Source organism: Neolamprologus brichardi, chromosome 5 (genome assembly GCF_056152115.1).
Source record: "Neolamprologus brichardi isolate AB-2024 chromosome 5, ASM5615211v1, whole genome shotgun sequence".
In the NCBI taxonomy this organism is placed as follows: domain Eukaryota; kingdom Metazoa; phylum Chordata; class Actinopteri; order Cichliformes; family Cichlidae; genus Neolamprologus; species Neolamprologus brichardi.
In genome coordinates, this window is record NC_142108.1 from 6,573,228 (window position 1) to 6,716,436 (window position 143,209).

Below are 143,209 nucleotides of genomic sequence, written 5' to 3' on the forward strand. Positions count from 1 at the left end.
CAGCTGTGTGTCATTTACTGAGTGCTTATAAAAATGAGCCTGGCACCAGGGAGTGATGTTCCCAATGCAGTGGCGCCAGGCGCTCCGCTTCAAATGACATTGGGTGCCACCACCGACTTCCTCTCAACCTACACATGTATACACGCAGAGAAATGAAAGAGCCCAAAAAGCTCAATTCAGCACAAGTAAATACAGGCTGCAAGAGGCATGCTTTCAGCTGCTGCTTCTTCTGCAATCTTCTCCAGTCGACAATAGAAAACTGTTTCCACAAAGCGTCTAATTACACAATGCTGGGATCCAACAGTACCGGAGCAAACACAGAGTACATCAGGACAAACAGATTAGTGGCTCCAGTAACAACATCTCCATCGTAGCCCAGTCTCTCTCTCTGTCTCTGTCTTTCTGCCTTTCTCTCTCTCTCTCTCTCTCTCTCACACACACACACACACACACACACACACACACACACACCTGTGTTCACACGTTTTTTGACTAAGCCCAGTGTTTTGCATGTAAATAGAGTGTGTCTCTGTGCTGAGGAGGTGCTAACTTCCTCTGTGTTGCACCTGGACCAACTGCTTATCTGCATAAAGAGAGAGCGAGTAAAGTAGAGCTGTAGGGATGGAGAGAGAGATAGGAAAAGAGATGGAAAACACTGTAGGCGTTAAAAGGTTAAAAGGTGGTAACTGTTAAAGCAGCTATGTCTAAACTGTTCCTTTTGAAAAAGGGTGTTTGTTAGGACAGGAGTCTGGCCTATGAAGTAAAGAGGAATGTTTAAATGTAATCAGCTGATAATGGAATGATACTCTTAGACAGCTATTATCACTTTGAGACAAATAAAAGCCAATCTGGTTTTCTGAGAAATCACACGTCACTATGCTGATGCGTTTAAGGGCTTATCAGTGACGGCATCTCTATCTGGCCGCAAGTGGCAACTTCACTGCAGCTGGAAAATTAAGTCTCCAGACCAGAGAGAGTAAAAATGCTTTTATGCTCTCATTTTTGCTGGTTGTCCACCTATTGATTTTTGGAACCTGCTGCAGCAGCTAGGTTGAAGACAACCATCAAATTCTGCCACAGTTTTAATGATCTATCAGCGCAGTAGATCAGAGATTCACATATTATACAGATGGAAATGCTGCAACAGTTTTAAAAAAGAAAAATTATGCAATTTCTTTGGCTCGGGTTTTCACTTCTCCTACATCAGCACTGATGTGGCTGTATCATCTAAGTATCATTCAGGAAAATACTGTACCTGCTCCTTAATGGCAAGCATAAATATGACCTTACCAGTGGCAAGGCGCGACGAACACCTTGTATTAAAGGCCCCAGTATACCACATATATATATATATATATGGCAGAAAGAACAATTTGTTACAGTGGACATGATGTTAATCTGATATTAAATTTTTCTGACAGCTGGCAGAAGTAGCTGTAGGTGCTAGCAATCAAAAAGTCTGTGCTTCAGTTTTGGTGAAGTTTGTTTGTATGTTAGCAGAGGCAGGGGGTAGTGCAGTACACATGCCAATTTACAGTACTTAAATAGTATTTTCAGGGATCTTTGTTTTGAGTATTTCTTTTTCTGATTTTTTTTAAAAACCTGTACTCCTTATATTTTGAAAACAGCCTCTTTACTTTAGATTTAAGATATTTGAGGGGAGTTATTATTTCACACCTTGAAACATCACACCAATTTAAACGTAAATCGAAGGAACGGCGTAGACAAAGAGATAAAAGAGCCAAAAATGTGTGCTTGCTAGCTAACAGTAGAATTGTTATACCGCCGAGGAAAAGTGAGATAAGTTCCCTCTCACAGATGGAGGAAGATATAAGAAAGACAAAAGAAGAGAGGAAGAAGATGAGTTATTTTAAAAGGACTGGTCAGTGACATTTGAAAACTAGAAATCTACACTCAACAGATATTCGAGCTACACACAATACCTTGGTGAAGTTTAGTTTCATTTTAAAAATACACTTACTTGCTTACTTCGAGAGTAGCAGATGTCACATTCAATCTAAGGTGTTTATGCCGATTCGACTGACCCACTGAATTTTCCCTTTGTTCTATCGTTATACTGCCTAGTGTTGGAACTCAGCCATGATAGCTAGCATCTGCTCATAGAAGCTACGTTCCCTTGTAACAAGAAGTCGCCACAGCATGTAGCTCTGCAGGTTAGAGATTTTTATGCCAGATTCCCATCTTGATGTAACCCCAAAGGTATTTGTGCTTTCCGCTGGAAATGCACCAACAACCTTTCGCTTGTTAAGCAAATGTGTAAACCACTACATATAACACCTGCTTATATCGTGCTGAATAGCTTTGCTAAATCCACAAAGAGCTGTAGCACTGCTCAGCTGATCACAACCTATATACAAAATGTGCTTCTGCTCAAAATTATTGTGAGTTATTTATGTGATTGTTTTCCTCACGGTGCCAAATCCCATTTTAACCTATACTATTTTTTCTGCTTAGGTACGGAGGTAATATTAGGTTATAGGTTTTTTAAATGAATATTATGTTATTACTATATTAACATGACATTAGTTTCGGTCTGCTAGTTTGCAACTGTTAGCAATGTCCTCCAAAGAGCTGCTCTTTACTTTTACACCTTAAGTGCATTTCAGAGCCAGTACTTTTTCAGTTTTACTTAAGTAAAAGTAGACTATTTTTTTAAATACACGTACTGTGTACTTCCACTTAAGTGATACATGTGTGTTATTTGGGCACCTTCTTATATTACTTAGAGCTATTTGCCAGGTACCAGTTTGTGTAGCTAGGTTAGCTTGCTAGCGTTGAAAGCTAATGCTATTGTGCTACTCATGAAAGCTATCAGCTAATAGCTTAGCTGATAGCTTAGCACTCCAGCTTCATGTATGTCCATATATGGTTATAAGTCTTTAAAATTAGACTTCACAAAACATCACTATGGCCATCTTTTATATAAAGCATATCGCTGCTTTATCTGGACTTATTCTGTATCTGTAAAATGTACTGTTTCCCCTTGTCTTATCCACACTTTTCTACTTCCATTTGCTGAAAAGTAAATCTTAACTAACTTCCATTTAATGACTAGTGCAGCATTCATTTCTTTAAATTGCTGACTTCTTCCTTAAAACTTCGAATTCCCTTTGGCAACTGTCACCTATTTTGAGCACAGAATATTTTTTATCTGCTTCTGTGTCATAAACATGCGGTCAGTCTTGAAACCACATCTCAGTGTGTGTCCTCTGAAGTCTTTTCAAATGTCACTAAACCCTTATTCATAAAAAGCCAAAAACTAATGAAGTGCATATAACAAGAAGGAATAGTCCAACAATTCACAAAGTTGGATAAGTTGAAGTTGTGATGTTTTGAAGCAACCAGTCCGACCTACAGTATCTTTGTGTCCTCCTACATGTCCTTTACCTCTGATCTCATTTATTTTTCCTTGATAAATGATAAAGCAGAAAGCCATATGGTCTGGGTTTGTTATCGAGGGCTATCAGGACCTTACAAACAGTATCTAGAGCCTCATCAAGGTCAGACTTCAGTTCATCCAACAACTCTTCAGGCACACAACTGTATTTCAGATGGGACACTGTCATCTTAGAATCAGCATGGACACACAGTCATAACATTTGGGTTGGAGTCTTCCAACAGACATAATTCAGCACAGCTTTAAAAGCAAAAGCAGATAATATCCAAAATGGCTGTTGTCATCATACTTGAGAGAGTGAGTACCCTGGCTTGGGGCCATCCAGCTCACTGCTCTATATTTGGTCATTTCTCCTGAGTTTCAGTGACTTCACCAATGCAGTTTTAGTCCAGGCACATGTGTTGTTTCAGTCTCATTTTCAGTAAACTCTGTGATCACCTTGCCTTTGCGTTCCACAGGCCTTTCACTGGGAGCACAAAGAGAGAAAGGGGCATTAGTCTACGAGAAAAGCCCAGCTTTGGCTTCTTAAAGAAAGCAGAGGTTTAGCTCTTTCACTTCCACTGCATTGTTATGCTAAGGCCCAGCTTGGGAATAGTGGACTATTAGCATCTGAAGAAGAGCCAACATCTGAGGGAAACATGTCTTTAAGGCCCCAAAGAAAAGAATCCATGCTGTCTCTCCTTCTCATTTTCTCATTCTCCATCTCACTCACTTGCTCCTTGACTCAACTCTCTTTCCTCGCCTTTCGGAGGCCCATTCTCTTTTCTTTCACTTTCTCCTGCTGGCTCTTTTGGCGCGAAGAGGGATAAAAACATGTGTGTGTGGGTGGGTAGAGAGGGGGATTAAGAAGTAAAAACTTTCATGAAACAATACAAATGGCTTCTTAGAGATACCACATATCAAATGCTACCTGTCAGCGCTCAAGTTACAAGCAAACAAGCATTTAATTGATGATAGTCCGGAATCTATTTGCTAGATAAAAATAAGCTATCATCCTCCAAACTCATGTATCAATGACAAGCTGCTTTACGTAGAGATTATACCAGAAACCTTTATTTTCTTAGGTAAATAGAAAGGTTAAGTAAAATAGAAATGTTCAAATAAATGGGCAAAGTAAACAATAAAGAGATGACAAATGCTACACGTCAACACTCGTGTATTAAGCAAACAGATATTTGATACCCAGCGGTCATGCTTTCACAGGTTACTATCTGAGAACAAGAAGCATTTGATAAATTCTCTGTATTTGTACTTTCCATGATGTCACCTTATATTTCCCCTAAAACTATTACATTACAGCATTTCCAGTAAATCAGTTCAGTGTATGATCGAGGGCTGCACAAAAACAATGTTGTGGCATACTGGAGTTGTGGCGTTTTTTTGTACGTAATTGTTATTTTTGTGCTTTTAATCACTGGTGAGGCAGTATTCTTGACACTAGCTGCGTTTTGGTAATATTAGGTAATGTTAGGAAGGATTAGTCTCCTATGACGACTATTGTTATATAAGTTACAAAGAAATTCACCCTTCTGAACTGCAACGTCACAGTAATTCTGTCTCACACAAAATGCAACACAACAAGTCACCAAGGGCCACCACTGGCCTTAGGCTAACGTTCATGCATACTGGCATGCCACGAATACCTCAACCATGACCTTGGTTCATTTTTACATGACAGATAAAATGCCCCTGAAGTGGCCAGCAAGTCATGTGCAATCCCACAATATCTCATAGTGAACAGTCACTGAGGATAGTAAGGATAACAAGCTATCGTTAACAATAATAGCTCTATCATTAGCATTGTTTGCAATGAGCAAATAGCATTCCTTCTCCATCCCACAGCACCTTTCTTAGCTGTTTTTGTCTTTTCAAATGTGAAAATATTCGGTATCTGTAAGGCATTTTGGGGTTTGAGCCCGTCAAGAATTTTAATAGATGATGGTTTGGAGTGGATGCTGTTTGTGTTCCCACATGCACAGCTTATCCACACTTTTACAGTTTTCTGTATATCTGTCAGGTAGTTTGGCCAAACAGAGCAGATTCTCTAGATGCTCGTGCTTTTCTGAAACCACATGCGGGAGTGTTCCCTTTGCAAAGCACTCTAAGGGTCACCGTGTTCTTTGATATGATGCTTTTGATTAGGACGATACTGAGAGGAATTTGGAACTTTCCTGTGTTGGCAGGATGCTGATGTTCCTCAGTTATGTGCCCGCTAAAGAACAGCACTGGATGTGCAGTTTGTGACCGGCTGTGGTGAAATAAATGTAACTGAGAGCAAGAACAGGGCTCTATAATGACACTGACAAATGACTTCCAATTAATTTTTACTTATGTAATGCTAGATACCAGATGAGCTTCAGTGTCAGCACCATGGCCGATTTGGTGCACTCAATCACGGCATCCCTGCTGTGTTTGTACCGTGTAAACAAACTTATTAGCCTTTAGCGCTAAATCTGGCTTCTTAAAAGTTTTCTTTCTTTGTTAATATGCACTCAAATGTAAAGAAACAAGGATTTCATTTTTAAAATAATATAATTTAAAAAGAAAAACTTAATTAATGGCTAACCAGAGGGCTATTCATCAAATATATTTGAGGCCCTGGGCTCAAGCGCATTACCATGCAGCGACATCAAAGTTCTGACAAATTCAAGCCACGCAGAATCCAAGTCTCACGTGAGCGCAGCCTTAATCTGTGCGGAACAATCATGTTACCTGGATAACTGAACATGGTATTATCGCAAATTCCAAGTGTGAAAGCAGCTTTGCTTTCTCCACTGCTATGAACTCGAGTTTGTTGTAAACAGCAGTCTGAACATTGGCTGTTTTGCTCATGCAGAGCTGGAGCAGGTCAGGGGGGCAGCTGTGGGATGAATCACAGCCCCAGCACAGACGTCATCCTGGGTGGGAGTCCACAGACGTTTCCCTGGATCGCAACTGGACATGGATCGAATCCTAGTATAAGTGAGAGCGCCAGTGCAAAGATAAACATGTAACGCGAACAAAAAGCAGGAAGTGAAACCTAGAAACGCTGAGTAACTCTGGTGTCACAAGGTGAGAAATCGCTGCTAGCACCTGGCTGTTGACACCTCAAGGCAGCAGAGGCAAGCTGAGTGAATAACAGCAACAGCGTCACACCGTGAAGCTCACTGTAAGATAGCACATGACTCTGAAAGACGTTTTTATGTCGAACCGTTCTAGCTGACTCAAGCCTGAGTGAAATACGGAGCCATTCGGGGAAGAGAAGAGTGACTAAGACATGCACCTGCCTCTGTGTCAGGACAACACCGCCAGCAAACTGACAGGAGAGAAGGGGGCGAGAAGGCTCCGTGGAAAAAAAGAAGAAGAAGGAATTTCCAAGGACATGGAAGATGTTGTGAAATCATATTGAACATGTGGCCCGCACAGCTGCAGAGGGAGTGAATCGCTTCATGTGTAACAGCATGAATCACCAATAGAGTTCCTCAGAAGTCAGCTCACACTTTCAGCTCTCTCCCTCTGTTTTCCATACCTTGCCTTCTTCATCGCAGGTGCAAGGGGTGAAGTAAGCTGCCTAGATTGTCCACATGTGCTATATAAGATCATCTAAGCTCACACATGTGTACAAACACACACACAAAGAGATATATAAATACCCCCCCACACACACACACACATCAATGATCACAATGAACAATGCCAGAGCCATCCAGTCTCTTCATCAGCATGAGATCATGTGGCACGTATAACACATTGCTCACACACTTCCTCCTCCCAGCTCTCCTGCCCCCACTACACTATAACACAGGTGGCCATCTGCGGGAGCCGGATCAGCATTCCTGCTCTGTTGTTAAGTGACATCTCCTCTAAAGAAGAGTCCTCATCCTCATCCAGGAAAATCAGATGACTCACGAGGCTATTTAACTCGGATGGATCGCATTGGGGGTTTTCTCGCACTGCTAATTTAAATGGAATTCTTATGGGAGATTGTTTGGGACTCCCACTGCACATTAATGCAGCTCTATCGGTAGTAGTAATGCTCGGATACATGATTAGGAGCGTGTTGACCGCTACAGCTCGCTAAAGGCCTGGTTGCGGCAGAGTTTCAGACAAATTATTCATGCAAATGAACTTATCGGGCCATCTTGCCGTTGGAGAGCTGCGCCCGGCTTGCACCATAAACCTCTAATTTTAATCCACTGTTCAACAGAAATCATAGCTATGAGACAAAAGAAATAATATAAATATATATTTTTGGAAAAAATCAGTTTAAAATAACCCACCAGCCTTAAAGGGGGTTTTATGATTTTTACAAAACGTCAAATCTTTTGCCAATCATCAAATAATAAAACTTTCTGAAATGTTTTTGTCAGTGAGAAGAAAATGAGAAGAAGAGAGGGAAAAATTGTCAACCCAGATTGGCACGTTGTAGATGACAAACAGCCTTAATAGTGATCGCTCAGAGGCAAACTCCCCTCTAAGCTTGAATGATAAGCGGTGGGTGTCTGATTAGGAGCCCCCTCCAAAAAGTGAAGAGGCTGCCGACATCTCTATCAGTCAAAGCGCTGGCTTCTGATGCTAAACTGACAGCTTTAGAATGTGTCTTTAATGCTAATTCAGTGGCTAAATACACCCAGATCTGGGCTAGCTGTAATGCTCCGTGGGGCAGTAGTGTCATCCAGGGTCCCGGAGGACTGCCCAGTGCTGCTCTGTGTGGTCCTGCCCCCCCTCCCCAGAAGAAAGTAGAGGCTGAGGGCTCTGGGCCTCTCTCTTCTCCTTGTCCTCCCTTGATATCAGAAGTGCTGGAATGGAGGAGTCGTTTTGGGAGTGGAGGGATGTGTGTGTGTGTATGTGTGTGGGGGACTGGGTCTCCCTAGTTGCCAAGCGAACACCATATGGGCAGCTCACTGGTGTTACTGGGGGCCCGGGGCAGTTCCCAGAATTCACATGATAATGAAGCCCAGGGCCATTCAGAGTGCTGGCCTAAAGCTGGGGCTAAGAGCTTTTGATAGCCCCCAGCAGCCTGCAGGCCTGCCCACCCCGGGCCCAGCCAGCTTTCCTGCCAGGCACAAACCACCTGTTTGATTTTCCCAGGGCCCTGCCACAGCGGATGGAGAGAAGAGAAAGAGGGAGAGCAGGGAAGAGGAGGGGAGGGGCAGCAAAGGAATGTCTCCCTCTTATTTTGTCACTGAGTGTGTACTTCCCATTCACTTCCTCTTTATAATCCTCCGGCCCTCCCCTCTCACGTGCACACGCACACATACATACACGCCGCTGCATAAACACAGGCGTGCACGCGACTATAACCTAGATGCACATATGCACACACCCCTGCTGACCCCCGCACACAGACTCTTTCCTCTTTTGTTAAACTCTCTGAAACAATCCCAGGGAGAAGAATGAGGTTTAAAAGTAGGGCACCTTCTGCTGCATCAAAGATTCTCACAAGCAAATTCCTGGACCAGGGCCCCGGGTGAAAAGCAGGGCGCTTGTCTTAGCTGCGTGGTTTTCAGCGCTACGTGGGAACCAGAGGAGGATCTTCACCGGGCAGCCGGTGGGGACGGGATGACTGGCAGTGGAAGCACCCAACAGAGCCAGGGGTGGATGAGGGGGGGATAAGTGGGTGATGCACACACGGGTACATGAGGGGACACTCGATGAGAGGATGGGAACTGGGAAAGAGGAATGACGCTTATGTCACTTGGGGGTGGGGATTCGATGTATGTTTAAAGATGGCTGCATTCCTTTATCATGAGAATTGCTGGCCAGTGCGTGGCAATAACACCAGGACAGACATGGCAGATGGTGTTGGCCTCTGTTGCTGGAGCTACAGCACATGCAAAGAGTGACTCTAGCCTTATCAGCCTCAGTCAAAGAGGGTGATTTTTAGGTCAGTTTAATTTGGCTATGGGGCTAACAAATGACATTTGCATATAACATGCTGAATGCATGCTTTCTTCTCTGGCAAACTCCAAAGTCGGAACACTTCCTGTTGAGAAATCATGTGATGCAATCGCAGTAGCAAAACACAGGCATGTACTAGGAGCACAGGTGTGCAGGTGTGACGCTGTGTACTCTGCGGCCACTTCTTGTTCCCAGTGTGAAGGCGGGGCAGCGTTCCTACAGTTTAACCTGAAATGCTGGCTTGCTGGGGGCTAAACACCTGCGTTCACAGGGTGCCAGAGAAGGTGGGAGGTAGAGAAGGAGGTGGAGAAGGAAGAGGCACACCCGAGCAGCTTGCATTCACCCTTACCTAACAGGGTCTCTGGTTACTGTAGTCCCCTGGCTGAGCTTTTTCTTTTAACACATTATTCAGGTCATGTGCACAAGGGACATCTGCATAGAAAACATTACAATAACCCCACACTGTGGCTCCACTGTGACAAGAAAACACACACCTACACCTGTTGCACCTGCGCTGCCTTCTAGAGGTTGCATGAAAAGATTCCCACACCCAACGAAATTGACTTCCTCCCACTAGTGCTCCTTCTATACAGCTTTGATAAATAGAAACAACAAACAGGAGGGGAAACTCGAGCAGGCTCGAATCACATATGAGCCAGGGGAGACTGCTAAGGTGGGACTTTGGTGTCAAGAGCGTCAGGGAGCAAGAAACAAAAACTCCCCGAGGCCCAAATAACTTGATTATAACCGCTCCACAATCAAAACAAAAGTGGCAGGCCCAATCTGTTCACTGTCAATGGCGGCTCTCATTTGTCAAGCCCATCCAAGAGGTTGGTTCTCAGGCGACTCGCACAATGCTCAGTGACAAATAGGAGGGCTCTCCTTTTAGCCCTGCCTGCCACAGGGAAGCCCATCTGAAGTATTAATCTTTTGGTGGAAGAGTGGAGGAGAGAGCTCAGCCTGGCCCAGCCATTGTCCCCAGGTCTGGGCCCTCTGAATGGGGCTTTGTCAGCTCCCCAGCTGCCACTGTCCATGCTCCATCGTTGGGCTTTGGCTCCCATGTCCCCTGGCCGTGCTGACTGGACGCCTCTGTGCAGCTGTGGGGATGTGCAAGTTTGTGTGTGTGTGTGTGTGTGTGTGTGGGATGAAGAGAGAGGTCAGGTGACGAGCCATTTGTCTCACAACACACAGAGACACACACACAAATATGTGGCTTAACATAAGGCCTTGCTTGTCATTTCAAAGGGATGCATTCAGTTACCATGGAATCTTAAAAACAACAGAATGAGTTCCCATCTTCTCTTGAGTTCAGGAGCAGCTTGTGTTCTCACATGGCAAAAATACTTTGCAAACTACAACAAATGCATCACTTTTAAGTTCACTCTAAGGGTAAATTATGCATATGCAGACAATATGCATTTCAACAGGGATGTCCCAGGTAAAATTAGGTAACGCTGGACATGTGAGCGCAGGCAGAAGTTCTTATTATTGTTCTCCATCTCCCGCCTGCAGCAGGGGGCAGCTGGCCAGCAGCAATCAAGCCTGTCCCCCATAGGCATCCTGTGGCAACCAGCTGAGAACAGCTGGCCTCCCCTTCTGCTACTAGCGGACCTGGACTCTGCTGGAAGTCCTGGAAAGGAGAGGGGCTTGTAAGAGCTGACAAAAAGCCAGTATTCACACACAGACAGGTTGTGCTAATGAAGAGGCCTCATTAGGCTGCATTTACAGTGTCTATAGAGGTGCGTTTGCTGTTCAGTCCAAGAAGGCAGAATCTCTTCAGGCTGTGTTTAGAGTTTTACTGCAGCCTCAATATAAAGTTTGTGTTAAAACATCCAAAATGGCACCTGTGTGATGTCAAACCGAAAGAAGCGGGGGGAGGGCTGAGGGGAAATACTTGCTAGGCGGACGGAGGGTTGGTGGGTGATGGGGATGACCACTGAACGGAAAAGGGACTCTGGTGTTATTAGATTTGCAACAAGCTGTAACACTGTCTCTCATTGTGTATCCCTCCACCCCGGCCCTCCCCCGAACCCCTAACCGTAGAGAAGACTCCCAGTCCCCCCACCCCACCTCTGAACACCCACTCCTCCCCACAACACACGCACTCCCAGCTAAAGCTCGCTCTCCAGGCAATTGCCACTGGAGTGGAAAGTATTCCAGAGCACAATGCCTATGCTCTCAATGGGTGCTTTAGCATGCCACCAGTGCGCTGTCACCAGCAGATGGGGAGCTAATTAGAAACCATTAAAGGGCTTTGATAGTGTGTGTGGGAACCAGGCGGAGGGAGATGGCCACAGGGGTGTAAAGGAGGGGGTGAGCTTTGGGTCCGGTGAACGCACACATACACATGAACACAGAGAGAAACAGATATAGAGGGACCAAGCTGTCCTAATGACTCCTCTCAGGCCAAGGACGCTGAGCAGAGGACACCTGGGTGGGGGGAACTTCAAGGATGTCCACGAGGTTCAGCTGCGCACCAACTATCAGATGGAGATAGCGTTCCTGTAACCTGCCCCTGCCTCTCAGGGAAGGGCATCCATCCACCCACCCAGTCTGCTCCCTGCACACAGGAAAAACACCCAACAGGCGGTGAGGCTCCAGCCGGTCTGCACTTTCTGATGACACATCTGTGAACTGGGACTCCCACAGGAAGTGAGTCCTAACCACTGGTCCTCAGTCATTACACGGGCTGGGCTTGCCAGGGAGGTGCCAGGCCACGCCGGGGCACACGAGGATGTGAGGAAACACACCCACAGAAGGTGTGACGCACTATGTTTAAAAAAGACAACTAAAAATCTCACACGGATCAGCACAAACTTTCTTCATTCTTGTGTTGAATGTGAGGAGCTCGAGGTGCCACGGGTCATCGATCAATCATCCGAGGATAGACGTGACATTGTGGTGCGGTACCACAAGTTTTATACCTGACACCACACTTCCCCCCAACCCCGCTTCTCCCTGTCCCATATGAGCCTCTCCACACACCTGCACACAGGTGTGATCATTATCAAGCAAACAGGAAGAGCCTGACTGGGAACTGGAAACTAATCCCACAGCTGCGAGGAGTGGCATGTGCATTTGTGTGTGCATTTGTGTGTGTTTGTATACGTTAGTGAAAATTGTTGAAAACTTTAAAAGTGACACTCGCTTTTCATAATCAAATTCCTCCCTGTTTCTTTTCGACAGCGTATTTGGAGAATCATACCGAAGTTAAAATCCTCTGTCCAAGAAAGCATAATTGTGCTTTGGTCACTTTCATGTTTCAGGAAGTAGTACGAGGGCTACTTATTGTCCTTGCAGCAATAATAACAGCAGCAAAAGTGTCAAAGCATTACTGGAATGTCCTATTTCCTCCCAGTGAATTCCTGCACCAACTTTTGCCCCCCCCCCATGCGGCTTCCTGCAGTGTGCTTTTATAGATCTGTTTGCCGTAGCGATAAAGAGGGCGTATTAGCTAATATGTTTCCCCTCCACCGAATGGAACAACTTATCTAGGGAAAAAAAAGCTACCAGAAAAGTGTTTGTGTGCTGGCATAAATGCTGCAAAGATACACCGTGTCCTTGAAAGGAAAATACCAGCGCTTCTTTTTGCCGTTTGATGACGTGCGATGTTGCAAGAGCACTGACTCAAACAGTAGCCTGTCAAAAATAAAAAGTTAAAACACAGAGCCATAATCAGCTCACATATAAAGAGTCCACGGGGAAATGAATTCTGTGTCAGTGATGAAGGAGGGAAGGGGAGAGAAAGAGAGGGCACTGCCATTCTGTCAGTTAAAATCAGGAGCTAATATGTTTCACTTTTCTTTCCCCTCCTCTGCCTCTTCCCTCTGTCTTCTCTCTCTCGCTCGCTCCCCTCGCCTTGATGTGCTGTAAACAGGCTAAAAAGGGCCCAGCTGTGTGGAGTTATTGTTGGTGTCAGTAGGAAGTGCTGATAGCTTTTGCAGCTGAACAAAAGCTGGATGAGGGGAGTGGAGGGGCGCTCCAGACACTGTGGCTCCAGCCTAGATTCTCTCCCACAATCCCTGCACCGCACTCCCATTGTTCTGCCCACCCGGCCTTCCCTCCGCCCTGTCAGCTGCGACCTAGGACAGAGGGCAAGAAAAAAAAAAGGGAAAGAAAAGAAAAGACAAGAAAGTAAAGAAGAAAAAAGTTTTTACAGGCTACTGCAACAGCTAGAAGAAACAGCCGGTGGTAGTTAAGTTTGTTATACTGGCGTTATCTCTGGTATGGCACAACATCTGTGCACATATAAGCAGCGGCTATAAATGGCATTTATATTAAAATGTGAAGAGAGCAAGCTATTTATAATTTCTTCCTCCTGCAAAAGGAATGATGCAAAGCTAAGAGTTCAGTCAGTCAGCGCAAATATCAAAATATAAATTATTATTTTTTATGTATATGCATTAAAACAACAATTACTGCAATTGTAAACATGGGCAGTGAAAGTTGTTGTTAGGAATATATTGTGCAACTTTACTGCTTACTGTTCACTTTATTTGTGCACTACATTAATGCATTAGCTAGTTTTAATACCCATGCACAGCACTTTCTCTTAAGTTTTTCTTTTTTTTTTTACATATTCTACGCATTCCTGCACTGGACTGTAAAACTTTTCACAAAGGGAAACCATTTATATACTGTTTTCATTATGCATCTGTTTCTACTCCTACATATTTCTTGCAGTACTTGCTTTTACTTTCTGTTTCACGGGGATTGTTATGCAAATACCAAGGCAAATTATTTCCACTTTAAAACTTAGTTGAAAAAAAAAACTGGTTTGGATTGTTTCAGAACTTTACCTGGTGTGCTCAGTTTTCACACCAGCTACACTTAAAACTTTCTTTCTATTTCTATTTCTACTCATCTATTAAACACTGTATAAAACGTATTATTCCATTAATAAATCAACAGTAAAATATTATGTAACAATATGACGCTTAGAGCGGCCATTCTATTTGCTTAATGGCACAAATTTTCCTTTATCAGCTTTTTTTAATTTAAGATTTTCTGCATTATTTGCATGACAATAGCAGACAGGGAACAGAAATGCGTTAGATGCATGATGCATTCATACCGGTTCTCACTAACACGGTGGTCACCGGAATTCCTGCACATGTAATAAAATGCATGCATTTTTAAAAAAATAGTAACGTAGTGAATGTCGGTCGTTTGAAGGAATGCTACAGCTAGTTTGTGTCCTAACTCCTTTGTAGCTCCGGCTGACAGCAGCTGCTCTGCAGGTGCGCGGGGCGGTAATCTCATCCCGCTGCTTTAAGGTGATAAATGAACGACAAAAGCTCCGGAGCCGGTTTGTTCTCAGGGATCCGCGCGCCACGCAGGTGAATGGAGGAGTGCCGGAGTGCGCGCTCTCTTGTTTAACGTCTCCATGGAGACCGCCCGAGCGGCGCCAGGCTGACAGGCGTCAAGGCTCGGATGAATGGGTGACGTCACCGCAGTGGCGCCTGCCAGTCTGCTCGGGCTTGTTTGGACAATCTGGGGGGAAGATTCGGAACAGAGCGATGCGATCTGAGTGCGCGCGCGCACACACACCCAGATTCACACACACACACACACAAGGCTGAGCACACACTGCAGAAACATGTGAAGGAATCCGTGAAGCCGATGCTCACACTGGTCTTCCTTCAACGCTGAGAGCCAGGAAAAAGAGACTGTGCTCGTCCAAAGAAGTGCCGTTTGTGAGCATAAAGAAAGCTTTGAGTGAAGAGAGCGAGGATTTTAGGAGCGTGTTTTCCCCCAAATCGGTCAACACTGTGACATCGAATAGTAATAAGCAAATGATTGGGAAAACTGAATAAACCGCTTAACTGTTCCGACGCTGCATTCCACGCAAATCACGTAAATCTTAAAGAAAAAATGAAACCCTAATACACTTTTAGAAAAGGTTACTCCTTCCCAGAATTATTCGGCCAAATAAGTTCTTTAAACTTTTACAGTACTATTGTCATCCACATCTGCAGTGGCATCAACAATTGTGAAAAGGCACTGTGGTAGCCCAATTATCATTAGCCATTCATTCCATTCATCCCGTCCCGTCCCACACGCATTCTCACAGCGCATACCCAACCATTCACCACCCTTTGACTGTCCCCAGGCAATCTACACCTGCAGAGTCCCCAAGCCGTGGACAGCTGGATTCCCACATATTACCCATAAAAGACACACATTTGTTTCCATTTGTAACGCCATCCCTCAAACAGATTGTAAATCCCGATAACCAGCCGAGCCCTGTCACTGGCTGAGAGAGAAGTTTTGAACCGCCCCCATCAATACAAACGCAGCTGTCCCATTGGCCGTCCGCCTTCAAACTGGACGATTCGGCTCCGCCCCTGGCGTCTACTTTCTTATAAAGCCGGGGAGGTTTGCCCATGTGGATGTTGCGAACTGTCAACATTGCGTTGCTATCAGTCCTGAAAAAGGAGACCAAACCAACAACTCTTCTTTCTCTTACTCGTGATTTTTGGAAGCTACACTAATCAAGATGAAGGTTGTCGGATCTACCTGTGCCCTGAAGAGCAAAGGCGAGGACGTGGTGCGGTGCCTGTCCGATCAGAGCCTGGCCATCTCCAAGTGCAAGATCCCGCTGCTGGACGAGCAGATGAGCGTATTCCTCCAGGACATGAACAGCTGCTACAGCAAACTGAAGGAGCTCGTGCCCACTCTGCCCACAAACAAGAAGGCTAGCAAAGTGGAGATCTTGCAGCACGTCATTGACTACATCTGGGACCTGCAGGTCGAGCTGGACGAGCCGGAGAAGAGCCGCCAGCACACCGTCAGCAGCGTGCCCCGCACGCCGCTTACCACCCTGAACGCGGAGCTCGCCAGCATCTCAGTGGAGGTAAATATCTCGCCACTCATACTGAATGAATCAGGGAATGGGCAATAGTCCAAACAGACCTGCTTGCATTCAGATAAAAACATGTATATAAGTGTCGGTGCGCGTGCGTAAAGTTTGCAAGCCCGTGCGTAAAAGCTCAATTTGCGCATGGATAACAACTCGTGTGTTTTGCTAAAAATATATATTTATGTATATATACCTGCGTTGTACTAATCAACCTACTTTCTTCTTCCAGCAGAACGGATGCTCAGATGACAGGATCATGTGTCGTTAAGAGCTCTTGGAGCATCGCCCCATCACATCACATCAACCACAGCGAGGGGATGAACAAGGCTACTTGATGTGACTTCTCGAACCGCATCAAGAATTACAACCTTGAACTGTGTAGGGACGTTTCGTACTCCCAGTGTTAGATAACAAGTTGTGTGGACATTCTACGGCGACGAGCCTCTCTTTTGTCGCTTAACGGTTCTCGATTTATAAGAGGGTCACGGGACGAGAGGAAGATGAACAGAGAGTGTCCAGATATAGACTGGGTTAGCCAGGGGACCAAGAGAAGTTCAGCGCAACCGGTATCGCCCGTTGCTTGCAGAGTTTCTAAAGAAAGCTAACGTTTCTGTTACTGCTCTTTGTATTTTGTGTAAACCATGTAGAGGATTCAACATTTTTTTGTAAAAGATTTAAAAAGAAAAAAAAGTTAATTTCTCAGATTCCTGAGCGACAAACTGTATTGTATATTACAATGCCACAATATGTGAAGATATTGTTTTCTTACAATGTACATTATTTGGTGTTTTTATTAAAACAAGATCATTATTTTTGAACAAGATCCCTCTGTGTCACTGTGTCTGTGTGCGGGAGTGAGAAAGTATCTGACTCACGTGCTATACCTGGGATGTTTCGTTGCTGGGAGCTGTAACTGTGAAAAATAACACTGCATGGTGATTACGCTATGATGACCTTTAAAGCCTTATTAGCATTCCAATAAATCACACAAGTACACTAATATATTCTTATTTAGGAGAGCGTAAACTAGTTGTCACAGTCAAGTGCTACACCTACTTTCAAGTAACGTAAAAACCAAAGCTGGTGGTAAACCTATTGGTTCACAGCCAGTTTAATTGGTAATTTGACTCACTAAAAGCCATTAAAGTATCACATTACAAGAGGAAGTCACACTTTAAATCTACACATTTAAGTATCCTTACAGATACAGTCTTGACATAAACTTTAAATTAAAACCACGCATTAGTGACACACATGTTCTGTCGAAGGTTTTCATTTATTCCCCCCACATCTGTCGAATTCTGTGGCAAAGATAAGCCCATTGATCAGCAGATAAAATCAAATAAATAAAAACAAAAGGCTTTTCTTCACTACATAAAACATCCATTTAAATATGGTGTTTCAATATGTTATCGTGTAAATCAGCAGTCGAAAACATAAAAATCTGCCGGCACCGAAGGAGTTAAATGGCTTTGGCGAGGCGATTCGTTATAAGATTTATTCTGTCTCCCTGGTGCAATGTTTTTCCCATTTCCCTGCGGTGCGATGCGCACAGCTGCAGCCCCGGCGTGGCCAGTGTGTGATTGTGTTTGTGTGATAGCTTTGTGCCAAGGGCAGGGGAGGGCGGCGGGGCCCAGACTGAGCGGCGCCTCGGCACACCTGGGGAAGTTCAGGTTAAATAGCTCCACATTCCTCAACACACAGCTGATTGAAACATTAACAAACAGTAATCCACAGGCCAGGCCGCAGATGGGCCGGGAAACACGCCAACACCGAGAGAGAGAGAGAGGGAGAGACAGAGAGAGTTTGTCGGATAGAGATTCCCACAGTACAGTCGTATGCCATAAGTTTGCTATATATACTTAAAAGAGGAAAGAAAACAAGGGGAAAAAAACAACTACACTGTTTTAGTTCTAGGAGAAGCTTCCACGGGTGGACTTATTTAACACTTTTTCCATCATTTATGATATTACTTAGCAGTTAAACTGTTAAACACATGTAACATTATCTCTGGGCCGGGCAGCCTCAATAAGAAGTTTGTACTTTTTTTAAATTACCGTTAAATCCAGTCGGGACTGTGTCGAGGATTTTGGCCTCAGTCTTAATAACAGTTATCACTTTAATCCCAGAGTCAATAAACATAAATCATCATCAAACCCCTGCCTCCATCTCCCGCACTCTATTGTCCTCTGGCGAGCATGAGAAACATTGCAAGTCTTGATTATCCGCTGTGTACGTGTGTCAAGGATGATAGAGGAAGACAACAGCGCCATCGTGTGGCAAACATTACACATATCACATTTACACAGTATGGCGTGTTTTTAGAGACGAAGGAGCTTACTGTACTGCGATAAATGAACTTTACTCTATTGTTTCCGAGTACTTGCCCTTTTCCATTATACCTTTGCTTTTGACTTACTGCTAAACTGATTCCACACCTGTGATCTTTAATTTAAAACATGTAAACATGACTAATTATAGAATCAAAAACAAAGGATCACCAAGTCTTGCAAGAATCAGTAATAAAATATGAGGATGCAGATCAGAACCACTCACTCTCACTTTGTTTATGAACATATTACAGTGCATTAGCAGAAATGAAAAGTTTTGCTCAGTTACTGCAGATAAGGGGAACTTACAGGCCGTTTTCCACTTACACTCCAGTTACTGGTTTTCTTTTCAGTAATACTTTAAATATAGCAGTATTTTCCTGTGGCTTAAGTGTCTTAATGTTTCAGTTGTGGATAAGATGATAACAATTTAACCAAAGAGTCCTCTCTCATCTAAACCCCCCAGGTGTTTTGATTCAAACACAACTTTTAGACCCAAAGAAAAGCAGGCATTTAATTTCTATATATATATATAAAGGCATGTGCACACTTTACAAACTCTGTATGCACTTCTGCAGCAGAGCTTTGTTTCTTCTTGTCAGACTGATCAGTGTTGATCATTTGTGTACTTATTTTACTTTCTTTGTTTGGATTTTGATTTCAGATTAGTTTTGACCCCATTAGCTCCTTTCTTTGGTCACATTTTTCTTTGTTTTGTCGAGTTACACATGATTCTGCTTAGTTACACCCTTTGATACATAGTTTAATTGAACTTGCTGTAACAAAGGAACTTTGGGATGCATTATTATAAACAGTGGAATTCAGCGAGCAAAGCAGGGAATGTGATTTCATATGTAAATATCACTCTGTTTCCACACTTCCTGTCCGGTCAGAAGTACTTGAGAAAGTTGTGATGACGTGCTCGACCATCCAGAGATCGATCAGCTCCTTCAACCAAAACCATTCAACCATTCTCTTTTACACCAAAGCATTTCACAGAAACTACAAACTGATACTTTGTTATAAACATTAAGTATTTTTGCTTTACGCAGATTGCACATTAATAACTGAATGTTGATAAATTTGCAAAGAGTCAGTCTATACATCCAAAGTGGGGGAAGGAACCATGAAATCAAATTTATCAACTGAAAACTGTAAAACTTTGTTTATTGTGGATGTGAAAACTTAACTGGGGACAAGGATTGTAAATTTGAAATGGCTTTAAAGTCATGAGTTTAACATTTTGCGTTAGAACCATGTTGAACTGCATCGTTCTTTTAAAAAGAATGATCCCCCCCTTACAGAAGCCCTCTCAGTGTAAAATATTTTGCTGTACAATGCAATACTTATTCAGGAATCCATGAATCCATTTACTTTCATTGACTCATTTCTAAAATATGGTATTGTTTTGTAATTGGAAGTTTTCTTTTATCATTATTGTCCTTCTTTATGTCACATAGCTTAAGTATTTAAGAAAGAAAATAAGCCCACAAACTTTATTTCTTTATGCCCTGAAAATGGAAACCGTTTCCAAGTTTTCTACTTGACTAGAGTGTGATACTGAAAATACAAGAAAAGCCTAACAGAACACCAAATCCTTCATGTCTTAGTTTCAGTAACTTGACAGCAGAAGCGCCCCTCCTCCTCGCATTCGTTTTGTACGATTAAACTAATCATTCTGACAACGCAGCACACCCGCTGATATTTACTGACGTGTAGAGAACTGCACACAGGCATCACAGCTTATAAACAGTAAATAATTGGAGAGCCAGAGCCAGGAGTGTTTAAATAGAAATTTGTATTTTATATCAATATCAACATCAACAGAGAAAAAAAAAAAAAAAATCTGTAATATACATCCTGTAAAATAACAGCTTATCTTACCTCCAAAGAAAGAAAAACAAACCAAATGATCTCCTGCCTCTTTTTTGCACTTCATTCAAACTTCAAGATATTTCTCTTTTTTTTCATTTTTTTTTCTCCTGAAGTAACAAAGTCTGGACACAAGATGAAGTTGTTTCCTGAAAAATAGATGAGATATTGATATGTCTTAAAGTGGATGTTTTTTTTTTTGTTTTGTTTTTTTCTACATCACAACAAAACATGCGTGTTTTTTTTTTCCAGTCCTCTCCCCACTGCACCTCACTTTCCCACTGTGGAACAACCCATCTCATGTCCATAACCATCCAAACAGATCCAATGATATGTACCCATTTACCATCAGAATAATATAACACAATGTAAAAAATGTACACCAGAAACCTCAGAAACTATACATGTGGAAAAACATCTTTGGATTGCGCATGTTGAAAAGGTAGATTCAGTGAGCTGATAACAGTCGAAACAGAACATGGTGTGAATAATAAGAAGAAGAAGAAGAAGAAAAAAAAAAGCTGGACTGACAGAGCTGCTACTGCTCCTGGGAGGGGGGAACACTGCAAGAACCATGCTTGTTAGGTGAATTGAGGAATCCGTGTTCCTGCTTTAACCGTACTGCAGAGAAATCCCCACACAGCTCCCCGCAAAAACAAAAACCGGATGGTTTGGAGTCTTGATATCCCGACCCAGATGAATTTACTCTCACCGCCCTCCCTTAAAACATCTGATGACGTCAAAGCTCAAACCTTCAACGCATCAGATACTCGTCGCAAGTTAAAAAGTGCCTAAAAACGTAATACATAACCTTATTGTTTTGTTTTGAAAATTAAAAAGCATTCTGTAAATGAAAAAAAAAAAAAAAAGGAAATTAATCAGATCAGCATTGACCTATGGGACACAAAAATACAACCAGGTCTCATACTTTGTGCAAGAACGGGCCTTTAAAAAGCATGTTTGATAATATATTGTAGAATATTTACAATTCATATTCACAGAGAACATTTGAGACATCTAATACTGCAGTACCATTTGTTTGCTTTTAACAGGGATTATGATGCTCAGGTACAGTCTAAAGCGTAAAGGCAAGAGTTATTGCTCCAATCTGCATAACATAGTAAACTGTGTGCTTATAGCTTCCAATGACTTTAGAATGAGGCGCATCCAAAGGATAAGGAAGAAAAAAAACAAAACATTGTTGTGAAGGCATTGAATCTCTAGTAAGGCTGTAATGAAGAAATATTGCATCAATCTCTCACCCCCGAAACAGAAGCCTTGTGGTAAAGTGCAGCCACAGCCAGTTGTACCGTAGTCCTGTTCTGCAGTCTGGCTGTGACGCTGAATGCTGCCTGACAGCTTCAGGTCACACACAAACGCACGTGCAAACACACAGCCATATCGGATTTCTGTATACATGTGTGCGCATGAAACCTAGCACAAATCATTTGTCCTTGCAGCCCACACCCTCTAGGGCGAGCAGCATGTTGTGCTGAGTTCTTTGTGTCAAAATTTATGCTGGGGGAACTCTACTGTGTGTGTGTGTGTGTGTGGTGAATGTGTGTGTGCGTCTGCGTCCAGTTCCTCTCCTTGTTCGGCTAAATCTGCCACAGCTGAAAGGTCCAGACTCTGTCATGAGCCACAGGTCCTCAGCAATACTTCTGCATAAAACACACAAAGCAGACAGACGGTTACAAACGGAAATCCTCCGAGCAGCAGCTGAAACACATGTGAGACCCTAAAATTATCCACCTGGTCAGGTCCCATTGGCATCCGGCCCATCCCCATGGAGTTCATTCCCATTTGACCCTGCATCTGTCCTGGCATTTGAGCCATCTGTCCTGCACCAGCCCCGCTGACTGGCCCGGGTCCCCCCATAGAGTTGTTCATCATCATGGGTCCAAACTGGCCCTGATTGCCCTGCTGAGGGAACTGTTGAGGATAGGACCTAGACAAGGAGAAAAATGAAAAGTAAATTACTACTGTAACTTGATTTTGAGAAGTGCTCAGGAACGTTTCTGTTAAGTAACACTTAAACAACTGATGACTAAAGAAAGCCTGATGCAGCATACATGTTACGTGGCATTCCACCCTGCGGCCATCCTTTTAAGTCTCCAGATGGGTACGAGTGCCCTCCCTGTGGATTTCCCTGCATTCCTGGCATCATTGCATTCTGTGGTGGGCCTCCCATTCTTCCTGGCATTATATTTCCTGGTGGGCTGCAACCTGGAGTCATGAAGGCTGGGTCCCCCTGCTGGTTCATCCCTGCAAATAGTGCAACAGTTGTTGAGTGTGAAACTTCAGGAGGATATGACAAAGGATACAGACAGCTGGCTCTGTCTCAGTCAACTCACCGTAGTTGCCTCCATAGTTGAAAGCCTGCTGTCCAGGCTGGTTCATGGGCGGGGGCCCCATTGGATTATCCATGCCTGTTGGTGCTGTGACATTAGGAGGAGGGCTGAAGGTACCTGCTGCCCCCTGACCTTGCTGCTGCTGCTGCTGTTGCTGCATCATCATCATCATCCGCTGCCTTCTTAACTGCAACTCTCTGCGCTGAGCTAACACCTGGGCACTCAAGAAACCCGGCTGCAGAGAACAACAATGCTCAGTGTTAAATAAGTAAGTTGGAGCTTTGCTGCTGTGTCGAGTGAACGCACGCTACATTACAGATAAAGTACTGTCTACACACCTGACCACCCATGCCAGGTTGCATGCCTGTGCGTATGACAGGGTTTCCTCCAGGGGTACTTTCCATCTTTACAGCTTGTCGTGCCTGGTTCATAAACTGCCGGGTGAGATGAGATAAATACAGCTTGTTATTCCTTTATACTATTTTTTCACATCCATATTTAACAAACACACAAGAAGACAGAATTCAAAGAAACAAGTTGGAAGCCTGGAAGACTACCTTTAAAAAAGTGTGTCATAGAGAGATTACCTGTTGTCCTTGTAGTCTCTGCTGTAGTTGAAGTCTCAGAGGCTTGTTGGCAGTCATCATGCGAGGTCTTGGCATGTTTGCGCGGGGGTTGCCCATACCCCCCATGCCTGGCATGCCAGGAAAACCCCCTGGCTGCCCCATCTGATTCATCATGGGACTGAAGGTTCCAGGTGACTGGCCTTGCATTGCATTGCCACCATATCCAGGCTGCATGCCCATTGAGGGGGGGCCTGGGTAGCCTTGGCCATACATGGGTTTTTGATCCATGCCTAAGGAGGTATCAGGCCCTGGGAATGGCCCCGATGGTGGTGGGCAAGGACCCTGGCTTTGATCTTGGCTGTGCTGAAGGCCCTCAGGTCCCTGGGCCTGGCGTACAGAGATGTTGGTTTGTTAGTGGACTAAACTTTACTAGAACTACTGTGCATGTTAAGCCAAAAGTGGTTCTAACAATGGCACTGTGAAGTCATGACTTAAGTGTGTCTCCTACCTGGCCTACGATTTCAGGGATGCCTAGAGCTCGGTCTATCTCCTGAAGAGTACTGACATCAGCAGCCTTGAGCAGAGAGTCCAACTGGTCTACAAGTTCATCACTTGGCCCTTCACTATTGGGCAGAGGCCCCAACAGTTCTTCCAGGGGGTGTGCAAATGGGTCCCTAAACACCAAACCAAAAAACATAACAAGTTTTGAAAATGTCACCTTCAGAGTCTAACAATGTTAGCTGCTGAGCTCAGCTCGACATCTAATACAAGACAAGATAAATGTGGGATTGGTGCAGAAGGTTCACCTGTTTATGTTATTCTGTGGTCTCTCCATTCCCATGGCAGAGTCAGGCCAGGAGGGCGACTGAGGTGGGGGACCGTGCCCAGAAAAAGAGCTCATGCCTACATTAGCATCACTGTTACCTAGAGACATGATAGAAATGCATGTATGGTTCACAATGCACTTAACAGAAAGCTTTTAAATAGTCATGTTAGTATGTTGCACACAAATTAAGGGCATTTTTTTAGGTTCAGTCTACAACAGAGACATGTGACATACCCATATCCATGAGCTGCTGCTGCAGCATAGATCTGGTGTTTCCCGGTGCACTGATGGAGCGGTTTATTAAGGGTCCTCCCAGTGGACCAGAGCGACCCATGCCAGGGTGTCCTGGTCCAGCTACAGGGCTGCCGCTGGATCTCTGCATCCCCCATTCCCCTGGCCCTGCCATGGGAGGGCGCTGAGGAATACCCATGCCTCTGCCCATGCCTCCTGAATAACATAGGAAAATATACAGTGTTTCATTACTGGGTGTTGTTAGTCAAGGGAGTAGCTTCTGTGCGTTAAAGATGGTGGCTCTAACTAAAAATGTTAAAGTAACTAGAACTCAAAAAAAATTTCTCATGCAGTTTATTCTGTTGGACACAGGTATTCAGAGAAAACTTGGAGATATTAGATATTTTAGGAAGTAAGTGCTTAAGTTACTTGTAGGATTGCCTCTTGGTGGACACACACTCATGCCTGCAGGATAGCCATTAGGCACAGCTCCTCGGATTGGAACGTCCATGTTCTCTTGTTTGACCATTGTGGAAGAGGAAATATTTCTTCTTGTAGCCAGACCGCCTCCCATTCCTCCCTCTCCGCTCATGGGTTTGGAATCCAAGGACAAGGCTCTTTGATAGGCAACACGCGGACTTGGAAGAATGGGGGCTCTCTCTCCATCTGAAACAAATACAAAACCAGGTTTAAGGTCCCTTCACACTCTTCTGTGTATTACTGCTCAGCACTTGAGTCAAATCACATGATGCACTTGATTATACTGACTGACGTACCATGTAAACTGTCTGGAATATTTCCCTGTTTGTTTCCAGTTTCCTTCCCAGCTCTGGGATCTGAGTCAGGGAAGAAGCCGGGGTTGTTCCTGGGAACACCTAGAATGGTCTCCAGGGTCTAAAACATGGAAAATAAAAAAAACAAAAAAAACAAAACAAAACAGGAAGGATCAGAAACAATGTCTGAGAAGATGTATTTGAGAACATGCATGCAAGAGAGATTTTGAGCCAAAGCCCTACCTCATCAGCTGGCTCCAACTTGACCTTGCTTTCTATGTTATGGTGATCAGAGCTGGTGACCCCTGGCCCCTGAGCACCTTTCCCATCCAGATCCTTTGGTTTTATCTCCCCCACTTCTTTAGAGTCATCCTTATTCAGGAGGTAGTGAAGGAGGGCATTGGGCTTCTCCTTCTTAGGGCTGTGCTGCTCCTGCTTTGATTCTGACCCCCTAACCACTCCACTGGTGGCAGGCCCTGGCTCTGGTGCCCCAGAATCCAAGCTGCTTTTTCCTGTGGCCTCAGCTGTGATGCGAGCCACTTCATCAGGAGTATTCCCATTCTGCAGGAGCTTGTGGAGAATCTTGTGTTTTTCCTGCAGTGACTGGTTATTTACATTTCCTGTGCTACCAGAGGAGGAAACAGCAGCATGATTGCCGCTCGTAGAGGATGACACTCCTGTGGAGGAGGAGGGACTAGTGACACCAGCTGTTGCATCTTTACTCTCAGGTGTAGAGCTGGGCCCGGAGCTTGCTGTGTGGAGCTCATCTGTAGGAGATGTGAGGAGCTGCAAAAGCTTCTTGTGGCACTTTGTGTCGGGAACCCGTCTGTTGGTTTCTCCCACACCCAGACTTGCCTCTCTGCTGGCCTGACTGTCTGGCTTGTCAGGAGGGCCCTCACTGGTGGGGGTGTGTGGGTGCTGCTGCGATTGCTGCTCTCCACCAGTCCCCAGTGAGCTGCCTGGGCTCCTGGAGTCCGAGTAGGCTGGGAGGGAAGTTTTACAGGGTCCCCCTGCTGCTTGATTGGTAGAGTTGATGCTTGGGGAGCTGTCGGGCTTGTGAGGAGGAGGAGAAGTGAGTGGGGAAGGCATTGGATTGCCCACTCCCTCACTAATGGCTTGAAGGGCATTCAATGAGTTGCTGGAGAAGGTGGTAGCTCCTCCTCCACCTCCTGAGTTACCGGCATGAGTGGAGCTCATGGGAGAGTTCATACCTACAAAGGACACAACCAGAGTAAATCTACTGAACACACACCAAATAAAAAATAAAGTTTTAACTATTTATAACTAAAGTACAGTTAACAAGCTGATTTCTTCTTTCCTGGAAAAAAAACTGGAGCAAGTGAGGCCTACAGTTCATGGTGTGTTGCTTTTTGCAATCTTTTAGACTGTTTCACTTTGTTAGGCACATTCTATATAAGCAACTTCTTGACTCAACAGGTCTGGCAGTAATCAGGCCTGGGTGTGGCTGGTGAAACTGAACACAGCTTTCCAAAAAATGTGGTTTATCACCGTTAATTCATGATTTATGGAGAATATTACTTTTCACGTGGGGCTAGGTAGGGTTGGGTCAATTTTACTGAATTTTAATGAATGAAATCATTATTTAAAAACTGCATTTTGTATTTAGTGTCGTTATCTTTGTCTGATTTTTCAATTTTACTTTTAAATAATTAATTTAAAACACGCAAGTGTGAGAAATATACAAAAAACAACAACAACAAAAATCAGGAATTGGGGAAATATTTTTTCATACCACTATATTCAATTTTGTTTTAAATTCGGCCGTTTCAGAATAGTTGGCTCATACCTCCGGGAGAGAAGGGGCTAACTCGGACTCTTGGGGAACCCATGACGTTGTGTGGAGGACAATTTATCCCAGGACTGGCTTGGGGAGGGCTCGTCATTCCCATCCCATACCCTGCACCTGCAGGTCCACCTCCAGGTCCATGGAACGGGGCCATCTGCTGATGCTGGTGCTGCTGTTGCTGCTGCTGATGCATACCATGATGGCCCATCTGATTCATGGACCCCATTTGGTTCATTGAGTTCATGGGGGGATTTATTGGATGTATGGAATTCATCTGATTCATATGACCCATGTTGTTCATCTGATGCATGGAATTGATTTGATGCATAGAATGATGCATGGGACTCATTTGATTCATCCGGTTGCCCCCAGCGTACGGCGGCACTCCTCTTTGTGGCACGTTGCCCTGCTCAGTCATACCGTAGCCCCTGTTCATGGCCATCCCACCTCCTGGGCCCATGTTCATCTGTTGGTTGGGGTTGTTCATACCCATGGTCTGAGGCCTCATGCCACCACCACGGTTCCCCCGATAACCATTATGCTCCCTACAAAAATACAAATGAAAACAGAACAATGATTAAGCTGTAGAAAGGAATAAAACAGATGATGAAATCATATTGTTCATTAGACAATTTGCACCTTTGCAGCAGGTGTGTGGAGAGGAAAGAGTGTGGTTCATTTGTGCTGGGATTCCTGCAGAGGTCACTTCTTGTTTGAGCTGTGACAGGGGTTCCATCTGAGAGTGAGAACCGGTACAGCGGTGTCTCCGCATGGCCATTATGGAAAGCTGGAGCAAGAAAAAAGAAGAGAAAAAACAATGTCACTCTACCAAAATAGCTGACAAAAAAAAAAAACAAAAACAAAAACTAAACATACTACGAATATTAAAACATCCATAGGTAATAAACCAGCTGCCATACAGTCCCCTCTTCAGCAAGACCTTTAATATTATAAAGTCAGCATAGAGATCATTCACTGTTTACTATGGCCAAGGCACCCTGCATGGTCAATAGCTATACACCCCAGAAAGTTGAGCTACATAGCTCATGTCTTTTGCTAGAGTAAGATTGTTATTAGTGTTGTTACCCTCTTATCTATGTACAAGGAGCCTTAACCTACAAAACAAAGATTGTAATAAGATGACATGTCTAAGAGCAACCAAACAAAAGATGTTACAGCACACATATATAGTAATGGAGAATCAGAAATGCATACCATCTTGGTAGTGGCGTTTGAAGGACCACGGCTGTCCCTCACTTCGATGGATGAACATCTGCAAGCAGCGTCTAACCAGGTCTTCCCACCCTGGGCGCATGGTCGTGTGAAGAGAGTTCTGCTGTTCAATTTCAATCAGTTTACCTACAACAGAAAATCCCAAGTGAGCTAGTGGTGTTGAGGAGAAAGAAGCTTTCGGTTTAGTCCATGTTTATATAATACAGACATTTCTAAATAACATTGCTTAACTGTTCATATTTGTGACATGGGTGGATTTATTCTGTAGCACCACCTACATAATTTATAATATTCATTAAATTTAAAATAATTTTGTTATGCACAGCTGCTGTGCTTAACAAAACAAAACACGGACACTGTATTGTGTACCCCACGTACAGCTAAACAGCCAGTCACAATGAACTTATTGCATTGTCCATGTAAACTCGTTAGACATTTGGATATGGTCAAAACAACTTGCTGGAGTTCAAACCAAGCATCAGAATGGAGAAGAAAGGTCGATTGAGTGACTCTGAATGTAACATGGTTGTGGGTGCCAGATGGCCTGGTCTGAGTAATTTAGAAACTGATGTTTTACTGGGATTTTCCCACACAACTATCTCTAGGGTTTACAGAGAATGGCCTGAAATAGTCTATCCTTTTATGACCACAGCGTACCCGTATTCTGATGGCTGCTTCCAGCATGTGCCATGTCACAAAGTTCAAATCATCGCAAACTGGTTTCTTGAACATGACAAGAAGGTCACTGTACTCATATGACCTTCACAGTCCCCAGATCTCAGCCCAACGGAGCATCTTTGGGATGTGGTGAAACAGGAGAGTCACATCATGGATGTGCAGCTGACACATCTGCAGCAACTGTTTGTTGCTATCAAATCCAAATCCATGGATGTTTCTAGCACCGTAAAGCTTGAACTGACCAATTCTTCACGTTCCTTATATTGCCAGAAATCATGAAAGAATAGTGCATGACACACACACACACACAGAAAAAACTTTTGTAGGTCCTGTTTGCTGTAGAGCTTCAATATACTTCTATTTAAAAAAATGAAAAAAACAAAACCCAAACCAAAAAAACATTAAATAAGATCTCATCAGATCACAATCACTTTGATGTCAACTAACTGAAGCAGTAGAGTGTGTGTCTGTTTTACAGCTGTTACAGTCTCCTGTTGACTAAATCTGTCCACAGACAGACGTATTCAGAGATTGTGGTAATTCCTGCTGCAGTCTGGGTCTCCACAGCCAAATTTAGCCAAAATTACACTCGCACAGAGACAGACTCACTATGTGAAAAACAATAACAACTATGCTTTATTTTTAGCTACACACAAGCTTTGTGAGTATACTGTGCATGACTGCAATGCTATTGCACAAACAAGAGCTGGAAAAGTGTTCGAGTGGGCTTTGTGTTATGTCTTGCTCCAGTATGTGTTCCACGATGACACACAGAGAAACACAGAAACTCACAGTATGAAAAATAATATAAGCCTTGTCGCTGTAGCTGGTTAAAATGCATTTTTCCCCCAAATGTACTTAATTTTTATTATTATTATTATTTTTTTAATTCTCAGGTTTCTCCATTACACATGATACAGCAAACACTTACCAGACAGTTCATGACGAGTGCTAAACCTCTCTGTCCTCTCTACTGCAGTGATGCGTCGTGCCACACATATCATACATGACTGCAAATCTGAGGAAAGACACAGCGCCATGTTAAATCCTCATGTAACTACAGTGGAGGCAGAATGGGACAGTTACTATTTTGTTTATGGATACAGAACCATTTGGAATATTTAAGAGGAAGCCAAATAAGGCAAAAGGTAATGAGAGTACATCTGGTTTTAAACCACAAATTTTAAACAAAAGTATGGTACGAATGAGTATAAACATAAGGATGTTAAAGATGGTGCAGAAAGCTGCATGTGGTCAGAAGGGAAAAAGAATAACCCACACAAACTTGACATGTCTGGCAGTAAACAGATGGAAAGATACCGATAGTTACACCCTTGTGCAATAAAGAGGATGCATGTCACAAGACACAATAAGAGAGCTGATCAAATAGTTTCACTAACTCATCTACACAATGCAATTTGTAGAGAGTATAGGAGCTGTGGCAATTGTTTGGCTTGAAATAACAACTGTAATCTTCAAATTTTGACTTTTTACCAAAATGCTAATTCGAGTGTAAGCTCGAAATTTTGACTTTAGTCTAAAAATGGACACTAATTATTATTTATTTTCTTAATGTGGCTCTAATACTAAAAAAACAAAACAAGCTTATAAACAATGACTTGCCATCTCCCTCCTCCATCATGGCCCGGGGCTGAGTGAGAGCAAAACACTGCATAGTCTCATAGCGTTGGCCTCCCGCTCTTTCTTCTGGCAGTCCATGAGTCTGACCGTGAACATAGCTGACCAGCATGCGACAGTTGAACGTGTGGCTCTTCTGACGAGGTGCCTCTCCACCCCACGATGCTCCATTGGGTGCTGTGATGCAAAAAAAAAAGAAAAAAAAAAAAGATAACCACGTGTGCAAGTGATCCATCATTTATGTGTGTGTTATTTTGTTTTATGCATCTTAAATGTGCTTGCACAAAAATAATAAACACTCGTGTCTCACCATTAGACTTGGGCAGATTCTTGTGAAACTCCTCTCGGTCCTCGTCATGGATGATATTGTACACGCTGGTGTTGATCAGCTCCTCCTGCTTGTACTGCAGGTACTGGGTCACATTGTCCGATACAAATACAATGCTGCCCTCCCGGTTAACTACAAAGAGAAAGCCGTCCAAGGCCTAAAAGAGCAAGGGCAGAAGAAAGGAGAGCCAAATTGAGTGAAGGCCCATCAATGCAAATAACATTAGTTTTTTTTAATTATTACTGCTTTGTCTGTGTAAAAAGAAACCAGCTGAGACATTTTTATCAGCTACATGTCAGCAATGTCACCAAAGCACAGATCCAACATATGGAGGGGGAGCTAATTGGTGTTACTCTTTTGCCCCCGAGTGATCGTCCCCAAACTGACCTGTAGGAGCAGTGGCCCCAGATGGTCCTTGTCAATGACCCCTTGACCAGTGGAGGAAACATCCGCCTTCTGAACATCGTCATCACTGCAAGAACTCTTTCCTGAAAACAAATGAGGCACACTGCACTGTTGGTAACGATAATAATTTTACAGTTCTGTTGAAAATAACTTCCACTGTGTAAATCAACAAGATTAGTTTGAATTCTTGGGACAACTTGGTGCATGACCTGTATATTTTCCCCATGTAGTACAACAACTTTTACTTTGTTTTTGTACATCATACTGAGGCATAATCTAAAATTACAAAAACAAAACAACAACAACAAAAAAAAGAAAACCCAACTTAAAACATATCAGTCTGTATAATTACCCACAGTATAATAAATATGTTTTCTGGCCACCAGATGGCAGCACAAGTCATGACTGCATGGTTGGCATGCCTTTCTATTTTTAAAATCAGCATGTGTCTGAGGCTTTGTTAGATACCACTCTATATAGCTGGGTCACTTGGAACACAAGCAAGATGTGAAACTGTATGCCACTGGATTTAATGCTATTTCAAACTTTCAGTAGCTGAAAGTAGCAGTAGAAGAGATGAGACAGCAGTTGCTGACCTAAATGAAAAAGAAAAGATAACAAAACAAGGAAATTGACCCTAAAGACGAAGATGTGTAAACAAGGGTTGGGGTGGGGAAAGGTGTGTTAAATAGACAACAGTCAGAAAAGAGAAGAAAAACGGAGAGGCCCCTCCATCATTCTTATCCTGTATCTATGGTAACCTGGCTGCACAACGCCAGGACCCACAGTAACCAGCTGTGACCCTCTGGGTACATTCCAATATGATTGCTCGCTTTCTTCTTTACCCCCTTATCCTAACAGATGTAATCGCAACCAGGCTAAAAACATTTGGAGGAAGTTATTCACTTCTGTGTATTCAATTGTGTAAAATCTGCAAAAATGGTTAATAAAAAAAAAAAAAAAATAGCTTTGAGATAGGAGTGCCTCTCTATAAGGTCTGATTTCTGAGTCTCCAGTAGCATTAGTCTCCCAGAGAGAAACAGGGTTTGGCACTAACAGATACACACTGTCACTTACAGCCTTGAGCCATGACCACCAAGGATTGGTCTCAATTACTGGTGCTCATTTACCCCCAGCGATACAAACAGCCAAACTGGCTGTCAGTCTGAAGTGGCCTGGCCATGAACCAAACACACTACTTTATCACTGGCATCATCTGTCCTGCAGCAGCGTACTTGACAATCCTTACTTTCTCCACGGTTTACTTTCCATACACAAATTCAAAAACAAAAATGATCCTTTTTTGTTTAAATATGTGTACGCTCATGACTGAGGGGTGTACAGATGTAATCTGAAGGTGGTACCTTGCTCCTTGATTTGTCTGATCTGCCTCACTGTCTCCTTCAGGATGGCACATTTGTCAGGCTTGACGTTGAAGCTGTCAATGTTGGAGAGGTTGGCAGAGATGAGCTCAGCCAGCTCCTCGATGTACTTGCTCTCCTGTTCCCTCCGACGCTTGTCACACCTGCTGAGGCACCAAAGGGATTAGATATGTTGCCATGACAACCTCACCTCCCCATGCCCCATCCGTATGCAGGCCATACGGCCATACAGGGCTCAGATGCTTCAGATATTCAGTTAGCAGCAACATATGCTTGAACCAGGGATGTGGTCAGGAGGAAGACAGCGACATCACACACACTCATGCGTCATGCTGGCATTTAAATAAAAACAGCGACGGACAAAGTGGACTGATGCATTATATATACTTAGCACAAGTTAGAGCACTTACCCTAAGCCTGGAGTGTCACAGGTGGACAGTTTACGCTTACGGTCGGAGCACAGGGGATCCAACGAGTTGTCTCCGACGCCACTCATCTTCAGCACACATCAGCACCTGAAAGCGCAAATCAGTGCATTGGATATATACATAACGTGGTATGATCAGACTGAATGACCTGAAATGTTTTTTTGTGTTTTTTGCAAAGTCCACTCAGAAGTGAGTGCAGATGAAGAGACTTCTGGGGGAACAGAAGAATTTAGATTCCTATAGATTTATAAGGGCAGACTATCCAGTTATCTGAGCAGCCTTGGTTTCTGCACTGTGTTTGATGGGAGTGAAATCTCATCTGTTCCACTGCAAGGAGCAACTGATGATGATGTAGTGATTTGAAGCCTCAGGGGAGATGGGTCAACCCGCGTTCAGCCAGCCTGCCCGCTAGAATGATACCCTTCTGCTAGCAGCGGCAACACAAGTATACTATACAAACCATTTCCAGTGCACTTGCATGCTCAGGCATGTCGGGGCACAGTGTTTAAGAGTGCTAGAAGCTACTGTCCCAGAAAGGCGCTTATTCACCAGCTCGTCTATTTGTTTAACTGCCTGGGGCTGCACAAGCCAAAAAAAAGAAAAAAAGAAAAATATTGCATACTGTTCAGGCTTGTGGAGCCTTGAAACAATCCATGCGAGGCTCTACAGCGTATTCAAATGACTAAAAATTGCATTCTCTTTACTGTGCACAGTTAATGCTAAGCTATATCCGTTCTTTCTTCCAATAGATTTTAAGTTCAGTTCAGTCCCCCCTGTATCATCCTAAGACAACACCTCCCTTGTATTTTTCCCTTTCGGTAGCTGTGCTGAGCAAGGGATCGTGTCCTTGTTTTCTTGCTCTGGCACTAGCCTCTGTCTGACCTCTCAGAGTTCACGAGAGGAAACCCCTGTAGCCAACATCTAAGGTCACTGCTCCTTCCTATTCCCACCCAAAAACTTCTGAGCTGCACTACCAGACTGTTCGACTACAACCCTATCCTGGATAGGTGTGCGCACACACACACCAAAGAGGAAAACTGTAAAACGGATGGGAGTCATTATGCAACTCCTGCTCTGCAACTGCAGGCTAGGACATGCAGCCCAGTCACCCACCACCACTATTACTACTAGAAGAGCACCAGGTCTCAGACACACACTTTGTGCAGTAAATCTCCATCGCATGCTTCTTGTCTGTCTACCTTTCAGCACCCCTCTTTAAATCTGCCTGTCGTGCTCCGGCTGTGACTCTTGCTCCCCTCCCTCCTCTCTTTCTTCCTTCCTTTCTGATTTCTGTCCTAAGGCTCACCTCTGCAGCAGCACAGAAAGATGACATCAGCCCTCAGTCAGCCTCACATCCTGACCGGACAAACAGCAGAGCTGTAGGCTGCTGGAAGTCTTTTGGAGGACAGGGTATGAATACCAGGACTGTACTACAGGGAAACCTTACTGAAAACCAGAGTAAACGTAAACACGTTCCAACATGGTAATGCAAAAAAAAAGAAAAAGAAAAAGAAAAAGAAAAAAAAAAGGTAATATGATCTTACACAAAACAAGAATGCTCTCATTTGATTTTGACAACTGTAACTCAAATTTACTGTCGTTTTTAAGTTTGCGTGTTTTTGACATTTAAACCAGCTAAACGTTTAACATGACTGAAAACAGACACAAGTTGAGTAGATGGCAGCAGAGCAGTAAAAGAGAAACTTTTAGCAGCAGCCCACCAAAACCACAGATGTCTCTCAACAGGCCTGGCAGTGTGCCACTGACCTGAATCAGCTTCATCTAACAGTGTGAAAGTTGCTCAGGAACAAGATGAGATGTTGCACCTACCATCAGGTACATGGGCACAGTAAATAATAAAAACATTTTATATTTCAAAGTAAAATGGTCCTAATTGTTATTCGATGGCGTGAATGCATTTCTGTGTTTTGTTACTGCATGCTCACCTTAGCCAGTACAAGCCCCAGTCAAAATCCATTCAGGGTCTAGTGTCACTTTAATGTCTCAACATCTCCTGGAAACAGAAAGAGAAAGGTCATGAACTACAGCGCTCTATAAATGTCTGGAAGTCTCAACATGACTAGTACCTTTGTGGATGCTAAAACATGTGCTTTATACATGTTTTTCGTTCACAGAATTTCATGGGAAAGACTCAATTCTAAAAATGCACAGGAAGTCACAGCAGTTTGCATCCTGTTTGCCCCCTCCCCCTCAGCCTGTTCCACTGCGTCATCACTTCCCTTTCCAGGAAACGTGGCCACTTATCCACCATATTTACATATTCTGTTCGTCAGTTCCCTGTCGTCCTGGTTTTTACTCACATTTTGTCTGATTGTTGTCTGGCATCAGAGGGTTTCCAAAACTAATCTAATTGAGCATTAGGAGAAAACACAGCATGGAAATCCTTCTTCTATATCTGACAAAAGGTCAGAAAATTCCAGCAGCATTTACTAAAATGCTTAAAGACCTTTACCATCTATGGCAGCCAGTAAAGTTATCGCAGTCAGTGTGGTGTTTTTTTGGTTTTCTTATTAAGGAAACTCTATGCAGAAATGAATCTTGTGATCTTTCTAGTCACTAACTTAATAGTTTTTCCCATAGAGCAACTACAATATCAGATTCAGATATGTTAACTTTTTATTTTCTTTTTTTGCGACCCAAGTATCCTTCTGGTCACAAGGGATCTGTCAGATTCCCAATCCTAATGTTTAGAGTGCCTTGTGTTCAGCAAGTGTACAAGCTCCTGCCTAAATCACTGCATCATCCTCTGTCAAAGAAAAGCCTGTGAGATAGTGTTTTTCCCATGCTGAAATCTAAGAATAGCCACACAGAGTAAACACAAATTCTTCCTGTGATAAAGTTTGGTATAAAAAAACCCCCCTCTAAGGTCAAAATAAAAATAAATCCATTTTATTAGTTACCGTGTTCCACTGCTCATTTATACAAAGTTATACTGAGCCAATCACTTGTAGTAAGTGTGTGCATGTAGGCATGGGCAAGAAGACCTGCTGTAGTTCAAACTCAGCATGATGGCAAACAAAGGTTCAAAACAGATTTTGAACGTGGCGTTGTTGTTGCTGCCAGATGATTTGGTCTGAATATTTCAGAAACTCCTAATAAACTGCGATATTTTTTGTCCTTTCACAACCATTTCTAAAGCTTACAGAGAAAATCCGAAAACAAACACTATGAGTGAGTGGCAGAGAAAATGCCTTGTTGACACCAGAGGTAAGAGGGGAATAGTCAGACAGCTTCAAATGGACAAGAAGGCACGGTAACAAAGATAACCACTTCTTGTAATCAAGGTAATCAGAAGAGCATCTCTGAACAAACAAAACACTGAACCTGGAAGCAGATGGACTACAGCAGAAGAAGAGCACATCAGGTGACACTCTTAGCAGCTAAGGACAGGAAACTGGTTCAACAGCTCAGGTTGGTAGTGATGTAATGTAAATGTATTATTGTTTAAAAGCAACAGCCTAAATTAGTATTGTTCCCAACCATGAGGATTGGTCCATAAACACAGAGGAGCACCATGTTGAAAAGTGAAAAATTAATTCAGTTAAAAAGTCAAAAAGGTTCGTGTAATAGCAAGGTGCACCTAATGAAATGGCAGGTGAGAGTATATTAAAAACACACATAAAACATTAAACATGCTAATAAAAATATATCATTACACAGTTGTCCAACTCATAATCATCACTGCCACACACAGGAAGTGTGTGAACTGTGACTGAGTCCAGAGTGTGTGCCTATGAGATACTCCAACACAGGACACTGATTACATTAGTCCCAAAAACAGAGCTGCAACTCATCTAATGCTGCAGCTTAATAATTTAAACACAGACAAAGAGATAAAACCAGCCCTCTTTTCTCTGTCTGTCAACTGTCCAAATACAGGTTAATTATTATGAGGAACCTGTTTACACACACAACCAACAGAACAACAATGTAGAGACATAATGAACCCGTTTAGTTTTAACACTACACACTTCATCACACACAAGTCTTTGCTAAGCATTAATCCCTTTGTTTTTGCTCTGGTTCATTGACGGTACAATTGTGGACCTGATCCTTAGGGAGGACGAGTAACAAAGGTAACAGAAAAAAGTAAAAAGCACTGAGGATTCTTAAGTTAATGCCAAAATTACACCGAAGTGGTACAAAACAGCAAGTCACGCAAGTCTCATACTGGAACCAGTATGTAAGGAAGGTTGCAGATAGCCATTTTCTACCAGGGTGTTTTTGGAGAAGCAACCAGAGTGAGTTGCGAGATGACTGGTGCAAGACTGAATCAACAAGTGGGATGCAAGAGTTTGGGCCCAACAAATTCTACTTTCTAAACTAAAACTCGCAGAATGACTCAACTACTAAACCTATACCATAAGACTATACCATTTCTACTTGAGGAACATCCAACTTTTTCTGCTGATCTACATGCAAGTCTGGAGACTTGCATATAGATCAGCGCTCCCCAACCTTTTTTGCGCCATGGACCGGTTTATGCCCGACAATATTTTCACGGACCGGCCTTTAAGGTGTCACGGATAAATACAACAAAATAAAACTAGTACCGGTACCGAAAAAAAAAGAAGATTTATTCATAACACACGTGAAAAGACCCAGGAAAACCGAGTTAACGATAAAAACGATAACAAAGTAACGCTGAAAACCGATAAAAACCCTAAAAACTATATACTTCACACCTGAGCCTCAACTCTCGCGGCCCGGTACCAAACGACTCACGGACCGGTACCGGTCCGAGGCCCGGGGGTTGGGGACCGCTGATGTAGATGACTCCACCACAAATAGTAGGGGTGCAACGATACTCGTATCGATATCGAACCGTTCGATACAGTGCTTTCGGTTCGGTACGCATATGTATCGAACAATACAACATTTTTAATTTATTTTATCAACTTTCCTTCTGACGATGCTGTCTGTGTTGAGCGCTCAGTGGATCTGCGCTCGACAGTGCAGCCTAGGCGGAGTAGTCGAACACAGATTCACTGAGCGCAGGGCAAGCTAGCAAGACAGAAGTTAAGCTCGTTGCAACATGGCAAATTGAACCTCCCCCACCCTCATTCAGATCTGGCGTTTGGAACTATTTTGGTTTTCATGTGACGTATGACCCTGAAGGTAAGCGTGTCATGGACAAAAGTAAAACAGTATGTTGGATGTGCCAGCAATGCTCAATTGGTGGGAACTAGTGTGTTAGCGCAGTTAGCTCGTTAATGTGTTGACGTCTTCCAGCCCCACTCATGAGGCTATCCGCGGTAGCTCGTTAATGGAGATTTGCCGTGTTGTGACCTTAACGTCATTTCAGATTAACGCTGACAGCACTAGTGGGAACACAACGAATATGACTGCACATTTACTCCGACATCATCCTAGTGCAAAGACAAGTGGAAGCAGACAAAAACAAGCACGCATGCTACAAACTTTACCCGAGTCATTTAGACAGCCGTTAGCACATGATTCTCCTTATGGGGACCTGATATGTTTAATATGCTGCTGAGAATATAGCCCAGAAGAAGCGTATAGTATAGCTTTTATTTTGGAAAGAGACATTTCTCCATAATAAACTCTCTTTTCCAAAGATGAGTGATTCCTCAATCAGATGCAGGGCTCGCAAAATCGCTTGCCCGACGTCCTGGGGCTTTTTTCCAGTCGGGCTACCAAAATCTATCTCTGCCCTGCCCGTCGGCCTATCGTAGGAAGGAAAAATATATGTCAATGCTTTTGCATTCTTTCGGAAATGTAGCTGGGTAATTATGTCATTGGCATCGGCCACTGTCAATATGTGACATACTGAAATCGCGTTTGAATTTGCGCTTGTTTTTTGCTTTCACTTTGCAATCGCGTGAACTGTGTATAGAAAGCGACAGTACTGATTGGTGAGTGATGATAATTTGCGCACCAATTCCTCTGACATCGTCTTATCAATCGTTAGCTTACTATGCAAACATGACAAGTGAAATCTCCTGCAGCTTAAACATGTGAGAGGTTGATCGCGCAGAGAATCGCTGAGCGTTATGTTAGTGCGTGTGTAAAAGCAGCAGGATATATATTTTAGTTCTGCTGAGCCAAATAAGACAGGTCAGGGTGAAGAAGTGACAAAACGGAAAGGTTATGACAAATCAGACTATAAGGCAAAAAGAAAGTGCAGCTTTATGGTTTCATGGACAAAAGAATTTCTGTGGCTGCAATATGACGAGCTAAATAACCAGAGCTGCACATAAGTGGTCCGCAGGTGCGCATTCGCTGTCAAAATAAAAACCCGCACAAGATAAGAAGTTGCAACGGGTGTTTGCGTACATAAGATTTTCAGGAGGAGGACAGACATTTGTTTAGAACTCTTAAAGATGTCGAAGAAGCTCCTTTAAGCAATTACTGTGATGTTCCTCCACCTCCAAAGAAATGTCAGAAGGAGTCCGAACCACAAAAGAAGCGCGTATTCTCGGAAAAGTGGTTGCAGGAGGTGAGCTGGCTTCAAACAAATGATGAACGCACAGAGATGTGGTGCAGAATGTGCCGTGAAAATTTAATAAATGACAAATTAATAAAAAGGCATGAACATTTTTTTTGTATCGAAAAAATATCGAACCGTGACACCAAAGTATCGAACCGAACCGTGAATTTTGTTGTATCGTTGCACCCCTAACAAATAGATTAGGTAAACATGATACATATGACAGTTGAATGTCCAAATCAATGACAGGTACCAGCTCCATGAGCAGAATTTTGCATCCTCACGTCTTCTAAACTACACAGCACCATTGCAAACACTCCCTGTTATGTGCTATAAAACAATTATTCGAACATCCTCTGTGTCATATTTTACCTGGCTAAAACTCTGGTACTGAGGTAAATACACATGATGAGAAGTCAGAATTGCTCCTGACTTTTGTGTGCTGGTCTTACAAACAAGTCTCAGTTAAGTAACTTTAGCAACCTCAGTTACTAGAGTTATTGAAAAGTTACACAACTGTGCAGTCTAGCTAATGTTAAGAGGAGAGTCTATCAGGAACTTTAGTGTTTTGTTGAAAGTGAATGGATTTTCTCACTTAATGGTCTTTCATAAATCTGAAAGGGTATTGTGGTCCTAGAATGTTGATGTTTCTCTTCAGATTTAATGTTTAAATGAACTTTCTATGCAAATACAGACATACTGCTTCACTGGCTGGTGGGTATGTACAAGAGAGCCAAGAAAACTTCTATAAGAACATGCTTATCATTTTACAGGCTTAATGCCAATGACATTGTTTAGGTACACTTGGTGAATAACTTTACATTTTCAGGATTCTACACATCACTTCAGTTACATCCATGATTTTGATTTACTGACATTTGGCTCAAGGCCAGAGCTGCAGCAGCGTCAGTCAGTCAGGACCAGAATAGTGAGAAGGACATTCCTGCTCAGCCTAAAATAAAGCCTGAAATCTGAGCTCCCCTAGACAAAGAGCGGCAGGCCCAACAATAACCACAGACCCACCCTAAACAAAGATGACACATACTGGGGTACACATGCACAAAATTAAAGACCCCTGAAAAATGGATCTAAGTGTAGCAGGAAGTATTTGTCTTAAAAAAAAAAAAAGAAAAAAAAAAAATACTGTAGTCAGTACATTTTAAAGCATGATAGATCTGGGCTACAAGAACCATTTAGCCTCATTACTTCATTACACTCAAATATGCTCACACACACACACACACACACACACACACACACACACACACACACACACACACACACACACACACACACACACACACACACACACACACACACACACACACACACCAGTGATAAGGTAATAAAGTAACAAAAAGGTGTCCACTAGAGTCTGGGGAATCAAGTGCAAAAAGGAAACAAAAGGACACAATGACTTCCTGTTTTTCCTTCAAGGAATTTCTCCACCTCCTGCTGGCCATAAAAGCACCTATATACTGGGTTAAGTGCAACTGGACCTTGCACCAACACAAGCTCCCACACAGTTTCATTAATCCTGAAGCCTTATTATGTTGAATTTTAATATAAGCCAAAACAAATTATATAAATTATATTCCAACTCATAAAATTACACAGAAACAATCTTAGAAGTAGTCTGAATGTTTAAAGATATATTTTTATTCAATAGTCCTTGTGAGTTAGATTGTTGTAAGGAGTGCAGAAGGTAAGCTCACTGATGAAAATAAAAGTCATGGTTATGTTTCACATGTTTGTCCCCACCCACACGAAGTGCATTGTTGAAACAGCCCTGGGACTATTTATACTGATACTTGCAAGGTGCTCAGTTTCCTGTGGTGTACTCCTAAAAATAAATTAATGAATAAGAAAAATTTTATAAAAGGAAAAAAAAATAGAGTTAAGATGGAAAAAGAAGACATTAAAACAGCAAACTAAGAGCTACCTCATCAGGCCAGGACTCTGCAGTCTATTTACACCTACAGGCCAGTGGACACTCTTTCAATGATGAGGATGTACACATCCTGGACAGGGAGGAACGCTGGTTTGAGCGCGGAGTCAAGGAGGCCATTTACGTGAAAAGGGAAAGACCATCTCTGAATCGAGGAGGGGGCCTAAGGGTACATCTTTCGCCATCTTACAGTGCTGTGATTGCAGCCATTCCAACTCTCTGTGAATAGTACTCATGGCCATTGATCAGTGGGTTTTGGTCAGTGGTGGTTGATCAATGGTCATGAGAATTTGCATAATTACGATTAAGGAACTGACCTCCCAGCCCATTGTTCCTTAAGTGGGCTGGTTTCAGTCATTATGCAAATGTACTGTTTATAAGATTTGGGGAAACCTGTAGTCAGCTGAGACTGAAGAAGTCACTTGGATGAGTGAAAAAACGTTTTTCCCACAAAACGCTACGTCCAGATGAACAGAATCAACTTTTGGAGATTTACTTTCCTGGATGATTGAGAATGCATCAAGACGAAGCAAACTAAGTAATCTTTTTTTTCCCTTTTTGAACTGTTGCTGCAATCTCCCTCTGTACAGTCAGGAATGTCTATGCCCCTGAGTTGATATATCATAGCAAAGGATGCAGAAAGCAATCCAGTCACTCAGCGGTGTCTCCAGCAAGCACACTAGTCTGCAGGTGCAGGACACAAAAGGGATGATATCATTTCTTGATACTTCCTACCAGTTGTAAGGACAACAGAGTTTGTGCATATAAAATAAACTCTGGCATCCACCAAAGAGGTTTAGACTTTTCACCAAAGACAAATTACCATGACCTTTTTTTGTTCCGTTTTTGTTTAAAAAAAAAAAGAAAAAAAAAAAGAGGTCAATTAAATGAGGCCAATCATAAGATACATTTTGCCTAGAAAATGTTAGGCCACTTTTGTGTGCTGGTCTTGCAAATATGATCAGATATCAATAAGAGGAAAATGTACAGTCTTCTGTTAAGATCACTGCCTGCGTGAACTTTATGTAGACCAATCATGGTTACGTGTGTATTCATAACTAAAAGCCTTTTCTGAGTCAACAAAAACACTGCCAAGAGCAGGCACAAATTGCCTGTGAAGGGGGAGCTACCTTCAGTGTCGTTTGGTGTGTAAATTGATGAGGAATTACAGTGGGGCAAAAAAGTATTTAGTCAGCCACCGATTGTGCAAGTTCCCCCACTTAAAATGATGACAGAGGTCAGTAATTTGCACCAGAGGTACACTTCAACTGTGAGAGACAGAATGTGAAAAAAAAATCCATGAATTCACATGGTAGGATTTGTAAAGAATTTATTCGTAAATCAGGGTGGAAAATAAGTATTTGGTCACCTCAAACAAGGAAAATCCCTGGCTCTCACAGACCTGTAACGTCTTCTGTAAGAAGCTTTTCTGTCCCCCACTCGTTACCTGTATGAATGGCACCTGTTTGACCTCATCATCTGTATAAAAGACACCTGTCCACAGCCTCAACCAGTCAGACTCCAAACTCCGCCATGGCCAAGACCAAAGAGCTTTCGAAGGACACCAGGAAAAGAATTGTAGACCTGCACCAGACTGGGAAGAGTGAATCTACAATAGGCAAGCAGCTTGGTGTGAAAAAATCAACTGTGGGAGCAATCATCAGAAAATGGAAGACATACAAGACCACTGATAATCTCCCTCGATCTGGGGCTCCACGCAAGATCTCATCCCGTGGGGTCAAAATGATCATGAGAACGGTGAGCAAAGATCCCAGAACCACACGGGGGGACCTGGTGAATGACCTGCAGAGAGCTGGGACCAAAGTAACAAAGGTCACCATCAGTAACACACTACAACGGCAGGGAATCAAATCCCGCAGTGCCAGACGTGTTCCGCTGCTGAAGCCAGTGCATGTCCAGGCCCGTCTGAAGTTTGCCAGAGAGCACATGGATGATACAGCAGAGGATTGGGAGAATGTCATGTGGTCAGATGAAACCAAAGTAGAACTTTTTGGTATAAACTCAACTCGTCGTGTTTGGAGGAAGAAGAATACTGAGTTGCATCCCAAGAACACCATACCTACTGTGAAGCATGGGGGTGGAAACATCATGCTATGGGGCTGTTTTTCTGCCAAGGGGACAGGACGACTGATCCGTGTTAAGGACAGAATGAATGGGGCCAAGTATTGTGAGATTTTGAGCCAAAACCTCCTTCCATCAGTGAGAACTTTGAAGATGAAACGAGGCTGGGTCTTCCAACATGACAATGATCCAAAACACACCGCCCGGGCAACAAAGGAGTGGCTCCGTAAGAAGCATTTGAAAGTCCTGGAGTGGCCTAGCCAGTCTCCAGACCTCAACCCCATAGAAAATCTGTGGCGGGAGTTGAAAGTCCGTGTTGCTCGGCGACAGCCCCAAAACATCACTGCTCTTGAGAAGATCTGCATGGAGGAATGGGCCAAAATACCAGCTACTGTGTGTGCAAACCTGGTAAAGACCTATAGTAAACGTTTGACCTCTGTTATTGCCAACAAAGGTTATGTTACAAAGTATTGAGTTGTATTTTTGTTATTGACCAAATACTTATTTTCCACCCTGATTTACGAATAAATTCTTTACAAATCCTACCATGTGAATTCATGGATTTTTTTTTCACATTCTGTCTCTCACAGTTGAAGTGTACCTCTGGTGCAAATTACTGACCTCTGTCATCATTTTAAGTGGGGGAACTTGCACAATCGGTGGCTGACTAAATACTTTTTTGCCCCACTGTATCTTCTTAATCACCTCAAAGTACCATTTGTAACTGAATAAATCTAAATAATTCACCATCTTATTATGATGGATTAATTATTCCATATTATAATAAATTACAGTTAAGAGAAACATTATAAAGTAGTGCATTCTTTTGCTTTGAAAACAGAACTGAAGGCTATGAGGTGCCACAACCCAACTCTAATGAAATGACAACAGAATCAAATAATTCCTAGATATTCATTGTTACCTACAGTATTAGCAGCTTGGTGTACAGCTGACAAAAGTTGCTGTCAAACATATAATTTAACCCTAACTGTAACCCTATGTTGGTACATGTGGGAAGAAAAATGTCAAATGCAGTCAAAACAGACATCAAATGGATTTTAATCTGCCAACCACACAGTATAAAGTTCATGTGAAATCCAGTTCAATCAACATGAGAATAGTGCAGGCAACAGACTGATAAATTTGCAGCTGGCAAGTGGCCACCCTGTTTCCTTCTACCTGCACGAACTACCCAAGAGTATAATGGAATCAATGGAACCAGACAGCAAATGCCTTATGGGTTTAAAAGAAACAGAAAGGGGGGAAAAAACCCCAAACAACCAACTATTAACAGAGCAGTTTTACACTGCAATGGAAGACAAATAAGACAAGGACAACAGATTACATGTTTAGGCTACACATTCTGAAGTTTCAATGTTAGCATGTCACCGTCGCCATGTTGGTTTTTTGGATCACACGCTACCTTATAGGAATGAAAGGTTGACGTGCAGATTTATCAGCAAAGACTAACAAGCTTTGTTAACTTGTTGCTTTCATAAACTGTACGGGTTTAACACCTGTACAGGTGTTAAAAACTGACTGTTTGCTTCAGTTTTTAACACCTGTACAGGTGTTAAAAACTGCAAACATTTCGACAGTCTGCACCACACAGAAAGGCATAATATTAAACAGCTGGGGAAAAATAAAACAAATCACCTCAGGTCTAGCAGACCTCAATATGCTCCAGTTTCCATTATTGAGACACTTGCACTTGCTTAGCCTTCTTGACCCCTAGCTCAATTATACAGATTGATGAGTTGTTAAAAATAAAAATAAATAAAAATGAATCCCACACAGAATAGTTATAAAGGAGGGAAATGACCCCAGAATCAAAAGCCTTTTGTTGTATTAGGCTGTAAATATTCTTTTTAATGCTGCAAATTTAGGCATTTCAACATGGGAATCTAAATCCCTCTTGGATTCACAGACAGTATAATATATGCCCCTTGATCAGGAAAGAAAGTCAAACCTTTTATTTCTGTGTTGTCTATGATGCTTTTTACCCGACTAAGCGTCAAGAAGTATGAGTGAACCATAGTCGAGATTGTAATTAGATAAAGCAAGAGCTGCAAACTAAATTTCACTTTGTTTAGTAGCTATCTCTCATGTTGACATTTTAGGGATTTCCCTCTTAATTGTAACGGAAAATGACATCCAGAAATATTTGTCAGAATTGAATGCACTTGTGAATTTTCCTTATTAGCCATTTCCCTGCCAACATTTTCATTCCAGTATTACACATGATTTCAATGAAACCTGAGCTAATGGGGCTTAACTGGAGCCAAAGGTTTTGATGGCAAAGAGGAGAGTGTTGCCATGCAATGAGATTTGAGAAAGGGGATGAGAAAGACATATGTGAAGCATATGTGAAGTGAGGATTTATTAAAAAGCAAAGCTGTAAATTGCTAAGAGAAAAAGGGGAAAAAAAGAAAAAAAAGAAACGCAGATGAAAACAAAGCAGACTGAAAAGACAAAACTGGGTCCTTAATCTGTTGTGTGGTTGGCTGGGGAGTGTCTAGAGGTGTGATTCAACACTGCCAATAATTTAACAAAACACATTTCTGCTTTACTAAATTAAAAAAGAAAAGAAAAAGAAAGAAGCCTTTGTCTTTAAGTTAAAAATGTCACAAATGTCAAATTCGATTTTATTCACAAACTAAGAAATAAAATGTGTGAAAAAAGTCAAGTGTCAAACAGATTTTGCACATATGACGGATATTGTAAAACCCATTCTAACCATCTGCACTCTCTTTTCAATAAAGAAATACAAGATGTCCATAGATGAATGTGGTGAGTAAGACTGTGTAGCTCATAGCAGAGGGAAAACTGTGTTCATAGGATTGCTTATTTCTCTAGAAGAAAAAAAGAAAAGGAAAACATCCCCCACCCTTTTCCAATGCACACAACACACATGAGAGCTTGGACAAGCTGTGTGTGCATCTCCCCATTTTTTCCCACACAAACTGCAACGTGGAGAAAAACCAGGGAAAATAAATGAAGGTGAAAACAAAGACATGGCAGATTCCACTGTGTGTGTGCGTCACACTTGCATCTCCTGCAACTATCCATCATCAACAGGAACAAAGAATAGAAAGGAAGAGGACAGGACATGCGCCGGCATAGATTCAAGCAACTAACTTGTCACATTGCACAACTGTTAATTCTAAGTCCCCAATAACCCCTTCATTTTCAATAGGCTTCATGTGCTGGTGCAAAAACTGAGGTGATAAGCGCAGCATCGTCCAGAGGAGACCACAGACCAAACAGAATGCAGCCAGCTGTGATCACACAAGGCTAATATTATGGAAATTAGTTCATTAATCAATAGCTAAACAGCCTTTTATCTGGGGAGCCAGAACACCAGTACCTTCAACCTCGATGCTGCCCAGCCTGATAACACACATATCCACTTGCAACTGATGCAGTGAGCGGGCAAATCTCCTGTAGAAGTTAAATCAGTGTGACGATATCTTAACCACTGTAATTATTGTTTGTGATATTTGTAAATGAGGCGATGTCAACAGAAAACACTGAGTTTGATTTGGCAGTTTTGATTTTCGATTAGCTGTTGAGACAGAGGGTCTTTCTGTTTTTAACGTTTCAACTGTGTTTCTCTCTCAGCTTTCCCTTTTTCCTTTCTCCCTCGCGCTTGCTCTTGTGTCTTTCCCTCCTCCCTATCTGGTCCCTCCCTGCCCCCTCCGTCACTGTTGGATTGGTGGAGTAAACACAGGAAGAGAGCGGGCTCTGTTCCACCACGCCAGAGCTGAGCCTGGGCGTTCCTGCAGCGCTCCTGCGCCGGGGTCAAAAGTTTACTGTGGTTTTCATTTCACCTTTCCACAGCCAATCAGAGCACCACACTGCAGTCTCTGAACTCTGACCCCTGCAAAGAATTCCAGTCAAAAGACGGTCTGACGCCAGTTTCACAACTTTGAACCCTCCTCTATCCTAGTATTCCTCTTACTACTTCTTTCTTTTAAATGGTCAGCTTCATGTGGTGACGGAGCCTAGGTATAAAAAAAGGATTTTACTAACAGGAGTAACAGCAGAAGGAACTATCAATACATCCCTTGTTTGATCTCCCAGGGTGATGCTGACCTTGGTTAAGAATACATGAGGATTTTACAGCCCGTCAGTAAAGTTTCTTTTAGTTTGCTTTTCACCCAGTGCAAAAAAAAGAAAAAAAAATAAGAAAAAAAACAAAAAAAAAAAACAGAAGAGATAAAAGACTTTATCATCTCAAGCTATATAACATGCCCTGTTTTATAGTTTTTAATTCATTGTGTTATTTCATGCTTTAGACAAAAAAAACTGATAAGGACAGCAACGACCAATTGTTTAAAGGGAGAGACGAAAAGAAACATGGCTCTCTGCTGGGATTCAGCACAACACCTGGGAGTGTGTTTAGGAGTCAAGTCAAAGCTGCTCAGTCCAAGTGGACAGAGACACGCGTACACACACAGCCAGCCATAATCCAACTGTGGGTTTGTTTTTGTCTTGGTGACACTGCACTCTGTCCCATCTGCTGAGTGATTAAGCCTGCACTGCTAATCAAGTCCTTCGCTCTTCAAGGGGGCAAGCAAAGGACAACACAGGCTGACTGAGCGGACACACACACACACACACACACACACACACACACACACACACACACACACACACACACACACACACACCACTATGCATATTTACAGTCTGGTTTATGTTTATTTGAAGTATAAAGCAACAAAAGTTGCACTTGCTGTTTCTGCTGTTAGAAAAATGAAATATTGTTGATTTTTCCTCAAGGCAAAAAAATGCTTATGAAGTAGGAGTACAAAAATGTATGAGCTTCACATCATTTCGTTTTTTGTTGGTTTTACTTGAAGCGAAGTGTGAAAATAAAGCTGTATCTAAAAGAAATCTCATTTTCCCAATACAATTAAGACTGAAAAAGATTCAACTATTAGATTCTTTTGTTAGTAAGAAGTGACACAAATTACAATAGTCCTCATATAGCCCAAATAATTCATTCTGTGCCAATACTAGGACTGTACCTCAAAGTCAATAACTATAATGTTGGGTTTTTAAGACTATTGATATTTGTTTTATTTTTGTTTGTTTTTCTTAGAATATAGTAATGTACACCACCTCAGCTCATCCATCTCACTCACAGGTTTGATATCACCACCGTTCAGATCATTCAGATTAACACTTTGCATAGCCCTTTGGTAACTTTTAAAATAAAGAACACAGCAAAAATATCTACAGACAGCACTGCTTCACAAAAAAAGGTCTTTCTTCTCCTGCTGCAAGCACACCTCTCACTCTCTCCCCTCCTACTCAGTTACGGGAGTGAGACAGCAACGCAGCTTCACTGAATGACAAAGAACAGCAGTACAACAAGTGAAAGGAGGAAAAAAATAAGACATGATGCCGCTTCCAATTTCCTCCCTCAGTGTTTATTTTACTTGAACAGTGTGATTGTGTTAGGCCTGAAACACTGAAACAAACCTAGAGATCAGTCAGTGACCTCCTTGCAACCTTCGGCCACTTGGGAAAAACCTGCATTCCCCAAGTATTTGGAGACTGACTGCTGGTTGTTGGTAGGTGAAATCTATCACAAAGTGGGTGCTGCACCCAAAACCTCCTTGTGATTGCTTTGGTCACCAGCAGACTACTGCAGTTGCCTCTAGCCTGAAAAGAAAAGGTCGACATGTCTGCAAACTAGTCTTGCTAACTAACCACCAAGTGGCAGTGAAACTAGGTGTGACGCAAACCGGAATCAGAAACTTTTAAAACTCTTACTTCAAAGTGAAGGCCTGACTCATTTCTACTGCACATCCTACAGTTATCTGTTGATGTCTTTAGGCCTTGCCTTTAGGGCTGTGTAAATGGGGGCTCAGATGATGTCATTATTAAAATCTAATACCACTCCCATTTGGATATTAAAAATGAATTTCTTGATTGTAGATTAAGCTTGTGCCCTGCCACACTAAGTTTGATTTTGACCTTCACATTGCCTTGAAACCAAAGTCATTAACTGCTTTAAATAATATTGGAATTCTATTTCAAGAGTGGCCACCATGTCCAGAGGATTTGACTAGGACACATTGGTGTCTAATTGAACAGGGACCTTTACTTCCATTTTTAATCATACCATAGTCACACATAACCAATTCTCCCAATATGGCAAGAGCAATACAGATATGTATGTATGTATGTATGTATGTATAAAACCATAAACAGGGCAAATAGAAACATAGTAATTACTTGCAAAAGTAAAGCCACTTCTATATAAAATAAAGAATTTTAGCTCAACTTTTTCGAAGCGTTGCTTGATATTTAAACCAAGACTTCACTGCACAGCTTAATGTGATGTGGCAACATCAGGAGGCAAGTGTTAGCTCTGCTATTCTAGGGACAGCAGTAAGCTTCAGAGCAACCTTTTGATTAGAGTGTTGCCTTAACGACAAGCCACGTAAACAGGACTGACGTCAGTAGGCAGAAAAGGACAGTAATAGTGAAAAGAACACTTTTCTCTTCCCGTGAGGAGAAGAGAAAAAAAAAGAAGAAAGAGCACATATAAGAAACAAGTGTAGTAAATTATCTGACACATGCCTTGCCAGTGTTGACATGCTGTAGTAAGTCTGGAGCCTTTAACGATGGCGTGGAAGTAAGTCATTCATGACTTTTCTTTAAACTCAGGGCTATAATAAAATAACATTTATTACAGCCCAATGGAAAAATGGAAAAAAGTGTTAAGCTCAGTGCTGTGTGCAAAAATGTACACACTCATTGCAATCTGTGCTAATTTACTAAATGAAAGAAGATTTTGAATTTCAGATGAACTACAGAGACAGCACCCGTACAGTCCCTGCTTGCATGGTCAGATATCCTCTTACAACTTGGGACTGCAGTGCCATGCATGCCAACAGCTGCTTCCCAGTTCAGACAGACCTAGAAACTAGGGCTGGGCAATATGAACCAAAAACCATCTCTCAGTGTTTTTAGACTCGGTGGTAATAGAAAATCTCTCTCACACATTGTTTTTTATTAATATAATCAAAGCAAACTGAATGTTAAATTGGTGTAAGCTGAAGACACATTTTTATTAAAACACACTGAAAAAAGTAAAGTGCAAAAGGAGTGATTGTCAATTTACAGTAAATGTTTAATTTTGATGCTAAGTAAATGCCAGTTTCACTGGGTAAACCGATTTTACTCAGTTAGGGATCATTTGGCTTCTTTGAAGTGGGTTTGTCTGAGGTACTTATTCATTGCCAGTGTGTTTTAAGTCAGTGACCAATGGTATACCACCAAGTAGACAGGGGAATAAACACTGAAGGTGAGCACTGTACAAACAGAAACAAAATGTCTTTTAACCACCTAAAAAAATGCTAACCTTAAAATAAAACACATTAAAAAATAGCAAGGAAATCAATTTAATTAGTCAGGATATTATGGGGGCACCACACTCAGTTGTTTTACATTAAAGAACACACGAGTAGCTGTCTACTAGCACCTTAATTAACATGTTGCCGTATGCTTTAGAAGCAATTTCCATGTAAAATGACTGTTCTGTTCACTGATGCCAGAGGACAAATACTTTCTCAAGCTGTTTTCACACACAAACAGCTTATACTCACTGACTGTGGTGACTACAGACTTTTGCAACCAAGTGCAACACAGCTAGGCTGGTAGCACGAGTGTGTCTCTTCGGGCATTTCTATGATATTTCAATGAGTAGTACAGGGATGTGCAATTGGAGACTAGAAAAAATTTGAAACAATGTTTCGCATATAAATCTGGAAAAAAAATCTCAGCAGTCACTCTGTTTCCTGTCTGAACTCCCTGTATTCCCATTTCAGCAGTGATTTGGGACACATATCATTCAGGATATGACTATAGCGATTGAAGCATGCCTCAAGTGTGAGTATAAATTGTTATGGGGCTGTGTTGACACTACAGTTCAGGCGAGCGATGACTAATGTGACCTTATAACCAAGGCTATGAACTCCTGAAAATGTCAGGAGAATTAGGTGGAGACCTTCTCTAAAGCTGCCCTTTATCATATAGACTGCAGTTAAGGTGTGTGTGGAGAAAGCAGGACACCTGCTAGCTGCCACTGTAAGGTGAAAACACAAGAAGGAAGGAAGGGCCCGGTGCTAGGTGGTTAGCAGCAACTGAACTCTAAATAAGAATGAGAGGATTGTCCAATCAAAGATGCCATCCATTTCTCAGAGAAAGAAAATAAATTTAGTCACCTGTTTTCACCAAATACACCTGGGCAGCCCACCTGAGTAAAGTGTTTGTGTGGGGAAACGCTGACATAACTTGTAGACACTCCCCAGGCCTCCTAGAAACCACAACCCACTGCCACAGAAAGTCAACATAAAACTGTTTCGTTTTCGATGTGTACACACAACAATCTTTAAAAAACAAACAAACAAAACAACAACAACAACTATAAAACTAAACTACTAATATTAAGGCCAGTAAAGACAAGCTTTATGAAAAGTTAGGACAGAGAACCTTGAAAACTTGGCAGTGAACAAAGCCCTTTGTTGTTTCGATAGCAAACCAATTCCACAACACTCAAACATATGACCCAAAGTGGAGCTATTCCTGAGACTCTCACTAATGACATAAACATAACACATATTTACACAGAATAGATTTCTCAAAAAGGTTACATTAGAGCCTTTATGGGTCTAATGGTGACTATGTGTAGAAGTTGTACCACTTTTAAAAATGATTTTCTCTTTAATAAAAGGGGGGAGGAGTACTGATGGGAAAAGAAAAGTGAGGACTGAATTAAGATGGAGAGTATCCATGCAACAGTTGAAAAGTTCATTCAGAAATGACACTCTCCTATTCTCTTCTCTTCTGCAGCCTTTCTTTCCAATTCTTTTTATGCTGAATAAAAGACAGAGAGAGCATCTGGTAGCAGTTATCTCACAAACCAAACTTTTTTTCACCCGTGCTGCGTCTCCCCAGAGCAGTTTTATAAAAGGGGGCCCTAAACAAAACACAAACAACGTCTTGCTAACTTTTTACAATAGTAACAAAACTAGAGCAGGGTCCTACCCTCCCACTGGCTTGTTCAGGTGAACTCTTTTTACGAGCATTCTTGAGCTCGGGGAGCGAAAGTTAAAGGGGGAGTTGAAGTTAAAGAGGAAGGGCAAGGAGGGGAGGGGGACAAAGCTCTTGGCACACCCTTCCCTAATAAACTCTATCCTCCATCCAATCAATGAGGACTAGAGCGAGAGCTGTTCCAAATCCACGCTGGTTATAAACTAGAATTGGGTGCAATGATTGCTTCAGGCTGCCTGTTTGGCTTTTAGAAGTGTGCATGGCTCACATATGGCTCAGCTAATCTAACACTTGGGTCTTACCTCAGAGATGAAGAAGAGGACAACGAGGACATGAATGACATGTGACTTCAAACAAAACAAAAGTGCAAACTGCACCATTTGACTTGGGTCTCAGTGAGGTGGCGATCTGGCCTTCCCTGGTTGATCTGGTTTCGGCAGCTCTCATTTCATACTCTCGCTCTCACTTGTTTGAGCAAAGTAACTAAATATTTCAGCAGTGGAAACATGACTGTCTTGTTTAACAGATTTCTATATTTAGCTCTACAGAGGTAGGCAGAAAAAGCAAACCTACCTGTTGAGTTCTGCCAGTGTGTATGTGCCCTTTTAACAAACAAATCCAGATCACTGTCACTGCACGAGTGACCTTGAGATGTGGGAATTAAACAGGATGTTATGCACAGCTTGAGCTGACCGCAGGAAGCTTCTGAATTCTTAAACTTGGTTGTAAAACAGCCTTGAACGATCAGTCAAAGTGAGGGAAACAAATACTCAAACTTGACTTGGAAACAGACCTGGGTAAAGATAACGTCAAATACAAAAACAGTTGCTAAAAATATAAAGATCCTCCTTTTCTCAAAATGATAAGAACTGGTTACAAGTTACATAAGAAGGAACAACCGCTTTCCTTGACTAACCCTGCACTCCCCATACAGCTGTAAGAAGACCAAGGAGTCATATTTCAATTAGGGGAAACAATCAGGCTGTTCTTCCAGCTCTGTGTCATCAAGAGTACTCTCAAAGCTACTGCTCATCCACACAACTATTAATCATAAAATAAACACATACCACATGACCGATTGGCAGTTTCTCGAAACTAAGCTTATTATCTCCGTCTCTCTTAAGGCAGGGAGACTGACTAAACACTCAAAGAACGCCATCTATTCAGACATTAATGACACAAAAATGCCGCTCAACAAAGACAAATTAGGCAGTCATCAGAGAGTTGCAAGCTCACCACCACTGTATTTAGAAGTCTTACAAATCAAATATGGCAGTCCTACGCAAAATGCGGCATTGCATAACGAGGTGAAAGCAGTAAAAATATTTTTAAAATCATGCACTTTTTGATATTATTTAAAAATTAGGTTTTTAACCATTTCATTCATAAATACGTTTGTTTTGAATGCGCTGTGCTGACCCTGAGAATTGCAGTTTGAACTTGCTGTGGTCAATATATTTCAAGCTTCAAGCAGGAAGCAGGCACTCATGTGTACCCCAATTTACTCATATCACTAAATAAGTTTGTAGCCATAGCCACTCCTCAGAAATTCACATTTTTATTATTTTAGGGACAGGATACAATACTTTGTTTCACAAGTAACCTCTATAAGAATGACCCAAATATCAGCAATGCCTCCAAATGTTATGCTCATTTTAATAGGGTGAGCGTTAGGGTGCTGAATCCATGGGACATGTGACCGATTAGCCTTCTCCCATGCCCATGAGAAAAAGTGATAAGTTAATGAATTATTGAGAGCCCATGTGGGGGCCGACAGACAAAGAGCGAAAGCCATGCAATGCAGTCACTTCTGCACCCCATCTGCAGTCAAAGAATCCCCCCAAAGATTGATTCATTGTTAACACAGCCTGACACCCTGTGTGAGGGAGAAAAAGAGTGGTAGATAAAGGGACAGAGAATGGGGGGAACAGGGGGCTCCGTTTGCCAAGAATATGAGCAGAAGTAGCTCATTGGACAGGTTCCCACAGTGGTCATTCTGCCCACTTAGAAAAATACCACATACATGGACTTGAGTAATGGCATTCTATGAGACTCAAAATAAAAACAAGTTAGCCCACCTGATAGCTAAAGACTGCTAGTAGAACCATCCTTACTCATTCTTTCCCAGCTACCAACCATCTAATGTCCACATTACCGAGTCACAGTCTACTTAATCCCATGTGTGAAATCGCTGTAAGTGAGAAAACTCCACAGTAGGCAACAACAACAAAAAAGAAAGAAAGAAAAAAAATATACCCGAATGATCCCAGAAACTCTTGCATTGAGATGTAAATGCCTGCAAGTATCGGCAGGGATGGCCCCGGGCAAACAGAGCGACAGCACACCTAGTCCTCAAGCATTTCAGAGAAATGACTAACCTACCCCCTCACTGATGCCTACACTTGAGCACGCTCTCCAAGAATTTCCTCTTACAACCTTAAAAAACAAAACAAAAAAACCCTGAGTGCTCAGCATACACCTTGTCAAGCACAAGGAGGCGAACCCAAACCGGAACCCTGCGAGTGTTTATCATCCTCTGCACTGAAACACATCCATCTGCCTCCACAACCAGTCCGCCTGTCTCTCACGCTCACGTATGCACCTACATGTGATTTACCAGCAGTGAACGCCAACATTTAAATCACATAGAGAGATAGTCCCACTATAATCACGCGAGCGCTATTTCGCTACAGTCATGCAAATAAATACCACATGCTGGGGATTGTTCAGAGTAGCCACGCTGAGCCAGTCAGTTCAAGTTGGGTTGCAAGCAGCAAGCGAGCAGCATAGTGTAGGCTACTGGAAAATACTGCGTGGTTGCCCACGACCCTGCAGCTGGCAAACTTTACTAATGTAACAACCACTTAGAGAAAACCCGTCCCATTTTAAAATGAAAAAACATTTTGTCATTTTTCCTACATTGTTTTTTTATGGGTGTCACTTAGATGCTCTAAGTCTCTGTGTCAAAGTATAAGGAGGGAGCTCTGTTTAACAAAACCGAAGTAGATACACTTTAATTAAGAGTGCTAATCTCCACCACATTCACCGTGGAAGCTAGTCACTAGACCAGAAGGTCATTCAATATTGTTATTTAGATTTCCCCACTAATGAAAACTTCCGCGGTGTACCGTCACACATTAGCTGTGAACACAGACGACTCCAGCAGCATATGAACCGAAACTGTAAAGCAAGGCGGGCTGTCAGGTAGAAAATATAGTCCCCAAAGCTATTCAGCTGTGTGTGTTGACAATACACACACGCTAACGGCGGCACAAACTTCACGTAAACGTTTCCAAACACAAAAGAGTTCACTCGTGAGCAGAGCTGAGTATTAACAGCTAGGGTATTGCACCCCAGCGAATCAGAGCCTTGGTCTCGTAAACTTTGTAGCTAGTGGATAATGGAAACGCCAAAAAAGACAAAAACCAACAAGAATGGCTAGTTATCAAGCCAAGCTCGACGTTCATTGTGATGCCGCTTATAGGTTAGGAGCTAATAATATTACAGCAAATATCCCATAATAAACAGACACTGGTAAGGTGGTTCGTTTTATCACGGTAGCGTAAAAAAGCACAGCCTGCTCGGAAAGCGAAGCTACACCAACTGCCTCTGTAACGGCCGTGTGCTTTCAAACAAACACCAAAGCCAGTGTTCAAAACTTGCGTATAACTGAATCATAAACCAACTGCAGAAAACTCACCGGCTTCGACGCTTTCATTGAGTACACCAGTTTGTTTTACGCCTCTAGAAACTCTCCGCCATCTTCGGCAAGACCGTGTTTGTTTAAATGGGAAGCACTCCCAGATCGGAGGGAGCCAGCTTGTAGCAGGTCGACTGGACTTCTGGGTAATGTAGTTTTCCCCGTTTATAGGTCGCATCAAAGTGTTTGGCGCGTCCTGAAAACGAACTACACGTTCCTTTAATACCCTTAGGTAATATGAGCAGCAGACACAGATATTATTAGGGGATGTAAATTTTCAATTATACACTACATGTAGTGTTAATGGCATAAAGCAGCTTCATACAAACTACTTAGCCGTCCATATCTATAGAGTATCCGTTTTTAATGTTGCTCATTTCTTATTCCTATTAAAAAATCAACATAACACTGATAGCCATTTTGAATTTATTTAAGTTATGAATTATATATTACTAATAATACAATGTCAGTAAAATTCAGCATAATTGCATGCAATAGAAATAGCAATAGAAACATTAACTAACTAACTGTAAATATTAATCTGAGTTTTTATATACTATGTACAGTGAAATCTTATCTAACACCATTCATTGCAGCACACATCTAGTATCTTGTAGTTATATTAGTTGCAAAGTGACTGTCAGTCATATCAATAGCATGCCTGGTATCACACAGACTGATGGCATACTGTCATATTTCTTTTAATTAACAGTGGAATCTCTGTGGCCCTTGAGCTGTAACACAGATGATAAAAAATAAAATAAATAATCTCCTCAGTGTTCTCTCAGGCACACCAGTTCAGAATTTTTACAAGTTAAGAAGGGGGGTGGGTAAAAGATGGAGAGAAAACAGCAGGATGAGGGCGCGGGGAGCGAACAAGCAGAAGTATTAAATATGCAGTTAGATCCTTACTTGATCTTTCCTGTCGGAACACTGTACTTTTGGGTGTAACAAAACGGTGTGAAAAAAGTGAAAGGCTGGTCACATATTATCTTTACAGCTAATTGCTTAGATGACACATACAGCTGCAGCACTTGCAGCCACCCCTGCACTCTGATTTATCTATTTGCTGTGAAGACGGTAAGTATTGCCTGAGGGGTGTCATACGTGATCATGAGGCCATTTTGACCCATGATGCACCACAGAGTGCCACAGGAAGTCATTCCTGTCTGTCAGACTTTACAACTCCTGCTCATGTCTCCAGGACTTTTTTCACAAGTAATATCTTGTTTATCTTGTACACATGTACAGTATATTTTATATATACTATATACTATAATATAGAGAGTTTACATTTTATTTGTTACATATTTATATTTTAGTGTGTCTAGTGTCTGCAACATTTTAATGTCCCCCCTGGGATGAATAAAGTATCATTCTAACATGAGCATATAAGGACTTATGGATTGAACCACACCCATGAGTGCTTTTCATGGAGAGAAAAAAAAGTGCCTTTTTGTTGTTCATTTCTTTTGGTTTGTTTGTTGGTCTATAGAGAGCCTCAGTTGCATTCCATGAAGAGCCAAAGAGGGGCCCAGTGGCCCTCTGTCTGCACCCCTTCCCCCACTAAACATGGAAAACTGACCGCTGCCCCCAGTACAAGACACTTTATCCCCTCCCCCTCCCCTTACCACTTTGAAAGGACAGGAGATAGCAGTTTGAAAGGACAGGAGATAGCCCCACAATCATTAATGTATTCAGACCGGTTTACCTGCAAACAGCTAACCACATGCCTTTCTTTGCCCCGCACCCATTCCCATCCCCCCATTCTCAACACTGCGTATGACCACAAAGGACAAAAACACGATCACTGCACATTCCACGTTTCTGTGCGTGAAAGAACGATTTTAAGTTATACCGTTTATTAAAGCTGTAGTGTGATTTTTAGTGCAAAGATGCAGGGGGGAAAAGAGACTTTACTTTTGCTGCATTTCAGCAATTAGACAAATCAAATTATCAGTTAAACGTGAAAACATCTACATTTAGACACATAAATAAGATATTAATAAAATTAAATATATTTAAGTCACCCGGGCATTGTCAGGAATTTTTCTGAGGTAGGCTAATCACTTCTGTGGGTAAACAGAAACAAAATTATTAGAAGGGCAATTCACGTAAATGTCTTCCTGAAAAACAAGAAATTAACCTGGTAAAACAAAACAAAACATGCGCAGTGACAGGGAGATTTATTTTACCCGCAGAACTGATGTGCTTGGAGAGAGGAAAATAAATCTAAATCAGGAGCTGGGGAGCACCGGAAAAATCTAACTAGGGCGCCATCTTGGGGCCTGCCAGGCTAGTTACTAGCTCTCCAGCTCCACTCAGAAATACGAAGGTCACAGGGCAGAGTCTGCAGTGTGAACACCTAACCGTACGGCTTGAATAGACAAGTATGGCACAAGTATATTAAAGTTTATATGTCAGACTTTTACGACTTCTTTTCCGACCATATATTGGTTGGAAATGAGTTATGCGTTAACAACTATAGCTAACTATCAAGCTAATTATTGAGCTGTTTTTTTTTTTTGGCTAGAGAGGTGTCGTGGGAACAGTTCCCTTATCATTTGATATTAGGAAACATGATATTTATTTTGCTTCATATATCACACACAGTTTTTTATTAACATGAATTAGAAACTTTTGGTAGGTAGCAACCAACAGGCTACATACATGAAAGGAGTCTTAATTTTTAATTTTCTCATTATCATACCTAAAACCTTTATTAAATGTTGAGACAGTTTCGCAGAAGGACCTCTAAAGTCTGATTCTACACAGTTATATGTGTAGTCATAGTTTATTTTACAGGTTTCTATGTCAACTTCCTATTTAATCATGTATCATAGATTACATACACCTGGTACTTTTCTAGCTAGCAGTTTCTGGTTTAAGAGGTATTTAGTGATTTGAGATACAGACGAAGAGAAGAATTTGGGCAGTTTTTTCCCCTTGTTTTTCTTTTTTGACCCCCAGAGCCTTTAGCACGCTCTTCTGGCAATGTTTAACTTTTTTCAGTAATTTTACATCGTTATTTTCCGAGTTCATCTCGCGAAGGGAATAAATAACAACTACAATATCATTGCCATTATTATACACCGTGCACCATCTAACATTCATTTCCTTCATTTGGCAGCATATGTGTCTGAATCAACAGACAAAAGCTATCATTTGGACTAGAAGATTAATTCAGATGAATTTGTTAATTTTTGACGTCCAGTGAATTTATGGGCTACTGAGTGGCATGCTGTGATAGCGTTTTACCACTAGAGGTCAGTGTTGTCTTACTTCCTGTAGAAGAGAGGCCACAAACGTCTGAGGAAAGGAGCCAGGTGGTGCTCAGAAGACAAACCTTATACATTTTCAGAAATATAGAACAGTAATTGCACTCTGGCTTTTTTGAATAATCATTTCCTCACAGTGGAACAATAATCAGCTTTCCTTTCTTTAGCATATTACTCCATGCCAAGATGTATGCCTGGAATTTAGAATAGAAAACAGGAGCGGTGGGTAGTTTATTATCTGCAGTTTATTGTTCTGTAGATGGCTTTGCATCACCAATGCCAATTTTATTTGGCAGTGAGCACTGAGCTATGAGTCTATATATCTTTGCTAAACAAGCCAGATCCGTGGGCTCTTTGTTTGAAGAATATTAGCCACAAGTTTTTATTCACCACCACACAGAGGAATAAACTGACAGCACAATTTACTTTGTTACATTTATAATGACTCAGTTATAAAGAGTAAAGTGTTTTCATGAATGAGAAAGTTAAGGGTGTAAATTTCAGATAATACCTCTGTGGTCCTTTGCACTGCATTTTATTTATTTTCAAAGAGACAAACACGTAGTTTTCACAGGAAGAGGTACTCCCTTGCTCTTTCTATAGGAATTAAGAGGATAAGTAGCCGTCAGATACTGCTAATCAAATGGACTTGATTAACTGATGAAGTGTGACTATCTCTGTGAATGTAGATGTTCTGGCAGTTTGCTGGTCTGGGGCATTCAGCTGTGTGTTAACACAGTGTTAAGGAAGAAAGACATCAGCAGTGATCTTAGAGAAGTAATTGCTGCTCCTCATTTACATTTCCGAACAACATGAAGTCAGTCCTTCTACAGTGAGACAGATTATTCAACAGTGGAAAACATTCAAGACAGCTGCCAATCTTCCCAGCAAGCTCATCCCAAGGTCAGCCCATACAATGCTCAGAGAAACTGCAAAAAAAGCCAGGAGCTACAATATGGACTACAGACATGTAGAGTAGCTTTACAGTTAGCATGTTAAATGTTTATAACGTTAAATGTTCATAACACTACAATTAGAGAAAGAAAATAGAAAACGACAAGTATGGCTTATTTGGAAGAGTTGCCAGGAGAAAGCCTCTTCACTCAAAAAGAACATTTACAGGGCCTCTTAGCTCTGCAAAGTAGCATCAGAGTAAATTACAAGACCTCTGGAACAGTCAAAGGAGCTTGCAAAGAAAAGTGTCTGGACTTCTTTAAGTTACTTGAAGACGTTTCACCTCTCATCCGAGAAGCTTCTTCAGTTCTAAGGTCAAATGGTGGAACAATGTCCTTTGAACAGATGAGATCAAAGTGGAGATGTTTGACCAAAACCAAACACAGGATATCAGCACAAATACCAACTGTCAAGCATGGTCGTGGAGGGGTAATTATTTGAGCTTGCTTTGCCATCTGTCTGAGAGTGAAAGCTTTCATGAAACTGCATCATGCAGCTGAACAATGATCCTAAACACAAAAATCCACAACAGAATGCCTGAAAAAGAAAAGAATTGAGGTGTTCTTGTGGTTCAGCCAGACAGCAGCCTGACTGAAACACTGTGCCAGGGCCTAAGAGAGCTGTGCATAAAGAAATGCTCGCAAACCTCAATGAACTTATGCAGGATTACAAAAAAGAGTGGTTCAAAATCGCTCCTCAGTGACAGGAAAGACTGAAAAAAGGTTATACAGAAAACAAGTACTTAGGATTATTGCTTCTGTGTTATGGACTATACTTTTCACAGGATTGCAGAGTCCTGTGAAAACTTTGTTTTCCACATGACCGTGTGCACAGATGCACAGTGCTTATGCTTTAAACACCCTGAAATACTTATATCTTAGTTAAAGGTTGGTCAAAATTAGGCAACTTTAAATTTTTGCTTTATATGTTTCACTTAATGCTAGAAGTGAAAATAAAGCTTAATGTAAAAAAGAAACACACGTGAACCCTTTACAATGAAATATAAAGTAACATACAGATTCTTATACTCTTATTGAATTATCCTGCATGCTTGAAAGTGATAACAGAAACTGAACCACTGCAACCACATTGTTAACAACAAACAACACCAGTTCAAAGGCCCAGGTATGACTGAAACACATGACTGTAATTTGGTGTTCAGACTGAACCTTTACAGGTCAAACACACAGAGTGCATTTCATGTAGTGTCTGCCTACCCACTGCTTTTTATTTACATAGCAGTTTCCTTATCTTTCCTATGATGTCAGCTTACTTTGAGGGTGGGAACTTGTGAGACAAATTCCTTTCTAACACCACACGGGCCTGTTTATTATGCATGTGACTGCTGTTCGTAGCTGTACTGAAGAGCTCCTTTATAGCAAGTTGTCTGCAGGCTTCTTGTTATGTGTGGGTTGTCAGTGGCTGATATTTTGATCTGGGCCTAGAGATTCCTGCTAGCTCTGAGTACTGCGTTTCAGCTTGCCTGTGCTAAACAAAAGACAAGCAGCCAGGAAATACACCAGCCAATCAGCAGCTGCCTTATATGCTGACAGCACATGGAGCCAGTCCTAGCTTAGCTTTTATCTGAACAGTTGAGTCGGACAGCTTGGAGAGCCGTGGCTGTGCTCTGAGCAGGGTGAGGGCTGACAGGGCTGTCCTCCATGTTTTAATAAGCATTGACATATCACACAGAGTATTTAGCCATGCATCCACAGAGGTAAGCCTTATTTTCATCTTTTTCCACATATACTACTTTGTCTATGAGGCACCAGATCTGTGCCTGAGTAATAATATAGGTTTGTCTGACAGAATGGGGGAGGGGAAGCATATTTGTCACTCACAGCACAGGAGTGGAGCCTGGAAGGAGAGCAATGCATGGTATAGTATAACAGACAGCCTCTGCTAGCTGGTTGGCTCTGTGGATATGCATAGTAGAGGGCCATAGGTCACATCCAAGGTCATTGTATGGTCTGACTAAGAAAACCTGCTTCCTTTTGTAAAGTTCAAAAGAGAAGTGACGTTCTGTGACTGTCCCTGGCCTTTGACAGGCCCAGTGAGAGAAACCAGGCAGGATGGGAGAGCAGTTCAGAGAGGAGATCCCAGAGGAATTAACAGATGGTAAACTGACAGCACAGCAAGTTTAATTTAGACCTCGAACAAGACTGAGAGCAAGGCAGCAGGGTACTGTTGTTAATTGTTTGCCAGACTAACACGGCAGGGAAGAACAGACTGTAAATGATAAAACTGTATTTTCATCCGAAACCCAGTTCACCCCAGAATGGGGAATGCAACCCCCCCCCCAAAAACAAACAAACATGCTGTTAAAAAGCCTGTGAGCTGATCATCATTATTATAAAAATACAAATGATTTATTGAGTAAATATGCTGTAGCTGCTTATTTATCACGAGCTTGGAAAAACTGCCTGAGCTTAATGGTGTGCACTGCCTCCCAGTGTTGTTCTCTGCTGCTGAGTGTCAGCCATTTTAGAGAGCTTCCCCTTTCTGTCCCTCTGCTCCAAGCACACTGAGTATTTGTATGTAAGACAGAAGGAAAGAAGGGAAGGACTTCCTCTCAAAAGGCTCTGCACAGAAACCTCATCTCATCCAGAGAAGCTTTTGCAGCCTTTTTGAAGTCGACCAGGTTAGATTGAATTCTGTTTATGCATAATGGTGTTGGTGTTTTGTGTGCATGGAGCAGATAAAATTTTTTTTAAATTCAGTCAATGATTGTGTCATTTTTCTGTCGGTTTAGCAACATTATTTCTATACCATGTAATATTATTGATAATGATTATAATGGACAGAGCAAGTCAAATGTAACCAGTGGAGTTATGGCCTGGATATAATATGGTGTTTATAAATGTGCTAGACCAGGGTTCAGGAACGATTTGTAAGGACTGAAACAACAAAGTCAACACTCAGTTTGCTGTGAATGGTGTCTGGTAATGTGTTTAATCCCCCCCCACCACCCCCACCCCCAATTCCACTACGCCTTTTTTCAGGATCTGTACAGATACACTCACACCTTTTTAGTTTGGTTTGTGCCTTTACAGAGTCCTTCCTCGCATGTTTAAATAGATATAACATGTTTTAAGGTATGGTTTTCCCACAGAAAACTGGTCATTTGCTTAGTAATTCTTAGTGACTTCTGTGCCTCGCTCATCACGCTTTCCTTTTTTTACCAGGAGTATCCAAGAACAGTTTCCTAGTGTCAAACGCTTGAGCGTGTATCTGTTTTATCTTGTAGTTTGCATTTATGTTTTATGAGAACTGTGTTTGAATTGTGTATGCTATTTGTAGCCATGTCTTTGAGGTACCTGACGTAAGGAAATAAATATATTTGGCTTAAAAAAAAGGAATACCTCTGCTTTAACGGTCAGCTTACGTCACACTGTGTGCTCAGATTTTCAGGCAGACAGTAGATGGAGGAAGGAGGCTATGCAGTCCATAGTGTCTAAAAGGCCTGTGACATTTTTCAGCCTCATCTTTGTGTCCACCTTTAGGGCCCTAGCTATATATCAGCATGCCGGGGCACATCATAAGCTGCATGTGGTCCTGTGCAGCAGATCTGACTGGTGCCGTGTGTACGTGCTATGTGTGCAGTGTGCACATTGGCCAAAGAGAGAGAGAGAGCGTGAGGGAGAAAGAGAGAGAGAGAGAGAGTGTCTTCAAAATGGACGCCATACACATATACTGGCTGAGAGCACAGAGAGAAGGAATCTGATCCCCTCCTTGTCAAGCCCGTAGGGCTGCATCTTACATGTCTGATAAAAGGAACAGAGCCAGAGTATGACTGGATGGAGTTTTAAGGCAGTGAGGGACTTGGTTTTCACGAGTGTTTTTGTGACAGCGAGGATCAGTCCTCTCTGCATTGCAGCATTGTGGTTGAGGAGAGCGGGGAGAAGAGAGCCTGTGTGGCACACCGAGCTGAGCACCCAATCAGGCACCTCCGTGTGGTGCTTGAGCCAATCGGCAGCTCGCAGCCGAGGTTAAAGATTGTCAATTGCAGGAGAGAGCAGCAGGGAGAGAAGGCCTTCTGGGAAACCTGGACCCATCTTTTCCCTCATCCCCCAACGTCCTCAATTGATAAAGATAAAGATTAAAGAATAGGCTGAAGAATCTGTATGTGAGTAAGGAAAAAAGGTATGCCGTTCATTTCCTACATTGAGGCATGATTGTTATGGCAGTGGTGGGTGTGGAAGGGGATGTGTCAGAAGGTTACAGGGTTACAATGTGCTGAACTGAACGTGCTGTGGTCTCTGATTTATAAAGGGGTTTTGTCAGGATAGACAGCAGTGAGTTTCCTCCTGTCTCTCTTTCCCTTTGTGTGTTGTTGTATTTCCTGGCCTGGACAGGACATGGTGGTGCAGGGGTAAACTGTCTAAGGCTGTCCAGAAAGGCTGGATGAGGAGGCCAGTAAAGCAGTTTCACTGCACTCTTATTTTTGTCTATAGACGTGCTGTATTTCTGGATGTCATTTCATCTTACTGTAGGGATTGAGGAGGTTGAAGGGTGTGGGGGTTGGGGAACAAGATAACCGAAATGGAAGCAGTATTCTAGCTGGATGAAAACAATACATTTAAAAGGTGTTTTTCTCAAGTGTAAGGGAAATAAATATGGAAAGAACCTGGTTCATCTGAGCACAGAGGCCACTGCATCTGCTGTGGCGTCAGAGAAAACCGTAATAACAAAAGAAACGACAAACAGAGCACCTGTAAACCAAGGTGACTCAGATGAGAAAAAACCTGTTGGTTTGAGAGCACATTTTGGATTGCATTTGAATGTTCTTTTTCTCCAACAGAACTGTGGATGTGATTGTGCTTTCCACTACGATACGCTGGCTGGTATTGGCTCGATTAATGAATATTACTTTTTGTTTAGACTATTTACCTGCTGTTAACTAGTTGGATGTCAGGAAACGCAGACATTTCTTTCCTGTGTTTTCATATCTACTATTTATTAGGTCAGTAGAGAAAAGTGTCTAATACTAATAAATGGAGAATGGCAGCACACATTGTACTCATGTTGTCTCAGTATTGGTTAATTTTAACTTTCCTTGAGATCAAGATGTGGCCTTTGTTCTGAGCTGCTGGTATATTGGTTTGCTCTCTCATTTTGAGTCTTCTAGCTGCAAAACATTCACATAAATTGTTAGGACTATTACCAGTGGAGCATTTGTTTTCAGGTTTTGCAGTGTTGTGTTGTACTGTTGAGGTTTTGCTTACTCTATCTTCTAAAGTCAATCTTACCTTTTTTACCCTTTGAAAATCAAAGGAATTATTTCTTGACATGACATAGACTTACTGATGGATATCATTCACATCAAGTCTTTGAAACCTGCGGTACTTTAGCTCAGCTCTTTTCTTGAAATACTGAGACGCTTCTTCCCAACTATGTGACCCAACTCTCACCAGAAACCTGTTATCATTTTTTCTCTAAAAGAACTTTTCTTCACATGATAGGAGGTGATCCAGAAAGTTATATAATAAGGTTAAGAAAACCTGACCACTTGCATACCTACTAATGAACCTCACAACTGGAAGTCATTAATAAGAGAGGTTATTTTGTATTCAGCAGTGAGCTTTATTAATTCTGGCCCTTTTTCTTACTTGCAATTTGGTTCAATCATAATTACACTAAGAAAGTAACGCTCCTCATGCACCACGCGGTGTCTTTTCCCCCCCAAAACATTTAGAAAAATAACAATATGACACATTTTCAGCTATCGGTTACATTTGACTGCACTACACATTTGAATACCTGTGGCGATGCTCTTTTCAGTTTGGAAGAAGAAGAAGAGGGAAAAACAGAAGAACAGGCTGTAACAGAAGAAATGGAGATCTCAACACGGTCCAAAGGTAAAAATAAAGTATGCAAGTTATTCAGATGGTAAAGCTCTCTTTCTCCACCTGCAGCGTTTCTATACTTTTTATGTGTAAAGTGATTTTGGTTTGGTTTATTACTATGAATTAGATGCGCTAACTCACAGTTCACCCCTTGCAAATAAGATGAAAGAAGCTATTTTAGTAGTGCCACTCAGTTGTGTGAGTTCAAGAAAAGATGGTTGTCATTTCTGATACTTTTTCCTGCTTTTAGAATCAATATGTCTGTTTGCTCTGATTATTGTCTGCAGTTTCAGAAGCTGGTTCAACAGAAAGGGTGGCACCAAAAAGAAAGATGCCCAGTCCTTCTCAGTCATCCAACGGTCACTCCTCTGCTGAGACCTCACCGTGCCCAGTGAAAAAGAAGAAGAAACCAGGTGCTGTTAGCAGCAGCAAAGACCAGGTACCAGTCAGTTCACAGCTGAGGATTTTTTATAAATAAACTATATTTATAATAATAACACAGCAACAACTAGTTGATCATATTTTATAGTGATAGTAAAATTGATAAAAATATCAACAGTCCAAACTTTTTAAAGATACATTTATATAGTTAAAAGAAAATATATTTTGCTCTTATGTATTATCTTAGTGAATACTTTTAGCCTTTAATTAAGTTTACGTCAACTCAGACTAAGTTACACAATTTTAATAGCACAAGATAATTCTTTTGTGATGTATTGTATTGTTGGGAAGTTTCTGATAGGGCTTATATAAGAGTTAAAGGCCATGTCCAAATTTTTTGATGTCTGTGAAGGTTCTCAGTCATCCAGGTCATCGTAGTCAAAAGAGCTTGCAAAGAAAAGCGTCTGGACTTCTTTAAGTTACTTGAAGACGTTTCACCTCTCATCCGAGAAGCTTCTTCAGTTCTAAGGTCAAATGGTGGGGAGTCCCAGATTTAAACCTAGTGGGAGTTTCCCCCCACAGAGGGACAAAAGGACCCCCTGATGGTCCTCTAATCGCCTGAGCCAAGGTGTGAAACTGGGTGTGGGTCCCAATCAGCCAGGGTTTCGGGTGAGCTCATTGTGAAAACTGGCCCCACCTTATCATGCGAATTCCTGAGGTCAGATGGCCCAGGATGTGAGTGGGCGTTAAGGCGTCTAGGGAGGGAACTCAAAACTGGATTATAGATGGCAGAGAGTTGGTGTCGTAAACCACCGCCTCTGTTCAAAGATGGTCGCTCACAGTGGACATAGATGGCTTCTTTCACTCCTCTTTCAAAGAAGATCAGACACCAGCGAGGGAGGATAAGAAGGACAGACGCAACAACATTGTCATCCCCTATGTAGCCGGTGTATCAGAAAAACTCAAGAGAGTTTTCTCCAAGCATGACATCCCGGTGCATTTCAGACCCAGCAACACACTCAGACAAAAACTGGTTTACCCGAAAGACAAACGCCAAAACACAGACTTAACAATGTGGTGTATGCTGTACAGTGCAGCGAGGAATGCCCAGACCTCTACATTCGAGAGACCGAACAGCCACTTCACAAGCGCATGGCACAACATAGAAGAGCCACCTCCACAGGACAAGACTCAGCTGTCCATCCGCATCTTAAGGACAAAGGTCACTCTTTCGAGGATGCCAATGTTCACATTTTGGACAGAGAGGACAGATGGTTTGAAAGAGGAGTGAAAGAAGCCATCTATGTCCACTGTGAGCGACCATCTTTGAACAGAGGCGGTGGTTTACGACACCAACTCTCTGCCATCTATAATCCAGTTTTGAGTTCCCTCCCTAGACGCCTTAACGCCCACTCACATCCTGGGCCATCTGACCTCAGGAATTCGCATGATAAGGTGGGGCCAGGTTTCACAATGAGCTCACCTGAAATCCTGGCTGATTGGGACCCACACCCAGTTTCACACCTTGGCTCAGGCGATTAGAGGATCATCAGGGGGTCCTTTTGTCCCTCTGTGGGGGGATACTCCCACTAGGTTTAAATCTGGGACTCTCCACCATTTGACCTTAGAACTGAAGAAGCTTCTCGGATGAGAGGTGAAACGTCTTCAAGTAACTTAAAGAAGTCCAGACGCTTTTCTTTGCAAGCTCCTTTGAATATTTTTGATGTTTGTCTGTTAGTTTTGACCTGATTAATACTGTTAATGTATGAGTATTATGTGAAAGTGAAGTCTGTGCAGCTGTAATTTTAACAAATGCTTTTATAGTTGCCAGTATTTCAGTAAAATTCCCTACAATCTGTACTATAATAATTACATGATTACTTGTGGCTTATGATTTAGCTTGCATTGCCATGTGAACGCTTTGCTTGCTTTCTGCTCAAAGCAGATCACAAATTTACATTAAGATAAGATAAGACTTTATTGATCCCACAACGGGGAAATTTTTGCGTCACCTCAGCTCAGGTACAGATATCAGAAGGAAATACAAAAATACAAATAAGTACAATCAATGAAAAAAAGTAAGATAATACACTATATACAATGGTAGCATACACAGTATGTGATTATGGATATGGTTGGAAATATGGAAGACATAAACTTGACATAACTATTGTACCACTACTATTCCTATTTATAGACATGTACACACACACATGTACACACTAAATATACATATACAGACATATATACCTGCACATGTCCATACACATGGAAGGTCCATTATGCATCAAGTGGTGACCGTGGATGTTCACAGTGTCCAGTGACCTATGACATCATGATTGAGGAGTTATAGAGTCTAACTGCTGTTGGGATGAATGATCTGCGAAAGCGCTCCTTCCTGCAGCGAGGGTGTTTCAGTCTCTGACAAAAGGAGCTGCTCAGCCCACACACATACTCATGCAGTGGGTGATGTGGGTTGTTCATGATAGATGTCAGCTTTCCTAACATCCTCCTCTCGCCAACCACCTCCAGACTCCAGGGGACATCCCAGCACAGAGCTAGACCTCCGCACCAGTTTGTCAATCCTGCTCCTGTCCCTGTCCGTGCATCCACTCCCCCAGCAGGCCACTGCATAGGAAAGGGCAGATGCTACCACAGTGTCATAGAATGTCCTTAACAGAGTCCTGCAGACTCCGAAGGACCTCAGTTTCCTCAGCAGGTGGAGTCGACTCTGGCCCTTCTTATACAGGATGTCTGTATTTGTAGTCCAGTCCAGTTTATTGTTGAGGTGAACACCCAGGTACTTATAAGAGTCCACTATCTCAAGGTCTTTCCCTTGGATGTTCACCGGTGTTGTAGGGGGTGACTTCCTCCTGAAGTCTATGATCATCTCCTTTGTCTTGTTGGCGTTGATTTGGAGTACGTTGGTCTCACACAGACCAACAGCCAACAAAGTCACTGATGACCCCCCTGTATTCCTGATCATTCCCGTCTGATACGCATCCAATGATGGCTGTATCATCTGAGAACTTCTGTAGATGGCAATCGTCCGAATTATAACAGAAGTCTGAAGTGGAAAGGTGAGAGAACCGTGCCCTGTGGTGCCCCCGTGCTGCAGATTACCACCTCGGACACACAGTCATGGAGCCTCACATACTGTGGTCTGTTGATAGGTCCATGCAGTCAGCTGTTTGCCTACTCCGGCTCCCTCCAGCTTCCCTCTCAGTAGTGCAGGTTGGATGGTGTTAAAAGCACTGGAGAAGTCAAAAAACATGATCCTCACAGTGCTCCCCGCCTGCTCTAGGCGAGATAGGGATCAGTGTAACAGGTAGATGACAGCGTCATCCACCCCAATTCCAGAACAGTAGGCGAACTGCAGGGGGTCCATCACTGAGCCCACCAGTGGCCGAAGGTGGTGCAGGATGAGCCTTTCCATGGTCTTCATCAGATGAGAAGTCAAGGCAACAGGCCTGAAGTGGCTGGGCTCCCTGGGGTGTGCGATTTTTGGCACCGGAACCACATAGGAAGTCTTCCACAGTTCAGGAACCCTCTCCAGGCTCAGGCTCAGGTTGAAGATGTACAGGGCCATCTGACAGAACTGGTCTGCACAGTCCCTGAGCAGTCTGGAGCAGATTCCATCCAGACCTGCTGCCTTCCTTGCCTTCGTCCTCTTGAGCTGATTTCTCACCTGATCAGCTGTGAAGTAGATGTGAGGCTGGGGTGGAGTGGGGGGTGGGGTTGGCTCTGTTGTGGGTAGATGTGTGGATAGGGGTGAAGCAGGGTTGTGGTGAGAGGAGAGCTCTCATGGTGACAATGGCACTATTGACTCCATTGTCCTGGAAGTGTCCAGAGATTTTTTTCATGTTCCTCCAGACTTCTCTGATGTTTTTCTGTTGGAGTTGGTTTTCCGTCTTCCTCCTGAAGCACCCCTTGCCTTCTAGGATCTTGTATTTAAGATCCTTTTGGACTTTCTTAAGTTCCTCCTTGTCTCCTGACCAGAAAGCCCTCTTCTTCTTGTTCAGCAGGGCCTTCAGTTCTGGGGTGACCCACGGTTTATTGTTTGAGAAACACTGTATCTTCTGTAGGCACTGTGTTCTCAACACAGAAATTAATGTAGTCCGTGATGCAGTGGGTGAGGGCGTCAATGTCTTCACCGTGAGGCTTGCAGAGTTCCTGCCAGTCTGTGCATTCAAAACAGTCTCTTAGGGCCTCGGTGCATTCCTCAGACCACACCCTTATCACCTTCTTCGTGGGGGGGTTCCTCTTCACCAGGTTGTGGTCTGAGTGGCCAAGCGGGGTGAGGGGTGATGCACTGTAAGCCTGCTTTGTGTTGGCAAACAATAGATCCAGGGTTTTGCTGTCCCTTGTACGGCAGTCAACATACTGGGAGAAGTTAGGGAGAGTGACTGATAGAGAGGCATGATTGAAGTCCCCAGAGATAATATGATTGCATTAGATAAATGATTGGTGGTAAATCACTTTGCCCATTATGTTGTCCTTTGTAAATAATTAGTTATCCCCACAACCTTGATTCCCATTTAATCAAGATTGTCCACACTGTTTTCCCCTTTTATGTTATAAAACACAGACTGAAATCACAGAATGAAGCTACATTACCTGGAATAACTGGACTTGTAATTCTTTTATGGCAGCAGTCAGTGTGTAACAGAGTCAGTCTGTGTTTTGGATGGTAACTTCTGTGTGCTTTTTATCAATGCTTTGCATGTCTGCTTGGCTTCTCTAATCTCTGGCCTGATTTTGATCTCCCCCAACTTTGTGTTTCTTTTGCCTGCATTCCAGTCAGAACTAAGACATGGTCCCTTTTACTATGTGAAGCAGCCAGCACTCACCACAGACCCTGTTGATGTTGTACCGCAGGACGGCAGGAATGACTTCTACTGCTGGTTGTGCCACCGCGAGGGCCAGGTGCTCTGCTGTGAGCTCTGCCCCAGGGTGTACCACGCCAAGTGTCTCAAACTACCAGCCGAGCCCGAGGGCGACTGGTTCTGTCCGGAGTGTGAGGTACTCACTCAGGAATGTGAAAAATATACTAGTGTTGTAAAGCGTAGGGTAATCCTGTACTTATATTGGCTTAATAAAATAAGACCAACCAGTAAGTATGGATTGTAGATGACAAAGATAGGTTGTCAGGCTTTCGTATGCTCAGTGCAGATATAACAAAAGTGTTTGTTTTCTCCTGGTGTCTTTTAGAAAATAACAGTTGCCGAGTGTATAGAGACTCAGAGCAAAGCCATGATGATGCTTACTATAGATCAGCTCTCTTACCTGCTAAAGTTTGCCCTGCAGAAGATGAAACAACCAGGTGTAAGTATTCTGTTACCCCTGTGTTTCCAGAAATTCGTGCTGCTAAAAAGTTTGAAGGCACAAATTTCTTTTTCATGTGTATGTTCACATGCAGTATATCACTGGGATTTTGGCATCTCCTCTTTGCTGACCAGTGGTGATTTTTAGACACCTTTTGCAGCCAAACGATAACTGTACTACCATCTGTCATATCAGATAATCTGCACATCCTGAGGTGCAACCTCCTCACAAACAGTCCAGCATGGTATAATATTGATTTGCATGTGCTAATAATTTCTAATAACACAACTAACAATCATTTGATAATAATGGGCCTGACATGGCTGGAAACCATGAAAGTAAATATCCTAGCTGGTGGTGAGGATACAGCTGCCCCTCTCACTCTCTTTCAGGATCATCCCCGCTTGTCATCTCGCTCCCCCCATGCAGCTTCCACGCAGAGAAAGACTTATAATTGGGTAATCAATTACACCACTAACAAGACCCCGTCATGATTTCTTCCTCCACTAGTATTCCTCCTTCTGTTTGAAGCGGCTTTTAGAACTTTTAGTAGTAGCATGGTGGTAGCATGTTGGTTTGTGGCAGAGGGGACAGGTGTTGAAAAATAAGCTTTAGGCTAAGGTGTAATAAATATTGAAAAAAAGCTAAGGTTTAGTTTAGTTTATTTAGCTTCACTCTCTTCTCTGTTTACATAATCCTAGACTGAACCATTCCAGAAACCCGTGTCTCTTGAACAGCATCCTGATTATGCAGAGTATATTTTTCATCCTATGGATCTCTGCACACTTGAGAAGGTAATACGTTGAGCAGTCGCGACGATTGGATAGTGTAAATGTGGAAAAGTTGAATCATTTGACATTTGAACATCATTTCTTTTTGTCACAACAGAATGTCAAAAAGAAAATGTATGGCTGCACAGAGGCCTTTTTGGCGGATGCAAAATGGATCTTGCACAATTGTATTATATACAACGGAGGTATGCTCCTCGATGTGTGAGCTGTATTACACTTATCTACAGTTATGGTATAATGAGCATAGTAATGCACACAATGCATGACTGTGTTAATAGCAGATAATTACACTTTCCTCAGATTAGCTGATATTAATGTGTTATTAGAGTGCATTTCCAGATGAGGACAATTAACAGTAATTCTGACTTATATAAAATAACAGATTTAAAAGCTTTTACATAATTGCATGTTCTTATTTCAGGCAACCACAAACTTACAACTACAGCTAAGGTGATAGTAAAAATCTGTGAACATGAGGTAAATATTACTTTACTTTTCATTATGGGTAACACTATGACATCTGAAACTTAATTTAGCCATCTTTAAATGTGCATTTATTTGTTTCGTTTTGGTTTCAGATGAATGAGATTGAAGTTTGCCCTGAGTGTTATTTATCTGCGTGCCAAAAGAGAGACAACTGGTTCTGTGAGCCTTGTGTAAGCTGAGTTACCTGAAGTTTCTGCTGATCATGCTATCAGAACCTACTCAAATGTACAAATCTTTAGAGTACAACTCTGTAGTTCCAGTGTTTTACTGTATGTCTGCAGAGTAACCCGCACCCTCTAGTGTGGGCCAAACTGAAAGGGTTTCCATTCTGGCCTGCTAAAGCTCTGCGGGACAAAGATGGGCAGGTGGATGCTCGCTTCTTTGGGCAGCACGACAGGTATCAGTCCTTTGCTCTTCAGTTACTTGGGCTTGGTGGCATATTAGAGTCTTTGTGTTAAAACGAGAGACATATTATTGATCTTCTTCTTTCAGGGCCTGGGTTCCTTTAAACAATTGTTACCTCATGTCCAAGGAAATACCTTTTTCTGTAAAGAAGACCAAAAGCATTTTCAACAGTGCCATGCAAGAGATGGAGGTCTATGTGGAGAATATGAGAAAGAAGTTTGGAGTGTTTAATTACGCCCCCTTCAGGACGCCGTACACGCCGGACAATAATTTTCAGATGCTCCTGGATCCCTCTAACCCCTCGTCAGGTCCCATCAAACCTGAGAAGCAAGAGAAGATCAAGCTGAGTTTTGATATGACCGCATCGCCTAAAATCGCATTGACCAGGACCTTGTTACCTGGGGCTGGGGTGGGAGGAAGCGCAGCAGGACGCCGGCTCCCTCTCACTGACATGCCTCGCTCACCCATGAGCACCAACTCCTCTGCTCATACAGGTTCAGATGGGGAACAAGAAACAACCGACAAGTCCCAGACAAAAGCGTCAAATAGCCAGTTCAGTACAGGAGAGGAGTCCATGGACTGCACAGGTGTGTGAGTGCCACTCCAAGCCCTCCCCTGTATCAACTATGAGCAGTATGTTGCTAGCAGATGTGGTTATTCATATATTTATCAACTACTAAACCTGTAGTCACCTTTAAAATGAAATCAGTATATCTGCTGATATAAAGCAACTGTTATAACATAATTTAAAAACATATTTATATATATGTAATAAGCATTGCATATATCTGTCTGCTTATATCTGCATTGTGTAGACGGTAGACCTTGTTTCAAAACAAATATCTATCGACAGTCTCACCAGCTCATCCTCGACCTGGTGGTGCAGGTGGTTCCTTGGACAGCCCCAAATCATTACCCTCTCAAGCTCCTGGCATCCCCAAGCAGGAGAAGACACCACAGACAGGAAGTATTCTGAACCTTAATCTAGGTGAATCCTTTATGTCTTTGTAACACAAACTACAACACACAATAATGTGTTTAAAAATGTCTCCTTCTATTTTAAAAGCCACTTCTACTGCACGCACTATGACTGTCAAGTCATAAGATCTTTCCTTATTGCATTGTACATATGCACTTTCTCTAGATCGAAGTAAAGCAGATATGGACCTAAAGGAGCTGAGTGAAACAGTTCAGCAGAAACAAGGAGCCACACCTGTCCTCACATCTCCAAAAAGACAAATCAAGAGCCGTTTCCAGCTGAACTTAGACAAAACCATTGAGAGTTGCAAGGCCCAGTTGGGTTAGTAGAGATACTACTGAGGCCAGTTTTGTAATTCCTTTGTGTTGATAATTTGTTACCAGTGCCATAATTGAAATATTAATTGGGTTTTGTTTGTTTTTGTCATTTTGGGACCTTCTTCATAGATATGTCCCAGGACACAGTTTATTGTGGTGTGACAGCCTCTTTCATTGCTTTGTAGGTATTGGTGAGATCTCTGTGGATGTGTACAAAGGTGTTGAACACAGTGACTCAGAAGAGACCGATAAATCTGACTCCAGCGACAGTGAGTATGGCAGCGATGAGGAGCAGAAGACCAAGAATGAACAAGACACAGCACCCAGTGAGGAGCCCCAGAAGGAACCCACCAAAACTAATGTCAAAGACCAACCTTCCCCCAGCAATGAAGAAGAGGGTAGAGCTGATTTACTTGTAGCAACTGAATCAGCAGCTGGAGAAGCCAGTGTGACGGTGTCTGATGCTCAAACTAAAGAGAAAACGAGCAGTGAAGTAGAGAAAGAGAGCCCAGAGAAAAACAAAGCACCTCGGGAATCACCTGTTCCCAGAGAAAAGTCTCAGGTGAAACAAGAGACAAAGCAGACTGTGCCAGTGGAGGACTCTGACTCAGAGAGGGAACTGGTTATTGATCTTGGAGAGGAGCAAGGTGGCAAGGAAAGGAAAAGGAGAAGAAAAGACAGCGCTACTGTTAAAGATTCAACTACTGGTAAAGTTGAAGGTGACAGTTATACTTTCTCTGTGTGTCTGACTAGAAATCGTCTAACACTTCATGTTATAGTCCTTATTTTGTTTAAACCTTATCAACTTTGTATGGGCAAAATTGGCAAATAAGATGTGATTTTTTTCCTGTAGGTAAAGCTTCTATAACGTCAACGCCCCCATCTCAAAACAGCACGGCACCTTCCACACCCTCTAGTGTTTCCATGCAGTCCCCTGTGGCCATTCCTGTCACTGTGGTCTCCTTCACCGCTCCTTCTCCTGCAACCATTAGCCTCGCATCTGCATCCAGTGCCACTGCAACACCCCCCCCTTCCACTTCCACCTCGACCACACCGGCTTTGAAGAAACAGCGCCCTCTGCTGCCTAGAGAGACAGTGCCAGTGGTACAGAGGGCTGTAGTGTGGAATCCCACAGCTAAATTTCAGACCTCCTCTCAGAAATGGCACATGCAGAAGGTGCAACGTCAGCAGCAAAACCAGCAACCTGTGGCAACCACACAAATGCAGGCGTCATCTCCCAGGCAAGGCCAGACGCAAGTGCTAACCCAGACCCAGGCAGCTGCAAACGGCTCTACAGCAGTCTCCTCCTCTTCACAAAGCACACGCTATCAGACCAGACAGGCGGTGAAAGGTAAAAAAAACAAGCTTCACGGTATGCTAAACTAAGTATGACCTAAAACTGTGTGACTCAATACAAGTCAAGATTCCTTCATGTAAGAGTGGTTAGACAATGTACAGACCTAAAGAGCAAAATGAATTAGAATATTACAATTTGATGGCTATGGTGAAAATGTTCTACTTGCATGTTTCACCATGTGAATAATAGTGTTTCTTATTCCAGCTGTTCAACAAAAAGACACCCTACTCAGCACGTCCACTTCAGCTGTCACGCTGGTATCCAGTAGCCCAGCTTCCGTTGCCATGATGGCAGCGTCGAGTTTAGGCACGGCTGCTGCACCTTCACCAGTGGCAACAGACCTGTATATCCCAACTGCCTCGGCAGATGTGGCGGCAGACATTGCCAAGTACACAAATAAAGTTAGTGCATATTTTCTTAGACAAGCAATTTGTTTTATGTTTTCACTGGAAACACTGCTGGTGTAGTAAAAATACACGAGATACATCAGCACTGGGCAACTTTAAAACTACATATTAGCGACAGAACAACCTTTGTGTTATTAGTCTGGGTGAGAGGCAAAGTATATAATTTTTAATGACACATCCTCATAAAATTGTCTTCTTTCTTTCAGATAATGGATGCAATTAAAGGTACAATGAGTGAAATCTACAACGACCTTTCAAAAAATCCTTCAGGGAATACAGTAGCAGAGGTAGGTGGTTGCTCTCGGTTGCATATAGACTGAAAACGATTCAGCTCATTTCCTTATCCTCGTATGCCTTTATCTTTTTCTTTTTTGCAGATAAGAAGACTGAGGATTGAAATAGAGAAATTACAGTGGTTGCATCAGCAAGAGTTGTCCGAAATGAAGCACAATCTTGGTGTGAACTTTATCAGTCAGCTACTAACCGTGCAGTCTTCTTTCCCCTCACACTGTACAATTAGTTCTACCCGTGTTTGGTCACGCTTGTGTTCTTCAATCTAGAGCTTACGATGGCTGAGATGCGGCAAAGTCTGGAGCAGGAGAGGGAGAGGTTGGTGAGCGAGGTGAAGAAACAGGTGGAGCTGGAGAAGCAGCAGGCAGTGGATGAGACAAAGAAGAAACAGTGGTGTGCTAACTGCAGGAAAGAGGCCATCTTCTACTGCTGCTGGAATACCAGCTACTGTGATTACCCCTGTCAGCAAGCCCACTGGCCAGAACACATGAAGTCTTGCACTCAGTCAGGTAACAGCGCATGTCGTCACTAACATGCTGAGGATCATATTGACAAAAACAAAGACTGTATTTTCTAACACTCCATTTGCATGCCTGTATAAACACCATTCATTTCTTAGTTGTAATTAGTTTTGGGTTTTTTTGTTTTATTTGTAGCCACGGCTCCACAGCAGGAACCTGAGGCCGAGCCTACAGCAGACCTCCCAAATAAAGGTTTAGGGCAGACTAGCGGTGGCCCAAACCCTCTCAGAGACACACCAGCCTCTGCGTCATCATTGGACAAAGACTGTGACATGGAAAAGAGCACTGACAGTGTTGCCGTCACTTTGTCATAACCACGCTTACCATACTTGAAAATGTAAATGTAAATTTTTTTCCTCCCACTACAATAATATGTCCATGTAATTTGTTCTGTTCAACAGCCTTTTCCAAATTGAAAGTGAAAAAAAAATCAAGTTATTTTTTATTTATATTATTTGTTTGCCTTTCGGGCGTCACATGGTTCCCCCACTGCAGAGTGGTGTAAAACACAACTGGCAGCAGAGTGTGGCAGTTTAAAAAATAGCTTACAGTGTATGTTCTTGCATTCTCTTGCTGGTCTTTATAGGCAGCTGCCAGTATGAAGAGCTTAAGAGCATGCTTGAGTGTCATAAAACATATCAGTGGTATATTGGACAACAGTTAAACCATTTATGACTACAGAAATGTAACCCGTGTTAATGAACCACCTCAGTTGTAGATTAGAGGACTGCTGACAGAAGTGTCTGTAAATGACTTATTTTGTATTTTGTGTTAATTTATTTGTTATTCTATTGTTGCCTGTTGTATACTGCAAAGAAAGTAACAAATACACACATTTTAAACAAGCTGTTTTATATGATTACAAAAACAGTCTTACATTTGATCTTTTAGTTGTCTCTAAAGTTGAGGAGAACCTTAGGGTTTGGTTGAATGTAAATGTTATAAGACTGTAATAACAATGAAACAGCTGCGGCACATTTTAATATTTGAACATTTCCATAATCTGCATCAAATGCCCCCAAGTAGAAGTTTATGGGCCTATCAAAAACAGATTTTTGAGAGGTCGGAATTGTACATTTCTGTGTAAATTGTGATAAAAACAGTAAAGTAAAAAAGTAACATAGAAAAGAGTTGTGACTGAAGTAAATTTTAAATATCAGCTCATAATAATAAGAGCTCATTTGGCAAACATTCACATGTTGGGACAAATATCAAGTAAATAGCTGAATTAGACTTATTTAAATCCACTAAGTTTAGGACAAATCACATTTTGTTAAAATAAAAAAAAAACAATCCCCCCCCAAAACAATTACACCTTTTCCCGCCGTTTGAAAGTGATTACGTATTGACGGAACGTCGACCTTTGCTTCTGTTTAGTTTCCCTCCTGGCCAGTGGGGGCGCTGTTGACACAAAGCGTTTTGTGTAAACCGTCAGCCATCTGCTGCAGTCAGTTAGCTCCAAAGGGAATGGAAAATGGAGGACTGACCCATGAAAGAGCGAGGGGACATTATCCGTATTTATAACGCATGGGTGGGTAAAATACAACAACTTAATTTATTTTAGTTGCGTTATATTTATTTTTGGCGTGTGTTCGTGCTTTTGTGTTTTGTTGCTGCCAAACATGTCTAGGGTGAAGGTATCGGAGGCGAGGACGTTGACCACGATTCGCTTGACGATAGCTTGAGTACAGTTACGGTTTTAAATTAGACTTCAGTTGTTTACATTGGTTAAAATTTGAGTTTGCTACAAAATACTTGTCCCACGTAGTTTGTTTGTACTATATGTTGGCTTTTTAACGGCTACCTAAATGCTAATGATTTTAAGCTGAATTTGCCGCTAGCTTACCCACGCTCGCTGTGGCCAACAGCGCTAGCTAAGCTTACTGGCTACAAGTGCACGTTTTGCAACACGCAGTTTCGCATTGTGAAACAAAACAAAAACGACTAGAATAACCTAATAATATAAATGTAGTTTCAGTGTTATAGAAAGGGTTGCGTACCGTTTCCCACTGCATATTTCCTCGCCGCTTGTGGCACCCCGTTTGTAGTTTACATGAGCTAATGGTAAATAGCCTAGCGGTTGGCGGAATGTTGAATGTTTTGCGGCCGTCACTGGAGATGTAGGAGTGAAGAACGGGTCTGCTCTTATACTATGCTGATTTTCCAATATCGTTTGCTAGCTTGATTGTCTACACATTGGGTTTTTTCTGTTCTGTTTTTAAATAGTATCATGTGACAGTGTGGTATGCCGTATTGCAATGAAGAAATTAGATTATATCATCCTAAGGCCGTGCGCAGTCCACCTTTGAAATGTCGCGCAGCAAGTACTGGACACGAGTATGCCAGTTCCGATGACTGCCGTCAGGCAGCATCTTGATGTAAACCTTTAGCAAATGTGTTAAAGTTGTTTTTTTTAAAGTATATACACAATATTAGATAATATGACATTTTATTTTCGTCATGGCCCCTCCCACCTTCCTCGGTTATAGCGGTCCTCCCATTCACGTGGCGAATTGTCGTGACCACAGACATACCATTGGACAAAATCCCGTTCAATCACACTCGCAGTCCTTGGGTGGATACCCCCCTCCAATCCATCGATGGAGGTGCATTATGCAAGGCTTTATAAAAACGCTAATTTCAGGAAACTCAGGCGTCCATTGCGTAAGAATATTGATGCTAGAAGGCTTTACACAATTGCCAAAGGTTTCTGACTTGGTCTAACTCGTCTGAAAATGGCAAACTTGAACTTGCGTATTTGTAAAGTGATGGGTTGGCCTACTTATGCTTTCAGATTAGATTATTTCATCCATTTGCCCATGCTCTTAAAATGCAGCAGTCACTTTTTAAAAATATAATTTAAAAATCATAATTTGCTATTTTTGTCATCATACCATTGTGCTGCATGTCTGTTTTCTGTGAAGCCTGAAATAAATGTATCCTAACTTGTGCTTCCTTGTGTCTTTCAGGTTCTCTAACCTCATACCAATTCTGATGATTTGGGATTTATAGGAAGCTTTTTTTGTTTGAAGAACTGCTTTGTTAGACATCTGCCGAACTGCAGGTATGGATATTGATTTTCCCTGTCATTATTTCTCCTTAAATTAGAACAGCAGTTCTGGCTTTAGAGAATATAAAGGAAACAGCATCTTAATTCTTGTAACTCAAACTACCAAGAAGAACAGAAAACAAAACTGGAATTTTATCGGACCACCGGGAACTTTGTCTAGGCTTTTGAATAGCTATAGTTAATTATGAGTGTTAAGTCGAAGATTATAAAGTGTTGTCATATTCTTAAAGTCATAATTTATTAACCTTTAGTTAAAGTGTATTTAAAAGTAAAGTATGTGGTTAGCATTTTAAAAAATGGTTATTTCAACCTTGGCAACATTAGAGTTTTAGAGGATGTGCATCACTGCCTTTAAACAGTGGGATGGTTACTGATTCTTATTTATTTTTTGTAGTATTTTGTGGTTTTGCCCTTTAAAAGAGGGCTTGTGATTTTTGTCTGTATTAAATATGGCATAACAGTACTGGAAAGATCGCAAAGCACAGACTCTGTAGAATGATTCTCTTTATCCTGTTTGCCTAAATTATATTAAGATGTTTGTGCTATCGCACCCGTTTCCATGGGTGCTGTACATGGTGCTCTACACCCACAGGGTGCCCTATGCAGGATAGCATTAGTGTCATAACATACCCTCTGAAGAGCTGCACTTAAAAAAAAAAATAATTTTTTTTAGTAATATTATTTGCGAGTGTTAAATACAAAAGAATATAAGAAGTATGTCTAAGAATGATGACGGTATTAAGCATTCTTAGTGCTACCTTAAAGTTGGCACCCCTCAGTAATTTTCATTTTGTAAAGTGAAAAGAGTGACTCATAGTCGGTCTCTTGTTCTTTTCTCTGAACTGTAGACATTAATTTTGAAAATAGTGACTCCATCATCTATGGATGGGAATGTGAGCCCTGAGCTCTCTCTAGCCCCTGAGCCAGAGCAGAGCCGGGACCGCATGGATAGCTGCTCTCAAGGTATCTTGAATGAGCTTTTTTTTTTTTCCCCCTTCACAATGCCTTGTCTTAAAAAGTAAAAGTGGGTACAATTATGGTGTCAGGGTCTTTGCTTTTAAATGTGGTTAGACATACGGTAAGTATGGGTGATATAAGAATTGAGCAGTAATTTTTGTTTTTTTGTTTTTTTTGCCTTACATATGCATGCTTGCAAAACATTCCCCTTTTCTTCCACTGTTATGCTGATTTGATATCAATAATGGTTGTTCACAGGCGTTGGAGAAGGACGTAGTGAGAAGGAGGAACAGTTTCACCTTGAAAGTGAGAATGTGCCAAAACAGTTGGTAGGGGAGCAAGATAAATCTTCAAAGGCCAAGAGCGAGCTAAAGAAGACTTGGGGTTTCCGTCGGTCCACCATTGCAAAGAGAGAGATGCCAGTGGAAGCGGTAACCGACAGCCCTGAAACCCGCTGTCCTGTACGCCGTAGTGGCCGACAGCCTAAACGTACTGACAAACTAGAGGAATTCCTATTGAATGCCAAAAGAGCGTCAAGAAAGAGCGCACCTCCCAGTGTGGAAAGTGGAGATCCTCCTTCACAAACCCCAACTGATGCAGAGACGGCCTCAGAGGCCAGCTTTGATGGTAATGCTGATTCCAAGGCCGTTGAGGAAAAAGCAGAGACTCCCGAGAGAAGGACAAGGAGTGGTGCAAGGAAGCAGACTCAAAAGAAAGGTCGAGGTAGTGGCAGACAGACCCGAGGTGGTGGAGCGACGGTGAAAGATGAGGGAAGCTCTGAGAATGAAGAAGACAGTAAAGATGCTGTCAAGAATACACAGGATGACAGTGAGGAGAAAAAAGAAGAAAAGAGTGATCCCACTTCTGAAGCTGTAGGGAGTGTCAGTACAGCACAGACTCAGCCAGAGGAGGACTCTGAGAAGAAGGAGTTTGCTGAGGAGAAGAATGACGATAAAAATGATGAACTTGAGAAGACTGGCGATGATGAGGCAGACAAGGCTGCAGCAGTGCAGGGAAAACGTGGACCAATACGGACATATGTCAATAAAAAGAAGGCAGCTAATAAGAACATTACACCTGTTAAAGCTGCTGACAACAAGAACAATGCTCTTGTAAAGAAGGAAGCAAAGCCTAAAGCTACCCAGAGTGGTGTAAAAACACGGAAACCCCAGACACAGGAGGAGGAGGAAGAGGGGGAGGAGGAGGAAGAAGAAGAAGATGATGAGGATGAAGATGATGAGGATGAGAATGACTTATCCACATCGTCATCTTCAGTGGAGTCTGATGATGGAGGCTATGACCCCAATGCACTTTACTGCATCTGTCGTCAAAAACATAACAAAAGGTTTGTTTTGGCCTCTCTTTATCCTTTAGTCCATAAACTTATTTTTGTTTCTCTCTACTGTCTCTTAGTTGCCTCTGTAGGAATCATTTCATACACAAGTTAAAAAAAATGTTTTAATTACTATTATTTGAGAATGTCTTGATATTCACTGCTCACCAGGTTTATGATCTGCTGTGACCGCTGTGAAGAGTGGTTTCATGGGGACTGTGTGGGAATCACTGAGGCCCGTGGACGGCTGATGGAGAGAAATGGGGAAGACTACATCTGCCCAAACTGCACTGCTAAGAAAAACCAGGTGGTCAGGCCTGCAACTTCTATTCTTTCTACAAATATGGAAATTGGGAAGCCCAAAACTGATTTTGCTTCGCCGACCAATGCTTCCACTCCTCCTGTTACCTCGTCTACAAGTGCTGTTAAAGGTAATAATGCCGGAGGGGACTCCAGTCCGTCAGCTGTTCGAGCAGCAGCTTCATCTGCACAAACTACTGGTACTGATGAGAAAGCAACAGAGGACCTGGGTATCAAAGGAAGGATAGAGAAGGCTACTAATCCAACGGGAAAAAAGAAGATAAAAATCTTTCAGCCGGTAGGTCTTTGCAGCCGATATGAACGTAAAAAAATTTTTAGCCTCCAAATTATTTTTTGCACATCTTATTATTAAATACTTAACAGTGGGTTTTAAGTGCAGTCCTTAATTTGATGCCATGCTTAATGACTTAATTTCTCATTTGATGCCATATACCAGTTACATTAACTACTACTGCTTTTTGAGTGCATAAATGTTGGTTATTTTTTAAAGGAAAAAATACGTGCTTTTTATTTTTTTGTCATATGTCCTACTACCATGGTGCATGCTGTGATTTTTAAAACAATAAGGCCAGTATATGTAGATGTAATATCTGTGTGCTAAAAGTTCAAGCTTCAGACTGCTGTAAATGCTCTGTGTGTGTTTTTTTATACTGTTGGATCTGTCTGATGTCATAAAGAGGGCATATTCTCAGGGTCCGTTGTGGTTTAGTTGCAGGCCCGCCCTTTTCAGACCTTCCATTTACAAATTCCAGCCAGCTAGAAGGGGGAGGGCTGCACCAAGGGTCAATTTAGGATAAATGTTAATATATAAATCACACAAAGCTGCACTAAATCCTAATAATCCTAATAGAGCTCAGGAATCAAATATATATAGCTGAATTATGTAGCTGAAAATGAGCACAGTAATCATTATTTTCAAGAATGTCAGTTAGGTTGTAATAATTGGTGGCAGGTAGGGCTCTCGGCCCAGTTTTCTGCTGAGAGATGTAGGTGTTTTTCACATGTAAGTTTACAGATAAAAATTGAAAGCATGGCAAAAAGAAGCCTACCTATAGCAGCTTGAAGCTCAAAATTCTTTAAATGCTATTATGATCACAATTAATAAGATGATTCTTAAATTGTTTGAACTGACAATAGTACAGCAAAATGCAGAATATCAGTAGCTGTTAATTTTATTTTGTACTGGCTTGGAGCAGGCAGTACAGCAACCAGCTCAACCAAAGGCAGAGAAGGCCACACCACCTGTTGAGAAGAAGGCAACAGAAGGCACACCAGAGGTCAAAGCCCCACCAGACACAGAACAGAAAGTCGCATCACATGTGGAGGTGAAAACGACCCCAACAGTGGCAGTTCCCGAGGACAAGGCTGAGCGAAAGGCTGATGAGGAGTCTTCCCTCTCGAAATGTATTGGACCTGGCTGTGAAAATGATGCCCAACCCGATTCTGTGTACTGTGGAAACGACTGTATCCTGAGACATGCTGCTGCTGCGATGAAGTCCATCACTGATGTCAAAGAGCCCAAGCAAAAGGATAAGGCCAAGGCCCAGAAAAAGTCCACACTAAAGGTAACTTGGATGGCCTAAAATGATGACGTTTGCCTGGTTTTAAAGCAGGAATGTTAATTCCCTTTACATAATTAAAAAGTTATTAGGTAGTCACCAACACTTGAGTCTGTTGTTTCACAGATGGACCGAACTATCTAAACTGAATCACTCCTTATATTTCATAGTCATTCATTGAGTTTTCATCATGTCTTGACACATTTGAGATTATATCAGCATTGTTTGCTGAAGTTAATATAGACAGATGTAATTACTGTCTTGTTTGGGAAGAAAAATACACCAATTTAATTTCATCATTTGTCTTGGCAATATCAAGTTTCCTTGTTTTTGATTACACTCTGTGCATGTCAGTGTCAGTACACAAGGCATAAATATAATTGAGTGGTCTACTCTTAATTCTAACATTTAAACAAATGGGAACTGCTAAACTCTGATTTCAGCATAATTTGTTGTTTAAGTGCTGGCCTAAATAAGCAAATGCATTGGGTCAGCACACAAACCTAGTCTTAAAAGGCTTTTTCCAGTATGAAACGTGCATTTATTTCATGTGAAGTGGCAGAAACATGCATACTACTGGTCAATCGGGGCATAAAATGGATGTATTTGTAATAGTGTAATTTGCAGAAAATGGATCAACACAGTCAGTTAATCCATTGTCAGATAGGGGGTGCTATCTGATCTTTGAACACTCTTTGAGTTCTCAAAGAGCATAATTCCTCAGCATTCTACTGTGTCATGACACAAAGAAATGTGCTGCATACAGATTAGGGTTTTTAAGACAACCAGCATGTATTAACTTTACAAGCCAATATAAATGACCCATTATAATTTTCAGTTCATAAAGACTACTGATGTTCCCTCACCCTGGTGAATATGGGGTGACTTTATGCAGGAACAATGATGAAGCACTGACAGTCATGGCTGTAGTTTGTATACACTATCACAGGTTACATTTTTAATATATTGGGCAAAATCTCAAAACTTAAAGAGTGCAGACTCGTCTGTCTTATAAATGGTCTATATTCTTGTTTGTGCTCTTTTTTTGTGTATAGATTAAAATTTGTGGTTACATTTGCTATGTGTGCTTTAGCTTAGTATTAATGTACTTTTTTTCTCATTGACAAGGAAAGCAGTCAGTAGTCTCACATATGTTGCTTTTGAAGTGATTGTTTACAAACTTTGTCTTGTGGTGGGAAAAAAACGGGGGGAGAAAGGCCTTCTCCAGGAACTCAAAAGGACTTTCGTTTTAAAGCTTCAGCAACTTGGAGGGGAAGTGAGCAGTGATGCACACTTAAAGTGGCTTAACTCAATCCCTGAGTTTAACAACTCCTTCAGACAATGGGTGTCTTTATAAATGTAGGTCTTGTCATGCTAACGTCTTTTAAAACTGGTCCAGAGGTTTAGGAAAGACCATGGACTCACCTGTATAGCAGATTATGTAATCATTTACTTGGTTTTGTGATGTTTAAATCCATGGTCATAATTTAAACTGGACAGCATATGCAGGAAGGCAACCCGGCAATTTTGGTATGCTAGGCCCAAAGACTAATGTTCCGGATTTAGATAATTTTCAATTTAAAAAAAAAAGAAGTTCAGTACACAGTACAATAATCATAGAAATGTGTCCAGGTTTAGACTTGGATACATGCAAAGCAGTGTAAGAGACCTCCAGCTCCAGCATTGGAGTATACAGAAATGTCATTAATGTGTTTTAAATTATTAACTGCACACCATTTGTATGCTTAAAGAGGAGAGTAGACTGAAAAGGCTATTGATTTTGTTTACCAGTTTTGTTTTGTGTTTTTGGAGAGAAAAAAGTCTGTTCTTAAAACAACACAGTTAAACACGTTTTAAACATCTTCATTTGTTGTTAAAGGAACAGTTCACCACCTCCTCAATAAAAGTGATGTGTGTTTCCTGGCCTGTTGTGCTGTTTTTCTATCTTGATTTTTATGGTATGAGTTGACCAGTTAGAGATTTTGGCCGGGGAAATGCTCTTTATTAGAGTGGAGCGAGATGGTACTTGCCTTATTGTGCTCAGAGTGCCTATAAATGCATTTTTTAAAACTCAGCTTGAGTGTCTTTAACACTACAAAAATAAATAAATCCACAAACCTTGATCTGAGCAGGTTCATTTGGAACTATTTTCTTTCTACTCTATAAACAAATAAAAAGAAACTTGTAGCTAGCAGTCCTTACAGCTCAGCCAAGGAGGGCTGCCATAGGTGTTTAAAAGCTGCACAGATCACAGTGGGTAGGTGGATGTTTTCTTTGCATAGTCATTTGATTCATGAGTATAGGCATTATGAATAAAAATGCACTGCAGGCCTGGATAAAAAGATTTGAATTTGGTTTTGGGCTGAACTGTCACTTTAAATCAATCTGAGTGACTAAAACGTCTGAATGTGTTTCTTCTCGTCTATTCAGGGCACCGGTGCCGGTGGGAAGAAGGTGCAGAAGAAGACCCAGGAGGAGTCGGATAGCGAAGACCACAGTCCTGATCCAGATGATGACGACGAAGATGAGCATGCTGAGGAACACCCACCTCCGCCAGCCACTGCATCCTGGTCCAGCGACCATAATTACATTGCAGTAACACCAGAAAAGACTACACCCATATCACCAACAGTGTTAAACAAAAAGTGTATGTATCTCTTTGAAGGTCTTGACCTGTTGTTGAAACCATACTGTTGCTCTTCCATTATAAATGTGCTCCTGTCATGCTAACATCCTTTAAAACTGGTCTAAACGTTTGGGAAAGAACATGAACTCATCTGTATAGCAGACTACTTTATCATTTACAAGGTTTTGTGATGTTTAATGTAAGGATTTTGTTGTCTAATGAAAACTTGGCAGCTGTGAACAGGTAAGTGTCCCGTGTGATTTTTGGTAAGTATTTCTGATCCAGCAGATAGTTATTTGGAAAGGGGTCCTTCACTCCATTGGTTGCACTCTTTTAAGATTACTTAATTAAGTTGGACAATGTGTTCCTTGGCTCTAGAGGAGCTTTCTGAAGCATGAAACAACTTGCATCGCTCTTATCTTGGCTTTGAATTGGAGCCTTTTAATTTCTTACAGAAAGCCTGTGCTGTAAATCAAAATCATCATTTTGGAAGTTGCAGACATTTACATTGAGGCCGATGTGTTATGGGAAAATAAGTGTTTTTCAGAGCAATGCCTCTGCTGCATTGATTTTAATCCCTTAGTTTCAGGAATGCTTCCCAGGAGTCCCTGGTTTTTTGGAAATGCAGCACTGGTTTGTTGGAGTACCCCTTTTATAGGTTTCCCACATATGTGCCTGCAACCTAAGAGATTATAAAGGCCAGTGTGGTAGAAACAAAAAACAGGGCAGTATCTTAAATTTAGTGATTGATTGATATGAATGGTGTGTGTGTGTGTGTGTGTGTGTGTGTGTGTGTGTGTGTGTGTGTTTTCAAATTACCTGATTGGTTTGACCGTACATGTCTCTTCACTTCCTGGGTTCATCTCCTCAGTTGTTGGTCTCAAATAAGGCCCTTCCCTCCCATCCTCCAGCAGGTAGGTGTCTGAACTGTCCCATGTGATAATGTCAGCCTATGAAGTTGGGTCATATTGAGCTGATTAAAAATCCAACCTTGTGTTTTTTGCCCTTCATTTTATGAGTAACGGGCTATTTTTTTCAAAGTTTTTCATGCATGTTGAATATGATTCATCACTGCTCGTGGGAAACTGGTTTTAAAATAAAAGGTGTTAAACTGATTTTTGGATGCCTCGATTGATTATGTGAGCGTTGTTGGCTTGCCGTAGGATATCCTGACCAGTTAAGCTTAATTAGACATGTGCAACTGTTTAAGTCTACACACACTATGAAGACTTTGAAGCTTGAGAGCCTCTCAGATGGTGAACAGCTGGATATGACAGAACCTCTCACAAAGACTGGAGCACCTGTGGAGATGCAGTGAAGTTCAGGAATGCTACACCTGAAGATGAAATCTGAAGACCTGGGCTGAGCACAAAGGGCTAAAAGAAGTGCCATCTTGATTTTTTTAAACACATTTTTTTGCACCTGATTTTAAATGTAATGAGGGAACAATACGAAATGTGGATAGTTTCATTTTCTGTCTGGCTGCCTCTATAAAAAGCCTGGAGAAATAGTGAGGATTTTACCTGATGGGATAGCAAAGAGTAATTGGGTATAAATGTATTCCTAATGTTCAAGAAGTCCATATAGCCACTGATGGTTCTTCAACGGGGCAAGTTAGAGCTCAGTGATTTGATCATCCATATCCCTTTTGCTGAATGATTATTTTTGGCTTGTTTGACAACTTATGATCTATAGAAAAGAGCTGATTTTAGTTGCTCTGGTTGTATATATTGTATCATTGCACAAAGTCATAGTGTAAACATTTGGTGGCTGTATAGTATGTCAAGTAAGCTCAAAGCTAATGCAGTTCTGCCGCACGTTTGAGATGATGGAAGGACAAACATCCGCACATGACAGTTTGAAAGTGTTTACAAGTAGCAGATCTATTGGCTTACTGGTTGGTTCCCCCCCCCCTCCCCCCCTATCAAATTAGGAAATATTCTATGTGATATTTATTGCGACTGAAGCTTTTGATCAAATGGATTTCTACTATCTCCATAATTTGAAAGAGGAGAAGAATTTGGCTTTGGTGTTTCTGGGGTCAGAGTTCAACTATCAACTTGATGGTGCATATAGGTGATCTTGTCATATTAACAAATTATATTTACAGTGTTATGATTAGACTAAATGACATTTTGATATTTATGCAGCAAATTTTAGAAGCGGTGTGTGACACCTGTGGCACATGGTTATAACCAGTGGATACCTGGTTGTGGTTGCTTGGAGCTGGTAGTTGTAGTTCTTTTTAGATTTAATGCTATTTAGTTCATTCTGCTTGGCTGGAACATGATTTAAAGTACTTGAACCTGCTCATCTTCTATGTGAATATATCAAAATGATTGGAGAATAATACAAATTTTGTCGTTGAGGATCATCACTTCCATATTTCTATAATAGTTGGGAAGAAGGTATCGCCCCCAAACCCCTGTCACCCCTGAAGGACCTGCCCCAACAGCTACTACTGTCACTACTACAAAATAAAAAGGGACTTCATCTGCTCTGTTGTCAACTTTGTTTTTATTTGACAGTGTTCTCTCTCTCCCCTCCCTCCCTCTCCCTCTGCCTCATGACTTTATGTTAAATGTCCTAATATGATTTACATTTTTACTAGTTTTTTGGGGGATTCAGTTTATTTGAAATGCATTTTAAAACTGCTTAACTTTGACTTAGCAATATAGTCTTATTTGTGCAATTGACTGCCTGTAATTTAGCAAAATATGTTGCCACATTGCACATTACAACTGAACATTATCACATATTTTAAAATATTGGATCTTGTTCTTGTTTTCCAGCCCCAACTAAAGAAGAGAAGCACAGTGAGAAGGACCATAAGGAAAAGGAACCAGCCCCAGCTCCTGAGAAATCCTCTTCAGCATCTGCGGCAGCTGGAAAAGGAAACAAGAAGTCCACAGCAACAAAACCAACCAAGGTTTCCCCAAAGGGAAAGAAACCTCCAGTTCAAGCTGCCAGTTCAAAGGGATCCAAGAAGCCTGTAACACCCCCAGCTAAAACTGCAACAAAGTCCAAAAAGGGCGGCCAGCCACCTGTCCACTCCCCATCTCCCTTTCCTTCAGGCCCGATCCACGTCACAGGAGCACTGAGAGTCACCAAGTCTAACTTCACCATTCCCAAGAAGCAACCTCAGCAAAAGGACACTAGTCCCCACAGACAGTCGTCCTCATCCCCTAGAGTCCCATCATCTCCAGTTTCCTCCTCTCCCTCCAGCCACTCTTCATCCTCCAGACCTTCACATTCAGCTGTTTCAGCACCACCTGTTTCCCCTATGCCGCCTCCACCTAACAACCAGATGAGACAGAACATCCGGCGGTCTTTGACAGACATCCTTTATAAAAGGTGAGTGACCTGCAAGTCCCAGTTTGATTTTTTTTTTCCAAATTCTTTCTTCTTTTGGTTCCAAAAACATTACCCGAGGTCTGCAGATTTAAATATACATTCTTTTGTTCATTTCCACCAGGGTGTGCGACAGTGATGATCTGAAAATGACAGAGAGCGAGGTGGGGCGACTGGCATTTGCTATTGAAAAGGAGATGTTTAACCTCTGTCTTAGCACCGACAGCAAATACAAAAACAAATACAGGTCCCTCATGTTCAATCTGAAGGACCCTAAAAACAAAGTGAGTCAACATTAACGTGCATGCTGTTTTCAGTAAAGTACATATCTTGTGTTTATGCAGCTGTGAATGGAAGGACACCAATTATAGCTTGAAAAACGTATTCTCATGTTTGCGCTGTATGGCATGTTTGTCTCAGGGCTTGTTCTACCGAGTGGTGGGAGGTGAGGTCAGTCCCTTTAGACTGGTCAGACTAAGTGCTGAAGAGCTGCTTTCAAAGGAGATATCTGAGTGGAGGAAGCCTGAGGCTCCTGAGGTAAATGGCACTGCCTTTTAATTCAAACATCAGGCATAGGGCAGCTTAAGACTCATAGATTTTCCTGTTAGGATTTGCAGTTTTGCAAAACCTGTCTGCATAAATTTACACCATTGTAAAGTTTTTTTCCCCTTTTTCTTTTCTTTAGCCTCAGTCTCCTAGTGCAAAAGCCCATTCAGGGCAGTCCAAACCAGGCAACAGGCATGATGGTGGCTCCCATAGCACCGATGTGGAGGATGCTCCACCAACATCTGATGCAGATGTATGTATCTCTGCCACCACTTCATCTTCTCGCATGGCTTCTTCTACAGTAAGTGGTGGCGAGCTGCTGCTCTCACCCTCTTTTTTCCATGCATGAGGTTTTTGGCACACAGTGCAAACTATCAAAGAATGTTCACCAGCTTACAAGTTAGCGCCTCCTGTCCTGTCAGTTTCTTTCCTAAGCTTTATCTGCCTCTCACAAAATGCATGGGTGTGTGAACCACTGAGAATTGTAGTTGTTACATGAGTGCCTGCTATTCCAGTTCATCTGAAGTTTGACTGATCTTCTTTGGTATATCCTCAGGATCAGGAGGAATCTGGTTCCACCCCTTCAGCTTCAGCTCAGGCATCTGCTGCTGAGGGGAACAGTGGCAGCAGCATGCCAGACATTTTTAGTAGCATGCTCAAAGACACTACTTCTGAACACAGGGCCCATCTGTTTGACCTCAACTGCAAAATATGTACAGGTAAATAAGAGGCTAAGAAGAAGTGCTATCATTTTTCAGCAGAATTGATTATTATATGGATGAATTATTTCTTTATTTTTTTAATAATCTTGCCTTGTAGGCCAAAAGACAGAAGATGAGCCTGCTGCTAAAAAAGCCAGACTCACCAAGAAGCCTGAAACAAAGCCACCCAGACAAGAGTCATTCTCATCCAGATCAGGGGACGTCTCACCTGTCAGCCAGCCACAGGCCGGCATGGCCACCTACCAAGATCCTTCATTGTACCAACACCCGGCCTCTTCATCCTACCAGTCCATCGTAGAGCCAGCAGTTCCAGAATCACAGCCACAGCTCTATCAGGAGGATGGCACCATGATGGCACCTGCAGCACAGGCCCCTGTACCCGTCACCCCCACTGTCTCCTCTGTCAGTATCACCCGCAGGGACCCTCGCATGGCCAGGCACAGCACCGGGGTGAGCGTCACTTACATGGCCCCAGAAAAGCCTGCCAGCAATGCAGCAGACCCACTCCCAGCTCCTGTTACTGCTCCATTGGAGGTTTTACCTAAGGCGCCACTACCGATGCCCCCTGCGCCGCCACCTTCAGTCGCTGCGCCCAAACCGTCAAAAACAAGGTGCTACATCTCACCAAAGTTCTTAAAAATACCAGAGAGCTCTCTTTTTAATAAGCTTTAGTATTTTGCACAGATAGTTTACGTTTTAGGTAAAAGTATACCAGAGTAAAGTAACAGCAGCTGTATTGCTGGTGATACTGAGGGACTTTGTTGTTGATGAGATGCTTTGAGATACTGTTTTGTGTAGTATGTTATAGTAAGAGATTGCATGTAGCCTGTCTAAAAGGAAGATGCTTTTGTTTTTACAGTGGAGCTGAGCCGCCTCCTGAGGGAGAAACTGCAATATTTCTCCATGGTCAAGAGAAGATTTGGAAAGGATTTATCAACATGCAGTCAGTGGCAAAGTTTGTAACCAAGGCTTACCTGGTCTCGGGATCATTTGAACACCTGAAAGAGGTACATTTTCTAAAGCAAGAATATTTTCGTTATCATTAATGATTCATAGAAATGACATTTATGGTATTAGTTTTCTTTGTAAATGCCTTATGCTTTTTCTTATTTATTTAAACATTTTGGTCTTCAGTTAGAAGAAAGTAGGATGCAGAAAGGCCCTAAAATGAAAAAGGATAGTCCAAGAATAAAAAATATCTGGTTGTAAAGGAGTATAATAGATCCACTTTAATATCAGACCCTGTCATCTTTGAATTTCAAACTGTTTGACATACATACAGGCCAAAAAATAACTGGTTTTGTTGTTGTTGTGCAGGATTTGCCAGACACCATTCATGTTGGAGGTCGGATTTCTCCAACCACAGTTTGGGACTATGTTGGGAAACTAAAAACCTCCCTCTCCAAGGTTTGTTAGTACAAAAACTAACTTGTTAAAAGGCTGTTTTAACTTTAAAGCCTTGCATGAAACTGTGCTGTTTTCTTTTTCAAATCACAGGAGCTGTGCCTGATCCGTTTCCATCCAGCCACAGAGGAGGAAGAGGTGGCATACGTCTCTCTTTTCTCTTACTTTAGCAGCAGAAAACGATTTGGTGTGGTAGCTAACAACAACCGCCGCATCAAAGACCTCTATCTCATCCCCCTGGGCTCAAAGGACCCATTACCCTCCAAACTGTTGCCATTTGACGGGCCAGGTAAGCATGTAAAGAGATAGATGTATACATCTTTGTGGGTATTTGTGTGTAAATTTGTAAATATTATTGTTTTTATGGTAACACTTTCTTTCTATTCCTTGTATGTTTGGAGTATGTTAAATCCATGTTTTTCCTGAGGTTGGAAAAGAGAGTTGGTTTAATTGATGGGTTTGTACTGTAGAGGGTGCTCACGCTCCTTGTTGATACCCTGTAAATATCTCTGCATGTAACAGTTACTGTGTCTCTTCTGTGTATTTGACTTAATAAAGAAAGTTTGCATCGCAGGTTGTCATGTTAGTCTCAGCTTGTTGTTTCTTCAGAGCTGGATCAGTGAAAACAATATCGGATACATGTTACCAGTACACTTCTATGAGCTATGTTTTCAGTCACATTACAAATAGGTTTTGCTCATTCTTTCACATGCTGCACCACTGAAATAAAGTCACTGTTTTCTTAAACAACAGCTGAGAAGTTACGGCAACAGAAAGTCAGCTGTCCATTTGGGAACCTCAGGGCTATATGTTTTTTCTGCATATTTTACAACTATTAGCTGTTGATGATTCTTTTTATATTAAAGGAGTGAAATGAAATGTCAGTATGGAAATCGTTGGCCCTGACTGTAGGGTACTGATGATAACAAAACATCAAAGTTATTATACTCACACAGTTTTATTGGGTGTTGTTTTTTTGTTTTTGCCACTGTCAGTAGATTATCGGGAAATTCATCATCAGCACATATCACAGCTGACAGATATCAGCAAATTTAACAATTAGTCTTCTATGAATTTTGGTTTTATGTCTTATAAAGCCATGTACAGTACATTTTGTTTCTGTTTGAACCATGAAAACATTTCTTTAGCTTTGCACGTTCAGCTTATCTTTTGGTCTTGATTGCTTGTACCTTGATAAAATTATTTTTTTCTTTTCTTTTTTTTCAGTTTTAATGAAAGAATGACAGATAATTTTAAGTGCTTTTCAAGATTGACTTATTTTTTTTTATTTCACAGGTCTTGAACCAGCTCGTCCCAACCTGCTCCTTGGCCTGCTGATCTGCCAGAAGGATAGAAAACGTCCTGGTGCTCCGTTAGAAAGTGAAGAGAAACGGTCCAAGACTCAAACCAAAGATGCAGAGGAAACCGGCCTTCCAAAGCCACCTCCTGCAGTCAAAGCAGAAAAGAACACACGGCAAAGTCTTGAAATCCCCTTCAGCACAACTCCTCCAGGATCACCTCCATCTAGCTCCTCCGAGGCTTCCACCACCTCTGTTCTGTCCCTGTTATCTTCCATCAAGGCTCCATCCACATCTGCTACCACTGACAAGGACTCTGTTTCTTCATCCAACTCTGTTTCTTCATCCGCAGCAGCTGCCACTCCTCTTGAGACCATTCTCAAGACTCTTTTTGGCAAGAAAAAACATGACTCTGAAGCTTCCAACTCACCGTCTGATCAGGGTGGGGAATTTGCTGCCCCAACAGGTACAATGTTAGATCCTATAGTTCAGAAGTTTGCACAGATTTCTAAAGAAAAACCAGTAGAGGAGGATGAAGATGACCGACCTTATGACCCAGAAGAAGAATATGACCCCAGTAGATCCTACAATGTGCCGAAGAAGCCTATGGAGGTGGTAAGCAAACCCGAAGGCACTAAGCAACCTAAGGTGGAAACAAGTGAAGTTGATGATGTTGCATATGACCCAGAGGATGACTCTATTTTCGAAGACGTTAAAACTTTAGTTCCAGGTCAAGCTAAGCCTGCAACTGAGTCTGCAGCCGATCCCCAAAAGATTCTTGAGAGCCTTAAACACATTGGTGATCAAGCATTGCAGAAACAAGGAGAACAGCAAATGTCCTCTACAAGCAATCCTATTGCCTCAGTGACAGTTGCAAGCACACTCTTAACTCAACCTGCAAAATCTCTTTTGGCCAATTGTCAGTTGCTACAGCTTGGCAAAAAGGTTGAGGAGCTTGTGAAATCTTCATCCGTTGCTCCTTTAATCAATCAGAGGAGAGATCCCAGACAAAGCAGGGATCCTCGCCAGTCTACAGGCAGCAGAAAACTGTCTGATGAACCTGAGGACAAAGAGGAGACGCCTGCTCCAGCGACCGATCCTGTTCCTCCAGCCTCGCAGCCTGAGGTGCAAGAGCTGCAGTCGCCTAAAACAGGCGAACCTGCAGACTCGTCACAAGATTCAGACCCCTCACTGCATCAAGAGGAAGTGAAAAGTGAGGCGCTAGTTTTCATGGAATCGGACAAGGCAGAGGTTTCAATTCCTTTATTAGGCGAAAAGGTGGACCCTGATATGGAAGTCAGCTACACAGATGAGAAAGAAGAGAAAAAAGAGGAAAGCGAGCCAGTTAAGTCTGAAACAAAGATGGACAAGTTCAGTATGTGGCCAAATGCAGCCAGTATTTTAAAAGCCGAGGATTCAGAGTATGAGGAGAATAGCCAAGAGACATCTACAGCAAGCTATTACAGTGAGCCTGCAAAAACATCCACAATAACTTTGACAATCCCAGTACTCACTCAGAGCACAGCAGCAGCTGACACTCAGTCACATCACATGCTGCATCACATGACAGGGTCAGACTTTGACAGTGAGTACAAACCTCCAGCTGACATTCCTCCACAATCCAACTTCTCCCTTCCCCGTTCCATGCAGGGCCAAAATCTAATAATGAGGCCGCCTCCAGTGCCTGTGCTACCACCCATGCAGGCCATGCAAGGTCCTCCAATGTCAGCCCCCCCTCCTATTCAGGGACCCCCTCCTCCAATCCATGTTCCTCCCCCTGTGCACAGTCATGCCCCAATGCAAGGTGACAGCAGTCAGCAGTATGGCCCACCACCATCTTCATACCCTCCCTATCAAAACCAGTGGTCAAGCACGCAGCCACCACCTCAACAGCCACCACCTGGCCCACCACCTCAGAATATCATGCCACCCAGAGGCCCACCACCACCACCATTCCCTCCAGTAGCCCAGAGGGGCCCACCTCCTCAGATATTTGATCCCTCCATTCCCCCTCAGCACATTGGACAACCAGGTCCCCCTCCAGGACTTCCCCTTCACCCCACCTTCGATGGACAGAACAGCTTAGCTCCGCCCAGATTCACTAGTCCTCCCCCACCACCTTTTAATTTCCCTGGAAACAGAGGTCCTCCTCTGCCTTTCACCGCTCCACCACCTGGTCACTTTGATAACAGGCTTCCTCCTCCAAATCTCTTTCCAGGGCATAGGGGTCCCCCACCACCTCAGTATGGTGACCATGGGGCTCAACCAACAATAGTAGACCAGGCTCGAGGATCTGCAGAACAGTATAACAAAGATGCTGTTAATAATCCCAATCAGGGCCCTCCACCAGGTCCAAACTACCGGGGGCCTCCACATAACCAGTATGAGGACAGACGAGGTCAGCCTCCCAGTGGGGAGCACTTCAATCCACAAATCCAGTATGGGGGCTCCAGACCTCCATCTTCACCACCACACCGAGGATTTTTTGATGAGCACAGAGGTCCTCCATCTCAGGAAACCAGACCTCCACCTTTTGCAGGCTCTGACCGGTACCGCTTTGACAGGTACTCTGATGAGGCTAGACCTGTTCGCCACAGCGGGCCATTGCTGCCAACTCCTCCGGAGGCTCCACTAGGTCCGCCAGACCTACACCGGGACGATCACTGGCGCCGCCATTCCCCTGAAATGAGGAGGAGGAGCAGCACCACCCGTGAGGACTCAGAGCCTCGCAGTGGAGATCGCTTCAGCCGCTTTGAAGGACATAGAGAACTCATTCATGGTTCCTCACAGGCCCCTGATGAGAGGCCGAGGGATCTGTCTGAGGACCGCCGGAGAGAGAAAGAGAGAGATGTCCCTCATGCTGGCAGGCCCTCATGGGACAAGGGGCAGGGAAAGAGGTGGAGCCGAGAAAGAGAGTGGGACAGAGGCAGAGAAAGGGACCGGGATCATGAGCGTAGCCGAGAAAGAGACCGCAGCAGAGGGAGGGAGGGTGAGAGGCACAGGGATGCAGAGGGAGAACGACACAGGGATCAAGATTCAGACAAAAGGCGAGACCGAGATAGGGACAGGGAAAGAGACAGAGACAGAGTTAGGGAATCTGACAGGAAAGACTTGGACCGAGATAGGGGAAGAAACCGTGACAGAGAGCGAGAACGAGAGCGTGAGAGAGACAGGAAGCGGGACCGATCCAGAAGCAGAGAGAGAGACCGTGACAGGGATCGTGGGAAAGATCGGGGTAGAGATAGGGACAGAGACAGAGATCGAGATAGGGACAGAGAGAGGGAGAGAGAAAAGGAGAGGGACCGTGACAGAGGCAGAGATCGTCGGGAAAGAAGCAGAAGCCGAGATAAGAAAGAAGAGAAAAAGGACAGTAAACACGATTCGTCCAAGGACAGTGATAAAACCACAGAAAATAGCAAGAACGTTTCCTAGTCTCTGTTTTATGGACATTATGGTTCCAAGACTTTTACATCTTTAATCACTGTAAAAACAGAAGAGCAGTATTTCGTCAGATTTCCACGGTTGTGTTCCTACCAGACAAAAACATTTAAATATGTTTGTATTCTCTTTGTCACCTAAAGGTTTCTAAGTTTGTTTTATTACATTTGAAAAGCAAAAAACTGAATGCAAGCTAAACTGCTTGTGGTACAAGACGTATTAATGTAGGCTGCACAGTCCTATTACATGTACCTTTTTTTTGTCAAAGCATTTTTCTTTTTAGAAAACGATAATGTAACTGATTCACACCATTTGCAATATGTAAATATGAATGTATTTGTGTATATAAGGATGTTTTTAATCATACTTTTCTAAGTAGAGAAAATAAAAGCCATATATCTGAGATGGATAATGTGAAGGCTAAAGATACACTGAGACATAAATGTGTTTATATGTTCAACAGATTTGAAATAAAATGACATCAGCCTTACAGTATACACGACAAAAATGGTTGTTTATGAACTGTCACTTTATTTTGTTTCAGCTCTACTAATAAACCTGTTTGATGGCATTTGTTTTGGATGTAAACAGTTTTTCTTTCAAATATAAATGAAACGATTATTCATCTTAAAAGTGGTGTGGGGTTTTTGTGTTCACACTGCTGTTTTAGCTACACATACTGATTATTAGCTTATTGAGTCAGATGATAAAGTGAGCAGTTTGAGTTGTTAAAGATCAGAAATCACCAAAGCTTTTCTTTTTCAGTAATAATCCACATATTAATCTCGCTAATTAACTTTCAATTTAGCTCATTTTTTCAGTCAGTATAGAACCACCATATAATATTTTGGTCATGGCCTGTACTAATATGAATATATATATAATTGTGAAGAAATTCAAGCTTCAGCAACACTGAATACATTACAGAACCTCTTTAATGTTTGACCCATGCTGCAGTAGAAAAACCATACATCCACATCTCCTGATGAGGCGCCAACTAGGCCGTCCAATAGAAAACTTTTACACCACCATAAGCCAGACAGATCCACCTGTGGGGGTGGTGTGTTATTCCACCCAGCGTCAAGCAATTTAAAACACTTACACTAAAGATTACAAGAAAAAAAAATTCCTTCAAAATTTTTTTTTTTTTTACATCTGCAAGGAAAATAAAAAGCAATGAAAAAATAACAATATGAGGTGATGAAGGACAAAAACCTCAAGTACCTGAATGGTTTTAAAACCATAAGGAGGAAAAGCAGGCTTAGTATATCAGCAAACCTCTTCAAGGCCATTTCAAATTGTAACCTGCATAAACAATATAACATTATCCAACCTTTATGCAACCAAAGAAGGTGTTTATCACCTGTAAGACAGAGAATGAATTTATATGATACAATATCCATGTAACGTGATATATATTAATGAAACCGACAGTTTCCTTAAAAAACACATAACTGAAGACAGAAATTTAGCTGAGAGAAAAAAACAACCAGTAATGTTGCCTGGCATTTCAGTAAAAACATCACATTTCATCCTTTTTTATTACAGACAGAGGTGCTTGAATCTAACCACAGATGGGTTGATGTCAGTTGTCTCAGGAAAAGGAAGGATTGTGGCTTTTATAGTTTAAAAGTTTATTTCCAGGGGGGCGTGAACAATTTTGTAGTTATGTATAAGTAGCGTTTCATAAATTTTGTCCGCATGGTATAGTGGTTTAGACTTTCACCTAACATTCAACATCAATCTTCAATACCAGAAGGAGACGCATATCCCTCTGAGGTTGTGTGAGGAAGGAGAGCAGCATAAAAATCACTGTTAAGATTCAGAGTCTCCTTCTGTGCTTGGGCATTCCTGACCTCAACGTTTTGGATTTTCCTTTGGAACCACACAAACCCATCGGTTTATAGTTCAAATATGCAAAGCTGATGAATAGTGAAGTAAACAAACATTTCCATAAAGAATCAAGCCTTTTGACTAACTACACTGTTGAACTAAATCACTGGATCACACTCCATACACGGTGTAATTTATCAGTATTATTCATAAGCTTTTCATTGTCATCAATCAATCTTCATTATGGCTGAAAGTTTCTTCATCCTCATGAGACTCATCCTCTGCTTTGTTACACGACACATCTGCAGACAGGTTTTCCTCTTCTTGTGCTTCACTGTCAGAAGTCACAGTGTCCCCCTGCGACTCCAGAGAGTCAGCGTCCTCTTCCTTTGCTGCCTTGGGCTCCTTTGACCACAATTCTTGGATTTTCTTTGGGCACCACACAAACTCATCTTTAAGCTCATAGTTCGAATATGCATACTTGATGAGACGTCTGCGCTTTGTCTTATCAAGTACAGCAAACATAAAGTAGCTGAGGACGCTGTCCCTGATGTTTGGAAGTTGTCCGTTGACCAGAGTCTCCTCCAGGAAGAAGCGGACCAGAGGGGCTTGGTAGTGACGGTAACCCAGGTTTCCCAGACACTTCAGGACACGAGTGATGCGCAGGCTGTTGTGTGTGTGACTGTCAGACAGTGATCAGTCCCAAAATTACATCATTTACAGCTTTTTGTCACTTTTACTGCACACAGATTTTTTTTAATTCAGAGGTAGTTTTACCTGTTAAGATTGTCAAATCTTTCTTCCCAGTGCTCTGCTCTCCTGACTTCTCCAGTTTCTTCATCACACAACACGATACCATAAAAGTCCAACATGAGCTCGTACGACTTCAGCAGGTTTTTCTTTGCAAGGCTGTGATTACAAAAATCCTGAAGGAAACATCGAACCTCTATCAGTGTATAAGACATGTTTTAATTTTAAATAACTTGGTAACTTTCACAAGTTTACCCTAATTTCTTCCTTTGTCAGTGTACTGGCCTCATAGTTCACTCCTGGTTCTTGCAGTGGGAACAACCTTTGAGAGGAAATGTTGTTACAAACTGGAACTGAACTTTTTACATCATATTTGTGACTATAGAGTAACTTACCACTGAATATAGGTTTGCACGTGCTCAAGTCTTCCATAGTCTCCATACCATTCTTCATGGAACTCAGTTATGCTGACACCTGGTAACAAATACAAGTCACAGCAAATAAATCTGTTTGTAAATGAAGCTGCACAGATTAAGATTTATCCAGTGATCACTGAGGTGGCTCAAACTGATATCTCTGTACTATAAAATATCTTTTTCTGACTCCATGTCCTTGTGTGAAATGGTATTCTTCTTCAGGTCTCTGAAGTTATTCCAATGTCATGAAGATATTTTGAATACTTGGAAAAGATGAGATGAATAACAAAACAGATCTACTAAACTCTTTTTCTCGAATGAAAACACATTTATGTTATGTTCAGTTTAAGGACATTTGGGTGCTGGTAAAAGGCCTACCGTCTGGCACCGATTGTTTCTTTCCAAGGTAGAAATTCAGGTTAGGCTTGTCGTCCTACTCAAGAGAAAAGAATTTGACCTGACAGTTCACTTTTAAAAAAAAATTAAAAACAAAGCAAGTAAGTGTAACAATAAATGTGTATGTACATACATTTGTGTTCTTCTTCCTGTGCTGTGTCTTGATTTGGCTCTGCAGGGACACATAAAAGAACAACATGTGCTTGGCTTGTGCTTAAACATGAGAGTGTGTGTTTACAGTGTGTGAGACTTACAGGGTAGTCATGTCTGTAGTTCTGCATGTCTCTCGCAGCACGTTCAAATCTGCTGAACTTGTACTGGAACACAGAAGATAAATGGAATTCAGGGGTAACACTGCACAGCTAAAGGAGACATTCAGTAACCCAAAACCATCCTTGAAGTCACAGATGGATGATGAACCCAAAGTCTCCGGGGCACAGGCCGGTAAAAAGGTCCCCAACAATCACACAGATGTAAGAGTCACGAAAAGAAAAACATCAGGCAAGCGTTTTTTTGCAGTTTGCATTAAATAGTGGCGTCTTAGGTCTGTATCATGTAGCAGTAATTTTGCATTTCTTTTGCAGAGAAACCTGACCATTGTGGTTCTTTTGAGCTTCTTTCTACTTTTTTCTGTCCCTCTGGGACATTTCAAATCTCTTTGTAAATGTCTTTATGTAACTCTGTTATATTTCATATTTAAGTTTCTTTGTGATTATTCATCAAAATGACCTTTCAACAAGAACTGTCAACTATTACTTAAACAAAGTTGTTGGTCCTGTGGCCACCTAACATCTTGGGCCCATGGGCCTTTGCCAACTAGGGCTCTTTGATTAAGTCTTGCATGCCTGCAGCTTAATAGAAAAGGATTTGTGGGCACACCTGCAGAAATAATAAATCATCTATGACAGAAACTGTCACAGGCCCTCGGCTTACAGGCTCCCTGCCTTCATCTGAGGCCCTCTTCACTCCCACAGGTTCGTGTTTACCATCACTAGAACCCCTCTGTGCACCGTTAGATGAAGTAGCGGGTGGAGGTATATTTGCATTGCTTGTTTCAGGTTCATTATCATCTTCCTTTCGCCCGGTAGGTCTTAACCATCTAGATGAAAACAGATTGTCTGCAGACAGTTTTTCCTCTTCACTGTCAGAAATCACAGTGTCCTCCTGTGACTCCAGAGAGTCAGCGGCCTCCTCCTTTGCTGCCTTGGGTTGCATTGACCACAATTTTTGGATTTTCTTTGGGCACCACACAAACTCATCTTTAAGCTCATAGTTCGAATATGCATACTTGATGAGACGTCTGCGCCTTTTCTTATCAAGTACAGCAAACATAAAGTAGCTGAGGACGCTGTCCCTGATGTTTGGAAGTTGTCCGTTGACCAGAGTCTCCTCCAGGAAGAAGCGGACCAGAGGGGCTTGGTAGTGACGGTAACCCAGGTTTCCCAGACACTTCAGGACGCGAGTGATGCGCAGGCTGTTGTGTATGTGACTGTCAGACAGTGATCAGTCCCAAAATTACATCATTTATAGCAGGGGTCTCAAAATTGTGGTTATATTGATGTGAAGAAATATAATGCATTTTGGCCCTTGAAGTTACTTTATCATCAGGGAGGATTTGTTTGTTGTTGAGTGCACTGTAAAAAATAAGTTCTTTAAAAAGCAAAAAATTATTTAATATGAGCAGCGAGCACAAACATGTTGAGGGATTGGCTTTGTTCAGTGAGAGATTTAGTTGTAAAGAAAACCATATTCACTAGCAGTCAAAAACTAATGTGTACACTCACGTCTGCGTTTTTATTTTATTTTATTTTAAAATACAAACAAAATCACAGCAGAAGTGCAGCCACGTGTCTGGCCAGAAAAAGAGGACGAATTTGTTTGTTTTTTTGTACTACTTGAACACTAAAGTGGCCCTCCAATTAGATGACAGTGCCAGCAGTTGCACACCACTCATTTAAGTTGGAGCCCCCTGATTTACAGCTTTTTGTCACTTTTATTGCACAGATTTGTTTTGTTTTTAATTCAGGGGTAGGCTTATCAGTCCAAAAGTGATTTGTATTTTGTTGTGGTTTTAATCTGTTTCTGAACATTTTAAAATCTCTCTCTAAATGTCTTTTCGACTCATTTTGTCATCTCTGTGATGTTCTGCGGAAAAACCTTACACCCACAAATGTGAGCTATCACCTCAATAAAGTTCTCTGGAGGAGCCATCTAACACCTTGGGCCTGTGGCAGGTGGCTCCTTTTATGCCTGCAGTAAATGATTTGTGAGCAGACGTGGAAAATCAAAGCACTTGTGACAGGCACTGGCTTACTTACATAGTTTGTTGTCTGTCTGATCCTGCTGGGTGGGCTCTCCTCATACGGGTCGGTCTCCCAGGTTGAATCATAGTCGCAGTAGAATTCATCCGTAGTGTGAACTCGATACTCTCTGCTGTCAAACTCTTCTTCTTCTGGCCCTGGCAGCTTCCTCCCGGACTCCCGGTCTTCGTCAGCCTCATGTTGACCCTCACTGACATCCCCCTCTGCGTCTTCAGATAAACTTCTAAATGAATCTTCGTTTTCTGTGCTTGTTTTAGACTCATTTCTGTCTACTTTCCTGTCCAAAGTTGAGTACGGTGAAGCAGAGCTCTTGTTTCTAAACAACGCCATTATGTTTATATCTCCAAGTCGCCTGTTATGCATTCAAGAGCCAGTCTGTTTCACTTTCACTTTTCCCGTCCAAAGACAACTTTGCAGACAGAATACAGATATCATGCTCCCTTATAATTATCTAAAAGGAGCACAGAAAAGAACATGCTAACGTTCTTTCTTCTTCTTCTTCTTATGCTTATATAGGCAGGATATACATGATTAATATTATAGCGTAACTATTATGTATTTGTTTGCAGATCAAAGGGAGACTAGTGTTTAGCACCGCCCACTGATGCAGGTCAGGGGCGTTTCCAGGATTTGTAAAATAAGGTGACACAGGGGTGAACAGAGCAGGGTGGCCACTGGCAGTGTTGGGGAGTAACGGAATACATGTACCACCGTTACGTATTTAAAATACAAAATATGAGTAACTGTATTCTGTTACAGTTACCGTTTAAAAAGGTGGTATTCAGAATATAGTTACTTTGTTGAAATGAATGGATCACACGGGGGTCTTTTCCTGTTTCATATGTTAGGCTGTCCCCTCTCTCTTGTTGGTACTTCCACACAGGTGGAAACCCAAACAAAACACGCATTAAGAGCCTCTAATGCCCGTGTCTCAATCTAGCGGCCCATGTCACCCCTACTTGCGGCCGCATAATGACGTGAAGAAATATTTTTAAAAAATGATTCTTCAAAAAATTATTTAATATGAAAGCAAAAGTCAAAGTGTTACAGGCATTGCCCTAAAGAATGTAGCCTCACGGGCAGTGTAGCCCAGTTGTAAGTACGCTGTTAAGACTCGATTGTACACTGTGTTCGGGTTTTTCTCTGAAACAATAAGTTACCATTGGAGCAGCCTTTCAACGCCTCTCTCTGTCTCTCGCTAGCAAAGTTGACCCGGACAACAAAGTAAAGCTAGTTTTCGGCTACGAGCCCAACATGGAACCCACCATATTAGCCAGAGGTCCCTTTACGGTTTTACGCCTTTACAGTTCGGAGCCGCGGACCTGTTTTATATACACGCGGAATCGTTTTCTATACAAGATCGCTGCAAAAAGTGCAGCCTTACCTAATGTCCACCTACTGTTACTCATTTTATATTAAGATTTAAAAATCTAGTTAGTATTGGTATGGCGAGTAACCTTCAGTAACAGTAATAAATCACACAGCAATAGCACATTCACGTAGTTGTAAAAAGCTTGATAATATATTAAGTAATCCAAAGTATTCAGAATACGTTACTCTCACTGAGTAATGTAATGGAATACATTACAAAATACATTTTGGGGCATGTATTTTGTAATCTGTAATGGAATATATCTTAAAAGTAACCTTCCCAACACTGAATACAGGATATCAGAATATGTAATCTAAATAACTATGTGTGTTTTCTTGTGTTATCTTTGTCTAATATTTTTTTTTGATGATCCGAAACATTTAAGTCTGACAAAATAGCAAAAAAAAAAACCCCAAACACTTTTCCCACACCAGTGTATATGGCTGGGTAACTTGATATATAGCAATGCAATTTATCTGCAAAATAATAAAAGCAAGAAATCAGAGCTTTCAAATCATTCAGGCCCCATCTTATCTTAATGACCTTGTAGTACCATATCACCCTATTAGAGCACTTAGCTCTCGCTCTGCAGGCCTACTTGTTGTTCCTAGAGTATTTAAAAGTAGAATGGGAGGGAGAGCCTTCAGTTTTCAGGCCCCTCTTCTGTGGAACCAGCTTCCAGTTTGGATTCGGGAGACAGACACTATCTCTACTTTTAAGATTAGGCTTAAAACTTTCCTTTTTGCTAAAGCATATAGTTAGGGCTGGACCAGGTGACCCTGAATCCTCCCTTAGTTATGCTGCAATAGACGTAGGCTGCCGGGGGATTCCCATGATGCATTGAGTTTTTCCTTTCCAGTCACCTTTCTCACTCACTATGTATTAATAGACTTCTCTGCATTGAATCATATCTGTTATTAACCTCTGTCTCTCTTCCACAGCATGTCTTTTATCCTGTCTTCCTTCTCTCACCCCAACTGGTCGCAGCAGATGGCCGCCCCTCCCTGAGCCTGGTTCTGCCGGAGGTTTCTTCCTGTTAAAAGGGAGTTTTTCCTTCCCACTGTCGCCAAAGTGCTTGCTCATAGGGGGTCATATGATTGTTGGGTTTTTCTCTGTATCTATGAAGCGCCTTGAGGCGACTTTTGTTGTGATTTGGCGCTATATAAATAAAATTGAATTGAATTGAATTGAATTCACATCATCATCATCATCATTGTTTATTTGTATAGCACTTTAAAAACACACCAGGCAGACCAAAGTGCTGAACAACACAGATCAAAACAACAAGCAAAATTTAAAATACAATAAAATTATTAAAAATACAATAAAATTAATAAGAAATGTGTCAGTTTCCTGCAGAGTTAAAAGCCAGGGAATAAAAAAGGTCTTCAATCTGGACTTAAAAACCTGCACTGATGACGCTTGTCTAATATGGAGGGGAAGGTTATTCCAAAGCATTGGAGCTGCAATTGACAACGCTTGCTCTCCTCTGCATTTCAGCATGGAGTACAAAGTCTAATCTTTGCATTATAAACACAGTGGAGTAAAAGCAGAAAGTAGCATAGAAAAACCTAAATAAAGTAAAAGTACATTAAAGCTTTACTTCAGCAATATTCTCAGTTACATTCCTGTTGTTTCCATCCATGTTGTCGATTTAGGTGATTTTTCTTTAAAAAATAAATAAATCTAAATGCTCTCCCTTTGTCTCTGTGGAGCCTGCAAAAGATGGTGCTCACAGTCTGATGGGAACACAAGCTATTTTTGTTTCAGCTCAACTGTTTAAACCCATTTGATGAAATTTGCCTCAGTTTTAAAAACCTTTTTCTTTTAAATATTAATGGAACAAGTATTCAACTTTAAAGTTGTGTGTAATTTCTTGGCCTTCACATTGTTGTTTAGCTGTGATGATTGCTGGTGTAAGGAGTCAGATGACAGAATTAGAAAGTGAACAGTTGAGGCTGTTAACCTTTGATGGGCAGCAATATTTGGGAGTCTGTCAGAGATTTTTATGTCCTTTTGTAAAGTGACCAACTGTAGTAATACATGAATTAACTTTGTAACTGACTGTAAGATTCTTTATCTTGCTACCTTCTAATTTTATTTTGGCCACAACCTGTACTAACCTGCGATTTGTATAATCAACTCTGAAAGGAAATTAAGAGAGATAAAAAACAACAAGATGTGAACTTTCTGAATGAGAATGTTTTAATTCTGGACACAAGAACGCAAAAACATTTAAAATACATTCATCACTGAGCAATTATAGTAATTAATTGATCCCACATAGTCACACAATAACATTAACCCTTGAATTTTGTGTAAAACATGCATCCATTTCAGAACGCTTCATTTTTTGTTCAGAAAAAGAATCAATTGCGAATAAAAATCCAAACTTTAAGTTGTAAATATTGAAGTAAACAAACATTTCTATAAAGAATCAAGCCCTTTGACTCAGTGTGTGAAGCACAATAACCTGCTAGTAATCTAAGATCTACAGTGTTGAACTAAATCACTCCACACTTCAGTGCAATTTATCAGTATTATTCATAAGCTTTTCATTGTCATCAATCAATCTTCATTATGGCTGAAAGTTTCTTCATCCTCATGAGACTCATCCTCTGCTTTGTTACATGACACATCTGCAGACAGGTTTTCCTCTTCTTGTGCTTCACTGTCAGAAGTCACAGTGTCCTTCTGTGACTCCACAGAGTCAGCGTCCTCTTCTTTTGCTGCCTTGGGCTTCTTTGACCACAATTCTTGGATTTTCTTTGGGCACCACACAAACTCATCTTTAAGCTCATAGTTCAAATATGCATACTTGATGAGACGTCTGCGCTTTTTCTTATCAAGTACAGCAAACATAAAGTAGCTGAGGACGCTGTCCCTGATGTTTGGAAGTTGTCCGTTGACCAGAGTCTCCTCCAGGAAGAAGCGGACCAGAGGGGCTTGGTAGTGTCGGTAACCCAGGTTTCCCAGACACTTCAGGATGCGAGTGATGCGCAGGCTGTTGTGTGTGTGACTGTCAGACAGTGATCAGTCCCAAAATTACATCATTTACAGCTTTTTGTCACTTTTACTGCACACAGATTTTTTTAAATTCAGAGGTAGTTTTACCTGTTAAGGTTGTCAAATCTTTCTTCCCAGTGCTCTGCTCTCCTGACTTCTCCAGTTTCTTCATCACACAACACGATACCATAAAAGTCCAACATGAGCTCGTACGACTTCAGCAGGTTTTCCTTTGCAATGCTGTGATCAAGAAAATCCTGAAGGAAACATCGAACCTCTATCAGTGTATAAGACATGTTTTAATTTTAAATAACTTGGTAACTTTCACAGGTTTACCCTAATTTCTTCCTTTGTCAGTGTACTGGCCTCATAGTTCACTCCTGGCTCTTGCAGTGGGAACAACCTTTGAGAGGAAATGTTGTTACAAACTGGAACTGAACTTTTTACATCATATTTGTGACTATAGAGTAACTTACCACTGAATATATGTGTGCACGTACTCAAGTCTTCCATAGTCTCCATACCAGTTTTCATGGAACTCAGTTATGCTGACACCTGGTAACAAATACAAGTCACAGCAAATAAATCTGTTTGTAAATGAAGCTGCACAGATTAAGATTTATCCAGTGATCACTGAGGTGGCTCAAACTGATATGTCAGTATCAAAAAATATCTTTTTTTTGACATCTCATGATTATAGCATTCTTGTGTAATATCAGTACCGTTTAAGGCCACTGAAGGTACTGATGACATGTAGATATTGAGAGGATTAGTTGAATAAAATAATGAATTTTATAAGCTCTCATTCTTGAACAAATAAATTACAGAAAAACATTTATTTCACTTCCACTTTATGGACATACTTGACTCTATACTTTGTTCTACTAAAAAGGCCTACCGTCTGGCACCGATCGTTTCTTTCCAAGGTAGAAATTCAGATTAGACTTGTCATCCTACACAAGAGAAAAGAATTTGATTCAAACCATTTATTTTGTTCTTCTATGAAATAAATCTAAAAACAAACGTGTACATACATTTGTGTTCTTCCTGTGCTGTGTCTTGATTTGATTCTGCAGGGACACATAAAAGAACAACATGTGTTTGGCTTGTGCTTAAACATGATATGTGTGTTTACAGTGTGTGAGACTTACAGGGTAGTCATGTCTGTAGTTCTGCATGTCTTTCGCAGCACGGTCAAATCTGCTGAACTTGTACTGGAACACAGAAGATAAATGAAGTTCAGGGGTAACACTGCACAGCTAAAGGAGACATTCAGTAACCCAAAGATCATCCTTGGAGATCCTCCATCTTTATTTACAATAAATTGATTTCTGTCTTTGTGCATATGTCATTCTGTGGCTCTTTGTATTCATTTGTTGATCTCGTATTGATTATTTCACAACACAAAATGTAGTCACCACTCTAAAAATGTTTCTGGTTATCTACTTCTTTGTTCACCATTGTTATTTGTGTCCATTTTATTTTTCCCACTGATTTTAATCTCTTTTGGGAAATTTTAAATGTCTTCCTTTAGCTCTTTGTTGTTTTTTGAGCCATCAAAAATCAAGAAATGTGAACAGAGCTATCACCTCAATAAAGTTCTCTGGAGGAGCCACTTAACACCTTGGGCCTGTGGGCCTGTGACAGGTGGCTCCTTTTATGCCTGCAGTAAATGATTTGTGAGCAGACGTGGAAAATCAAAGCACTTGTGACAGGCACTGGCTTACTTACATAGTTTGTTGTCTGTCTGATCCTGCTGGGTGGGCTCTCCTCATTCGGGTCGGTCTCCCAGGTTGAATCATGGTCGCAGTAGAATTCATCCGTAGTGTGAACTCGATACTCTGTGCTGTCAAACTCTTCTTCTTCCGGCCCTGGCAGCTTCTTCACTTCGTCAACTGCATTTTCTGTGCGTATTTCAGACTCTTTTGGGTGTACCTTAGAAACCTAAAACGAATAAAGTAAAGAGCAAATCACGGTATTATGCCATGTTTGTATCTCCAAGTTGCCTGTTATACAGTTGATCAATTCTTGTTTACGTTTTACATTCACAGAATACGAACTTAAGAAAACTTAAAACGATTGGTGAGAAACCTGCATGATCACCTGTTACTGTACATGTTCATTTCTTTACTCACATTTTCATCAACGGTCTCAACTCGATCATTATCTTGGTTAGACCTTGCTCGCTTGCTCACGGGCACCCCATCTTCGTCTGAGGACCTCTTCTGTCCGGCACTAATAGCCTCTTCATCGTCAAGTGAATCTTTGAGTGGACGTGTGTTGTCGTCGCTTGTTTCAGTCTTATTTCCGTCTTTCTTTGAATAAGTTAAAAATCTAAACAGTGGAACCAGTGGAAAAAGCAAGACCAGTAAAAGATTCCTGTTGCGCACTATCCAGCCCCAAAGCGAGCGAAACCCATTGTTTCCAAACCAAAGCATTATTACTTTACAGCAGCGACACGGCACCGACATAACCCTCAAGCGTGAAGATAATCGGTCGGTCAGTTTCGCTTTCCCTTACGCACTTCACAGAAAACCGAAACTAAACTTTGCGGCGACAAACAACATGTTACCGACTATTTACACGCTGCTGCACATCAAAAGTCGACTAGACTTTAGTTTGGGAAAACTTGGATGACGTGTAAAAGTTAATTTTCTTTTAAAAGTAAACTATGTCAGAAATCCAAATACCTTCACTTGGGCTTGTGTTATATCCCTGTTAGTATATTGTAATGTGGCTTGGCTGTATATCTAATTAATAAACCAATTTTTAGATATTTCTATATTTATTCATCTTATTAATGATCACGGTTTAAGTATATGGGACATATCCCTTAAATTAAACCTAAACATTGCACCAGTGAAGGGGCTCAACACCTTAGATTTCCAAGACTTGGATTGAAACCCTATTTTTGCATTTAAAAATAAAAAATTATGGCGCTTAGAAAGGTACAAAGTTTACCTGTAATTGCATAAACAGTCAGGAATCCCCTTTGCACAGATAACCCATAATTTAGTCACACCTTCACCCCGATAGTGAGGTACACTCAGTAAATATTATTCCCTCCCAGGGCAGCCAAAGCTCGAGTAAAACCTGCCTTTTTTATATATGAAATCACAGAAGTTTTCCAACTTCCCGTTGCGCTTGAGTCACATTAAATTCACAATTTCAATATGATTAATAGTAAATATTACAAATTGCAGGAGTCTAATAATGAGATTTTTTCTGCATTTGATAAATTAGAGTAAATTCAAGTTAAATTAGAAGAGTACTTTCTCTTGTCAGAGTCATCTTCACTGCAGGTGTCTTGATTAGGAGCCCTTTTTGACGTACATGACTTACAGACCATGTCCATGCCCTTTTGGCTAATAAGGCTCAAGAGCCTGTTGAGATTAGCTGCAAAGTTCAAGTCTGTTTCCCTCTGTGACACTGTAGTCTTGTCACTAAAGACATGTTTGTCTGCAAATATGTGTGAAGCCTCTACTTCTTTTTTTAAAAAGAGGTAGAATTTTTATATTAATGATAAAAATGCTCCAGATCTTTATACCATATGATCATCTTATCCACTGCCCTTATTCCCACTGCGGCTGTTATCAATGCAAAGATAGTATCATGTTTGCAGTATATTTCCATGGCTCATTTTGTACGGGAATGGCACTTGACAGATGAGTGTCTGGACCTGAGTCGGTGGACATCCTGCTCTTAATGTCTTCCTGTGAGAGATAACAGGTTATATGAATTGTCCTGCTGAACAGAGAGATATGGGATGAGTACATCAGATAATGCAGTGCCATTATTTCATGAATGGAGTTTTTAAACCAGCCCTTATTATAAACTCAGTTGCTTTTTGAGTTTATGGCAAGCTACAATGAGCTAGATATTTATGACTATATAACACTGCTTTGGTAATATTTGTTTCCTATGACGTGAAGTTCGCAAAAGGAATTGATCTGTACTTGTTTAAGCACTGTGTGAATTCATTTAGTGCTCCATGATGAGGCTGTTATCTCTCATACTCATTTCAACAGGACTGTTCTTTCTACCATTAGAGGAAATAAAGACTTGTCAGAATGCTACACTGCTAACCTCTGCATGGGAGTCGATTCATTCGTGCTTAGAGCAGGCTAAGGTCCTGTATTGGCTGTAGAAGATGAAAACACAGCATAGTGATAGTCATATGTTCTGCGGGGAATGGAGGCAGTAACTGTGGATTTTAATGACAGATCTTGGGCTCTTTATGGCCCGCTTCAGTGCAAGAATAGTTTCCACAAATTGGATTGCCCTCCTAAAATAGATGGGAACTTTGTGAAAGTGAAATAAGTTGCAGCATGGAGCTAAGGCAGTTGGCCTGTTTTCTGATCGCACTGCCGTGAACCCGATTAGCACGTGCGAAAATCCAACAGATGCCACAGGAAATCTCAGTGAAGGCCCCTCAGACGAGGGCCATGCACAGTTGCACTGATACGTACACACAAACCACCTCTACAGTCGGCCTCACTCGGCAAGCGCGCAGAATGTAGTTAATGACGACAGCTAGGGTGGTAGTTGGCTCAGCAGCTATGTATGCTTGATAAAGGTCAACGCTGCCACCAGCTAATGCCTCACTGCTGAGAGTAATACTATAGCTGCGGGTAGTGTGATTACTCCAGACAGGAGTACTTCATAGGGCAAAATAATACAGGGATGAGAGTCCAGAAAGGGTAGCTGGTGATGCTGTGTTTCTTTAAAAGGCTGCCACATATGTGAGGTACAGAATACACAACTTTACATTTAATTAGTGTGGATGCTGATTAAGCTTCCGTATTTGTTTGTAGCAAATACTACTTGAACGTACAGGTGGAGCTACGTGATTGGTTTCCCCCATGTATAAATCCTGGCAATCCTCCTGGCACTTAACAGCGTACACTATGTTACTCTGTGTCTGGTGACGCGATCCTTGGGGTGGACCAATTTTTGGCTCAGCGTGTTTTGGGGTTTAAAAGCCACAGAGACATGGTGTTTAGAAAAAATCAGTCTCAACTGCTCCCATACTCCTGACACATACGGGATCACTACAGGTTTTCCCAGCTTTGACAAAAGTCCAGCTGGGACTTTTGTCAGGTGCCAAAAGAAAGCTCCAGTTGATCCAGGAGAGAAGGACAACCGCTGCCTAAGCAAAAACCTGTTTGTTTTGAGGCATCTCTCAAAACAAACAGTTACAAACTTTTAATATTCATTCAGAAGTTTTCTGACTTTTAATTTTCTTTTGTCATTACTCAGCTTTTTCAAATGCACATTTTAAACATGCTCAGCTACTTTTCAACCTCTTCTTCTGTGTGAACTTCAGCTTTCAACAGTTCTGCACTTTTTTCAGATGAAAAATTCTGTATTTTTCAGCTCATTTAACATTTTTAGCTTAACTTTAGCAATTGTTTCATTTCAGCTCAAAACATTCAGCGATCAGCAAGTATAAAATGCATTTTCTACTTGTTACTTGTTATTAATCTCTCGCTCTCTTTCACAGTACATCCTTCATCCTGTCTCTGCCCTCTCCCGCAACCAGTCGCTGCAGATGACTTCCACTCCCTGAGCTTGGGTCTACCAGATGTTTCCTTCCTGTCAAAATGGGCTTTTTCCTTCCAACTGTTGCCAAGTGCTTGCTCATAGGGAGTCATGTGATTGTTGGGGTTTACTCTGTATTATTGTAGGGTCTTTACCTTAAAATATAAAGGACCTCGAGGTGTCTATTGTTTAATTTTAGGTCTTCTTTGATACAGTGTGATAACCATTTTCATAAATCAGTCAAATGCAGTTTAAGTAGAATGGAGGTTAAAGCAGGATGTGCTTTAGGACATCATTGACATGGAGCTTCTGCAGGAATATTCAGAACCATCCCTCCTGATGACCACCGGTCTAAGGAAAAAAAGACGAAACATAGCCAATATGCTCAAATTCGCTACAGAAAAGGTGTTAGCGACTACATATTTTATATACAGTGATGCACATGTATTACATTAGTAGAACATTTAATGATTTTTTATTGTGCTTTTCCCATAGAAAAGGTTTAATATAGTCCTGCTCTAATTTAGACATATTGTATCATGCGTGTCCAGTCTGTCTTGAAACCAAATTTAAAGTAAGAAATGAAATGTATACTCTAGCACAAAACGTGAAACAAACTAAACACCCTATGCCGAAATCTTGCAACATCAAAGCGAATATAACTGTAACTGTTTAAAGAAACCGAACTGAGCACATTAGCACTTGTTAAAAGTCCTCATAGTCCTCTTAAAGTTCAGTAAACGAGGTTATGCGAGCATGTTAGGATGGATGACTAAACCTGTGCAGACAAGTTTGGGGTCGCTTCACCTGACCACACGCTAATACTTTAGGCTACACTTAGCCATTTAGACCTATGCTGTACTCCTAACAGGCCCAAGGCCTCTTTACACCGTGAAGACCAGTGAAACCCATGTGCAGGATGGCTCTGATCCTGTGCATCTGTGCCTCTGAGCAGCAGCAGCAGCAGCAGCACCCTCCCCGCCTCCTCCGGGCACCCTGGATTTGAGGATGAGGACGCAGAACATCAGGACCCTCTCTCTCATCCTCTCAAGTATTTTCTACCTGCTTGTAGGAGCCGCAGGTTTTGACGCACTAGAGTCAGAAGGCGAGAGTTCAAGAAAAAAAGGCGCTGGAGCAGAAGCCGAGCGAGCTGAAGAAAAGTACGAGGACGATTTCAACGAGATCTAGTGAGTGGTCCATCAGACAGAGCCGCATCGCGCTGGGAGGCAGTGGAAGTTCGTCGGCTCTTTTTACTTTGCCATCACCGTTATCACTACAATTGGCAAGTATATAATGTTGTGGTTTAACTTCACGGTATTGTGTGATTTTTGCAGTAATTTCTTTTGACAGTTTTTCTTTTTTTGGACCCTGAACAGCAACTCATTGAAAATAGACACATAAACTAGGCCTCCCTAAATGATTTTTTGATTGTGAATTATTACTCCTTGTAATGCTGGGACGTAGCTAAAGTTTTGTTTTGTTTTAAATTAGCCTATTTACAGAAAACAAAGCTGTCCAGAAACACCTGCTGTTGTTGTTCTAGGTCCAAATTCTTGGACTAAGATAGATGTAGTTTGGCCTTTTCAGCAAAATATCGGTCAAGTGATTATGTAGGCAGCTGCATATGTAGTAAATAAGTGTGCAAAGTTTTTGAAAGTTTTTATTTTTTAATGGTAAACCCCCCCGCCCCCCACCCTTTCTTAAAATACTTAAACTACTTCTACGTGACAAAAAAGTACAGATCAGAAGCCTTAATCTCTTATAGCCACCTTGGAGCCTATCCCAGTTGGCAGTAGGCAAGAGGTGAGTACACACTGGATAGGTTACCAGTCCAAGGTTGGCCTGAACAGACCTAAAGCAATGAAACAATAACACTTTTCAGTTATAATTTCTCACGTGCTGTCTTATTGGTCTGATATAAACTCCAGCTTTCCTGCCAAACCTCAGACTGAGGAACAAAGGTCTGAGTGAAACCACCCTTGTAAGAGTGCACGCCCTGTAATGTTAAGAAGCTAAAGTGTCACTATGTTTTCTTACAGCTTGGTAGCTTCATATATTATGTAGAAACAGTTGCCTTTTGTTAATCACCTATGTCCTTACCATTTCCCAAAAAGTTGGACTAATTTCAGAAATATAAACAGTGAGACAAGCAATGTTCCCTCTAAGCTGCGCACGTGCGCAATTGCGCACTGCTGGCACGGTCTCTGCGCACAGAAAATATGCATTGCGCACAAAAAAAAATCTCATCTGAATTGAAATTAAAATTAATACTTTAACAATTCTGTTTTGCAGTGTTAGTCAGTAAGTGACTGGCTGCTCCCGTATGGGATTAGAACGATGCCACTTTATCCCATAGTCCAGCCAATAATGCGATTCACATTCGTATATACGCAGCTAAGCAACGTTGACAGGCTATGACAGCGTCCTTATGTGCCGACACCGGTGTTTTAGCGAGCAACAGCTGATTGTTCTGTAATATATATATATATATATATATATATATATATATATATATATATATATATATATATATATATATATAGTTTAAAAGTTCAAGTTATTTTTACTTCCAATAGTGTTAACATACTGCACAGGTCAATGACTAGATTTTTTTTACATTTTCATTGTAAGTGGGCTAAAGCAGTTAATTAAAAGTAGTCTAACATAAATGCTGTAATTTGATTATTTTAATAAACCATGTAACTTGGATGGATTAGATGGTGGCGTGACCACAGTGCACATGTCTGATGTCGCTCACAGTGGTCCAAGGGATCGCTCAGGGAGTTTGTGTGTTCGCTCAGACACATTAAAAATTAGAGGGAACATTGGAGACAAGTATAAACAAGTGAGAGAACCTGCTGTTAATGTCCAGTAAACACTTTTTATGTTAAGTAGTGGTGTGCAGGATTGAAAAATATTGGTATCAAGCCAATTCCATGTAAATAGAGGGCCAGTATTGGTGATACCAATACTGATACAGATATTTTTAACGATAAAGATGGCTTATGTTGGAGAGGGCACTGAGATGAATGAGATTAATCATCAGTTTGCAAAGTCTGAACACATTTTCCAGCTTTTTGTGTGTGGTTTTTTTTTTTTGGAGACCTGGAATGTAAATGTGCTTATCACTAAAGGACTTTCAGTCAGCTTCTTCTTCTGTTCTTTCTTTGGCTCTCGGAGGAGGCGGACGCACTTTTTCTCCTCTCCCTTATCTTCCCTGCTTATGTCCTTGTCTAGTCTCGTGGTTTTTTTGTATTTTCCCTGGAACATTCTCTCACAGTCTGTTCTCTAAAACCTAAAAGAGGAATTATGGATTGAATCAACTGGTCCCTGAATGCAATTGACACCCCTTTCTCAACGAGAAGTTTGGGCTTGGGTGAGCCTGAGTGCTGAAGATATCTACCTATTTGGAACCATGGTAACAGGGTTCTGGCGGATCGGAGCTGGCTTGGCCCTGACTTATCGAAGAATTAAGAAAGCGGAACCGGCTGTTCAAACCCCCACAAGGCTGCCCGCTGGGATTGGAACGATGGGAGAGGCGTGAGTTTCTCAAAATGGGCTCATTGAGTCAGCACGGATAAGATCTTGGAGAGGCTACGGCTGCTGTGAATACTCAGAATAAGATCTCTGACTGCAGACTGGATACATCTCGGAAGGGCTAGCCCGGAATAACATCTCTGGGCGCAAAATTGGATGACATCTCGGGGAGGCACACTGCCGTGAGTTCTCTGAAATTGGCTCCTTGAGCACAAGAAATGACAACATCACAGAACGCAAGTATGGCGAAGCTCGCGGCTCTCCAACGGGAGATTAAGAGACCAGTGTTGGACTGTAGAACTGCTTTGAAATTCATATGAGCTGTTCGCACTAAAGTAAAAAAATAACATCACTTCATGTGGATACCCTCTCGGCGCCAGCTACAAGGCCGGAGCTGAACAAAACACCCTGATAACGACTGTGTTTAGTCTGTTCCTTCCCATTCCATGCAAGGCCACCTGGGTTGGCTGGAAGACTGTTTACTTAGCCTGGCAGGGCGAAGGACACTGTCTCAGCTGAACTATGGAAACGCACACACATACATATACTGATACTGATAAGCACTCACCGACGCATCACCCTCCCTACCCCGGATCCAACGCCACCTCCAACGCTTACCTCCCCTCTGATGTGGACATTGGGTCAGTTGGAGGCGCAGTCGAAAGATTGCAGCGGTCCCAGATCAGATGTACACACTGGAACTCTTTCCCATGTTGCTTGTCTGTGTTTATTGTGCTATGGTGTGTTGATATCTGTGCATTCCTGTATTATCCTTCTGTGTTACACATTTCGATGTTTTTTTCCTCGCTACCTAGCCTGACCTGTCTCCACAATGTGATGTTTGTGTATTGTATGTACGGTCGGCAAGGTCTGTCATCTCGGTTGTGGGCAAAAGACCTGCAACTGACAAATAAAGGCTCAAAATCAAATCTTCTGTTGTTTCAATGTGCTAGAGGCTATAAAATTATATCCAATAAAATTTTATCCAATAAAATTATGTGACAGTCAACATACAAAAAAGTTCAGATATTTTTCATAGCCCGTGTTTGACTTGTATTTTTTCATTTCTATTTTACTTATTTATTTAACACAATTCCATGGACTACATACTGAACATAGAGGATAGAAACAAAGTATCAATACTGAGGCGCTAGTACTGATCTGATACCAATACTGAGTTATGTGTGAGTATCCCTGCCTTGCAGTGTTTAAAGCAGCAATATACTAGTTTGATGTCTATGGAGCTTGATGACTATGAAACAGTAGTACTCAACCTTTGACCTGTATTATTCTTTGACTTTGCAGGTTATGGCCATGCTGTTCCGTGCTGTTCCATGCTGTTCCTGGGCGAGAGGATCAACACTTTTGTGAGATACCTCCTGAGCAGAGTCAAGCAGGGCCTGGGCTTACAGAAGACAGAGGTGTCAATGGGAAACATGGTCCTGGTGGGTTTACTATCTTGGGTAAGCACTTTGTTTGTAGGAGCTGCAGCCTTTTCCTATTTTGAGGGCTGGAGCTTTTTTAATGCCTCTTACTACTGCTTTATCAAACTTACTACCATTGGGTTTGGAGATTTTGTAGCCTTGCAGACAAAAGATGCGCTCTAGAAGCAACCTACCTACGTGGCATTTAGCTTCATGTACATTCTAGTTGGGCTGACGGTCATCGGAGCATTTCTTAACCTGGTGGTGTTGAGGTTTCTCACTGTAAGCTCAGGTGAGCTTGATGGGAGCTCCACAGCAGGGGAAGAAGAGCAGGAGTACAGGGAGGTCGTGGACACTGGAGAAGGAACTGCTGAGGACCTATGTAAGGATGATGAAGATGAACTTAGCAGGCTTACCTTTCCCATGGAGGATTGCAACAGCTTTGTCAGCCTCCTGTCTTCTCCTGCAGAGGAGCACAGACCTATTATACCCAAGAATGCAAACCTGCCTGAACCCAGCAGACTCCAGGCTTTGTTCCTTTGCATGCGCTGTTGCATGGACGTTTACAACAGTGCCTCTCAGTCCCACTGTGACCAGACAAGCAACCCTGTCTTTTACAGTACCATCTCCTACAGAGTGGACCAGGCCCCTTGCAGCTTCTACACCGTGTCATCACAAACCTCCCCCAGCAGCGTGGCACTCTGTCTGGGCAAGAACAATTCTCACAGCAGGCGGAAATCACTCTGACTGAGATCTTTGAAGACTTGAAGTTGAAATAGCCTTTGTTTTGTTTTGGATCTTTGTACGCACAGAGCCCATAAAACTATCTGATTTTCTCTTTGGTGGAATAAACTGCCTCATGCGTTCTTTGTTATGAAGCTTGTCTGATAAAATGTAACATATTAAAACTAAATATGCAGTTTATATTGTATTTACACTGAACATTACCAATGATCATTTGAAGTATATCAATAAAGTACAGTTTATGCAACTTTATGGTTTTACTTCACTATATCACCTGCAAAAAACAAACCAACAAATTAAAAAACAAAAGAAACAAACAAAAATAAAACACCCATACAACTCATGTGACCTTTTTTCTGACCACAGTCTTTGCTGTTTCCTGTCAGTAGTGTTCACTTCATTGCTCTGGCTAGTTCCCCAGGTAAAAATGTTCATCTTTATTGCTCAGATTTGGGGGACCTGGAGACGGACACATGGTAAAAGATGACTGAATGACGGCAGTAGCCAGGTAAAAACCAACCATATCATCTCTGTCAAAGAACAGAAAATGAGCCGTGGCACAGAAGTGGCCTCCAAGTACAAGCTATTGTCTCAGATGTGTGGTTGAATGACACATTGCAGATTAGATTTTTAATACAAACCACTGATACTTTCAATCTCATCTTATTTATCTGGGGAAAAAAGATTTAATGGAAAAAGTTAAGGTGTTTATTAAGATTATTAACTCCACTGATTATTTACAGTGAGGTCATTAAAAACGTTATGTAATGTCTTCAGTGGATCTGAACGAGCTTTCCACCCTGAGAAAAACCCACTGATGTCAGGCTGTGATGGAGGTGGACAAAGGTGGGCATGTACCTTAAAGAAGGGTTTAAGCAACACAGTGCTATTAGGATTATAGGTAGGGGTAGAATACACAGGTACATTTAATGAAAAACTGTACACACACACACACACACACACACACACACACACACACACACACACATATATATATATGTATATATATTCATATATATATATATTTTTTATATATTTATTTATTCACTTACTAGAATAATTTCCATTTATGTGAATGTGGAAGGGGGTAGTCACAAACAAACCCAACACCAGCTGAGGGGCATTGTACCCAAGGAAATATTAGTGTTGGAGCTATTTGTTCTTATTTTTTAATATTTTGAAATTAGTTAAAGTTTGTTGTTAGTTTACTTATATTTTGGGATTTATTTACAAGTTTATTTGTTGGTTAATATTTTGTTTCAATGTTTGTTTGATGTTACTTTGTTAAATTAGTCAGTAAGAGCTGTAGGGCCATTTTGTTTCTATAAATAAAGAGACTGGTATAGGACCAGCATGCACTGGGTTGGGCCTATGGATTTTTACCAGAGCAGGAGAAGCAGCAGGAAGTAACAAAAAATGGATCTTGTTATTGCCAAACTGGATAAAATAAACCATAAAAACGCAACTTTCAAGTTTGGACAGTGGACTTCTTTTGCCTGCGTATGAAATAGTATCTCAGTGCAGCAGTGGCTTGTGGACTTTTAATTGTGGGATGTTTGGTTTGTCAAACAAAAGGAATTGCCACTACAATTAGTGTAATAAACCTTAAATGTCTGTGAAGGTTCTCAGTCATCCAGGTCATTGTAGTCAAAGGTGGTCAAACCTTAATTGTATTACAAATTGGTTGTAAAGGAACAGAGCCTTGTTACTGGAAAGTCAGAGGTGTCGGAGATTAATTTCAGTAGTTTATGTAAGAAATAGAAGAACTGTTAACCAACATAAAGTCCATAGAATTACATAAATTAGTTTATTATAATAATATTTCTGTTACCACGGTATTGCCACTAAACTTACAAATCATTGCAACTAACTTTGGCCACTTGGAGAAGCAATCTACGCTAAAGAGCACCTCCAACTACTCACTAAGTGTGTCTCATTGCAACAAAAGCCAAAATAAAACAAAAACTTATTAATAACTCTAAAGAGTTTTTATTAAAATAAAAAAACATATGGTTAATACATTAGATTAGACAATCAAGCTGAAATACAATGAAAAGACATAAATAAAACAGCAGCGGGAGAAATTTATAAAGAGAGAAAAATGTTTATCATCCAGTGTTCATACTACTGTAGTCCAGTCTAGAGACTTCATGCTGTGATCCAACTCACCACTGTCAGGGCAGCCAGACGCATTCACCAAGGGAAAAAAAAAATTCAGACGACATCAGAAAGACAGTCAGTAAATGTGTTCGAACAGTTAGCAGAAACATGTTAAATCCATTTTCCACATACCCGTAACCACAATCTGCAAAACAGAAGCTCTGATTGGAGAACTGGGCGTTTCCTGAACACGACTTCTAAAATGGCCTCAACAGTCACATGATCTCAATCCAGTAGAGCATATTTGGATATGAAAAATCTCTGAGGAGTGTTTCCAACGCCTTGTTGAACCCATGGTAAGGTGTACCCAACTGAGTGGCTGGTGAATGTGTGGGATCCATACCAACGATGGCGAACATCTGTCTTGTTAAATAAGCCTGAAAAAAGACACTGAGGCCCACATGCTGCCTTGTAGCTGATTTTTGAATCAGTACGGTGTCGTTTTAAATCACTAATCCGTAACTGGCCTGTGCTCTGACCTCCATGTGGATCACTCAAGTCTGGCACTGCATAATTTCAGGAAATTGAAATAGACTAGCATTCATATCACACCTTTGTAGTCTTACTGACCACTCATATTGCTTCAGACTACAAAGCACATTTTAAGCATGTAATTTAGAACGAATAAATCAGTCTAAAGTGCCCGTGTTTGGCCTGTGGCACCCACTAAGGCACAGGGAAACCTTGTCAACTCTTTACAGACTTTTAGGCTGCCTGACAAGAGCCTATTCACAAGGCCCACCAGCAGTAACTTGCATTTAATCCACACACGGTATATTTCTTTTCCTTGTTGCCATTACCTACACTAGAGAGCAGCATTGGTCTACGTATAACAAAGGCTGAGTCCTCACAGCTCTCCAACACTGATAGTTCTGTTTGCTCAGATGGTTACATATAAACATTTTATTTTATAAATTGTGAGTCCAACAACGACACCGCTTGCTGTTAAAACCATGTTGTCTGTGTTACACCTTCCAGCGAGTAAAACAGCTCAGAAACAAAACACTACTTCTGCGTGCTATCACCATTTTATAGGGAATTAAAGCATGACAGCAGAGATTTGTTTTCATCTGCCAGCATGAACTATGACACAGATTGCTGTTGTGGGAATAGACGCTCGGGCTCTTGATAAGTGAGCACAGGCTTTTCGGTCAAGCGGGCAGACATGTATCAGCAGCCAGCAGTATCACCTCTGATTTAGAAAGATATTTGTGAACCAGCAGAAAGGAGAAGCCTGAACAATGGGCTTTGTGGCAGAAAGCTCACCATGTCGTGAGTGATGAAAACTGGTATCTAATTTGCATAATTGCTCCATTAATGTCGCAAATGGTGTTTCACTTTATTCCTGTTACGATGCATCTATGGCTGTCCCAACAATTAGAACCTGAAAGTGCTCAAAAGTGTCCACGCAGACAAGAGAAAAAAGAAAAAAGAGGCAAAAGACGGCGCACAATGACTCAGGCACACAGAATAAGAAGCTTCTTTCAAAAACAGCAGCGTTTGTATGACAATTTCCGGCTTTTATGTTACCTCGTGCGTGACTGCATAACAACACGATAGAGTTGTGGGTAGAGTTTGATTTTTTTCCTAGTCTCCTTTTGTGGTTCAGTTGAGCTGTTTGTATATGGCACTGCTAAGAAATATGATGTTGCTCCTTATGTATACATAATGGGTTTTACAAATAGTGAGCTGAAGGTGGTGGTAGTGATCCTTTTAAAAGATCCCTTTTTTTTGTGAGTCCATTTTAAGTGTACATTCAAGCGTGCTTGCCCATATGCTGTTTACATTTATAATGGAGTTCTGTAGGAAGTCCAGTCATTTGGGTTTTATGCTTTGTGTAATGACAGCGATTCTCCTATGAGCTCTGCCTACATCTGAAGTGTTTGCACAGTAATACTAAAGTTGATTAAAAAAAACCTCTGTCACAAAGGGGTATTAACTTCCTATTAACATCACCATCGATTGACTACAGTTTTGAATTCCACCATCAAAGCTGTACTCGGTCGTACTGTTTTGGCTCAGGCCTGATCGAGTGGGTGAATTATTCATTAGATTGTTAGATATTTAAGTCATTTCTGTATTATGCTGTAAGGTCTTTCATGTGTAGTTGCATGGTAGGAGATACAAGATTAAATCAGAAACGAGCCGTTGGTTCAAGCAGAGTGCAAGCCGACCTTTTCGAAAGGGTAAATATGGCTTTAATATGGCAGAAATATTGGCTGTAGGTTCATAATAGAAGCAATATGCAAATAAAGTATTTATGAATATACAAATAGACCGAACCAACAGTGGCTGCTGCGCCCCACATTCACAGTCTTTCAGGAGGAGCTGGGAGATTATGAGTTATTTTCTCGGATGTGCATCTGAATGGAAAATGTATTCTCTCTGCATTCTCACAGTGAGCACAATGAAAGATTAAGGAAGTAAAGACAAGTGTCATATTTATTCAGATTAATTAAATAAGTAGAAATTGGGATTCAGCTGGAGAGCACTGAGAAAACAGACATAATAGAAGTTCATTGGTAGGGTAATTGCTCATTAGTTTTAATTTCCAGCCAATTTACTGCTTGTGTCGAACAGGGTGAAAAGGCTGTTTTTACTCAGTGGTTGTCTCCTCCAATCAGATGCTATGTTTGACACACTGTGTCTCTTTGACATTTTGTGTCAAAGGGATCACACTGCTTGATTAATTGCAGTTTAATTTAGGCCTTAAAGGAGAGTTTGAGTCACCCCTTAATTATCAGGGATGCATATTTGCAATAATGGCATCTAAATTCATGAATTCATAGGAAGGAAGTTGAATTGAAGAACATCAGTCTGTGTTAGCCGTCCGAAGGCTAAACGGCCATTATAAGTAGCCACATTGTTGCAGTGCGAGTGTTTCACTTGTGAGGCAACAAGCTGTCAAGCTCTTCTTCCTGCTTTGACGTAAAGTGGGCCCCGTCCTTGAGTGCCGCTGCAAGAGAAACCATAACATTGTCACAGATACGTCTGTCAAACCTTGGTGAGTCAAAAGCAGTGACCACTCTCGCTAACCTCTGATGCTAACCCAGTCATTGTGGTATATGAGCAGGCCTGAAACATGACAGCTCAGAAAAGAGCTTAGAAGGTTACTTTCAAGTGGTAAAGAGTTAAGGTTCCAAGACTTTGATTATCCAACTTTAAGTCCTGTGCTATGACCATCATCGGCCTTCATCAGCAAATACCTAGCATTTAGCTCGAAGCACCATCAGGGCTTTAGAGCACATCTGTAGACTCTGAGTTTTGTTTCTAACATAACTCGTGTAATGGTTATTGCATAAGAGGCCTGACAACATAAAATGAGACTTGCTCATTTTGTGTTGCCAGTAAAAGAAATTTCCAGTGATTCACTCTTTTGTTTGAAGAACAGCATGTAAAATTATCAAGGTTGGCCGTTATCCATTTCCTGCTCACTCGTACCATTTAACAAGGCAACATCTTCTCTGAGCTCGAGGCTTCCTGCCTAAACAGTGGCTTGGAGAGAGATGGGAGATAGAGAAAGTAATAGATGGTAAAGAGGAGCTCTTATTCTTCTTGGACAATACGTCTGCAGCCATGAAACAAGGCTCTGGCTACTGGCAGATTAATGCCTACATATAAGCATCTTCACTATGTTTGAGTGCTCTTCTGCTGGAGGACGGCTTATAGAAGTGAATACGTCAGACGTGAATTCAAAAGCATCTCATAAAGGGAGTGAGAGATTCTCAGCAGTTTATAACAACATAGCTGCTCTGATACAAGGACGTTTGTCTGTTCTACGAAAATCTATGGCTGGTGGTCTCTCTGTATTGTGCGGGTCACACTTATCTCCTGTCCAGCAGGGCTGTGTTATTCTCATTACGTGCAGCTCTACATAAAACTTGCACAAATGTGCTCCCTCCTGTAACTAAGACTGATTCAGAAGTTGCAGTCGGAGCAGAATTTGAATGAATGAGATAAGGCAACAGAGGAAAATGCAACACAATGGCCCTCAGTGCCGTTAGATAACAAATGTATCCCTTTTTATTTTTTTATTTTTAGTCACACTGTGAAGGGAGAGAAAGGAAAAGAGGTCCCACATAAAGAATAGTTCCCAGTGGAGATATGAAAGCCAATTTATTCATAGTTCTTTAGTTCAGCAGATTGACAACAGAGTGATTTGCCACATCTGTTAATCTTTCTAAATGAGCAAGTTGTCAGATCTTTGCTACAGCCCCTGCACTAAATAATTTACAACACTGCACTTCAGCTTTATTCCATGTTCCTCTTCTTTTCTTACTGTCAGCTGTGAGAAGCCCATATCACTGTTACTGTATCAGGAGACACTTCTGTATTTTCCATCATATAGAGAAATGCTCATTAAAAAAGTGGCAATTTGGGAGGACGAAGAAAACAAAACAAAACAGCAAAACAAATAGAAACAATAAGGAAAAGGAAGTTTTGTTTTGACAGGCCATTGTCTAAATGGTACATTAAAAGTAATGCATTTAGCAGTAATAGCTACCAGTGCAGTATAGCACACATTCATTCTTCTTTTAAGACCTTTTTGAGCCTCTTAGCCAATTAAAGTCATCATCTAACTCTGCGGGCCATTTCATTGTCCATCATACAGACAGTTTACCTGCTCTGGGAATGTGAGTGATGACGACAGCAGCAGCCGTCAGGTGAAATGGTTTCTTTTGAACTATCGCTGCTGTTTATCGTAACACTATTTCCTGCTTCCAATGCTCGCATTTTTTTCCATTCCCAGATATAATGATTTTAATATTCCATTGACTGTGTCTTTGCTGGTCTGCTGAGCAGGAAGCAGACGTTTCCATCAGCAGAGCTGCGCCTGGCATTCATCATCAAAGGTCTGCCCAGGAAAAAGACAGCTCTATACTCATCTGCATCTGCTTGGTATGCCAACCGGGTGAACATCCACATCATCCTACCCACACTGTTATTTCTGATTAGCATATAATGCATCAATTACTTCACTTTCACTAAACAGAAAGGCTACGACAAGTTTTGTTTCCAAGGCAACTATGAAAAGTGCTGGCGGCAGGAGTAAATTAGTTTGGCAGCAGAAGTTGTATTGCGACGGCACGAGCCGAATATGGGCCAGCAGTTGTTGTCCGTCACAGCTGATCCAAACATATGGAAAGTGATAAGGGCGTGCACTCAGGACAGAGCAGTTTAGCTTAACAAAATAAGGCAGGCAAATGCACACAAAGACAAACACAGGGGGATTTCACTGCTTATGACAATCCACTTCTTCACCAGCTATCGAGGAAATAACATAATGTCTTCAATAAACATCCCCACTTACTTACATCCGTACTTAAGACGGATTATATGACTTTACAGCATCCTGCTATAACAGCTTAACACTTGACACTAAACGGCTTTTTACTGCAGTTGTCTTCACATATGGACATGTTGTGTTCATAGAATAAAATCTAGCTTCTGAGGCGGACAAACAGAGCCGGGGTGGAAGTGCGTTAAACCTGCAGTCTACCCGAAGGCCACCAGATGGCGATAGCTGAGGTTGCATAAAGACTTCCGGTTGTGAAAAAGCTTATGGGAAAATGACTTTCTGTCTTCACCCCTGTAATCACTTTCATGATGAGTTCATGTCACTCATTTAGGGTCATGTTGAAAAAATGTAGGGTTTATTTTTAAAACCTCCGTCATACCATGTTTTAAATGGAGCATGGTCTGTGTTATGAAACCACACACTCATTGGGCAATGGCTTGTGACTGATAAGTTGATGTCTAATGAAAGTGCTTTTTAATTGGCTAACAGCCCTTCCCTTTATTGTCACATCTGTTTTTTTTTTCTTTCTTGTTTTGTTTTGCAACCATGATGGTGACAGCTGAAACTCTCACTAGGCTTCAAAATGAACACCAGTGGGTGATGCCACGATAGCTATGTCCATCTGTTTATAGTTGTGTGTAGTTACTGTGCGTATCATATGAAAGTCAGAGAGCGGAGTATAAGGTGTATGAGAAATGTAAGGTTTTCCCACAGAATACAAATACAAGAATAGAGAAGGGTTGATATGGAGACTGCACAAAGGAAAGAGCACTAAAAAAAGAAAATTTAATTTAATCAAAAGCCTTTCGCAATATCAGTGATAACCAAGCTGTGTGGGGAAGTGCAAGAAAATAGCAATCAGCCGCAAACAGCAATTAAAGCAGGTAGGCTGGTGTTTCTAAAATCCTAAAATCCATTTCCAAAATATTTTACTATTGATTTGCTTGCAAAATGCTTGCAGGTGATTGCCATTTGGATTGGATTGGATTGGAATAGATATGATTTGTAATCTGATGAAACCAGAAATGCAACAGGCGAGCACATCAGTACTAAATGACACTGATTTAGTACTGACATGTGTTGCAAATGCTCTTCCTTTGCCTTTGATTCTCAGAGGTGAGCTCTCTCTGGGGTAGCATGGCTACCGCTGCGCGTTCATTTAATTCAAGCACCTGTAGTCTCATTCTCTTCATACCGCTCCTTACTCTTCCCTCTATCCTCTCCAGGATGCAGTCGTTCTCGCTGTTTATATAAGGGGGGGAATACCAGATGACAGCCTTACTTGTTTGTAACTTCTCAAAAACTGTCCTTGAGCAAGACATTGAATTTCTATGAGCTACAGAGGCGCCGCTCATGGCATGAAAAAATGCAAGAAAACAAAGCTTATGGTTGCAGCCCTGTACTGCTTTATCCTAACAACATTTAAATGATTACAATGTAAATATAAAGGTTTTATATTAAAGGCCTGCACACATTCAGTAATGGGAATAATGCTCTGTTAGCAGGATATTTCTAATAGATGTTCAAAGTACTCGGGAGATGATTTTTTGTGGGTTAAATAACCCCTTTTTTTTCTCAAGCACCAATAATTCAATATCATTCATGTTTGTCCCTGCAGTACAAGGACAAACATGTGTTTCCCTGACCTTTATATTGTACCGAGGGCAGCAGCAAGTTTTGATAATACGTGCACTACTCACTAAGTCGTTATTTTACCCTAAAAGCTCTCCTGAGACACATGCTTGCTTTGTTTTATAGAGGTGTTAAGAGGAAGGTAAGAGCTTAGTGTCAGGTGCCTAAAAATTCCTTCATATTAATACCACTAACTTCTAGCCTTCATTACACACCTCTTTAACCATGGATGCTATTTTTATACAGGTATGATGCTGTGCTTTGGCTGACTGATTTTATTTGCACATTTTCAACTAAGTAGAGTGTTGTAGTGTAAAATTAAGGTGGGCTTTTATCAGGATATGAGCGCTGTACTTAAAAAAGACACTTTTTGTTACATTTTCTCAAGCTGACAGGGAAAAAAAAAATGCATTTCCACCAAAAAAGTACTGGCTGTCTCATCAGAAGCTCTAATATGATGTGTTAACTATAGTTTTTTTGGCCAACTCTTTAAAGGTGATAGAGTGCACTGAAGAAGAGTGTTAGCCAGGGCCCACAGTTCATTATCACCCTTGGCCCCAAAGTGGAACTTTCCTGCTATGTTTGAATCAATATTGAATAAATCCTTCTATTTTTAAATATTGATTTCAGACGCAATATCTGTAAATATCTCAGCAATAATTCAGTGCATAAAATGACAGCAATGGCTATGATTAATGTGTAAAATCAGGCCGTCCAATCAATAGATATGTCATGACATATGAACTGCAGATCTACTGCTTGTTTTCTTGCATCACGTCTGAGGCGTGTGACTCACGCTGGCTGTGCACGCCTCCCACTCGAGCATCAATCTCAAATCTGAAGCCTCTTGTTTTCTCTCGATCGGAGAAGAATGAGGCATCTGAATTAAAGATGGGCTTAAGACACACCATCTCTCATCATCCTTAAACAGCTTTGCCACCTGCAGAGACACTCGTTCACTCTACCTGACAAAAATATGGACGAACACACAGGAAGCGCAAGACAGGAGTTCTGGCAATTGCAGCAGAGGAGTGCTGACTTGGTGTTTTTTTTTTTTAAAGATTTGTGGTTATGTGACTAGAATTTAATAGTTAATCATGCAGTCTACTGTAGAAGGTCAGAGTTAGAATAAAAACTTGATCTTGAGCACAGTGGTGAGAGCGCACATGTCAGGGGAACACAGTAAACAAACCTTGACAGGGATGGGAAAATCCCAATTATAAAATTCCTCCTTTGACATAATAACTGTTTTAATTGTTCACCAGGAGCAGCTTATTAGTGATATCCCATGTTGTACGCATAGTTTCTTATAAGACAGTGGACTTATGAGAAAACATACCTATGAGCCATGCAAATCTTTTCCTACGTCCACTGGTTGCTTTATTACGTATGCCTTGCTAGTATCGAGTGGGCCTCCTTTTGCCTTTGGAACTGAATGTATCATGCAATGTTTTTTCTCCAAACTCTAACCTGCCATCTGTATATCATCAGGCCAGATATCATTTTTCCATTATTCCATTGTCCAATATTGGTGAGCCCGTGTGAATTGTAGGCACAGTTTCCTGTTCTTGACAGGACAGGCTGACAGGATTGGCATCCAGTGTGGTCTTCTGCTCCTCAGTGTTTGGCGTGTTGTGCTTTCAGTGATTCCTTGCTGGTAATGAATGATTATTTGTGTTAATTCCCATCAGTTTAAAGAAGTCTGCTCATTCTTTTCTGACCTCTGGCATCACAAAGGCATTTCTGAAAAATAGTCTTGCTAGACTATTTTTGTTGTTTTTGGGCCTATCACTGTAAATCACGGAGATGCTTGTGTGAGAAAATCCCAGCTGATCAGCATTTTCTGAAATCCTCAGACCAGTCCATCTGGCACCAACAACTATGCCATGTTCAAAGTCACTTTTTTTTTTATCAGTTCTGATGGTTGGTTTAAATTTCAACAGATGATCTTGGCCATGTATGCATGCCTAAAGACATTGAGTTGCTGCGTTGTGCTTGCCTAATTAGATATTTGCATGAATGAGTAGCTGAACTTGTGCATGAGCAATTCTTCAGCAGCTTTTGTATATTGATTTTTACACTTGGAAACAACAACTACAAAAAGTTAATTTTAGGAGTGTAACAGTACAGTCAATCTTATTGTTGACCACTGTGTCATTTCTTTAACATGTTTCCTTCTACACATTGAGATGACATCAGCCGTGTATAGCTGCTAGTGTACCAAAGCTCCTGTGGAAGCACAGCCGTGTGTTAATAGGGAGCATTACAAGTATTGGCTATGTGACTTTTATTAGCCTCCCATAGTAATGTGACATCAGTAGAGGCTTGGCACACATTTTACAGTAAATGTAAATGGACAGAGATAAATCATATTTACAGTGAGTAATCGGTCTCCTGTGTTACCGCCTCAACTTGGGATCAAATTATATTGTGATGGCTTTTGTTCAGCCAATAAACACATAACTGTTTAAAACTCTAGCACTGGGTTAAACAACATTTTGCGTTGCCAGTACGTTTGGTTTATCATGCAGTAGTCTTATAAGACTTTCACTTTAATTTGTAGTAATCAAATCCACTATTACAGCAAGGCACTGGAAACATAGCACAGGTACACCAAATCTGTAAAAGACAACGTTCAAATCAAAGGTAAACTGAGTTTGTTTCTGCAGTTGCTTTGTTTGTGTGAGTGTGTGTGCATGTGTGTGATGCCAGTAGCCAACCTGACTCAGAGCTGTGTATCCCTTGGAGAGGTGATTAAACAAAGAGCTGAGAGCCAGAGGTCTCCCTCTGTTAGAATCCACCAGAATACGTATGTCACTGTTGTGATTAATATCAGCCACACGTCCTACATGCAGGCTCATGTTGTGTGCTAAAATACCATGTTCATTAGCAGCAGCACAAATATAATTGGCTCCATCTCAGAAGAGGGCCGCTCGTACTTATATTCCATTCTGCTTAGACTATCGTACCATTTCACCTAGCTGTAAATTGGTTGATTTTTTGCATGCATTTGGGCCATTGGATGCCCTCGAACAGGACTTACAAATAAAAAAAGCCAATGCTCATAGTAACAAAAATGCACAATGTTACAAAAAACATTCCCAAAAAGTTTGTACGATGTGGGAAATGTAAATAAGACAGAATATAAAGATTTGCAAATCTCATAAACCCATGTTTTATTTACAGCTGAACATAGAAAATGTATCAAATGTTTAAAGCAAGAAGAGTCCAAGAAAAGAAAATATTAACTCATTTTGAATTTGATGGCAGCAACACGCCTCAAAAAAGTTGGGACAGGGTCAACCAAAGGCTGGAAAAGCGAGTAAGTAAAACTAAGACTAATAGCTGGAGGAACATTTTGCAACTAATTAGGTTAACTGGAAGCATCATGTCAGTTACTTCATTGGGTATATTAAGATCATGTTAGAGTTTCTCAGAAGTAAAGATGAGCAGAAGCTTTCATGAGAAGCTTCTTCAAATATGCCACTATGACTTAATGAAGATGAAACGTGAAACACGGTGAAACAGCTTCAATAAACTTAAAGAAGAAACTCGAAGAAGTCTAGATGCCTTTTCCCCCAAGCTCCTTAGACTGGTGTGAACAAAAGACTCAGAAAATAAACCATAAAAAATCCATACAAAACTGAAGATAAACAACACCTAAGAACACAAAGGAGTAACAACAGCTACTATAGAATGATGTACTGACTGACACAGAAATCAATCAAAGACACAGAAATCCAAAGAAATCCTCAAATATAAGTAGACCACTGGAAATCTTTAATAAATGCAAGTTATGAAGTTAATGTGAAAATTCAATAAGGAATTGGATCTCTGGATTGCGGAAGAAAAAACCATTAATTTCAAGTAAATTATGGATATGTAAACATGGTACCAAATGATAGGCTACTGAATGGCCAAAAAATGACCTTTGAGACCTTGAGCTGGAATATTGTCCCTATCCGCAAGACTCCAGCTTTACCAGCACATTTATAACAATGTATTGCATACTTTTTATATTTTGGGTTAAATAAAACCTAAAGGAACCAATGGATTTCTTAAAATTAGACAGATAACTTGCATAAAAAGTTTTTTTTAAAGGGGGTTTAATGGCTCTTCTCCATTCTGGCTGTTTTTCATTAGGGATATTTATCTGTGTTTTTTTTCTGGACTTCTGGATAAAAGGAGCCCTTTTAATGGAAAGAGATACTAAAATCCACTTATGGCTTCTGATCAAATGTTTCCTGTGCACCAGTGCCAGCTGAGCCCCGAGCTGAAGCCTTTAGAAAAACTGTCACTGGATTTTTTCTTATAGGTTTAGCAAAAGCAGGACAAAAGCAGGACAATTATTAATGCACATAATTATCTAAGCTATGACAACCATCAGTGCACTATTTGAGGTAATTAGAAAATTTTCATTTTCCACACAACATTTGGTCTTGTATGTAAAAATACTTATTGTATTATCTATTGAATATTAAAGAGTATCTCATGTCATGGCATGATACTTTTCTTTCTTTTACTGTACTCTGTTCATGCATGACCTGGCATATATAAAAGCTGAATGATGGATAAAGGAACAGAGTTCAAAAGATTTATTTACAAGAACAGAAGGAAACGTGAAATGATTTGTAAGAGAGCAATGATCAAGGAGGATTGTGGGGGATATGGGGGGAACTGGGGACCGGAGCAGGCAGGTAAGTGTCTTGACAGATGAGGATTCTGAAGCACTAATACCCCTTTTCCATGGACGCCAGTGCCAGAGATGGTTTCCAATCTAGAGCCAGTTCCATGAATTTTTACCAGGTAAGACTGGCATAAGCATTGGAGAGACTTTTGAATGCAGTTCAGCAATCATTTCATATGCTGCACACTGATTCTACCACTATGACTGTCTTTTTTACAGAAACAAAGCCAATTTCAGCTCACGATTAACTGTACTCACAAAAGCTGAAATGTGGACTAATTGTCAAGAGGAATCCAGGAAGGACTGCATTTGAGGAAAAGTGGCGAAAGGAACTCGGTTGTAACACAGGAAATCACGACAAAACCTGAAACTAGAAGGAAATTTGAAAGATCATACAGGCTGGTGACAAGATAATCAGGCTCACATGTGACAGTCAGATATCCACTGGAGACATGCGAATAGCCACACAAGAATATAGACACAGACAGTCACAGTCAGGTACATGGCAGGTCCTGGGTTTGAACCCGAGTCCTTCTGTCTAGAGTTTGCCTGTGTAGGCGTTCTCTCCAAACTGTGCATTATCTCATCAAAGATGATATAAATGACTGTCTGTAGGAAATGGCTGGATAGATCTGGAAGTTTATTGCAAACTGTACTTTTACGAGACTTGTATGAGACCTAGGACCAGGATTTTTGGAATAACGTGTTCTGTTTGCTGCAGAAAAACCTCAAACTATCTGTCATGTAAAAAAATGTAATTGCTGGGGTTGCCTTTCTGTGCCTTAGCAGCTGAACAGCTTGTAGTCACTGATTCAACTTCTTCGACAAAGAGTTCTTGAAGATAATATGAGGCCATCTGTCGGAAAATTAAGGATAAACTTTAGTGGCCCTTTCAGTAGGAAAATGATCCTAAATACTCAAGAAAGAAGATTGTAGACGTTTCTAGTTAAGAAAATGTTCTAGTTATCATCCATCCATCCATCCGTCCGTCCGTCCGTCCGTCCGGGCTTGGAACCTATTCCAGCTGTCATAAGGCAAAAGGGTACTCCCCAGTCGAAAAGGTCGTCAGGCCAATTGAGATGTTGTTGGGTGAACAACTTACCAAAATGTCACAAAGAAATTATAACAAGAAAGTATCTCTTCTTCTTCTTCTTCTTCTTCTCCTTCTCTTGGCTGTTCCCATCAGAGGTTACCACAACAGATCATCTCCCATCTCACCCAGTCTCCAAATCTCCTCTGTCCAGAGGACTAGCTTCTGAGACCTGGGGTGCACTAATGTTTTCCATAAATAAATGTTTATATTCATTAATAAGAGTAAATCAGTTAAAAGCTATTTTTTATGGTTATGTATGACAAATATATGGTTGTTTCTCTATGACCTATTCTTTAAGAACAACTTAATAAAGAAGTGACACAACATATGTTACAGCAAAATCCATGAAATATTTTAGTGGCAGCAAATGGTGGTGGCAAATTTGTGTGTGTGTGTGTGTGTGTGTGTGTGTGTGTCAAACAATTGAAAATCACACCACTTGTAATGTGCTGACACACCTCAAATATGTGAAATTGTAGCCACTTAATAGACAATATCAGCAAAGAGTACCAGAAGCAATACTGCATAGCTCAGCAAAAATACACAATTGAATGTTGTTCAATCAATGAAGAAGGTTCCACTAATTTAAATTTGACATGTAATTTGACAGTATCAACCATTTAAATTTTTCAACTATACATTAAATTTTGCTAGAGGCCCCAACTTGATCTCATTGTCCGAGTTATGTCTTCTGTAGTATTACATACTATTACACATACTAATGGCCCCTCTCTGCTTTCTTTCAAAAGCTGTAGCTGTGTATACACAGCAGGTAGAAACTTCCAGTGCAGCTGAAGTACTTTGGAAGCACTTCAAGTTGAGTCCATTAAATTCAGAGACAATAACACTGTGGTGAAAAGTCACTTAAAATGTTTTCAGAAATCAGAGTTCAGAGAAATGCTGAGCTTAGCTTTGCCCTTTACCCGGTGGGCAAGGTTTCTCAGAGGCAGCAGATCCAAAGTCAGCCTTAAATTAACTGCTAACAACAGTTTGCTCCCTGTGCCTACCGTTTCCTTCCCAGCATACACACACAGCCGCAGCCTGAAGAGTTGACAGCTGTGGATTTTAGATGTGCTGCAGAAAAAAGGGGAGCTGCAAAGTTAAGCACAAACAAAATGACTCAAACCAGCTAACAGCAGGTGCTAATAGGAAGGTAACCTTTTTAATTTGCTAATCTGCAATTGGATTGTACACATCTGCGTGTTATTTGGTCATATTTTCTTATGACTGTGAAAAGACAGCAACAACATAAAAACAGCAAGATGCTGTGAGAGATCTTTAAGTCCCAGTTTTTGTGCGGATGATACATTGCTGTTTCACTGTTCTCCCCCCTCAAGAGAAACGTCTGCAGTAAATCTTTTAATGCACGATAGATGTGGGGTGGCAGTACTTCTAAAATAGATTCTAAAATAACTGCTACACTGTGCCTCAGTCATTTCAGATGTATGTGAAATGCTATCTCAGTGGCCCAGTGTAAAGCGCAGCGTCGTGAGGTTGCAGACAGCAATTCTCCCTGTAACCCCATTGTGACTGGCAAACATGGGGACGCTGCCGCTCCCCACTGGCAGTGCGGCGGATGATGAATGATGCCATGCTGAACTAGTTTAAGAGGAGCATCACACAATCGTTCATTTCTAAAGGCACTGGTTCACACGGCGGCCTGGGGAACGGCATGGAAAGTAATATCCATCAACAGCCAGCCAAGCAGTAGCGCTATCAGCAAACACAATTTAGAGCTCAGAAACATTATTGTTTTTCTCCCCCCCCCTCCCGCTCCTCTGTTCGTCTCAACACAACGGTGAACTGGCTGAGTGATGCTCATTTGATGAATATGATACTGCTGTCATGATAATATAAACTTAGTCATTATCGAGGAGGAATTGAGTTTGAATGAAAAGACTTTCTGTAAAAACAGAAAAGTTCATGTTGGTGTAAGCCTCGCAGACAATAATTTGTCTGACTCAAACTTACGTTGAAAGTTGTTGCGATGTTATTATGGCCTGAAAAACATAAAAAATAAAATAAAATAAAACTCTGTAGTGTATATCAAATAAATTAAAAAACATATTCATAAAAGAAATTGCCATTTCCAAATCACTGCACGGAACAGAAATCACAAAGTAAGTGAACAAAATACAAGCAATCCAATTTTTCAGAGAAAAAGTAATTATGTAATGGAAGTGAAAGAACAGATCATATATATATAAAGACGCTTGGACACATGGTTGCAACATAAGAGAGGAATCAGCAGTTTATATTTATATTATATTTAGTTTATATGTGTTCATTAATAGTTAAGGCTGTGGAAGAGCTTGAATCTGAGCAAATGTTCTCTCTTTGCTGTCTCGGATCTGTGACTCTTTTTGCATCCGTTGCCCAGGCTGGCCCTCGCAAATGTTGCAGTTTGTAGTCGGGGAAAAAAAAGAAAAAGGGAGACATAACTCTTTGTGTGACTTTACTTTCTGTTTTGGACGGAGACAATAAAGTCTTTTAGAAGCCATTTGGTTCAACTAGCACAAAGAATTTGTGCTAGTTTATATTTATATGAAACATGTATACTTACTGCATTTGCTGTATTTTAACCATATATATTGCATATTACAGGCTGTAACACCAGCATGTGTAAAAACATGGCTTTGACTTTGCCACCCGAGGAAAATTTCTCTAGATCCGCCCCTGCCTCCTTGTGAAATCCAAACGACAGCGAGTCTCATCCACTCACTCGTTTGGCTGTTATCATTTCTAAGTAGTGAAAATTTTATTTCCACAAATCAGATGAAATGTGCAGGCACGTGCCTGGCCGTTCAATGCCCATCAGTGATGGAAAAAATATTCAATATGACACAAATTGTTGTGTTAGGCTACCAAGTACATGATACTCCACAGTGTGCTGGTAGTAGTAGTAAAGGGGTTATGTGCAATCTCTGCCACTGCAACAGATATTTGGATGGATGAGGAATGCAAAATGCCCTTTATTTCACTACAGCCCTAATTATTCATATGCATAAGCACCCTTAGATACTTTGACCTAAAAACTGTTTAGGAATTTTATTTGAGTCATTAGTTTGTTATTATAATGATAAACACTGTTTTTATACACGCGTTCACACTTACAGCCAGTAATCACCAATTATTCTAAGAACAATTCATTTATGTAAAAAAAAACAACTAAAATTATGTTTTAATGCTGGGTTGTTACATTGAAGGAGCTTTATACTGTAAGGTGAAAACACTCCTGTATTATGGAGAAACCCCCAACAATCAAGTGACCTATCTATGAGCAAGCATTTTAGCGACAGTGGGAAGGAAAAACTCCCTTTTAACAGGAAGAGGCCTCCAGCAGTACCAGGCTCAGTGAGGGGTGGCCATCTGGTGCGACTGGCTGGGTGGTGTGAGCGGAAAGAGAAGAGAGAAAGGAGAGTATAGAGATGAGGAAAAACTACGGGAAAGAGAAGACAGACGTTAATGACATGCAGCAGTGGCTCATCCTGCTTTTGTTTCTCTGCAGCGGTGGTCCTTGACTCTCATTGAAGGTTTGAACGGAGATGTGGCTCTTGCCGTCTTCATAATTTGCTCTGGCCCTCTAATTTGACCTGTCAAAGTAGTTTTGGTCTGGATTCCTCTCACTCACCGAGAGGGAAGTCTGTGTCCTGTAGCCACAGGTTGAGCAAGATGGACCCACAGAATAATGGCATTTCTTCTGGTCACCATCTGACCCTTTCATGTTGGTATGGTATTTTTCTGCTCACGTCTTTCCAATCAGTCCATTTTCCTTTAAGCTCTTAGTCACTCATATCCTTTTTATCTTCTTCCAAATGCTTCCTTTTAAACTGTAATTTAATTGGAAATGTCTGAGCATTTTTACAGGGACTGAGCCTGATGACGTTGGGGCTGCTTCTCTGAGCTGAAGGGGGAGGACCATTTTGGCCGTGGGGTTAAGGTTTTTCTCTCCACTGCAGGGGGAGGGAAGTTCTGTTCAGCAGGTTGTCTGGTGTCAGAGGTGGGCTGGTGCAGAGAGCCACGCACTTCTGTCCCACTATCTGACGTCCCTGTCTTTGTTTTAAAGCTGTTAATGTTCTCATAGCAAGACAACGAATCATTCCATATGCTAAATTATTCACTCAAATGAAAGCTGCATTTTCACATAAAGCAATTTATAGGTTATATATTTTTATAACCTTATCACTGTTTAAAGTTAGGCAATTGCGTAGTTTTTTATAGTTGCTGTTTCAGCATTTTTGGTTTAGTTTCTGTTAAATGAATAATGATGCAGAGCGTTCAATATACGGTCTGTGGTGAAATGTGTTGTACGTGTGTCCACTGGGACGTTAAGAAAAAGACTCTAAAGAAAAAGTGTTGACTTACTAGGAGCTAAGGTGGCGCAACCATGCAAGGTGGTCAGTTTTTGCAAAGGCACGGTCCAGCACCTGACGGGGTGTCATCCGTTTTTCGGGATCGAGGTGAAGCAAGTTTTTCACCATTTCAACAAACATCAGGCGATCACACATTTCTACAGTTTTATCTGCGTAATCCTGATGAGTGAGATTGGTGAGGGCGATCTGAAGGGTGACGAAAGCAACAAAGGTCAGCTACAGAGACTTATTTGAGTGTGTTATTGCCATAACTGCTGCTCAAAGCTCCAACCGAGGTATAGTATGCTCTGGACGTGGGGCCAGTTTGGCTTTACTTGCAACCAATCTAGTGCAGCATCCCCCATCTGCATCCACAGTCTTCAAGTAAGCAACTGCGGCTACTGCTTTCTCTGAAGCATCTGAAAAGACACAGAGTTCTGTTAACTTGACAGTAGTTGGTGACATGTTTGAGTACGGTCACTATAAGTGAAACAGTCTGAATCCAAATCCCAGTACAGCCCGAGGCTACGCTGCATTGGTAGAGTGTCAGCAGTAAGGTCCAAATCCTTCAGGTCTGTGGCATGATCTTTACTGGGAAAGGCCTTCATGACCTCCCTGCTGTTCGAAGCTAGCTTATGCAGCCTAAGGTTAGAGCGAGCCAGCATTATTTGAGTTCTTTTGAGCAGATCAATAGCTGCATCTGCTGTGGGCAAGGACTTTAAACCATCATCCACGTAAAAGTCACGAGTGACAAACTGTTCTGCATCCTCCCCATACTCCTTCCGGCCTTCCTGTGCTGCACGTCTAAGACAGTAAATAGCCACAGCTGGTGAAGGACTACATGCATGTTCATACGGAACTCCATAATCTCTTTCTCTGGGTTGTTCTCTTCAAACCAGAGGAACCTGAGGAAGTTCCGGTCTTCAGGTCGCATCATGAAACAATGAAACATCTGTTGTACATCCACAGTGAAGGCGATCTGTTCTTTCTGGAACCGAAGGAGGACTCCTACCAGGGTGTTGTTGAGGTCTGGTCCCGTTAGGAGCACTTGGTTCAGAGACAAACGCTTGTGCTGGGCACTGGAGTCGAAGACGACTCTTATTTGAGAGGGCTTCTTGGGATGGTAAACCCCAAAACAAGGCAAGTACCAATGTTCCTCATTAGGCTTCAGAGGTGGCGCTTCTTCAGCGTGCCCATTCTGGAAGATCCTTGCCACGAACGAGACAAACTCTTCTTTCATTTTGGGCTTCCTTCTGAAAGATCGCTGCAATGATTTGAGCCGTCCGAGTGCTTGCTCGTAGTTATCTGGGAGCTTTGGTCGTGGAGATCTGAAAGGCAGGGGAGCCACCCACCTGTTTTCTTGATCCTTGTAAACCTCCTGTTCCATGATGTGAATGAACTGTCCGTCCTCTACTGAAGGAGCTTCTTTGTCATCGTCCTTTGTTGTCTGGAACACATTACAGTCTAAAGTGGCCCGTTTCTCACTGGCAAGGGGATGTTTGCATGTCAGGGGAAATGAAGGGGACCCACCACTACTGTATTTCTCTTTTACAGAGTACTTGTTTGGGCATGACTGAAAGAGAGAAGGGCGTCTATTTTTCAATATGTTAGTGCAGCAAGAGCTGATAACAGTAGGTCTGTGGACATCTCCGATGCACACATCTCCCACAATAACCCAACCCAGGTCCAGCTTCTGGGCATAGGGTGCATTTTGTGGGCCATTCACTTGTCTCCTGACCTTATGAACTCTAATGATGTCTCTGCCTAACAAAAGCAGAATTGCAGCTTGGGAGTCTAGCTTTGGAATGTGTTTTGCAAGGGCCTTCAAATGACTGTGATTTAATGCTACCTCCGGTGTTGGTATTTCTGCACGGTTATTTGGGATCTCGTTGCATTCAATCAGTGGTGGCAAAGAGAGTGTGACACTGCCGTTGATGGGTTCGATCACAAATCCATGTGCTTGTCTGCCTTCTGTCTCTTGTGTTCCAGCACATGTCTTCAAAGTGTATGGTGAAGGAGACCCTGAAATGTTGAATAAGTCAAAAAACTCGGTACGTGCAAGTGATCTGTTACTCTGATCATCTAATATTGTGTATACTGTAACTGCAGCGCCAGGGCAACCAGTCAGGTACACCCTGGTTAGACATATTTTTGAGCAGGAACGCCCTGCGGAATAGTTTCCGCAGACCTCGGTACATGCTGTGGAAACATCAGCCTCATTCAGGTTGGAGTTTCCCTCCCCGCCCTGATCTGGTGCAGAACGTGCAGAGGATCCGGAGAGACCCTCGTTTTAAAAACTGCCACAGCTTTGTGACCTTCGGCTTTAGACGATTGCTTAGCGCTTGATAACTCACTGCTAAATGCTGTCTGTGTCTGTCGTTGCGCATCCGTGCTTCCCGACACACAAAGTCCACAAAGAAGCTGAATGGGGGAATAGGGAGCCCCGCAATCTTTTTTGTACTTAAAGCCTAGAGAAAGCCATTTTTCCTGGAGATAAAATGGCAGCTTCTGCACCACAGGGGTAATACCACGAGGAGTATCCAGATAACTAAGCCCAAGCAGGTCACCATCTTCTTTGGCAGCCTGTATTTCCGACAGCAAGTCTCCCAGCTCTCTTAGCTTACGACCGTCTCTGTTTGGAATCTTGGGAAAGTTGTCTAATCTTTTCAAAAAGACACCCTCGATGACCTCTGGTGCACCATAGCATTCATTAAGCCCATCCCACATAGCTCTGAGTCCGTTTGCTGGTTGGTTCGCATACACAGATCGTATTCGTCTGGCATGTTCAGCTGAGTCCTTACCTAGCCATTTCACAAGAAGGTCAAGCTGTTTGCTTGGTGAGAGGTTGAGCCCTCTGATGGTATTTATAAACGATGCTTTCCAGGCTCTGTAGCATTCGGGACGGTCGTTGAAGTGAAGGAGCCCTGAAGACACCAGTTCACGTCGAGCCATAAATCTAACAAGGTCTGACATGTTCTGCTCCATTTCTAGTGGAGTGTACAGTGGACCCCTTTCCTGGCATGTGGTCTCATGTGGGTGACTGAAGTTGTCTGGGGTTGTAATATAGGCGGTGCCGGTGTAGCCACTGTCTAGAGGCTGTTGAGCATAACTGACCGTTGGTTCTTGTTTAGGGGTGTAAGTGTCTGCTTTGCCTGGGAAATGTTCCTTTAGATTTGCTACTATGGGTGTGGTTTGTGTTTGGATGTGTGGTACTGCAACTGGCTTGGGGCTTGCTCGAGTATGTACATCAGATCCTGGCGTAAAGATCCTGGGGTAAGAGTCTATGGTCAGCGAATGCTGAGGGAGCTTCATCTCTGTGTTACCATTGGAGGTTTCTAGAATGGGCGTGGTTTGGCTGCCATGTGTCATCTTCACATCTTCACCTTCACATATTCCCTTGTGCGTGTTACTGGGTCATCAGCAGGAACATCTATTTCACTAAGAGTCTCAGTGCAGTCTCTCACTGCAGGCTCCAAAACTTCTGCCTTTGCTTCTGCAGCTGCAGCCCTTTTTTCCATGCGTACTTTATCCAACGTCGCTTCAAGACGCATTTTTCGAAGCTGCATAGAGGCTTCTAGTTCTGCTTGCTGCAACTTCAGATCATTCTTTATCCATGAATGCTGCTTCAGCCTTAGCTGCCTCAGCTTCTGCACGTGCTTGTGCGGCAGCTGCCTTACTTGCAGCTGAACTCCTGGAATGCCCGGAGGAGCCAGATATATTAGATCTGGTTTTCACTGATGTACTGGTTCTCTGTGACATGTTGCTGTCGAGTGGATTTTGCCAATATCTGCAGTTCAATCTTAGAGCTGAGCTGTTTCTGGAGGATAGCTCTATTTGCCGTGCAGTTCCTCACGAGACTGGTCTTTGAGAGGCTGTCGTTTTACTGTAATGTCCTTTGCCTCTAACGCCTTGCGAGAGTCGACATTCAGACTAAACTCCTCTTCAAAATGACCACGCAGACAAGAGGGTTTGACTTCATTCCCTTTACTTAGGCCAGTTGAAGTAGGGTAAAACTGAGAAAACAACATGAAATGCTCTTAGAAATCAAAGACAAGGACAAATACACAATAACAGTACAAATGACTTGTTTAGCCAAAAGCGTTAGCGAATCCTCTCTTTACAAACATTTCTATTAAGCAAACACTGCAATCGCATTTCTTCAAGTAGATTTTGTTCATTAGTAAGCATGGAACAGAATTACATACCAACAATGCCCTTAAAGACCATCTTAAGGGAGACAATTGTTACTACAGCAGAGAACAGAAGTCTTTCCCCCAAACAATGGCATGCACTTTCTGATGACATCATAGAACAGAGACAGATTTGTGCATGTTACACCAGGTCATGCCAGAAGGAGGCACTAAAGAACAACTTTCTCAGGGAAAATCTATTTAAACAGAA

The 143,209-nt window shown here is 41.7% G+C and overlaps 6 protein-coding genes across 16 annotated transcripts; 3 read left to right on the forward strand and 3 right to left on the reverse strand.

Annotated features, from left to right (window-relative positions):
- The first annotated feature begins 15,675 nt into the window (after positions 1-15,675).
- Positions 15,676-16,983, forward strand: id1 (inhibitor of DNA binding 1, HLH protein). Of its 2 annotated transcripts, none has more exons than XM_006784680.3 (2): positions 15,676-16,154; positions 16,390-16,983. In XM_006784680.3, the coding sequence occupies exons 1-2, from the start codon at positions 15,798-15,800 to the stop codon at positions 16,426-16,428; spliced, it is 396 nt and encodes a 131-aa protein (XP_006784743.1). In that variant the 5' UTR covers positions 15,676-15,797; the 3' UTR covers positions 16,429-16,983. The 2 variants fall into 2 exon arrangements, with proteins under 2 accessions (XP_006784743.1, XP_006784744.1); XM_006784681.3 differs by having other exon boundaries at positions 15,752-16,154; positions 16,393-16,983.
- A 4,304-nt stretch (positions 16,984-21,287) lies between these two features.
- ncoa3 (nuclear receptor coactivator 3) lies at positions 21,288-56,416 on the reverse strand. Of its 2 annotated transcripts, XM_087840573.1 has the most exons (23): positions 56,283-56,416; positions 34,955-35,022; positions 32,991-33,095; positions 32,563-32,723; positions 31,181-31,281; positions 30,776-30,950; positions 30,451-30,642; positions 29,759-29,845; positions 28,132-28,275; positions 27,556-27,703; positions 26,917-27,461; positions 25,353-26,320; positions 25,113-25,230; positions 24,766-25,002; positions 24,340-24,552; positions 24,086-24,203; positions 23,788-23,953; positions 23,301-23,666; positions 23,052-23,147; positions 22,717-22,948; positions 22,435-22,627; positions 22,115-22,310; positions 21,288-22,023 (listed from the first exon to the last, which is right to left on the reverse strand). In XM_087840573.1, the coding sequence occupies exons 3-23, from the start codon at positions 33,074-33,076 to the stop codon at positions 22,012-22,014; spliced, it is 4,554 nt and encodes a 1,517-aa protein (XP_087696699.1). In that variant the 5' UTR covers positions 33,077-33,095; positions 34,955-35,022; positions 56,283-56,416; the 3' UTR covers positions 21,288-22,011. The 2 variants fall into 2 exon arrangements, with proteins under 2 accessions (XP_087696699.1, XP_087696700.1); XM_087840574.1 differs by lacking the exons at positions 34,955-35,022; positions 56,283-56,416 and adding an exon at positions 34,315-34,389.
- zmynd8 (zinc finger, MYND-type containing 8) lies at positions 56,261-78,748 on the forward strand. 7 transcript variants are annotated; one of them, XM_006784676.3, is made up of 21 exons: positions 56,261-56,428; positions 66,296-66,372; positions 66,648-66,799; positions 71,542-71,763; positions 71,953-72,066; positions 72,459-72,524; positions 72,768-72,860; positions 72,955-73,042; positions 73,279-73,334; positions 73,436-73,513; positions 73,625-73,740; positions 73,836-74,335; positions 74,602-74,736; positions 74,893-75,048; positions 75,230-75,763; positions 75,898-76,395; positions 76,606-76,802; positions 77,015-77,095; positions 77,186-77,264; positions 77,369-77,608; positions 77,756-78,748. In XM_006784676.3, the coding sequence occupies exons 2-21, from the start codon at positions 66,348-66,350 to the stop codon at positions 77,932-77,934; spliced, it is 3,609 nt and encodes a 1,202-aa protein (XP_006784739.1). In that variant the 5' UTR covers positions 56,261-56,428; positions 66,296-66,347; the 3' UTR covers positions 77,935-78,748. The 7 variants fall into 7 exon arrangements, with proteins under 7 accessions (XP_006784739.1, XP_006784735.2, XP_035761088.2 ...); XM_006784672.3 differs by lacking the exon at positions 56,261-56,428 and adding an exon at positions 62,119-62,231; XM_035905195.2 differs by lacking the exon at positions 56,261-56,428 and adding an exon at positions 62,119-62,231 and having other exon boundaries at positions 75,230-75,751.
- Positions 78,749-79,030: 282 nt separating this feature from the next.
- dido1 (death inducer-obliterator 1) lies at positions 79,031-98,816 on the forward strand. Of its 3 annotated transcripts, XM_006784670.3 has the most exons (16): positions 79,031-79,151; positions 80,590-80,684; positions 81,906-82,992; positions 83,152-83,578; positions 84,498-84,866; positions 87,291-87,507; positions 90,279-90,840; positions 90,962-91,121; positions 91,258-91,374; positions 91,523-91,684; positions 91,940-92,102; positions 92,203-92,716; positions 92,965-93,112; positions 93,423-93,512; positions 93,603-93,798; positions 94,806-98,816. In XM_006784670.3, exons 3-16 carry the CDS (start codon positions 82,064-82,066, stop codon positions 98,237-98,239), a joined length of 7,488 nt encoding a protein of 2,495 aa, XP_006784733.2. In that variant the 5' UTR covers positions 79,031-79,151; positions 80,590-80,684; positions 81,906-82,063; the 3' UTR covers positions 98,240-98,816. The 3 variants fall into 3 exon arrangements, with proteins under 3 accessions (XP_006784733.2, XP_006784731.2, XP_006784732.2); XM_006784668.3 differs by lacking the exons at positions 79,031-79,151; positions 80,590-80,684 and adding an exon at positions 81,543-81,653; XM_006784669.3 differs by lacking the exons at positions 79,031-79,151; positions 80,590-80,684 and adding an exon at positions 81,543-81,653 and having other exon boundaries at positions 91,523-91,636.
- A 1,120-nt stretch (positions 98,817-99,936) lies between these two features.
- LOC102781429 (opioid growth factor receptor-like) lies at positions 99,937-104,307 on the reverse strand. The gene is made up of 8 exons (XM_087840578.1): positions 103,959-104,307; positions 101,895-101,957; positions 101,774-101,812; positions 101,623-101,677; positions 101,224-101,302; positions 101,084-101,150; positions 100,856-101,004; positions 99,937-100,760 (listed from the first exon to the last, which is right to left on the reverse strand). The coding sequence occupies exons 1-8, from the start codon at positions 104,289-104,291 to the stop codon at positions 100,310-100,312; spliced, it is 1,236 nt and encodes a 411-aa protein (XP_087696704.1). The 5' UTR covers positions 104,292-104,307; the 3' UTR covers positions 99,937-100,309.
- A 3,227-nt stretch (positions 104,308-107,534) lies between these two features.
- Positions 107,535-109,436, reverse strand: LOC102788583 (opioid growth factor receptor-like). The gene is made up of 6 exons (XM_087841191.1): positions 109,374-109,436; positions 109,238-109,292; positions 108,816-108,894; positions 108,676-108,742; positions 108,448-108,596; positions 107,535-108,352 (listed from the first exon to the last, which is right to left on the reverse strand). Exons 1-6 carry the CDS (start codon positions 109,434-109,436, stop codon positions 107,902-107,904), a joined length of 864 nt encoding a protein of 287 aa, XP_087697317.1. The 3' UTR covers positions 107,535-107,901.
- Positions 109,437-143,209: the final 33,773 nt, after the last annotated feature.

What these genes read in the sequence shown, in the direction of transcription:
- LOC102781429 (XM_087840578.1), bottom strand. Translation starts at nt 104,291, where the DNA reads ATGGCGTTGTTTAGAAACAAGAGCTCTGCTTCACCGTACTCAACTTTG. An exon ending in ACTACAGACATGACTACCCT is followed by an intron (nt 101,813 to 101,894) that starts GTAAGTCTCACA and finishes GTGTCCCTGCAG; the next exon opens with AGCCAAATCAAGACACAGCA. An exon ending in GTGCAAACCTATATTCAGTG is followed by an intron (nt 101,151 to 101,223) that starts GTAAGTTACTCT and finishes TTCCTCTCAAAG; the next exon opens with GTTGTTCCCACTGCAAGAAC.
- ncoa3 (XM_087840573.1), bottom strand. Translation starts at nt 33,076, where the DNA reads ATGAGTGGCGTCGGAGACAACTCGTTGGATCCCCTGTGCTCCGACCGT. An exon ending in GAATCTGCCCAAGTCTAATG is followed by an intron (nt 30,643 to 30,775) that starts GTGAGACACGAG and finishes TTTGCATCACAG; the next exon opens with CACCCAATGGAGCATCGTGG. An exon ending in TCCACACACCTGCTGCAAAG is followed by an intron (nt 27,462 to 27,555) that starts GTGCAAATTGTC and finishes GTATTTTTGTAG; the next exon opens with GGAGCATAATGGTTATCGGG.
- LOC102788583 (XM_087841191.1), bottom strand. Translation starts at nt 109,436, where the DNA reads ATGTTGTTCTTTTATGTGTCCCTGCAGAATCAAATCAAGACACAGCAC. An exon ending in AGCACAGGAAGAACACAAAT is followed by an intron (nt 109,293 to 109,373) that starts GTATGTACACGT and finishes TCTCTTGTGTAG; the next exon opens with GATGACAAGTCTAATCTGAA. An exon ending in AGATTTGACAACCTTAACAG is followed by an intron (nt 108,353 to 108,447) that starts GTAAAACTACCT and finishes ACTGTCTGACAG; the next exon opens with TCACACACACAACAGCCTGC.
- dido1 (XM_006784668.3), top strand. Translation starts at nt 81,572, where the DNA reads ATGGATGGGAATGTGAGCCCTGAGCTCTCTCTAGCCCCTGAGCCAGAG. An exon ending in ACAGACATCCTTTATAAAAG is followed by an intron (nt 90,841 to 90,961) that starts GTGAGTGACCTG and finishes CATTTCCACCAG; the next exon opens with GGTGTGCGACAGTGATGATC. An exon ending in CAACTGCAAAATATGTACAG is followed by an intron (nt 92,103 to 92,202) that starts GTAAATAAGAGG and finishes CTTGCCTTGTAG; the next exon opens with GCCAAAAGACAGAAGATGAG.
- id1 (XM_006784680.3), top strand. Translation starts at nt 15,798, where the DNA reads ATGAAGGTTGTCGGATCTACCTGTGCCCTGAAGAGCAAAGGCGAGGAC. An exon ending in TCGCCAGCATCTCAGTGGAG is followed by an intron (nt 16,155 to 16,389) that starts GTAAATATCTCG and finishes TTCTTCTTCCAG; the next exon opens with CAGAACGGATGCTCAGATGA.
- zmynd8 (XM_087840577.1), top strand. Translation starts at nt 62,325, where the DNA reads ATGGGGGAGGGGAAGCATATTTGTCACTCACAGCACAGGAGTGGAGCC. An exon ending in GGTTCTGTCCGGAGTGTGAG is followed by an intron (nt 71,764 to 71,952) that starts GTACTCACTCAG and finishes GGTGTCTTTTAG; the next exon opens with AAAATAACAGTTGCCGAGTG. An exon ending in GACCAGACAGGCGGTGAAAG is followed by an intron (nt 76,396 to 76,605) that starts GTAAAAAAAACA and finishes TTCTTATTCCAG; the next exon opens with CTGTTCAACAAAAAGACACC.